This window comes from Helianthus annuus, chromosome 4, assembly GCF_002127325.2.
Source record: "Helianthus annuus cultivar XRQ/B chromosome 4, HanXRQr2.0-SUNRISE, whole genome shotgun sequence".
NCBI lineage: Eukaryota > Viridiplantae > Streptophyta > Magnoliopsida > Asterales > Asteraceae > Helianthus > Helianthus annuus.
The window spans coordinates 11,076,842-11,221,020 of record NC_035436.2 but is presented as its reverse complement, the minus strand read 5'-3'; the positions used below and the strand labels follow the sequence as shown (position 1 = coordinate 11,221,020).

The following is a 144,179-nucleotide window of genomic DNA, read 5'->3' as shown; positions in this document are numbered from 1 at the left end:
TGTGTTCATGATAGTGTTTGAATAAGGGAATTTCTGAAATCGGTTTGCATGTGTGAGGGTTGAAACCATTAAATGAATATGCTTGTTATAATAGGGTGCATATTAGTGGGTTATAGTTCATGATTTTTGCTTGAACAAGGGTTGAACATGGTGAATATGTGTTTGAATGTTTGAAGAACATGAAGAACAACTTGAATGTGCCTTGAATGTTTGAATTCTGCTTGTTTGATCTGATTTCATGAATGGTTAGACAACAAAACATGTTTAGTGGATAGTACAATATTTGTGTTGCATGACATTCAAATTCTATTGGATAGTACAACTGTGCAGAATCAGCAACTGTTGGGGAGTCGAAACCCCTGGTTGCGACTCGCAACCACAACATTACAAGTCGAGACCGCCAGTTGCGACAGAGGTTACGAGTCCTGTTGCGACTCGCAACCACAGCATGATGAACCGAGACCATAGTTACGACACAGGTTGCGACTCGAAACCTTAGCATGATCAGCCGAGACCACGGTTGCGACTCGCAACCACCCATGATCAACATAACAGCACAACTCGAAACCACGTTTGCGAGTCCGGTTGCGACTCGAGACCCCTTAGTGGGCTTGCTTAGTTATGGGCCTAAGTTAGTGGGCCGAGCTTATGGACTTCTGTATTACTGTTGACGTGTGTTTTGGGCCTGTACTACGAGCCCAACTGTTTGGGCCTCACTCTCGGACTTTGGGTTGTGTTTGACTGTTAACTGCGAACTGTTAATGTTAAACGTGTTGCCATGATTATTACCTGTGTACAATACGTGTTGAACATACGTGCACTGCTGGCTTGAATCTGATACGAAAAATATCTGTGATAGGACCTAATTGATTACCTGCAAATTGATTGACCTTTCTGTGTTACTACCGAGCAAACCAAGGTGAGTTCACACCCTTTACAAAGCATGGGATTCCCTGGGTTGGGAACGGGGTTAAGGAACGTGGGTTCCTCGTCCTCCTTGGGTAGGACGGCTATGGTTCAGGAATGTGATTCCTCGCCCGGATGGACGGATAACTCGTACTAGACTAAAACTCTATCACGAAGTCCCTCCTTTTTGTATCGACTTAATCGCCGGGTCAATGGCGAGCGGGTCATTAGTTAGATAGCGCTATTTAGGTCTGACAAACCTCACACCGTGCCGCAGAGGACAAGCGTGAACTAATGGATCTGGGGCACGTCAATGATGATAGACATTGATGTTTTCAGGGCACATAAACATGACTACAGTCAGCAGTCGATATGGTAACGAGTCTAGTGTACGCATGGGGTAGCCCCCACGGCCGAAATGCCTGATAACTATCATGGGGTAGCCCCCACGGCTGGAATGCCAGAGTAACTGGGAATGAACATGTCACGTTTTTAAACTATGGGGTAACCCCCACGGCAGAATGCCAGTTAAAGGAAACTGTTTTCGAAACAACTAAAACGAACACCTAACTGTGAACTCACTCAACTAGTTGTTGACTCGTTACTACATGCTTTGCAGGACCATAGGTACTCAGCTGGAGCTTTCATGGAGGAGAGTCGTTGTGGGACACGGATTGCTGCGTGTCATGTTTTATTCGAAAACATTTGAACTTATGTTATAACTTTAAACTTATGCTTCCACTTACAACTTAAACTTTGTTTGTTTGAAACACCAATCGTATTGGTTAAACTTTTATAACTGTTTATATGCTTGTTCAGTATGATTGGTGGCTGGATCCTGGTCAGTCACGCCTCCAAGCGGTAGTACTCCGCGGGTGGATTTTTGGGGGTGTGACAGTGGGATAGTGTTTCCTATTTTATTGCTGATCTAAATTATCAAAATATTTCGAAAATAATAACTGATTATCTCTTTAACAGTTTTTGAAAACTTTAATAGATAAAATTAAGATCAAAACAGTAAAAACACCCACTAATCTAAATTATATTCCAAAACTTAAGGAAGTTTTCGAGTTTTCTTAGAACAATATGATGAACCCTAAAAAATTTAAAACATAATTCTGGGATCCGAAACCTGAATTTTATGACTTCTCTTAACAGATTTCGGATATCAACTTACCCATAATGATTTCGAGTGACATAATAAACCACCTTTACTCAAAACAATGATTTCGCCTCAAATAAAAAACCGAAAACAGCCGAGATTTTTAAGGCTTTAAAATTTTTTGTTTTCCAGATTATGATACGAAAACAGAACTAATTTATCAACATATGCTCTGATACCACATGTTGGATTAGTTCTGTTGAACATAAGGGAAAACATGTAAATAATAATACCTGTTACAACAGACATGCCAGCAGAGAATCCAGTCAGAGATGCAGCCATCGCGTTCGACATACTTGTCAGGATGATCTGGTTCCTCCTTAGGGTGTAAGATTATGATAGCGATGAACCGAGACTAGGGAAGAATCGTTTCGGAGAGAGAGCCGACTAAACGTGCTTTGTTCCGGATAACAACTCCACGGTCATCCTTTTTGCATTTAAACACCCAACGGGTACCAATCTTCTTGTAGCCAGCAGGTTTCTCTACGAGTTTCCAGACACCAAGCTTCTGGAATTGTTGCAATTCTTCCTGCATTGCTTCCACCCAAGAGTTATCTTTCATGGCTTCTTTCCAAGTTCTTGGCTCTTCCTGTGAGACATAACACGCGAAAGACCAATCGTTTTGTTACCCGGATTCTCGAATCGCTGCATACAAGCCTGCATTGTTGTTGTTCTGCAACATGTTTCTTGTTTGAATGCCACTTTGCACATTTCCGATGATGTTTTGTTGAGGATGGGTATTATGAATCCTTGTTTCAGGATTATCTCGAACTGGAATGTTTATACCCAGGTTGTTGAGATTGAGATCAACAACTAAATCAATGCCCGGAATTGACGAAGAGGATGATGCAGTAGCCTCAGCTGTTCTAGGGGCATCCACTGGAGGAGTACCCTCTGAAGTACCATGAACTGCTGTTGTTGGAGCTTCTTGATCTGCATCTAGAAATTCATCATCCTCTGAAGATTCGTTCAATTCGGCAGCATCATGAAAATCCTCACTGTCGAGAGCATTGTTGTTCACCGAGGATGGTTCTTGATTGACAAGAATTGGACGAACCACTGGTGAAACTGTTGCATTGTCACTCTCGAAAAACATCCTTGCCGCAACATTTTCTTCAACGGCATCAACATTGATCGAATTGAAAAAGTCATCGTACTCAAACATCCAAGGCTGACCAGGACATTTGACTGGCAAAGTGTGCCTTTGTACTCTGACTTCAGACCATTCCTCGACCCTTTTTGTCTCTAGATTCCAGACTCTTAAGTTCGGGGTGGCATACCCAAGAAAGTATCCCTCAATTGCTTTTGCCCCAAACTTTCCATTAGGATCGATAATTGTGCATGGAGCTCCAAACGGTTCAAGATAAGACAAATCTGGTTTCCGTTTGTGAAGAAGCTCATAACAGGTCTTGTTGTGCCTTTTGACTGTAAGGACTCGATTCAACGTATAACATGCAGAGGCCACAGCTTCACTCCAGAATGGAATGGGCAACTGCGACTCTACCAACATTGTCCTAGCAGTCTCGATCAATGTGCTGTTCTTACGTTCAGCGACGCCATTTTGTTGAGGAGTATAAGCTGCACTAAATTCGTGAAGAATACATTTTGAAGTGCAGAACTCCGCCATGGCATGGTTTTTAAATTCAGTACCATTGTCGTTACGTATCCGCCTAACTTTCAACTTATACAAATTCTCAATCTGAATGATCAAGTTTTTGATAATACCAAAGATTTCACTCTTGTGTGCCATGAACGCCACCCACGAAAATCTTGAATAATCATCAGTTATCACGAGGCAGTATTGATCATTCCGAATACTTTTGTGCTTGACAGGACCGAACAAATCCATGTGCAAACGCTCAAGAGGAACTGCCACCGTGTTGATCTTCTTTGTAGGGTGTCACTTCTTCGTTTGTTTTCCTTTCTGGCACGAAACACAGACGTCTTGAATATGGAAATTTTTAAGAGGAACACCATTCACCAATTCATTTGAAACCAAATGATTCATTTTGCGTAAGTGAATGTGACCCATTCGTCTGTGCCAAGAGATTGAGTCTTTTTCTGTGGCTTTAGAAACGAAACATGTTGCTTGTGCAGACGTAGTAATAGCTTGGCTCATATCAAGGACGTACAAATTATTTATCCTTGGAGCTGACAAGAGAATCCATTCTTTTGGAATTTTGAAGCCGGGCTTCAACACATAACAATCATTAGCATCAAAGTGTACTGAGAACTGCTTGTCACAGATTTGAGAAACACTGAGAAGATTGTGATCAAGTTGTTGCACGAAGTTGATCTTATCAAAGCTGACAATCCCGTTGGATATCATTCCTTCACCCGTAATATATCCGCCCTTATCTCCAGCAAAAGCAACATAACCTCCTCTAATAGATTTGACGTCGTAGAGAAGCTTCATGTCGCCTGTCATGTGCCTGGATGCCCCACTATCAACAATCCAATGACTACTGATAGTTCCTCCTGGAACACCCTGCACATGAACTCAATTGATTAGTTGGAGATGGGGACCCAAGCCATTGTGGTCTTGGGTCTTCCATTTTCATCAACAACAATAACTTCTTTTCTTTGATGATTTGTAAATTGTGATGGTCCCCCTGATTCAGTAACTGTTTTTGGTTTCCAGGTCTGTTTTGTTTTACCAGTGGTATTCTTTAAAATCTTAACTTCATGGTTGTCTGAAGTTTTTGAATTGTCTGGTTTTACAGAAACAGATGTTTTGTTAACCACATCGGTTTTAATTGCTTTTTCAATTTTCTTGACCTGTTGGCGTTTCTGTTTCTTTTTCCTTTCTTTCACAAGGCAGGGATCTTGTTTTACAGAAACAGATCGCTTACGGTCAGTTTGGTCACGGGGAGCATCAACTTTGCCTTTTTGTTTATGAAGGTATGGACAGTTTCGAATTACATGTCCAATTGTTCCACATTCAAAACATGATCTTCGTTCAACAAACCCCGAAGTATCATGTGATCGTCTTGCCGATGATGATGAACTTTGTGATCCTGAGGTACTAGGTTTCGAATTGTTTGATTCATTTCTTTTCTGTACAGTTGCTTTCTTAACAAAATCTAAGTTAGATTTGTTTTCAAACGTTTCAATTTTGTCCGTTCCCTTTGATTTCACAAAGTTCACATTCTTGTTCTTCTTTTGATTCGGCTTCTTTTGACCTTGAGCCGGTAATTTTCCTTTTGGCTTGGTGTGATTTTGCTGTTTTTGCACTGTTGGTAATTTCTGATTGCCAAATTGTTTTCGAACTTCAGCCTTTGGGATAGGAGGACATTGTGTTACTGTAACACGAGATCCTGTCTTTCCCAAAAACTTACTTGTCGAATTTTCAAAGACTTTACTTGTTAAAGATTGATTAACATTCTTAATAGGAAAATCTTTGTCGGAGTAGATTTTATCATCACCAACAAGAGTGTACAGCAAATTCACACTCTCCGACTCTTGTGCAGACGAGGACTCGATTGCAACAGTCTTAGCGGGTTTTGCAGGAGGATCACATAGAATGTAATTCTCAAGAGGTATGTCCTCATCTTTGAATACCGCATCAGACTTTGCTGGGATAGCATCATCAGATTCATCATCAGAAGAATCAGCATCCTCAATAATGACTCGAGGATCCTGATTCAGTTCAGCAGAAGACACACATGTATCTGCTGATACATCTGAATCGGATGATACTTCTTTCTTGTATCCGAGTCCTGTTGCAAATTCCTTAACATCTAGAGGGACATATGGTTCAAAGAAAGTTCTATCCTCCTCGTCAGGCATGGCATCATAATTGTGTCTCACTGGTGGTGGACATTTCTTGTAGCCTATGCATGTGACATCCCATTTTTCTTTCTGAACGTCAATGATGTGATCCAACACATAGCTAGAGCTCAAATAACTGTCTAGCTTAAGTTGGATCGCCTCACTTTCCGTTTTCACACAAGCCATCTCTTTTTGCATAATCTCAAGACGAGTTATATACAAGTTAATGTCAGTTTGTTTTCTAGAAACGATTTTTGTTAACTCGGTTTTATCTTTCTTTAATTTCTCAATTACCGATTTAAACTCTTTTTCATGGTTTTCATAAAACATGTTGGCTTCAGTGCACTTTGAAAGATCCACGGTCAATTTCTGGTTGTGGATAAATGTCACATCATACTTCTCTTGCAAAGCCTCGTGTTTGCTTTGCAATTCACACTACTTGGCATTCAATGAAACATGTTTGTCTTGCAAGTCAAACAAACTAGCTTGTAAAGCATCATGTTTGCCTTGCAACTCAGACATGTTTGCCTCCAGATCAGCACATTTAACATCTAATCTAGAACAATTATCACAATTAACAGCAGTGGGTTCATCGACACATACCTGACTTGATGAACTGTCGACATTAGCCATAAAGGCTGAATGGAGAGAAGACGAAGAATAAGCAGCTTGATCCACCAAAATAGATCTTCTATTCGTTCCTGCTGCAGCTTCCTCCAAAAGCTCATCAATATCTGCATCAACTGGCGCACTTGATGTCTCACCCACATGATCATCGCCTGAACTCGAGGATTCTTCATCTGAACTTCTACTATAACCAGAAGAGTCTTCATCCTCAGAAGATTCACCACCATTGGCGGAAGATTCTCCACCACTGGCATGATTTAAATCCTTTACAACTTCAGCAAAACATGCTGTTCCATCTGGAGCATCACCACTCAGCTGGATTGACCAATCACAACCTTCATCTACTTGAACCACAAGTGCCTGGTTGGCATTTGATGGTCCTGCTTGACTCTGGTTGTTGACAGGTATCAATGTACACTCATTGTTCCTGTGCTGGTTCTGCTGGTTGCCTTGATTTCTGAAGGGATTTTGGTTCCCATGTTGTGCTGGCCTTGTACATTCCCTTTTGAAGTGACCCCGTTCACCACAGTTGAAGCTCTTCACTGCCTGTTTATCGAAACCATACTTGGTGTCTTTCTTGCTCTCCAAGCTGGTTCTGCCAGTTCTTTCCATGAAGTCCTTTGCCCTCCTCACAGCACTAGCAAAGGCCCACTTGATATCCATCAAGTCCATCTCTTCCTTGTCAATCTACTGATAGTCTTCTTGAGTCAGATTAATGTTGCCAAACTGACCTTCAACTAGCCCACAATACACGATCACTAAAGTGTTAAGTAGCTCCATGTGTTCCTTTGCTACTTCTACACTGACCTTTGAAAAGCTTGAAGTGCCGAGCCGTACTGTATTTGGCTTTGATTGCTGACCAGCAGATAGCAGATGATGTACTTCCATAACACGCTTGTTGTTGAGCAGGAGGAGGTGGTTGTAATGGATTTCCATACAAGTCTGTGGTGGGAGCTGGCTTAACAGGAACTTGTATCTGATTGCCATACAAATCGGTGCTTGTGACAAACGCCGTTTGAAGTGGAGCATGTGAACCTGGTCTTGCAGACGAAGTACTGGATGTTCCATAATACATATCAGGATTGCGTGGTACAATGGATCTCGAAGAAGGAGTACTGGAAGTTCCATAATACATCTCAGGATTTTGTGGTACAGGAACTCTTTTCGCCTTTAAGGTTTCTTCCTGATCTTTGTTTTCCAAGAGCTGAACAAAGTCATTGATGTGTGTCGTAGCCAAAACTCCATTATACTTCAGAATTTCCAAGAAACTATTCCACTGAGGTGGCAACGCATCTGCAAACTTTTCCACTACCTCTGCTGGAGTTGTTACGACTCCAAAATTACCCAATTCAGTAAGCAAGTGATAGAACCGACTTGTCATGTCTCCCGACGATTCCTTATCCATACACGTGAAGCCATCGAATTCTTTCTTGAGTAGATCGTGTCGCAATTGACGTGTTGCTTCATTCCCTACCCCTCTGGTCTTCAACGCGTCCCATAATTTCTTCGTTGTCTTGAAACTGACAAACTGATGATAAATATCTTTACTTAACGCCTGAGTAAGAATGGCATATGCCTTCTTTTCCAGATCATACGTCTTTTTCTGATCCTCGGGAAGATCTGCAAACGTAGCAGCAGATGAAACGACAACCTCTATCGCTTGATCGAAATCTGTGGTGAAACGTATCCACAATTCTTTATTTTGACCAAGAACGTATGTATGAAATCTATCAACCCATCCCGGATATTCATTTAAATGCATCAACTTTGGAGGCCGATTCGAGCTTCCGGTTTCACTCTCGCTCAATAAAGTGCTTTGAATACTGGGCCTCTGATTTGATACAAAGGCCCATTGACCGGTTGTTATAGCATTTGCTTGCGAAGGAGTGGACACGGGAGATTCGGCCCATGAGGGAGATAAAATTGTATTTCTATACTTTCCCTCATCCGGAGCCGGAGTACCCCACCAACTTGGATTCATGTTTGATCACGAAAAATTATTACCTGGAAGTCACACCTCAAACAAACGGTTAAACCACAAATGCAAGCCTTCTGTTTTAAATCACAAAGTGTTTCGACGAGACAAGTTCCACGAAACGGACTTTGTAATTTTAAACTTGACGAAACAAATTGTTTATCAGCGAAACAGAATTTTTATTTTAATTTTTGAACTTGACGAAACAGTTTAATCCCAACAGTTTAATTATAAAGCCCGAAGAATGTGAGGCCCATATGTCGACGTAACATGTGTTTGACGAAATAAGTGTTTTGGGCTTTGATCTTGACGAAATGAGTCTGTCCTTGTTGGGCTTTCTGTTCGACGAAACACAGGCCCAATGTAAGTTTGGCGAAACTAATTAACTTTTGAAAAAGGAACCCACTTGACGAAACTGATTTGGGCTTTCAAAAACAAGCCCACTATTGTTTCGTCAATAAATTGGCCCAAATATTTTTAGTTTCGTCGAGACTGATGTTTGGTGAAAAAGAATTTGGGCTTTTGACGAAACTAAGGTTTTAAGTGTTTTGTTTTGGGCTTGATGAAACTAAATTTGAAGGCCCAATTTTGTGTTTCGTCAACTATGTTTGATGAAAGAAAGTTTTTGTTTCGTCGTTTGCTTTTTGGCGAAACAGACTTGTTTCGTCAACAGTCTGTTACGTCGAAAAGCTGTCAGTGGGTTGGTAAACTTTTCAAACCTTATCCTGACAGAACAGATACTACTTTCGGCTAAGGCATGTTTCTTTCACCAAACAAGGTATGGTTTGAATATTATAATCACTTAACAATTCTCAATGCACAAACAACTTTCCAAACAATTTCTCAAAGATCAAAAAGTGTAACTTTTGAAGAACACTATGAAGATTATATGAATATATGAAGAACACAGTGAACTCGATGAAGTTTCTGGTAAAAATATAAGTTTTCCGGTGACCCGACACACTTCCGAAATGCGGTTTTGCTTGATAATGTTTAATAAAAACCTATTTTTAACATGTAAACATCAATTAATCAAGGTTTTTAACAAAACACAAAGCAAAAGCACAAGATTAAACCCGATTTTAAAATTGTTTTTCCAGAAAAAGTGAACTTTTCAAACCGAAAAACAACAAGAACACCTCGGTTTTAACAAGGAGAAGAGCCAAGGCTCTGATACCACTTGAAGGTCCGGCTAGGTGGATCTAGTCGCCTAATCCTTGTGTACAAACCAACCCGGTTGTGCGGAATCCAACCGGAAAGGCAAACCGAGATAGAACACGCAAATACACAACACACAATATTCACCGATTAACACCTCTGTGTTAATATGTATGAAAGGTTCAGTTACAAGCTCAATGTTTACAAATATACTCTGTAAACTCTCAAAGTTCCCTCGTGTTTGTGTGTGCTCTCAACAATGTGCTCTCTGTGTTCTTGTCTAATATTTTCTGTCTAACTACAGACTATTTATAGCACTACACACAACGAAACAGACTGAACTTGGCGAATCAGAAACTTGCTAGACGAAATAGAGAAACATGCGACGAAACAGGGAACAGGTCGATGAAACACATGTGTTTCATCGACATTCGATGTGTTTCTCCAATTATGGGCTTGGGCCCAATAGTGTTTCGTTGGCTTTGAATTCAGCCCAAGTGTTTAGTTTCTTCAATCCTTGTTTGAGCCCAAGGACTAATTCACAGTCCTTTAAGTCTTCAGGCCCGCTTGAGATCTTCTTATACACGACGGAGGAATGTCGTGTTATTATCCAAATCACGTCGCGTCGAGTCGCGTCCACAAATCGTGTATCAACAGAAAGAGATCATATGGAGTTTCAGGTGTGTGTGGCGGTGATGAAAGTTTTAGGGTTTGAGGAAGGCGTGGGTGTGGGTGATATTCAAATGAGTAAAAGCCAACTTTCACATTAAACCCTTTAGTTCAAATAAAGTTACAAATATAACCTTTTAGTTCAATTTTAATTTTAAACTTCCCTAAAGTTAACATTTTATATCAAGTGTTAATATAACTAATTAAATTGGGTACACAAGTGGTGGTGAGTTTTATTATTGGATAGTCAATTGTGTTTTTTTTTCTAATTTTTGGTTCACAAGTTTTTTTTTTCAATTGTTTATATATCTTTTATGGGTAAAAAATCGGATCTATGTTAGAGTTTTATCAATAAAAACTTCAAGTACTTTATCTATATGTGTTTAACTTTGATTGAAAGACGTAGACAAGTTCATTATGTATGAATAGTTTTATAATATAATTTTATTTTTTTTATATTTTTTTACCGTACCTTTGCCGTACCCGTATCTTGAATTTTTGAGTTTTGCCGTTTCCCGTACCCGGATCGTCCCCGTACCCCAGTCCCGTACCTATTCCCGTGCTACATAGCCCCTTAGTAATAGAATAAAGCTCGATAACATGACGGAACTTGAGTGGATGTTATGAGTGATGGAATTTCATCAGGAGTGGAGCGCCCCTACCCCTTATATGTTAGTTTTGAAAATATCGTTACCTCAAAAGAATGACATAAATATGTTGCATTTATATGTAATTTTTCTTTATCTCACGTAAGGCTAAACTTGTTAGTATAATAGTATATGGAAGATACTTGTTCAGAAATAAAAGAGCCGGTGATACCATTGGTAAAACTCACAATTGGTAAAACAGTCGCTTGGAACAACTGAAGAATTATTAGATGTGAAGAACTAATCTAAAGTATTTATAATCTAAAAAGACTGATCAAAAGAACTGAGGATCAGAACTACAGAAGCTCTATAACAACTGACTATTCACAAGTACCGATAAAGATCAACTAATGGGAATTAAACTAACGATACAAAGAGCTGAAAACGATCGCGCTACAACTGATAATCCTAATCAACTGATAGCTCAACTTAGCATTTGTTTATCTTATATATTAGTTGTCCGGCTATCAACTAAAGATGTTGTTTTCAAGGTAGTTCGCAATGTTTTCTGTCATCATATTTGTATTTATTCTAGATGATTGCTTAGAGAGCATATGTCGTCTCTTTGGTCTGGAGGAATAAAAGTGTTTTGTTTGCTGTTCAAAAAAAAAAATAATAAATAAATAAAAAAATAAAAAAAAATAAGAGAGTTTCTAGTGATATAGACAGAGCTTGTATTGTATCGAGGGGGATCTTTGAGTAGTCATTCTTCATTGTAATTCTTCAGTTAATCAGTATTAATGAGGCTGACAAATTATGACCATTATCTATGTTTCCCTTCTATTTGATTGTTGCATTGAAATTCGATGCAAATTACTTCTTTGTTTCAATTATATATGTTGGATCAGTTCTGTTGAGCATAAGGGAAAACATGTAAATAATACCTGTTACAGCAGACAGGCCAGCAGAGAATCCAATCAGAGATGCAGCCATCGCGTTCGACATACTTGTCAGGATGATCTGGTTCCTCCTTAGGGTGTAAGATTATGATGGTGATGAACCGAGACTAGGGAAGAATCGGTTGGGAGAGAGAGCCGATTTGATGTTATGAGGGTTATGTGAATTGTGTAATTGTCTAACCCTTAAACTCTCTAATAATCTCCTTATATATACACCAAAGAGGAAACCTAATTAGGTAATAAGGTAATATGGTCCATCAACAATTACCAACTAATTATTAATAGGTTATTAATATATTTTGATCTAATATAATATAAATGATTATAATGGCTAAAAGATTAAATATTATATTAATAATATATTTAATCTCACATTCTTCCACTTAGCCGAGTAATCATTTATCATGAGTATTAGATGAGCCTGACCAGGAGTTAACGCTCATTTTAGCCTTAAACCAAGAACTATAGCAGAGAAATACAGCCGTTGAATCATCATTCGACTCAGGACCCCCATTAATCATACTATAGCCTCAATTTAAAACCTAATAGTTATGATCAAAATACGCATAAGCCCTTTAGCGTCTGATTTGTATTTATATTTGTCTATATGTCATTACACCGGCAGAACATATGTTAGAGACATACAAAATCAAACTGAGGAAACTTTATTAATTAAAACATAAGCTAGTACAATATGCCATTAAATAAGGTCTTTGGTAAGTCCCATATTCGATACATGTTCTTCGAAAACTTTAGGTGGGAGACCTTTAGTCATCGGATCCGCAAGCATATCTTTAGTACTAATATACTCAATACAAAGATTATTTTCCTCAACTCGTTCACGTACGAACAAATATTTTGTATCGAGATATAAACCAGCTCCAGTCGAACTGTTACTGTTCGAGAAACTAACGGCAGCTGAGTTATCACAGTAAAGCTTCAATGGTCTAGAAATGGAATTAACAATTTTGAGTCCAGTGATCAGATTTCTAAGCAACATTCCATGACAGGTTGCGTTGTAAACAACAATGTATTCTGCCATCATTGTGGAAGTTGTAGTTAACTGTTGTTTATGACTCTTCTATGAGATAGGTCCGCCTGCTAACATAAAGATGTAGCCCGAAGTGGATTTCTTGTCATCTTTGCATTTGGCAAAGTCAGAATCAGAATAACCTACCACTTCCAAGTGATCACTTCTTCTATAAGTCAGTTTATAGTCTTTCGTCCCTTGCAGATATCTAAGGACCTTCTTAGCTGCTTTCCAGTGATCTAGGCCAGGATTAGTCTGATAACGGCCTAGCATTCCAGCAATATAAGCGATATCTGGGCGAGTACAGACTTGAGCATACATCAGGCTCCCGACTACTGACGCGTAAGGTATCTGGCTCATTTGCTCCTTTTCAAACTCTGTTGTCGGACACTGGAATGAACCGAAAACATCTCCTTTAACTACTGGAGCGACGGAGGGTTTGCACTGTTGCATGTTGTAACGTGTAAGGACACGATCTATGTAGGTCTTTTGAGACAATCCTAAGATCCCTTTGTGTCTATCTCGGTGAATTTCGATGCCAATGACGTAAGAAGCATCTTCGAGATCCTTCATGTCGAAGTTATGCGAGAGTAACCGCTTCGACTCATGCAACATGTCTAAACTATTACTTGCCAATAGAATATCATCTACGTAAAGGACAAGTATAGTAAAGTTACTCCCACTCATTTTGAGGTAGGTGCATTGATCCACTTGATTCTTCATAAAACCTTGCCTCTTCATGACTTCATCAAACTTGAGGTACCATTGACGTGATGCTTGTTTTAACCCATAAATGGATTTCTTCAACTTACAGACCAGATGCTCCTGACCTTCAGGTTTAAAGCCTTCAGGTTGTTTCATGTAAACATCTTCGTCTAAGTCTCCGTTAAGGAAATCAATTTTGACGTCCATCTGATGCAGCTCTAAATTAAAATGAGCTACTAGGGCCATAACGATCCTTAATGAATCTTTACGAGAGACAGGTGAAAACGTCTCTTGATAATCAATTCCCTCTTTCTGAGTGTAGCCCTTTGCAACCAATCTCGCTTTGTAGCGTTCAACGTTCCCATTCAGATCCAGTTTTGTTTTGAACACCCATTTACAACCTACAGGTTTGACACCGTTGGGTAATTCTACCAAATCCCGAACGTCATTTTTCTTCATGGATTCAAGCTCATCAATCATTTCTTTGTTCCATTCAGAAGACTGATCACTGCTAATGGCTTCATTATAAGAGATAGGATCATTGAGCTTTCCAGCATCCATTTCAGTCAGGTAGGTAACATAATCATCCTAATTAGTAGGCCTTCTTTACCTAGATGACCTCCTGAGTTGATTATCGGGTTCAGCGTTGTCTTGGTTTTGAGTGTTTGATGTGCCTTCGTTATGAGGAATAATGGGTTCTGGTTGTGGAGATGGAATTTGGGCAGTGACTTCAGGTGCAGTTGCATGGGGTACAAGAGGAGTAAACGGAGTAATGGTAAGCGACGAGTCTCCCCCCCCCCCCCCGCGTCTTGTACTTCTTGCAATTCTTCGTAAGGGTTGGTACTGCTCCCACTGACCTTAAAATCCTCCAGGAACGCAACACGCTTGGTTTCAACAATACGGGTGACATGGGAAGGACAATAGAAACGATAACCCTTTGAATGATCAGGATACCCGATAAAGAAGCAGGTAACTGTTTTAGGGTCAAGTTTCCTTAGGAAAGGATTATAGAGTTTTGCTTCAGCAATGCAGCCCCATACTTTCATATATTTAAGACTCGGTTTCCTTCCTGTCCAAAGTTCATAAGGAGTTTTAGGGACAGACTTAGAAGGAACTCTATTGAGTATATGAACAGCTGCTTTTAACGCTTCAGTCCAGAGGAAGAATGGTAAATTAGTGTTGGCTAACATACTGCGCACCATGTTCATAAGGGTACGATTTCTTCGTTTAGCGACACCATTCTGCTGAGGTATACCAGGCATGGTGTATTGGTTCACAATCCCCTGGCCCTTACAAAACTCATAAAATGGACCAGGAGCTTGATCCACATCAGTATGTCTTCCATAATATTCACCGCTCTGTCTGATCTCACAACTTTAATCTGATGATCTAATTGCTTTTCAACTTCAGCTTTATAATCTTTAAAAGTTGTAAGAGATTCAGACTTCTCCTTAATAAGATACAAGTACATGTAACGAGAATAATCATCAATGAAAGTGATAAATGAAGTATGTCCTCTTATGCCAGCGATTTGGTAAGGACCACTAATGTCAGTGTGAATGAGTTCTAATAAATTAGAACTCCTAGTGGCACCTTTCTTATTCGCTGATATCATTTTGCCTTTAAGACATTTGACACATGTTCCAAAATCAGCGAAATCGAGAGGAGGTAAGACTTCATCTTTTACTAGACGACTTAATCGTTCTCTTGAGATGTGGCCTAAACGTTGATGCCACAACATAGATGAAGTCTCTAAGTCTCGTATCTTTTCCATCTTTGTGAGTGATTCATTAATATTATATGACAACAAAGATTTGGAAAAATTATCATCTAGTTCTAATCTATAGAGACCACCATCCAGAATGCCAGTACCATAAACAACAGAATCATAGAGAATAGAGAGTTTGCAATGACCATGAGAAACGACAAAACCGTCCATGTCTAACTTTGGTCCTAATACAAGGTTCCGAGTTACCTCAGGAACATATAAGGTATCATAAAGTTTAATACATAAACCAGTTTTCAAAAATAATTGTAATGTTCCTATGGCCTTCACTTCTAATTCCCGATCATCCCCAACTTTAAGTGTTCTTTGGTTTCTTCCCAGCTTCCGGATTGAAAGGAATCCCTGAGTAGAGTTAGTTACATGAACCATAGAACCAGAATCAAACCACCAAGAATTAGCAGGAACATTTAAATTAAAAGACTCAAGTATCATGAAAAAATCGTTACCTTTCTTAGCCAGCCACTCCTTGAAGTCAGGGCATTCCTTTTGCTTATGTCATGTTATCTTACTGAACTTGCAATAGGGTTTGCCTAAGGAGCTCTTAGAGCTGGAAGGTGCACTTGTATTAGGATTGGGCTTTTGGACTTTGGAAGCATCCTTTCTTTGATGATTGTGCTTCCTCTTCTTAGAGTTGGAGGTTGTGAAGTTAGCAACATCAGTAGTGCGATCCATCTTCATACGCTCTTCCTCTTGTACGCACATAGCGACCAGCTCACTCATCGTCCATTTATCCTTCTGAGTGTTGTAATTGATCTTGAATGCTTCATAGGACGAAGGAAGCGAAGTGATGATGAAGTGAACAAGAAAACCATCACTGATTTCCATCTCTAGCCCTTTCAGCTTATTGGCCATGTCATGCATCATCATGATGTGCTCGCGAATGCCGCTCCTCCCATCATATTTAGTCATCACCAGCTTGAGGATAAGAGTGCTAGCGTGTGCTTTTGATGTTCCTTTGAATTGAGCCTCCACAGAAGCCAGGTAGGTTTTAGCATCTTCAGAATCAGGAATGGCGCCTCTAATAGCATTGTGAATGGATTGCGTCATGAACATGAGAGACATGCGGTTACATCTAGTCCATTTTCATGAACTATCTGATCAGCAGCAGTACTTTAAGTAGTAAGATCTGCTGGCTTATTCTCTCTAAGAGCATAATCGAAGTCTAGCAATCCTAGTGTAAGCATGAGGGCATCCTTCCATTCAGCAAAGTTATCACCAGTCAAAGGTGGAATCCCGCAATTGGGTGCTGATAGTGGAAATAAGATGAGCAAGTTATGATACTAAGAAAGAAGTCCTAATGTGATCTAAGGGCATGTTATACTAAGGCATGCATAAATAATGACCATTTTAATTATGAAGCTGTGATAATGTCTATTACTAACATCAAAATAATAGACTTAGTAAAATTCTACTTAAACGAAGACAAATCAGTTTTGGCCAGAAGTGTAATCATTTAAGTATGTGTGCAAAGTAATCGTGACAAATCAGCTTTGGCCAGAAATGAGACAATCACTTTAGTTATGCACTTGTCAAGCATGCTAAACATAAATGAATTAAATCAGCTTTGGCCAGAATTAAGACATTTCACGTTTGTAAAATAGATGAACAATAAATAGATAATGCATACTCAACATAGCTTTTATAATACTTGAACAATAAATAGATGTATTAAATCAGCTTTGACCAGAATTAATACATCAGAAGCTCATTCAAGTTAAGCTATTTTGGTTTTGTAAAAAATTATCTGATTCTGATTAGTTAATTAAGTGTTAACAAAACCAAGTATTTAATAGCAAACCACCTGTTAGTGCGGATCGAACTAAATTTTAGTTCACATCAAATAGCCCAAGGTAATGAGGTCTCGAGTGAGGTCTCGAGTTAGGCCTCGACTGAGTTTTGAGATCTCGAGTTAGTTATGAGGTCTCGAGTCGCAACCTTAGTCTCGAGTTGTAGCCTTATGGTCTCGAGTCGCAACCTTATGGTCTCGAGTTATGACCTTATGGTCTCGAGTCGCAACCTTTGTCTCGAGTTGTATCTTTATGGTCTCGAGTCGCAACCTTATGGTCTCGAGTTATGACCTTATGGTCTCGAGTCGAGATCCTTGTCTCGAGTTGTAAAGATTTGAGAGCCCTTATGATTTTGAGTCGAGACCTTGTGGTCTCGAGTCGAGACCTTGTGGTCTCGAGTCGAGACCTTGTGGTCTCGAGTCGAGACCTTGTGGTCTCGAGTCGAGACCTTGTGGTCTCGAGTCGAGACCTTGTGGTCTCGAGTCGAGACCTTGTGGTCTCGAGTCGAGACCTTGTGGTCTCGAGTCGAGACCTTGTGGTCTCGAGTCGAGACCTTGTGGTCTCGAGTCGAGATCTGAAGGTCTCGAATCCCTGTTAACAGCTGTTTTGTGATGATAACTGAAAACTCGAAATTTTAGGGGTTGTGGGATAGTGTTTCCTATTTTATTGCTGATCTAAATTATCAAAATATTTCGAAAATAATAACTGATTATCTCTTTAACAGTTTTTGAAAACTTTAATAGATAAAATTAAGATCAAAACAGTAAAAACACCCACTAATCTAAATTATATTCCAAAACTTAAGGAAGTTTTCGAGTTTTCTTAGAACAATATGATGAACCCTAAAAAATTTAAAACATAATTCTGGGATCCGAAACCTGAATTTTATGACTTCTCTTAACAGATTTCGGATATCAACTTACCCATAATGATTTCGAGTGACATAATAAACCACCCTTTACTCAAAACAATGATTCGGCTCAAATAAAAAACCGAAAACAGCCGAGATTTTTAAGGCTTTAAAATTTTTTGTTTTCCAGATTATGATACGAAAACAGAACTAATTTATCAACATATGCTATGATACCACATGTTGGATCAGTTCTGTTGAACATAAGGGAAAACATGTAAATAATAATACCTGTTACAACAGACATGCCAGCAGAGAATCCAGTCAGAGATGCAGCCATCGCGTTCGACATACTTGTCAGGATGATCTGGTTCCTCCTTAGGGTGTAAGATTATGATAGCGATGAACCGAGACTAGGGAAGAATCGGTTCGGAGATAGAGCCGATTTGATGTTATGAGGGTTATGTGAATTGTGTAATTGTCTAACCCTTAAACTCTCTGATAATCTCCTTATATATACACCCAAGAGGAAACCTAATTAGTTAATAAGGGTAATATGGTCCATCAACAATTACCAACTAATTATTAATAGATTATTAATATATTTTGATCTAATATAATATAAATGATTATAATGGTTAAAAGATTAAATATTATATTAATAATATATTTAATCTCACAATATAGACTCTAGACTGATTGTGCAAAACTCCATCCCAAGTCATTTTAAAATCCAAAGCACCGAGAATTTATTCATTCGACTGAAGATTCAAGGTAGGGATGACAATAAGACGAGTATTAGTAATCATAGATCCCATACATGGACGATAACTGCTAGGTATTTGTTAGGTATATATTACTCATCAAGTATGAAGTATATAAATTAGTTTGTTAAAAAGCACCGGTTAAGATTTGTAAGTCCTCCTTTTTTTTGCTTTGCAATCTAATTTTAAAATGTTTAGAGGATCTAAAATATGTAAATTTCATGATGATATAAATCTAAAAATATAATTTCGTATTTTATAGCATACAAGTATAAATAACACCATCAAAGTATATACACAAAATAAAAGTTCATTTTCCATGTACTAAACTTCTCGGATGAAGCATTAGTAGACAAGGAGGCCCCTGTGAATTTCCTTACAGATCCCATGGAAGGGAGATCTACATTGAGACCAGCGGATCTGCTCGTCTTTGGCTGGGCGGGAGGGAAACATGCTTGTGTGGATCTCACAGGAGTCTCCCCCTTAGCTGGTTTAAGGGAAAGCGAGTTTGTAGTAGGACAAGCTATAAGGAAAGCGGAATCTTAAAAGGTGGATAAACACGCTAAAGCATGTGCTGATAACCAACATGCATTTGTCCCCTTCGCCTTTGACACCTTTGGCTCCCTAGCTCCAGAAGCAATCCGTTTGTTGACTAGGGTCCAAAAGGTTGTCCACAGCAGTTGCTCATCAACGGGGGGGGGGGGGGGGGGGGGGGAGGGGTTTGTCTTTAATAGGCTAGGGTTTGCTATTCAGAAAGGGGTAGCGGCGCAGCTTGTTGCTTGCTTACCTGTGATATTGATGTAACTCGGCCAGTATTTTATATTAAAATTTGCATATTTATAAAAAAAAAATTCAATGATGAAAAATTTTCGGGGTTTATGATTTGGGTAAACGGGTTTATGGTTTCGGATAATCGGATGGGTATCACCTAACCCTATACCCATTTTATGCATGCGAAATGTTTATTTATTTTAAATTCCATACTCGAATGCTTGTCCAAGATGTATCTGTTTTGGGTTTCGAATAATCTTGTCAACCTTGGGAATTTTTGCCATACCCGATTCAAACAAGAAAAACTATAGAAAGTTCCTCATCCACACTTCTGTATTATAATCGCTGTAGAAAGATGATCATCCCTTTAAAGTGAGAAATCATTAGTGATCCTTACCATTTGTAACAAGAGCAACGTAGTGATGACATTTATGCTATTAAATATAATTTGTTGGACTCATGACTTTCGATAGTGATACCGAGTGCTGGTAATGTATTGCTACTGTAATGAACGGAACCGATATGACAGAATGCCCCTCGCAACGCATAGGGGTATTCTACAGCTTTTATACAAAGTTGCTACCATTTAACTTAAAACTTAAACATACAGAAATCTATTGCTAAACCGACCATAAATGTAAGTTGACTTGCCAGATTCACTAACTGCCTTTGCTTGAACCTGTTTTAGGTTTTGATCGACTTGTTTCGTATCCCATGCCATCTGAGTTTGCAAACCTCAACATTGGCCTACAAGTCTCCTTGTGTTCGATCATCCAATTCGCGTGCCTAACATGCATCCACGAGAACGATAACTCATCACATCCAATTCGCATGCCTAACATGCATCCACGAGAACCATAACTCATCAAGCGGCATAACAAATACCGTAGGAACTCTTTTAGAAATAAAACTTTAATTTCTACTATGTGTTTTTTTTTTTTCTTTTATCTAAAAACAAATTTAGACCTGTTTTTCCATCTTAATCTCCCTGTTATATATATATTTTTTTCTGCATGGAACCTGATGGAAAGGGTTAGATACAAACTCTTGGCATAAAAAAAGACATTTTCTCTGCTTTTTTAACATCTCTATGAATGATAATCAAATGTTTTATTAGTTAATAATAACTAATGATTTTTTTCATGAATGCAACTACATATATAATTTTAATATTTCACTCACATTTATTTAGTGTCACCTAAATAAAAAATTTGTACATCTTTTAATGTTTTTTGATCAAATTCTTTTGCACATGTAAATGGTTTCACATGAATTCAAACTCAACTATGAAGATTATAAGCATACCTTAAAAGGAAATTTTCGAAGGGCGGGCAAAATTCATATTTGTAGAAATCTTGTTAAAGCTTAGAAACACGTTGTAAGTCGTAACTATTGCCATTTGTCCCCGTAATGTTAGATCAAGAGATCAAGGAAGAAGGGAAAGCAATTTACGATTTGTGAATGTAAAAGTATCGAAGGGCATGAAGCTTTTTGGCTTTTCATTGATGGATGCATAAATTAATGAAGTTTGAGTGAAAGGGATTGAGAAGGTGTGAAGAGATGGCTAACCTTAGAAGCAAAATATGGTGATTTAATCTCCAAGATTTGTTACTAATTAGTTAAGTAGGTGAGGACAGTACAAACTTCATTTACTACAATTGAAGATGTTGCAGATCATTGTCCGAATGAGTTTTGACTTTTTTTTTTGGTACAAAGCAGAAGCATGAAAGGGGAAATGTGATTGATGCTTGTGGGATATGAGTTTAAGTGAGGCTGGTGGCATCAAATGAAGAGGTTGCATTACTTATGAATGCAGTAATGTTTGGGACTTTGGGTAGGTGAGAATTTATTTGGAGACAATCACCAAAGATTTATATTTTTTATGAAAAAGTTTTAGATTTTTATTTAAAGATAGGATTTTTGTATGTAAACATCATCATGAAGTAGAAGTGTAACCATTAACCATATACTATGTAATAAGAATGCAAGTTTTATTAACAAAATTTATACTTAGATAATAATATTATATATTCATTCATAGGTTTGGTTTTTTACTTTCAATAGCGACCCATCAATACTGACGACCCTTTAGCGGCAACATGTCGCTGGTAAAAGGTAATAGCGGCGACAAAGCTGGGCAATAGCGGCGACAGCTATCGCCGCTAAAGGTGCCAATTTCTTGTAGTGTTACCACAGGTCCCTTGCTTAACTACCTTCTTTTTTTAAGTGGCGATCTTAGAGCAGACCAGTAACTTCAAGAACCGTATAACATGTTATAAGAGTAAGGCGAGGTGACCAAAAGGTTTGGGAACATATCCGATCAAATCCCATCCCCCAAAATGTAATGGATTTCAAACGCGAGGCGCGTTTTGAGGGTGTCATCAAATGTGGAAGTTGCAGGCTTGGCCATCATTTGATTTCTATTTCCTGGGCTTGCGGAAAGGTGGTGTCCTATAACCCACACTTTTCATTTCCATACTGGAGAAGCCACCATAACTCGATCTACAAGACGTACATGTTTTGTGGGGTTTTACCGATTGATGGTGATGCGGTTAGTGAAACGGATAGAGCTTAAAAAGCCGATGAAACTGTACCAAAAATTGAAACCATAATGGGTTTTACAGAGGGAGATGGTTTTCTCAATCACAAAAAAATAAACCAGCGACGTTTACTTAAATTAAAAATATGTTACCTAACAAGTAACAACTGGGTCAATGTTTGTTACTTAGACCTACTCGAAACTTTGTTATACCATACCTTTCTGTGCTCGGTTATATATTTAAAACTGAAGTGGGGGGATATTCCACGGTCCTCCCAACCGCCAAGGTGATCCCACCTCGCAAATCGCCACCCAGCAAACCTGAGTCTGGGGTAAATCTGCTACCGTAGGGGCATTGGGAACGAGCAAGACTTGAACCCACCACCTACGGGTTAGAATGCGGGCTGGTGGCCACTGGGCTGACACCCAATGGTTTATTTAAACATGGTGTATGTATTTTAAACATATATAACTTTAAACATGGTGTATGTGTTTTATTTTATTTCTAGAGGGCACCTGTACATAAATAATCAAGACAATATCCACTGTTTGTCCGCATACCTGTCTATTTTATATTCTTTAACCGAGGACCAGGTAAATGAATTTAGAACATTATTATTTAGCATATTTAAAAAAAAAATATTGAGATTAATTTTCTAAACCGGATAATCTAAATTAGTATAAGTTTATCTGGAGGGAATACGTTTATATTCTTCACCGGATACCCCAAATTTATATCAGTTTGTTATTAGTAATTCTTAATTAACACCGAAAGACAACATTTTCATTACTTCTTACACACATTGTAACACGTTACACAACATGGAACCATCTTTGGGTTGCACAATTGATACAAGTTTCATCATCGACTCCACGTCATCTTCATAGTCTCTCCATTCGCTATATCCTCAAGGTCTTGCTTCACCTTAGGTGCTTCTTGCTTATACGATGCATACTCAAGTCTTCAGCACTAGTGCAATTTACGTCACACAGAAAGGAAAACTACTAAGGTCATCATGGCTTGAACATCTGACACCTACGGGATGATCAACATAGATAATTCACACAAACAAAATAATTGATTATAATAACTTAGAAAAATTGCATGCTTTGCCACTGAGTCCGCGTCGGACTCCGTGACTGTCTTGTCGAGCCCACATCCCGTGATCTAAGATGACATGGAAGAAAATACTAGGGTGACTTAAAAGAACAAGCTAGCTGGCTTGTTGAGAAGGACTTTAAGCCAATTTACCGGTGAGAACTAACATGATCCATTTATGACAGCTATAAAATTGATATATCTTGCTAAATCAATTGGTGAGAACCCCATTTGTAATAACAAATTCAAATTAGCCCCTGATGATGACGGGGTAGCTCAGATCTCACAAAATAACTAAAACACGTTTTAGCTTAAAAGGTTAAAATGTTGAAAGCTTCATAACCCGGGAACTGTGGTGAACAGCAAAAGAACATGAACAGTAAGCATGTCACTTCACTGATTGCTTGTCCACTCTCCCAGCCGAAAATCAGAGCACATGCACAAGAAGCTCCCTTTTACCCGCAGGTCCAAACCGTTCAACTCCAAAATGGGTAAGTCTTCCACTGCAAGCAGGGTTCACTAATCCAAGGTTTCCCCTTTGAGAAATCTCTTTCTCTATAAATGACACTTCATTTAGTGCATTTCAAACATTCCGATCAGTCCTGATTCTCTTGGGATCTCTGATCTTCCTTCTCGAGCGCTTGTTCCATACAAGTCTCTTTTCTTCACATTCAACACACACATTTTGATTGCTCTTGCATCCAAGGCTGAACACCCTTCGGCTAAAGATCTTGAACAAACAATAAACATTACTAGTGAACCTCTCTCCATGTCTTGCAAACGTGGGGGGACCCCACGACCTGCGTGAGGCAAGTTGAAGCCCTTCAAGCCTTTTGCCTAACCAGACAAATCGCTATCCTTGGTCTTGTATTTGTTGCATTAACAAGTTGGCGCCCACCGTGGGGCTACGCCACTTATTTCCTTCAAACGACCTAGTAGTGTAGCTCCATTCTCTCAAAAACCATCATGTCGGAAAGTGAGTCCCCGGGAGAGGTAAATCAAGTCCCACGTACCTCTACCCCTAACACTAGCCAAACTCAGGCGGATGTACCGACTTCCTTCTCAACACCGGGAAGCACTCCAACTGGAGCAACATACCCTTAGTTCCTCACCTTCCAAACACCGATACCGTCTTGTTCAGGAGTGCCATCCCCTAACGTTGGTGCTTCTAACACCCCTTCACGTGTTTACCTTACTCCCGAAGGGGTCGCCAATAACTTTCTAGAGTTAAGGTCTCTCCTTAACCAATACGTGATTAGGGAAAAAGACAAAGGAGTAAGGATCCGTCTGGATTATGACGAGCCAGAACCATCACTATCCCCTGGACCTCCGGCTCTACCTTTTACAAGCTCACAATCAACCATGTCCAGGAATGAGGCTGGTCCCAACCATCCTCCTCCAAATCCTAATTCATACATATATACGAGGTCAGATCCAACGTCTTTTCCCCTCTTTTCTTCCCAACCAGTTGTAACCAGTGCTCCCTTGGGACACGAGCTGACTTTGGACCGGCTCCTACAATCTCCAGTAGCAAGCCTTCCACCTTCGGCGACAACTACATGGGAACAAGCTTTGGCATGGAGTGCCGTCATGAGCACACCTTTAGGGGTAAACTGCCCAGTTGCACCTGGAAGCCTTCAAGGCTTCAACCTTATGCGCCTCAGATGATGGCCCAGATGATGGCAAGCTTCCCTTGGCAACACTAGTGAAATTTGTACCTTGTACTTTGTTTCTTAAAAGAAACTAGTACTTAGGATTTTTTTGGGGAGATCACTAGTGATCACAAAACGAAAGAACCACATGAGAAGTTTGTTCTGCAAAGAACATGGTTCTTCGGTGTCGGTATTGTAGGGGTATGTCAACACACACAATCGTGTCAATTTTGGAAATAAAATTGGAACAACAATTTTATTTATATAACTGCTGAATCGTTTCAAATGTCAAAAGATCACCACAGTTGTAGCACGATCCAGGTGGAAATGCTCGTCCGCGTGCTGGATTTGCATTAACAAGTCTTCGGCATTTGTTTCGGTAGTGAGTAAGATCACCACAGTTGTAGCACGATCCAGGTGGAAACTGTGCCTGAACAACAGCATGATTTGCAGCATTTTGGTTTTGGATAACATGACGACATGTATTGACCAAGTGTCCCAATCGCCCACAGTGGGTACATTTGTGACACGGTGTCTGATTCACATGATGACGGTTGCATTTGTTGCTAGCACGAGGCTGTGCTGGCTGATTTGGTGCAACCTGATCATTCTGAGCAACTACTGCGAAGTTTTGTGAAGCCTTACGCTTCTTCGACTTCTTAGAGGACTCGGTCTGTTTATCCTTTGGTTTTTCTTGTGTTGACTTGTCAGATGGTTTCTGGTCGCCTTTTCTGAAAAGTTTACCCTTCCTGATTTGTGATTCAGTCAGGGTAGTAGATAGTTCAATGGCCTGTCTGACGGTAGTAGGGTTGCTACCGGTAACAATGTCTTGAATTGGGTCAGGGAGGCCATCAATGTACCTTTCAATCGCCTTATCCAAAGGCGTAACCATGGTAGGACATAACAGACTCAATTCCTCGTAACGATCAGTGTAGGCTCGATGTTCACTTCTGTCTTGTTTGAGATCGTTAAATTCCCATTCTAAAGCCCTAAGCTCATGACGAGGGCAGAATTCTTTCATCATTAGAGCCCGAAGATCTTCCCAGGTTTGTGCCATCGCCACATCAGCACCCCTTTCCCTCATTGTGCTGTTTCCACCATGTGAGTGCTCTTTTCTGGAATACACTCGACGCAAACTCAACTTTTTGCTCGTTTGGGCATTGTACCTGACGAAACATGCTTTCGAGTCTCTCAAACCACTGTAGGATCCCAGTAGCTCCTTCAGACCCAGTAAATGTAAGTGGCTTAACTAAGTTGAATGTCTTAAAGTTGCACTGAACATTGTTATTGTTATTGTTTGCCCGATTAATCTGGGTGATAAGGTTCGGGAGTACAACAGCGATTTGCTGATGTAACACCCAAGTTACCAATTAACGATTTTATATGTAATACCAACAATTAGATGTGTAGTTAAGACTACACATACTACATAAATACGGGTTTACTAAAACTTTTACAAATTATAAGTTATTCTACATCACGTGATTGAATTCGTTGTTTAAAATTTACAACGTGGCAAAGTGCGGAAGCGTGTGTCTTTATCGTGTTCGGTTCTTCACTGAGCTTGATAGTCTTCCGGCATCCAAAAGTACCTACATTTCAATAACATGAAATGCTTTAGTCATACGGGGTTTAAATCATGTCTGAACGATGTCCGGGAAACAATTGATTTTTCAATTCAAATAAAAAAAACAAAATATATAAAAATCTCCATCGTAAATTACGGTGGGACCGTAATTTACGGTGGCACCTGGGTTCAAGCTTTTCTACCGTAAAACAGTGGGCCACCACCGTAAGTAAATCATCTCCACCGTAAATTACGGTGGGACCGTAAATTACGGTGGACCCTAGGTTCAGCCTTTCCATTTTGCCGTAATTTGACACGAAATCTTTCGTATCTATCAAACCGCTTATCCGTTTGACCTACTGTTTCTTCCTACATGCTTGTAATTTGATTCTCCATCATATGGAGTTAAAATCCAACATCCGGCTTGATAAAATTCAAGACTTTTAAGTCTTCGGCTTATTACTCCTTTACCAAAATTTGACCCGTTCGTGATTTTATCAAACATACAAGTTTGTTTGACTCTTATTTCTCATAAACCTATTAAATTCAAAGATGTCTAACATCTTGGGTTCCAATTGTAGAATTATATACATTCTTTAACCCATTTTCACCCATATGCTTATTTTGACCCGTTTGAGGTATTCAAGCATATTTTAAGCACCAATTGCTTTCATTCATTTCTAAATGCATATATCCACATTTCTTAACAAAGGATCTTCCACCACAACTATATTTATGGTGGATTCGATGTGGTGATTTATATATACCAGAAATTACCCTTCAAATAGTTATTTTACGGCAAAGACTCGAATAGAGCCATTTGACTAACGTTTTACATCTTTCAACTTCTATACTCCTCCTAAGTAATCGTTTAATTGTAAAACTCATTTCCAAACAACCTTTAAGGGTTGTTTTTCAATTTAGCCTACAAGGGCGTTTTGGTCAATATCAGTCCTTCATTTACGACGAATGACTTTTAGTTACTTGCTTAACCCAACTCCGATCTTTTAACTATGATTTTATTTGAAAGGGCACTAGGCCTTTCAAATATAATGACCATCGTCCGTAACATTTGGTTTAACTATTAAAGTAACCAAAAACTTAATTTAGACTTCGTTTAACTCTCATTAGCCTTACATTTAAATGAGAGTTTTTCTTATTATGCGTACCTGGCTCGGATCATTACATTGACCCATTTAAGTACCTTGCCTCAATATTTACTAGGTAATAGCGATGTAAATATCCATTCGATATTTATTTCTGAAATCAAACAACTCATCAAACCATTAGTCGATATTGTCAAAAAGTGGTATTTCCACCTTTTGACCCATTGGTCTAAATGACCGATGATATTGGCGAGATAAAGCTTATTGCCATCTCGTCTACACGACTCGTTCCGATTTACACCGCACGGTCGTTTTAACTATAACCACCTCTTAACGCTTTTTGGCCTATTAAGGCTTACGTAATATGTATCTTTCAAAACCAATGATTATTGTCAACAAGTGTCCAAATTTCAATTTTACCCTTATGGGTTATCTTGTTCCCTAGGACTACACACCGGGAACACCATATCTCAATTTCCCATTTGTCTTGTTCGGAATCAAACAACAAAAAGGTCATTCTGAACTATATGACTAGTGTAAGCTATACTTACCTTGCATCCGAATAACGTTTTTCCTTCATGCTTGCTTCGTTTGACCCGCTTCCTTTCCCACCTAGCTTGTCAAGCGTCAAACTATCGTCATAATTCGTAAGAAAGTTATATTAGTCATCATTAATTATGACTATTCCATCTTACATATTTTCTATCACAATTACCATTCGATCTTATTAATGGTCGGTTTGACTATTTAAAAGTCAAATCACCAATTAACACATATGATTGCACTATCAAGTTCACAAGACTCAATTAGGCACATTATCAACACTTAGTTCTCATTTAGGCATTTTAACAAACACCTAATGTGCATAATTCTACATGTTTACTAACTAGTTCATAACTAGCTATTTTACCAAGATTTACATCAAGAATCAAATCTCTATGTCTAGTGTTTATAAACAACATCTAGGTCTTGCATCCTATCTTTCAAATTTCACAATTAAACACTCAAATTCAAGTGTTCATCATTTTATCATGAAAACCCACTTAACATATATATGGGAAATCATCAAATCATTCAAATCATAACATCATATGTATGATTTTCACTTAGGGTTTAGTTCCTAAGCATGTCTACATCACTAATTTAGCCATAGCTCCTCTAATCCATACCTAATTCGCGATTAGGATGTTTATCAAATTTTTTTACAACTTCACGAATGTTAGAAATTCGACATACCTTATGATCCCCACGACTAGGTGACCATTTATATGTGTTCATGCATCGATTTGGGTCTTGATTTGAGCTTCAATTTGTTGAGATTGTTTGAGCTAGGGTTTGGAGCTCTTGCTCCTTCTCCTGGACTTCTTCACGCACGCACACACACATCAAGTGTGTGTGTTATGTTATTTTTTTTTTCAAGTTATAATTCCATTTTCAAGTTACCCGGCTTTGGTCCCTCGTGTTTGGTTAGTTATTAATTAGGTCACAGCCTAACTATTTTCAATAATATTCCCACTTATTAACTAGGTCTAATATTCCTAGTTAACTTAGCGGGTTCGGGAATATTTATGACTAAGTTTATTTTAGGTCCCGTTAACCCGGGCCTTTTATCCATTTTATTTCCTTAAAAGCTTTTATTCACTTTTTATTTAATATTAGGATTAATTAAATAAATCCTAATATTTACCGAGTAAATTTCACCACTAACGGTACTATACCCGTCTTTTAGTATTAACGGAGTTTGATTACCAACCCCGTTTTCGGGGTGTTACAGCTGAGTGATTAAGGCTGCCATGGCGGCATCCTGAGCTTAATCACGTCGAGGAGGCATATTCTAAAAGAGCAAAGAAACATGAGGGAAAATGAGTGAGATGTTATTGGATATTCAAAACTGGATGTTAAGAATATTGACAAGGCATAAGGATTGTGATCATTTGTTCGTTACTTAAAACAAACAAACGACACTGTGACAAATCAAAGTAAATAGGTCAATATAATGTATCACTGAAGACATGCTCGCCTATAAGTGAACACTCACCCCAAGAGTTCCCAGGTAAGAGTGACTGGTCCGATACTGCGGATTTGTACGAACACTCTAGCCTTAGACAGAAAACTCAGGGTACAGGCATTCACTCTTCTAGTTTGCACGTGTTCACATTATTTAGACCCAAAATTTGACGAGATTTTGAAAAACTCAAAAGGCACAAAGCCAAAAATGAATCAAACTGGAAGGGTTCAAAACCTTATAATCAATCATCCAGGAATAGATGATTAATTTTTTATGCGGATTTGTTATTGTGTTCTTGTTGTGGTTATCACTTAAGGATAGGTGAAATGTATTGTTTTAAGTCTAAACACAAGATAACTTGTGTTAGGGTCCTAGGAAGGTTATAGTCTAGGTCAAAGCAATACTAATAACCTAATTCCCTATAACCATTGGCTCTGATACCAACTTTTCTGTCACACCCTGACCACGTAAAACAACAAATCGTGGCGGAAACGTCGGGGAGTGTTGTAACAGAATCATTGTTTCACAACCATGGATCAAATAGTTTTGTTTTATTGAATTATTGAACTCAATGTTTTGTTACAATTCAGATAATACAAATAATTGTTTCTCTGTTTTAAAGTCGCTAAGGCACAAGTCCATCCTATGTGTAGCATGCATCAACAACCATCACATAGCAGTACCTGAAACATATATATGAAAATAGGTACGTCAACATAAAAATGTCTGTGAGTAACATAGGTTTTGTTGATTTAGATTCATGTCTTTAGTTAACTTAAGAAAAAGGTTTTATGTTTTGCCAAAAATAGCCATGAATCCTTGTAAAAAGTTTTGTTTCTAAAATGCATTGCTTGATAAAAGGTTTGTAGTATATAAAATATACTTTGGTTTAGAAAAGACCGCATAAGTAGTATATCAAAATATACTTCAGTTTTGAAATAGGTAATAGGTAGTATATCAAATTATACTTTGGTTTGAAAGTAGCATATCAACTATGCTTTGGTTTGAAAATAGCATATCAACTATGCATTGGTTTGAAAATAGCATATCAAACTATGCTTTGGTAGTACATCAAAATATACTTTAGTAAACAGTAGCATATCAAACTATGCTTTGGTTTATAACAAAGTAGCATGTTAAAACATATGTTGGATTTTGTACATAGTATATCAAAATATACTTTGGTAGATCACATTTGAGAGCACATCAAACTTTACTTTTGTAGTATATCAAAATATACAAAAGAAATTGTGATTTGGTATTCATTCAAACCTTAGTGTATCAAACTACACTTTGGAGACTATAGAAATACCACAAAGGCAATTTCTATCAGGTTAAAATTTGGTTTCTGGCATTCCATACAACAGGAATGGGGTGTCTAGTCCTATAGCGCTATATCGTACTACCAATCGGTTTGGTGAATGTATAAAATAAGTACAACCCAACAATTAGTTTTACAAGTTTGAAAATCAGTGTTTAAACCATAGAAAATTGTTTAATTTGTCAAAAGAATAAGGACTAAACATGTGTAATCATATAGTTGAAATCATGAAAATAACATATAGGCACATATGTTTCACCCCAAAACATTTGAAAGCAGTAAAAGAGGGGACTATGTACTCACTTGAGATTGCGAGTATCCTTGATTAAGTGTCCTAACAAAGCTCGGGAAATCAAGTGGCACCTAGTATGGAATCACTATGTCATACAATCGGATCCTAAATCGGGAGATAGGATAGAATGGTGTTCTATAAATCAAATGAGTATTTGAACTCATATGGTATGATTTAATAGAGCTAACATTCTGATTTGGAAGTCTACCTAAGTGCTTTTGACCCGTTTCGACCCATTATGGTAGTATAAGCTACTATAATGCGTCGTTCGCGTAAAACTATGGTCGGATAGCTAACTATGTGCTATGTCAAGTCTTACATGCCCAATTATGCCTAAACATGTTACTAAATCGGATTATATGTCAAAAAGTTGATCACATATGCAAAATACGGATTTATGCTTCAAAAGGGCATTTTGGTCATTTCCTATGGGCATATAAGCTAACTAACAAATGACTAACCGATCCTACGTCATCATAAGGTATAACCTTAGAGGTTATTCCCTATGCAACTATGATCACTAAGCAAGCTTGGTTGGATCCTAATGATCGACCAAACGCGTCGGGTACGAAAGTCTAAGCGGTTGTTTAGACCGCTTAACTTACGACCCTAAACAAGCACTAAACTAATAGTAACGAGTTAAACATGTCAAAACATGTTTAACCTATTTAGAAAACTGATTTGGTATCAAAACAAAGTGTTTTAATACCTAAAAGTAGTTCCATGGCAAAATGCGTGCTAAAACACATTTTGACCGAAACTTTGACTCGTCACTACGTCTAGTTAACGTGGTAATCAGTAGGTATAATCACTAAGGATTATAACCATCGTGATTACAATCACGTTGCAAAGTTCAACCGAACTTTGCGTTGACCATTTAATGGTCAAAACTGAAAGTCAAACACTGTTTGACTTTTTAAGCTAGAAAGCAATAAAAGAATGAAGGAAGCTTACAAAAGGTCCTTGCTTGAACTTGATCTTATAAACTCTCAGGTATGAAGTTATAAAAACCCCAACTTAGAGAATTTTAGATCAAGTGTGAGCAAAATGAATGGAAATGGCTTGCGATTTATAGTAGTGCATGAAGAACAAGATCAAGACAAGTGTTTATGTAACCTCCAAGCAAGAAATCCTAGCCATACAAGTGGTGTTTGATGCAGGTTAGAAGCCTTGGAGAGGTGTTAACTTGGTTAACACACCAAGAAATTTACATAAACAGCCCCTGAAGTTCAAACAGTTTGCTGAAAATCAATTTCTGGTCGCTGGCATGCTCACACAGACCGCGTAAGGTATGGGGGGACACTTACGCGGCCCGCCTGGCCTCCCCAGATCAGCAAAAGTTTCAAGTTTGACAGTTTAGGTCCCTGCACTTGTATTAAGCCCATTTCAGCCCTTTTTGACCCCCGTTAAGCCATTTTCAAGGCTCTACTAGGTCCATAAAGTTTAGAGGACTCAAAATGTGCTCGGAAAACTCTCAGATGTCGGCTCTTTTGGTCGTACGGTCGCGTTATTCGTTAAATTACGACGAAACTCAAACGGACGCGAAAACGAACCAAATTAAGCGACGAATGGTATTTTTGCATGCAGATCACTAAAATAAAAATATTTTAGTGTGTACAAAAATTTTGGATGTTCAGATGGGGTCAGAACGTAAGATATGCGCGAAAATGAAAACTTACGCCGTTTTTGACACTTTTAGTCCCTGTAAGATCATGTATGCATATTTTCGCACACTGAACCACTGAAAGCTTATTTCTAAGCTATGTTTAGGTTATGCGGGGTATGTTTAGCTTATGATCAAGTTCCGGACTGTACGTCACCTTACGAATCGGTATAGTTTCGAAGTTTCACGCAAATAGTCCCTACGATCGAATAAACTTGTTTTTGCCATACCAAACCTTCAAAAACTTATTTATAAGTTATGTAAAGGTTATTTAAGGTATGTTAAGCCTATTTCACTATCCCAGAGTGTTTGTCGCATTAAACTGATTACGTTTACGCACCAGTGCGCGTATAACCTTCCAGAAAGCGATTTAAAGCTCAAAATTGAACAAGAATTGATATGTGAAAATGATACACATATTTATACAAATCCCAAGTATGAAACACAATATTTCATTGGATTTGCATTTGTGTGATGGTCGTAATGACACAGGCGTCACATCTGATACCATCATAATTTCAATGGTAAGAGCTCTTTTAATTGTTTTGTATTTTTGTGTCTGTATCTCTTACAATGAAAAAGAACGAGACTATATAATACAGAGGCTTTGAAACCCTACATGGAAGTTCCTAAACACAAGGCCAAAAGAAAGGAATGATTACGAGGAGAATAAGGGAAAATATACTCTTTCCAATACCTCCGCCACCGCCTCCACTCACCACCCCCGCCACCGCCTCCGGGTTAACACCTCCTCCCCCACTGTTTCTCACCACGAGCCACCGGATGTAAATGATCTAAAAGGTTAGATTTTTTTGTGGGTATTAGTTTAATTTTATGGGTTTTGTTCAGGGGCGGTTCTTAGAAGGCCACTGTCAGGGCTACGACCCGGGCAAGTTTTTCGGCCGTAGTGCTAATTTTCCTTATTTCGATCGAAATTTTTTATATATACTATGTTTGGCGCGGGCTTGCCCGGGCTTTTTTTTAGTGCGAGTGTCTTTTGACCCTGGCACGTTCAACGGGCAAGATCCGCCACTGGTTTTGTTGGTTAATTGATTGGAGATTAATCAATGGTGGCAGGTGGGTGGTGGATGTGGTGGGTTTTGGGTATTTGTTGATTATTAATCGGTGGTGGCAGGTGGATGTGATGGAGCTGTTGTAGGAGGTGCAGCGGCGACTGGCGGCGGAATAGCTGCTGGAGCAGCTGGAGGGGCGCTAGAAACTGTGGTTTCATGACTGGTGGTTACAGGTGGTGGGGATACAGATTTCGTCTCTCTGTCCCTTCATATAGCAAAGAAAAAGATTAAATCTTAAGTAATGTAAAAGGATAGGTTGGTTATCTGTGTGTGTATACAAGATTCTTCAGATATATTTATACCTCTTATTATAATTGGGGCTACGGCCGCTAGCCACAACATCTTCATAACTAGGAGGTACCCCGAGATTTTGTTCAGGAGATTTTTGCTCAAACTGCCTGCGGTGCAAACATAAAATACAAAGTGTGTCTTTGTCTTCAAAAAGTATAAAAACGGTGGTGCGGTAGTCATGGTGGTGCAGAGGCTGGTGGGTGTGGTGGCTCTTGGGAGTAGTAATGGAGGTGGTGCGGTGGTCATGGTGGTGGTTGGTAGGGTTGTTTGGTGGAGGTAATGGTGGTGGCTAGTGGTTGGTGGAGGTGATGGCAGAGAGACTGTGTGTGTCTGGTGGATGTATATTGTTTTATATTATAAATAAATGGTAAAATGATCAAAATACCCTCATGTGAGGTACACTTGGTCTGATTTAACCATGAAAAATAACAGAGTTACGGCTAAAGGACATAATGTGCAAGGGTTTGCAAACATAGAGGACGTTTTTTGTACTTTTTAAAGATAAATGACACATTTTGTAATCTGGTGATAACATAAAGGGCGAGTTTTGTAATTTACTCAAAATAATTTCAATGCATGTTATTGAATAAGCATGTTTTAGATTAATGTACAGAATTGACCTAGAAATTTGCCGGGTTTAACAAATGGATAAAGGCGAGTAGGTGTCAACCACTGGCCCGTGTGAGGCTTGCGAGGGTGAGTGGGCGGAAAGGAGGGGCGCGTAGAGGCGTGACACTGGGTGGATGTTTTTTTCTATTTGCACAACTAGCCCCTCAACCTTTTAACTACATTTAGCAATTTATTCTAACTTAGTTATCTTGTTTCCTTCATATATATAAAATGTTGAAATATCAATTTGTTTGTGTTTATATCAATATATTTGTAATCACCACAATCACATCACACAATCTAATAAATACAGAAGATGAACGAACCCACAAAGGCACACAAGCATTGAAGTGTCGATTATATATGCTCGTGTGCTGCTTATTTTAGAAAAAAAGTGCTGATGATATTTTTTCATTAAGATCGATTAATCGCCAAATATATCGGTCTTGAAGATTCCGGCGATTGAACGAATAATGAAATGGTGGAGCTTATCGTGATTAGGTTACCAAATTGTTGATTTACAGGTCATTGATTTGTTGGTGAGTGTGAGTGTACCAATTAAGTCAGTCCAGATCTTGATGTGCTTCTTTCCTCCCCACTTCAGAAACCCTAAGGTCACCTGGTGTCGATCAAACTTACAAGTTAAACTGACGGTGGCGGTGAGCATTGGTGGAGATAGGGCTGTAAACGAGCCGAGTCTAACCCAGCTCGAACTGAGTTCGAGCTAGCTCGGCTTGAGCTCGAATTTCAAATCGAGCTGAGATTTGAGGCTCGAGCTCGACTCCATTAAAATTCGAGCTAGCTCGGCTCGTCTCGATCTAGCTCGAACTAACAAATAACCGCAAAATTTAGTATTTAAAATCCTTAAAAATGAATCTTTTCATAGACTAAGGACCATAATTGCAATTTAATTTAACCAAATGGCGAATTATGCAAGTATAAATTGTTAGCGAACTTTGTATAATGTCTGTACCTTCTTTTATAGAGAAGATACTCTCTTAGTTTTTGTCTTCTGAGCAATGTGGGACAAAAAAATAAGGATATAAACCTTATCGAGCCGGCTCACGAGCTCACGAGCCAAGCCAAACTCGAGTTCGGCTTGTTTACAAACCGAGCCAAGCTGGCTGGTTTACAACCGAGCCAATTTCAAGCCGAGCTTTTTTCGAACTTTTTTCGAGCGAGTTTCGAGGGAGATGCGAGCCATGAGTTTTTTAAACACCCCTAGGTGGAGACACTAAGCAATGGTTGTGGCAGCTGTGAAGATTCCGGCAAACTAATCGACCTTGATGATAATTGCTGAAGATCATGGTGTAATATTCGAAGATGGAGCAGGTGATTTTGAAATTGGATTGTTGAAAGTGAATGCGACATTACATGGAATCATATTAAATGCAATCTTTTACCAAATTAACAAGTTATCAAAATACCCTTACTAATACTAATTAACATAACTAATTTGAAGGGGTGATATGTAACAAATACCATCATTTGATTAAAGAAATAGATGGCCAAATTTCTTGTCATTGTTTTAATGCTCAACACGGTTTTTACTATATCCATGCATACACAGTTCCAAGTCACCATATCCTTGTATATCAGCATATAGTCACTAGTTTGCAGTCCAGAAAGGATAAAAGTTTGAATGATCAAAGATAATGAAAAGGGTGTATGAATGACACACCTGCAACCTAAAATTCCACATTCGGCTCACGCTGGCCGACATCTGTTGAAAAAGGCATATAAAAGAATACTTGTAAAATTCTAAAAATGATACAAATGTAATATAAACTATAGCATAAACTCTAATTGTGCTTTATAACATACCATTTTTTGTAGAGTTGTATATTTTACCCCTTTCTTAATATGAAAAATAGGTAAATTTAGGTTGTGTTTTATCTCAAAAAGCTCATTTCCATTGTCTCTTTTAGAGTATAAACGTTTTTACATGACAGAGAATTCCGTGCTTTCGATTTAGTATCAGTTATGAGAAATATGATTTTAAAAACGATGTAATCTGAAAAGTTTTAAACTGATTTTTTGAAAAGGGGTATAAAAAGTAAAAAAGGTAGTGCATTTAGCCCACTCCATAATTAGCATACCGAAAATTCCCTACAAAATGCCCTGTATTGTAGATTCCATATTAAAGCTTAGAAACACGTCGTAAGTATTATTGTCTTCGGCCCCTGTAATGTTAGATCGATGAAAAAGGAAAACAATTGAAGAGACTAAATATACAAATATCAAAAGGCATGTAGTTTTCTATGATTGTCGATTAGGATAAACAAGGATGTAAAGATGCACTTGAACTGAAAAATGAAAAACTGAGCTTACCAGCCATAGAAAATAATAAAAATCGTTGGTTTTCGAGTTAAGTGAAGGGAACAAGAGATGTGGAGAGATGGCTAATCTCAGAATGAGCGTATATGGATAGAGATTATATATGCAGATAGAGTGGTAGGAAAAGAAAAAAAATAATATTGTTATGATCTAAATGAGTTAGCTAGGTAGGTGAGGAAGTGTAGATTTCATTTATATTTGCACTTAGGCTACACGGTATGGGGTGCGGCCCTGGTCCGTCGCGGGTCGGCGACGGTCCAAACACCGTGCCGCCCCCATCCCGTCCCGTCCTCTCCGTCGGCTTCTAGCCGTTTGCGACGATGCAAAAGTGGTGGGCCCCCCCACTTTTTGACCGTTGAGAAAAAAAAATAATTTCAAACGGCTATAATTTAAAAAACACCTCATTTGAGTTCCATTTTTATAAATACTCACATCTTTAACCCTTTTTTTCACAACTTTTCACCCACTACCACCCCATCTCTCTCACATTTTATAAACCACTCTTCCCTTTTTATAAAAACTCATCATATTTTGTACCATTTTTTATCCGCTACCACCCCATCTCTCGCTTGTATCATCCTTCATAACATGATCATTGAAGACGAAGGGAGAGCGATATGCAAGTACGACGAAAACGCGTCTACTGGAAATTCTGTTCCAGTTAGTGAGGAACAACAAGATTTGAACGCCTTCGCTCTACGTAACGAGTACACACATCACAACCTACATGCGGACTTGGTGGAGTACATTTGGAACAACGTTCAAAACGAACCCGCCCACCACATGGAAGACGAAGACTAGTAGCTTATTTTAATATGTTAGGATATTTTTAAGTTTTTTTTTTAACTTTAGTTTTTTAAGTTTATGTTTTTTTTTTAATTTATTTTTTTTAAGTTTAATTTTTTTTAAGTTTATGTAATGTTTTTTAATATTAATGAAAATATTTTGTTACTTTATTTGTTAAATGTTAAAAAAAGTAGAAGATTAAAAAAAATAAAAAACATAAAAGTGGTGGAAGACTATGACTAGGACCATCCTCTCATGCCCCCTAGTTTTGGAGGATGATCCATCCTTGGGAGAACTATGACGTGTCGCCTACGTGGCGGATCATCCTCCAAGGATGGTCCATCACCATACCTTGTAGTCTTATATAACTCCTTTAAAGAATATCTGTTGTATTTAAAGTGTGATCCGTCTTGAAGAATTGTTTACTAAGTAGGTGAGGGCGGTAAAGGTTTCATAACTGATTGATGCTTGTAGGTGAGGGCGGTAAAGGTTTCATAACTGATCCGTCTTGAAGAATTGTTTACTAAGTAGGTGAGGGCGGTAAAGGTTTACTAAGTAGGTGAGGGCGGTAAAGTCATGAAAGAGGAATTGTGATTGATGCTTGTGAGAGATGAGTTTAAGGCTGGAGGGTGTTGTATAAAGTCATGAGAGGCTTTATCACGCCACATAAGCGCCACCTCAACGCCACGTCACATAGGGGGTTTTAAAGCCCATTCCTTTAACTTGCATGCAATGGTTTGAAGCCCACTCAGTGCAGCGCCCCCTTATCTTGACCAAATGCCTCGATCAAGCCAAAAAACGCCCGTTAGCACCTTGGCGGAGAGCCTTTAGCGCCCCTCTCTTAACGGCGGTGGTATGATGGTTGGCCCCCGGGGCGCTATAAAAAGTGAGGTGGCGGGGTGGCGCGATGCCACACCTTGTGGCCTAAGTGAGGCTGGTGGCATCAAATGAAGAGGTTGCATTACTTATGAATGGAGTAATGTTTGGGTAGGTGAAAATTTATTTGGAGACAATCACCAAAGATTTATATTGTTTATGAAAAGGTTTTAGATATTAGTTTAAAGATAGGGTTTTTGTATGTCATCTATCATCATAAAGTAAAAGTGTAACCATATACTATGTAATAAGAATGTAAGTTTTATTAACAAAATTTATACTTATATAACAATATTATATATTCTTTTCACTTTAAATTCAGGTTCTAAACTCAGGGAGATGGTTTTCTCAATCACCTTAAAATAAACCAGCCGCATTTACTTAAATCAAATTAAAAATATGTTACCTAACAAGTAACAACTGGGTCAATGTTTGTTACTTAGGGGACTCGGGGCGGTAGCGTGATGAACCAGTATCACGCGTTGAAGTGCAACACTACACCGCCGCCACTAGGAGTATCACGCGTTATAAACAAAACGCGTTACACCCACAACGCGTTAAACATTTTAAAAATCCGACCGTTTGAACCATTTGACCGTTTTAAAACGGTAAGAATCAATAAAAAAATTATCCATTTTATCTATATATATATATCTACATTTTAACCATTTTTCACACACCAAACTATATCTTTTAAACCATTTTAAACCCATTTCACACAATTTTTATAACTTTCTCAAATGGAATTCCCTACGGATTCGACGTTTCCGATGTCTAGCGATACCGATACCGAGTCGTCTTCCGACAACGACACGCTAAACTATTTTGTGTCGGTGTATAACGAGCTTCATGCCGACTCGTCCCGCCCAAAGAAGAAGATGGTCGACCGTGATCGTATAAGTGCCAACGAAGTTTTGATGAACGATTATTTTGTGGAAAACCCGCTATACAATGCCGAAACGTTTAGAGATCGGTTTCGTTTACCCAAAGAATTATTTTTAAAGATTGTTGGAGACATCGAAGCAAGCGAGGAATGGCTTCAAGAACGTTACGATGCGAGGGGCAAACCAAGTTTCACGCCGATACAAAAATGCACGTCCGCCATTCGCCAACTAGCGACAGGTAACCCACCCGATCAATATTATAAATACCTAGCTATGTCTGACAGAACTTCACGTGAATGTTTGCAATTTTTTTGCAATGCGGTCATTAAGTTGTATACTAACGAGTTTTTACGTAAACCGACGAGCCACGACATCTCACGTATTTACGCCGCACACGAGGCTAGATGGCATTTTCCTGGGATGCTCGGTAGCATCGATTGTACACATATCGCGTGGAAAAATTGTCCAAGAGAGTTGCGAGGGGCGTATGTGAGGGGAGACATCAAAAAACCAACCATCATACTAGAAGCGGTGGCGTCGAATGATTAATGGATTTGGCATTCGTATTTCGGTGTTCCAGGTTCAAACAACGACATCAATGTGTTGCACACGTCGCCGTTGTTCCAAAGCGTGACGGATGGTACCGCACCTTCCTCTCCTTTCTATGTTAACGGTCGACATTACAGACGAGGCTTTTATCTTGTGGATGGTATCTACCCGTCTTGGTCTGTTTTTGTGAAAGCTCCCTCATTTCCTGTCGAGGCTAAAGAAAAGGCGTTTAAAAAATTGCAAGAATCGGCAAGAAAAGATGTTGAGAGGGCATTTGATGTTTTAAAGGGTAGATGGGGTATACTACACCGACCGGTTCGTTCGATGACCAAGAAATCAATTCATAGCATAGTGTATGCATGTATCATATTGCACAATATGCTGACCAAACACGACGGGCGTGCAATATCCCCGGATTGGGTGCCGGATCCTCCTACGCAAGTTCAAGTTCCACAAGATATCCATTTACAATTGCGTAACGAAGAAACTCACTTTCGGTTGAGATTCGATTTAATCGAACCAGTAGGTTCTCTAGGTTTGGAGTTTCCGGATTCGGACGAGGAGTATGTTTTTTTTTTTTTAAATTGTATGTTTCTAGTATGTTAAATTGAAGTAGTATGTCTTAAAATTAATGAAATTTTTAATTTTAGTGTTTTATTTTTAATTTCTAATTTAAAATAAAAAATTAAAAAATTAGTGAAATTTATAATTTTAAAATGAAAATTAAAAATAAATGGGAGTGATAGAATTCCATGACTAGTGATTCCACCCCTCCTACATTTCTATCACTAGTGATGGAAATTTGTTTGATGACATGGCATAATTTTATTGGACATTGAGAGTGATAGATTTTATCACTAGTGAACCACCCATAGTCCCCTTAAAAATTGAAGTATCTAACCTATACATATAACTTTTAAACATGGTGTATGTATTTTATTTTATTTCTAGAGGGCACAATATCCACTGTTTGTCCGCATACCTGTCTATTTTATATTCTTTAACCGAGGACCAGGTAAATGAATTTAGAAAATTATTATTTAGCATATATTTTAAAAAATATTGAGATTAATTTTCTAAACCGGATAATCTAAATTAGTATAAGTTTATCTGGAGGGAATATGATTATATTCTTCACCGGATACCCCAAATTTATATCAGTTTGTTTTTAGTAATTCAACTGGTTAATTAACACCGAAAGACAACAATTTCATTACTTCTTAAACACATTGTAACACGTTACACAACTTGGAACCATTTTTGGGTTGCACAAATGATACAAGTTTCATCATCGACTCATCGTCCTCTTCATAGTCTCTCCATTCGCTATATCCTCAAGGTCTTGCTTCACCTTAGGTGCTTCTTGCTTATACGATGCATACCTCAAGTCTTCAGCACTAGTGCAATTTACGTCACACAGAAAGGAAAACTACTAAAGTCATCATGGCTTGAACATCTGACACCTACGGGATGATCAACATAGATAATTCACACAAACAAAATATTTGATTAATAACTCAGAAAAATTGCATGCTTTGCCACTGAGTCCACGTCGGACTCCCTGACTGTCTTGTCGAGCCCACATCCCGTGATCTAAGATGACATGGAAGAACATACTAGGGTGACTTAAAAGAACAAGCTAGCTGGCTTGTTGAGTAGGACTTCAAGCCAATTTACTCGTGAGAACTAACATCAGACTGATCCATATATCAAAAAAAATTACGTTAAACGTATATGAACTTTTTTTTAATATGAAACGATAATATTACATCAATCGTCCTATTTCACAACAAGGAAAAACACATGTGGAAGCCAATTTTTTTTTAACTTTTATGGACGACTTATCGTCCCTATAGGTATTTTTAACCTATAGGAACGACATATGGTATCCACATTTTTTGTTTCTATAGGCCCCTCCCTACAGGTTATTAAGGTGGTCTTTACTGGTGTCGTCCCTATATATCAACTTTTAGAAATCAAAAGTCGTCCCTATAGAGTTAAAAAAAAAACTGGTTTAAACTTTTAGATACCAAAAGTCGTCCCTATAGAGTTAAAAATAAAAAAAAAATGGTTTAAACTTTTAGAGGCCAAAAGTCATCCCTATAAAGTTAAAATAAAAAAAAATTTGGTTTAAACTTTTAGAGACCAAAAGTCATCCCTATAGAAGTTAAAATAAAAAAAAATGGTTTAAACTTTTAGAGATCAAAAGTCGTCCCTATAAAGTTAAAATAAAAAAAATTGGTTTAAATGTATAGGGACGATATGTGGCTCCACCAAGTTCAAAATCATTTTTTTCTATAGGGACAATTTGTCGTCCCTACAGATTATTATTTTTAATGCAGTTTTTTTTTACAATTATTAACCTGCTTTTTTAAACTGAATTTAAACATGAAATTTCAAAACTACATATTATACTAAAGATTCAAAATACAAATTATTCGTCATAGTTATCAAGTCCAAGCTTCAAAATAAACATTAGTTATCGAGTACAAACTTCAAATTAAAAGTTTAATGCAAATATCTAAGTATAATCATCATCTTCATCAACTTGACGCATTTTTCGTTTCAATTCATTAAATCGGCATTGAAATTGTGCTTCCATTTGTTGCATTTGAAGCACATGTTGTTGTTGTTGTAGTAGTTCCATTATTGCTTGGTTTGAGAATGGTTGCACTTGCACTTGTTGTTGTTGTTGTCGCATTTCTTGTATTTCTTGTCGCATTTGTTGCATTTCTTCTTGCATTTCTTCCAATTGTTGTTGTTGTCCTGGCGGGGGTATGAGCTCGATATTTCGTGGGTGACATTTTTAACAACATGACCAACATCGCGTACGTGCCCATTCCTATAACCCAAGGCACTTTTGAGTACCTCGAGTTCATCAACTGGTGAAGTATCATCCACATCTCTCTACGCTCTAGCTAACTCGTCTTGAATTTTACCCTACATTAAAAGATACATTAGATTTTTTTTACTAAAATTTGACAACAGAACTGCATTAAAATCGATAAAACTAACCCGTTCCATCATTAATAATAAAGAATAACAACTCATTTAGTAGAGAAGTTAAGGGGCATCGGCGATTCTGGAGTTTATTTAACCAATATATGATGTTTGGGATTAAGGGAGGCATGAATCCTATGGCAGAATTAACACCTGGGTTGTTCCATTATATGTATCATATTACATAAATGGAGCATATTATATACTGCATATACACATACACAATATATATTGCATACACACAGTTCATACTACATATTAGACCTGGCAAACGGGTCGGGTCGGGTCATGAGTCAAAATGGGTTCCAATTAAAGTGCTACAACTAGTGATTTTATCATGATGAATGCAACAAAATGAAACTCTTTTAATCAAATTTCATTCACATGTATTTAATGTCACCTAACCAGAAAAAATGTTTAGATCTTATTTAAATACCGTTTTATCAAATTCTTTTGCACATGTAAATGGTTTCACATGAATCCAAACCCAACTATGAAGATTATAAGCATACCTGAAAGAAAATTTTTGGCGGAGAAGAGGGCTACATAGAGTTGCAGAGGTTTTATTTGTAGAATTCATGTTAAAGCTCAGAAACACGTCATAACTATTGCCATTAGTCCCCGTAATGTTAGATCAAACTAGGAAGATGGGAAAGATTAATGAATGTAGAAATATCAAAAGCCATGAAGTTTCTAGGTTGTGGATTCCAATTTAAAGAAGTAGTGAGCATGGACTTGAACTAAAAAATGAACATATGAAAAAGATAATAATGATTTTTTTTTTTTTTTTGGACTTTTGATGCTGGATCATAGAAATGAATGATGGTGCTACTTAATCGAGTTTGAGTGATTTTCACTACTTCAATAGAGTTCGAGTGAGTGGCAGGGAAAAGGTGAGAGATGGCTAATCTTAGAAGTAAAAAAAAAAAAAAAAAAAAAAAAAAGATGGCTAATCTTAGAAGTAGAAGATGTTGATTTAATCTAAAGATTTATTTTCTAAGTAGGTGCGGATTGTTACCTACTTCATTTACTGCTATTGAATGCTTGTGGGAGATGAGTTAAAGTGAGGCTGGTGGCATCAAATGAAGAAGTTGTAGTACTTGATCAATGAAGTAATGCTTAGGTAGGTGAGAATTTATGAGGGACGGATCCAAGGGGTTTTTGTGGGTTCCGGAAATCCTTTCAATTCCGGAAAAATTAGTGAAAACCTATATATGAGTTTGAAAAAATTAGTGAGAATCTATGAAAAATACCCTTGGTCTTTAAAAAATTTCTGGATCCGTCGCTGGTCAATTTATTTAGAGATAAACACATGTTTATGAAAAAGTTTTTGATATTTATTTGAAGATAAGGTTTTTGTATGTAACCTATCATTATAACGTACAAGTGTAACCATATATAATAAGAGGTAACAAACTTAGATAATTAGTGCCTTATGATATATTGTCATTGTTTTTTGCTTTTTTTAGTTTTTTTTTTATGTAAAATACACGTATAATTCTATAGTTTACTTTAACATAAAAATAATATTTCATTTTTCGTGTTCCTGTTTTATAGAACGATGTTGTCATTGAAACTACAAGTCTACAATTTTACTAAAACCGTCATTGGTGTTATTATGTAGTGAAAATGATCGATATTCATTAGAGATATTCTTTTACTCCCTATTAGTTCAATGAATTTTTACTAAAACCGTCATTGGTGTTATGACTCAAATTGCTACAGTTTTCTGAATCCTCTTGTCCAATTTTATTACCACTGTCATTTTGTAATTATCCCCCCGTTTAACGTTATACGCATACATGCTTTTTGTGTTATTGTAACACATACACTACAAGAATTCTATACCTTTAGCGGCGACAGGCCAAATGTCGCCGCTATTGGTCGATCCGCGTCCCGGATGCTGAAACCAAACCCCAACCGTTGATCAAAATCTTGATCTAACGGTTGGGGAATTAAAACATATTAGCGGCGACAAGGACAAATCAATACCGGCGACAAAAGGTCTCCGCTAAAAGTATGTGTCAGAACTTTAAACCCTAGCCACACAAACCTTATCTCTGGTCAACCCTTTACCGGCGACGTATATCAATATCGACGACAAGTCGGCGCCGCTAATGGTGAAACGATATTACACCCTTATCAGCGCCATTTTTTCACTCTTTCTTCACATTTTCCCCAAAAAACTCGAGAGAACCGCCGGATTTCAGCGAATTTTGGACCAAATCGGTAAGTAAAGCTTTGTTTTTGTTACATTTCTTCTTTATTTTGTTATATACATATGATAGGCTTTATTTTTTGTATATTTTTGTGTATTTTTGTGTTTATGGTAGTGAAATCGGATCATCACCATCACTTCTCCGATCACCACCGTCACTTCTCCGGTCACCACCTCGTCTACGCGGTCTACATCTCTTGGAAACTTGAAAATACGGTTAGTTTTATATGTATTTTTTTTCAAAGTTTAGATATTGAATAATTTTTTTGTTTAGGTATGTAAATGTATAACGTAGGTATATGTTAGTATGTCAAATGTATAATGTAGGTGTATTTGGGGAAAATGTGTATATGAAAATCTATGTATTTGTGTATGTAGGTGTATGTAAGCATGTATGTGGGTATGTAAGTGTACGAATGAATGTATGTATGTAGGTGTATGTTTGTATAAAGTATGTAAATGTGTATGTAAGGATGAATGTTTGTATGTTTATGTAGGTGTATGTAAGCATGTATGTGGGTATGTAAGTGTACGAATGAATGTATGTATGTAGGTGTATGCTTGTATAAAGTATGTAAATGTGTATGTAAGGATGAATGTTTGTATGTTTATGTAGGTGTATGTAAGCATGTATGTGGGTTTGTAAGTCTATAAATAAAGTATGTGTTAATGTGCATACATTATGTTTAAGTTTCATGATTTCTATGTTTATGGTCATGTTTGAAAAAAAATATGTTTAAGTTGATAATTTCTATGTTTATGTTTAGGTTTGAGAAAAAAATATATTTGAGATGTTAATTTGAATGTTGTTTATGTGTAGGTTTGAAAAAAAAAAGTTTAAGTTTGATAATTTGTATGTTTATGTTTAGGTTTGAAAACATTTATATTTAACTTTGACAAATATATATTAGTTAGGAAATACCCTTATTGAATTAAAATTATCATTTAAAACATAACGAACATAGAAAATACCCGCCAAAATGGAAATCATCATTTAAAACAAAAGGAGCTAAGAAAATACTCGCCCGAAATTTAAACCATCATGAAGAACATTACATATTTAAAAAATCGTGCCTGATATTGAATTCATCATTTCAAACATAACGAGCTAAGAAAATACCCAATCGAAATTAAAATCATGATTTAAAACATAACGTTCCGCCCAAAATTTAAAACAATCATTAAGAACATAACAAGCTTAAAAAACTGTGCCCGTGTTTGAATTAATCATTTGTAACTTTATAGGGATTATGTTTTCGGTATTGCTTATATTCGCTTATCTGACGGCGGATGTGGCCCCTGGGACATGGGGGTGACGGCGCTGGTGATCCACCGCCTCCTGGTGGATTTCGTGGCACGCACGAGACTGACGGAAAGTCTTTTACTAGATTATTTTGTAGTCCTTATATTTTATATATTATAAATGCTGTTACTAATTATTTTTGTTTGAATTGCAGCGGTTCCCCCGAAGAGGGTTAGGGGAAAGCCAAAAACGAGAAAGTACGGCGTCTGGTAAAAGCGGGGGGGGGGGGGGGGGGGGGGGGCTGTATCACTTACGTTTGACAGAGAGGTCATGTATACCCCTGTTGGTAAATCAAGAGATATGTTTTCAAGGGTGGCCGGCCTGTATATGTGGCAGACCATCCCGTTCGATAAAATTGGATGGGATAACGTTGAACAACATTACAAGGATGCCCTCATGAACCACTTAAGGGTAAATAAGTTATATGCATAAAATTTTATCAAATATTTAAGCACATGCAAATCTAATTTATATATGATATTTTAACTTTTTTATTTAATTTGTAGGAAAATTTCAATTTTGATGAAGTGGAACGTGATTATGAGGCGAGAAACTTGACGGGTGGTATTACGACTGTGCTTATGAAGCGGTACGCTGACCGCAAGTACCAAGCTAGAAAATAATTTGAGAGCGAGGGAGGTTACGATGATCTTGAGAGGGCAAGGGCATACCATCCCGCGGATATGCCCTATGAAAACTGGTTGAGAACCATCGAAGGTTTCCGGCAAGAAAAATATATTAAAAGAAGCAAGGCCAACAACTGGGTTTTGGTCCTTACATTTTTTAACTGGGTTTACCCATGAGACCATTGTGTCTTTCAACTGGGTTTTGGTCCTTACATTTTTACTAAGGTTTATATACATTGTGTTATTATCAAAACTTATAACACAGTGTTAATTTGGGTTTTGTTCATTGCATTTTTATCAGAACCTATAACACAATGTATGACACAATGAAGATGCTGTTATATTTGGGTACTCTATACATTCTGTTATAGGTTTTGTTCATTGTGTTTATTCTGATATCCATTGTGTTTTAATCAGTTGTTCATTGTGTATTAGTCTGTTGTCAATTGTGTATTAGTCTGTTGTCCATTGTGTTTTAGTCTGTTGTCCATTGTGTCTTTTATTTGCTCTCACTAATTGTGTCTTTTATCTGTTGTCATCAATTGTGTTTTTATTCTACTTTTTATTGTATTTTTAGTTTGATACTCATTGTGTTTTACATCATGTCTATTGTGTCTTTTATTTGTTGTCATCCATTGTTTTTTGGTCTACTTTCCATTGTGTTTTTAGTTTGATACTCATTGTGTTTTACGTTATGTCCATTGTGTCTTTTATCTGTTGTCATCGATTGTTTTTTTTTTTTTTTTGTTATTTTTCATTGTGTTTTAGTTTGATACTTATTGTGTTATATGTCATCTCCATTGTGTAATACACAACTGGGTTTTCTCATTGTATTTTATGTTATGTCCATTGTGTAATACGCAACTGGTTTTCGATTTTTTTTCTAATATAACAATATGGTACACATATTAAAGATAAAAACACGTTCGATTTTATGGTATATTTTTTTAACACAAAATGACGTATACAAAAATTATGGACGTTTAAAAAATAGTGGTAAGTAGTATGTGACTTGCATTTGCATAAACTTTTTATTGTCTTTGATATAATTACCTTTCTGTAGGTCCCTGTTTCGGGATCGAAACAGTGATTTTCATGATTATGTTCAAAGACGGAAGAGATTAGAGATATAAACAAACAACTTTGTATTAATCCGGTAGTAAAACATTACAAGTCGGCCCGATTACATGATAACCGAACTAATACCAAAGGAGTATACATCCGGAGAGAGACCAAGTGGTGATCTCTCCTGGTGAGGTCTCAAACCTCCTCTCAAACTCTTACACTCTCTTGGTCTTGCAAATGACAAAGTGTTGGTATTTATACCCAACACAGGTTGTATGGTCGAAGGATCTAACTGACTGATCGATAGATCATCTGTCGATCATCAAGCTATCGAAAGATACACATATACCTCGAAGGATGGCATATCCTTCGAGGTCCATCTTCATCTATCGATGGATATCTTTCGAGCTCATCGAAGGATATACACAATCCTTCGATGCTTTATCCTTCGACACCAAACATTATACAACCATAATTTGTCTAGCAAAACCCACACGGTCAACCAAATAACCCTCTCGTTTGACCACTTCAAACGAGCGGGTCTATACACGTTTGTTTGACCGTTTCACTAACTATTACAAATTCAGCGTACAATAATAACTAATCTATTCGACAAGCATCGGACACAAAATCTGCATCAACAAATTCCCCCTTGTCCGTTGCTGTCGAATGCTGAAAATGCAACTGCAATCGATCTTCAGTCAAGTATTCATCTTCTCTGTGTTAACAAATTCCCCCTTGACCGATGATCCAGGTAAGTAGTATCTTGATGCTCCTTGTATAATATTTCCCCCTCAAAGTACGCGTATCCGTGTTGAGTGTTGTGCAATTTCCTCAAAAGGCTCAATTGACCGATCTTCCGCTGATAAGGGTTCCATTCTTTAATAACTGCATCAAGTCTTGATCTTCAAGCATACTACATTGATAGAGATTTCTGGTGAACTGTCTTCTGTAAACCGTCTTTGTGGAATCGACCAAGTAATGCACTTCAATCTTCAGCATCAACACTCAGGAAAGTCAGCTAGACCAAGTGAATCCCTTGCAAGCTCAACCAAACGGCACGCTTAGTTGAACTACATCCAGATCTCATTGTCTCGCCTTTGTGAAGTTGACCACGTAATGCACTACGGATCTTCAGCATCAGTACTCAGGAAGTCAGCTTGACCAAGTACATCGTTTGCAAACTCAACGAATTGAGTTACCCCCAGATCCCTGTAAAATCCCAAAGAAACATCAAACCCAAAACCGAATCCTGCAGGTCTTCAGCCTTGAACTATCAACTTCCATAAAGATTCCCCAGGTCTTCGGTAAACAGCGCTTTGACACTACTGTCGACTTTAGATACCTGTATGTTTCCGTGCAAAACTCTTCACGCTGGCTGGAGAATTAATTAAAATCCTCAAATATGTGTCTGTGCAAAACATTCCACGCAGAACCGTTTGTATCACCAGAAAATCACAAACTCTACCACCTATGATTGCGTTTAGAAATTTACCGAAGAAATTCAACATATGGAAATTTTTATCCCCCCATTTCTTTGGTAAAATCTCTAAACCTTAACAGATTCTTTCCACTTCAAAGAAACTGTCGTCAATTTCACATAACAAATTCTCTCCACTGAGTAGAATTTATCTTCAACTGTTCACCAATTCCCTCCACTGAGCGGAACTGTCATCAATCTTCATTGAATGTTCTCGGTTCCGAAAATTCACGAAAACGACTTTCTTCTTTGCATATTCTAGTTGAATAAGAACGTCCCCTAGTACCCCGTAGGATCCGACTTGTATCCCTCCAAAGACTTTGTGAACTCGTTAGGACCGGTATTGACATTCTAGGTTCATTCATTCGTTACCAAATGCGAGAATATGACAATAAACAAAAATATTTCTTCGTTGCATATTCTAGTTGATAAAGAAATTTCGCCTAGTACCCCGTAGGATCCGACTTGTATCCCTCCAAAGACTTTGTGAACTCGTTAGGACCGGTATTGACGTTCTAGGTTCATACGTTCGTTTTCAAATGCGAGAATATGACAATAAACAAAATGCTTTCGAACATTTCCGAATAACCGGTAACACTCATAAATATTGACGTGCGGAAGTGAACATACCATGTTGTTTTTGGCCCATAATAGTCGCGTTACCATTTTTGCCATTTGCATCGGTAACCGTGACTACCCCACATTTTTCAAAAATCAAGTTTTCATCATCTCTTGTTTTCATCATGCCGCATCATCCCTCGCGCTCCCAAATTCGTACGGATTTGGCGTTGAAAAATAGAAGCACGGTTCAAATAATCTTCGCGAACACCCGACCTCTAATAATCCTAGTTCTTAAAAAGGAGCCCACAACAAAACCAATCTTGTACCCCTGGCCCAATTTGAACTTGTAACAAGTTTTGTTGATCTATACCAATTCAGCCCCAAAAAATATAAATACAAACATGCATTCACAGCCCATTTCATTTGATATTTTATAGAGGCCCAAGACATGAGTTTGTCAACCCAACCATAACATGAATTAGTTGATCTTATAGAGGCCCAAGACACAAAGAGAGGTATGATAAATTATGAAGTCAACTTTGTACTCTCCATGTAGGCCCCAATCACTTCTCATAAATCACCAGCCCAAAAAATACCTCAAGTGGGCTTAATAACTAAACATGTGTGCACCCATTAAACCCCCAAGTGAGCCCAAAAGAAGCCCTAGCTGCCAACATAAATTATGTCGACATCTTTCTCCTTGCACAGCCGCCAACTCAAATCAAAACCCCAAAAAAAAGGTGCAGCCGCTATTCTTCATGTCAGTGAACAACAGCAACAGCTCTTTCTCTCTCTCTTCGAAACATCACAACTGGATCCTTCGAACCATCTGTATCTTTCGAAGTTGTTGTCTTTCGAAACATAAAGATGACCCTTCGAAATTGTTGAGGAGTAGAGGTGATCTTTCGAATTGTTGGGGATTAAGATGATCCTTCGACATTTGTTGAGATGACCCTTCGAAACAAAACAAAGCTGATCTTTCGAAGTTGTTTAGGAATAAAGGTGATCCTTCGAGGAACTGCTTTGATCCTTCGAGGCTGTTGAGATGACTTTTCGAAATCAGTTTAATCTTTCGAGCATACTTTTACATCTTTCGAAACATGAAGATGATAAGAACATCAAGAACACAGGAGGCTGTGTAAATTTGCAGATTGATGAAAACACTTTGTATATAATTTTTGATGATGATAACTTGAGTATTTAGGTGAAAAACATAAAACCCAACCCTCGGTTCAGCACAGATCTGAATATTCGGGTCCAGATCTGAGTTTTTCTTGATTTTCACCATTTTTACATCTTGAACAAAAAGCACAAAAATCACAGATCTAGAGCACATGTGACTTAGTAAACTGTTAGATTTACTAAATCGGGCACCATGGCTCTGATACCAATTGTAGGTCCCTGTTTCGGGATCGAAACAGTGATTTTCATGATTATGTTCAAAGACGGAAGAGATTAGAGATGATAAACAAACAACTTTGTATTAATCCGGTAGTAAAACATTACAAGTCGGCCCGATTACATGATAACCGAACTAATACCAAAGGAGTATACATCCGGGGAGAGACCAAGTGGTGATCTCTCCCGGTGAGGTCTCAAACCTCCTCTCAAACTCTTACACTCTCTTGGTCTTGCAAATGAAAAAGTGTTGGTATTTATACCCAACACAGGTTGTATGGTCGAAGGATCTAACTGACTGATCGATAGATCATCTGTCGATCATCAAGCTATCGAAAGATACACATATACCTCGAAGGATGGCATATCCTTCGAGGTCCATCTTCATCTATCGATGGATATCTTTCGAGCTCATCGAAGGATATACACAATCCTTCGATGCCTTATCCTTCGACACCAAACATTATACAATCATAATTTGTCTAGCAAAACCCACACGGTCAACCAAATAACCCTCTCGTTTGACCACTTCAAACGAGCGGGTCTATACACGTTTGTTTGACCGTTTCACTAACTATTACAAATTCAGCGTACAATAATAACTAATCTATTCGACAAGCATCGGACACAAAATCTGCATCAACACTTTCCCACTTGATTTCTTTTGGGATACTTGTCACTCTATAGTGTTTTCTTAGACTGGAGGGTATGGAGAGCCTCATCCCAAGGGGATGGGCTGCCACGTCACCGCCACGTAAGCGCGGTCTAAAAGGGATGGACCTAGGGGGTAGGGGATGAACCCCTTTATATGTATATATGTATGTATGTATGTATAGGTGTGTGTGTGTGTGAGGAGAGAGAAGAGAGGCCCGTCGAAAGCGTCGTGGGGAGGACGGAAGGGACGAGCCGGGCCATAGGGGCGGTGTTCCGGGCCGGCACCGGGCCTCGCCGTGCCCCATACCCACCGGTCTTACAGTTCTTATTTTTATACTCTTTTACAGAATAACTCAACCCATGTGTGTTTTCCTCTCTCTTCAGTCTTCATCCTTGTTTTGCGAGACTGAAAACATGGGTACAAAGATGGATTTGAATGCATGAGTGTGTGTACGGGTGTAGTAGGTGTTGACGATGCACTTGTGTTATGTTCTTGATAGGTGAATATTACATCAAGATTCTTTGTGGGTTTTGTGAATTAGCTTCAGTTATTTCTGGGTTTTGTGTAAATTCAAGATTTTGAGCCCTAAATTTTGGGAATTTGGGGATTCAAAATGTAATATCAAGAAAATGAGAGTCTACTCTGTCTCTGTTCTTGCAATTTTTAGGGAATTTGCAGATTTTGAAAGGTAAGTGATGCAAGTGATATTAATTTTAACTCAATATAATGTTGTTTGATTAGTTTTTTATTTTTGTACGTTTTTTTTTTTAATTTTGAAACTGTTTGATTATAGCATTTACTACGAAGTCAGTGGTTATATAATCATAAGAATTGAATAGGTTTTTTTTTTCTTTTTTCTTTTTTATTTTGCAGAGGTATAAAATTGCTGATTGATAGGGAAAAAGACCAAACATGATTACGTCTATGGAATCAAAAAAGGGTTTGAAAGAATCTGTGAGATGTTTAGATTTGCAGTTATGGCACGCGTGTGTCGGCAGCATGATGCATTTGATAAATGATCCTCACTTCTGATTTTGAGTTTGACAATTTTTTACCTGGTTAATGTAGTCGCGGCTGCTACTTATGTCATTGGATTTGTTTTTGAGGTACATAAATTCGATTCACCAAGTACACATTCTATGTTACCAGGTTCTAACAATGGTCTAAACTTGGTGATTGATTTATGGAATAGTAATCAGGGGCGGATGTATAGTGTATCAAGGGGTAGCCTCCGCTACCGCTTGGTCGGAAAATTTTTGACATTTTTAGTGTAAATTTTGGAAAAAATTGACGTTTTTTCGATTTCGTTATCGCTTATTTGTAAAACGTTCCCGCTTGGTCGGAATCCTAGATCCACCACTGATAGTAATCCCACATTTTAGTAAATAATTTTAAAAACACAGGCGGGTGGTTGTGCCCTTTAGAGGTGGAGAGGTGGGTGGTGCGACAGTAGCACAAGGTGGTTGTTGGTGGTGATGGTGAGTGCTGGGTTGGGTGTTGCAGAGACTTATATAAAGGAGATATGACTTATTCGTATTGTAGTTTCGGTTCCTTAAGGGTGTTATGGTCTTTTAACCATAATCCAAACACTAGACTAACAGAAGTTTGATGGAGGAACTTGATTGTGTGCAATTGACAACCACAGGGATTGGACTGTTCGGTTTTTCCAAATGAGGGCTGAAAGTGTGATTAAGTGTAAACCCTAGTGTTGGTGCACTTGTGTCTGTACTTTGTCTGTATTCGGTCTGATATAAACGATGTCCTGATTTGTATTGTAAGTTGACCAAGTTAACCATCCTCCGGTTTGACTTGGACAACAGTTGAAAGATGTTCTGATCGAAGGATAGCCTCGAAGGATACACCTGATCCTTCGAGGTGATCGAAAGATATGGTTCGACCATGGTTCGACCATTAGACCTCGAAGGATGATCCTTCGAGGTCCATGCTGATCTTTCGTGTAACATGTGGTCGACAGATGATCCTTCGGACCATCTGTCGAATCCTTCGACCAGACCTGCTGAGCTGGGTATATATACCCATGCATGTGTTGAGTGTGAGTTAGTTCTGAAGTTCTGCCATTTTCACACACCCGAGAGATAGAAGCTTAGAGAGCATTCTGCCCAGAACTCACTCACACACTTAGAGAGTTTATAGAACACTTCTGTAAACATTGAGCTTGTAACCGAACCCTCATTGCATTAATACAAGTTGTGTTAATCGGTGAATCTTTGTGTGTTTGTTTCTCTACTTGCTACTAACTCGGTTTGCTTGCTAGCTTGGATTCCGCACTCGCTAGTAGGTTTGTATAACAAGGTTTAGGTTCGTAATCCTCCGCGAAACAGGGACCTACAAGTGGTATCAGAGCCTCGCTCTTTACCTTGTTTAAAACCGGGTTTTTACAAGTTTTGGTGTGTTGAAACACTTGGTTTTGCACCTGTTTTTACTTGGTTTCTTGCATTTTCTTTGAGTAAAAACGTGTCTAAACTAACCGGGAGTGTTTAAAGTGGGGTTGGGTAACTTGAAAAAATTGTTTTAAGTGATTTTGAATTTTCCGGCTATATTCCGGTTTAAAATTCCGGTGACTGGTGTTGAAGATAGGGTTGTCATTTTTGGCAAACTTTCAAAGTTGATGGTGATAGGACAGCCTGCCCATACCTTTCTGCCGAAAGTTTGACCTTACCAACCTGTCACCTTTTCACCAACCTTTCACATCAAAGTCAGTTGTGTCAGAGCCTCTCGAAAGATATCTTTCGACATCGAAAGATCATCCTTCGATATCTTTCGATCAAGAAGGGCTCGAAAGATTTATATCCTTCGACCCGTCCCTCGAAGTTCGAAATATATCTTTCGATCAGGGAATCTTTTCGAAAGATAGTTGTTTTATCTCGAAAGATAAGGACCTTTCAAGTGTGAATCTTTCGAGATTTTGAGTCTTTCGAAGCCAGTGCTCGAAAGTCAACAGTGATCCTTCGAACACTGTTGATCATTCGAACAAGTGTGATCCTTCGGAAGTTAGCTATTCGAAAGATAAGTGTCCGAAAGATAGGGATTTAACACGAAAGATAAGGATCTTTCAAAAGGGAATCCTTCGTGTTCTTGAGGCTTTCGAGATCATTGTTCGAGAGTCAACAGTAATCCTTCGAGTACTGTTGATCCTTCGAACAAGATTATATCTTTCGATTGTGATCTGTTTATTGTTAACAATTTTCTGTGATTTCAGATCTTTCGACCAGGATCTTTCGGTTGTGTATCTTTCGGATCTTTCTTACTTAGCATTTATTTTGCTTATCTATCATGAATCCGAGTTGGTGGGGAACTCCGGCTCCAGACAATGGTGAATATACAAGATCAAATGTCACTCCTTCATGGTGGGGTACATCGGCTCCAGACGATGGAAAATACACGAATACCAGGTCATCTCCTTTATGGGCCGAGTCGCCGGTATCGACATCTTCTCAGGGAAATCAATGGGCTTTGGTATCGAATCAAACTCCGAGCATTCAAAGTATTCTACTAAGCGAAAGTGAATCAGGAAGTTTGAATCGACCTCCAAAGTTGATGCATTTGAATGAATATCCAGGATGGGTTGAGAGATTTAAAACATATGTTCTTGGTCAAAATACGGAACTGTGGATACGTTTCACCACAGATTTCGATCAAGCCATAGAGGTTGCTGCTTCAGATTCTACTACGTTTGCTGATCTTCCAGAAGATAAAAAGAAAACCTATGATCTGGAAAAGAAGGCATACGCCATTCTCACTCAGGCGTTGAGCAAGGATATCTACCATCAGTTTGTCAGCTTCAAGACAACAAAGAAGTTATGGGATGGATTGAAAAACAGAGGAGTGGGAAATGCAGCAACACGTCAAATGCGTCATGATCTTCTCAAGAAAGAATTCGAAGGCTTCACTTGTATGGATAAGGAGTCCTTGGGAGATATGACAAGCCGATTTTATCATCTGCTTACGGAATTGGATAATTACAGTGTAGTGACAACTCAAGCTGAAGTTGTGAAGAAGTTTGCTGATGCTTTGCCTCCTCAATGGAGTAGTTTCTTGGAAATCCTGAAGTACAACGGGGTGTTGAGAACCACTAATATCAACGAATTCGTTCAACTGTTGGAAAACAAGGATCAGGAGGAAACATTGAAGGCGAAGAGAGTTCCATTGCCACAGAATCCAGAAATGTACTGTGGAACTTCCAATTCTTCGTCTGCAAGAACCGGTTCACATGCTCCACTTCAAACAGCGTTTGTCACAAGCACAGATTGTTTTGGCAATCCAATACAAGTTCCTGTTAAGCCACCTCCCACCACAGACATGTATGGAAATCCAATCCAACCACCTCCACCTCCTCCTGCTCAACCACAACAACGTGCATGTTATGGAGGAACATCATCTGCTGGTCAACAATCAAAGTCAAGTACAGTACAGCTCGACACGTCAAGCTTCTCTAAAATCAGTGTAGAAGTGGCTAAGGAACACATGGAGCTGCTTAACACTGTAGTGAGCGCGTACTGTGGGTTGATAGAAGGTCAGATTGGCAACATTAATCTGACACAAGAAGATTACAGGCAGATTGATAAAGAGGAGATGGACTTGATGGACATCAAGTGGGCCTTTGCGAGTGCTGTGAGAAGAGCAAAGGATTGGATGGAGAGTACTGGAAGAACCAGCTTGGAAAGTAAGCGAGATACCAAGTATGGGTTCGATAAGCAGGCCGTTAAATGCTTCAACTGTGGTGAACGGGGTCACTTTAAACGGGAATGTACAAAGCCAGCCCAGCACGGGAATCAAAATCCCTTCAGAAACCAAGGCAATCGGCAGAACAGAAACAATGATCGTACCATGGTACCCGTCAACAACCAAACCAACCGGGCACTTGCGGTTCAGGTAGATGAAGGTTGTGACTGGTCAATCCAGTTGGGTGGTGATGCTCCAGATGGAACAGCATGTTTTGCTCAGATTGTGAAGGAGCTAGTTCACACCAGTGGTGGAGAATCTTCTGCCAGTGGTGGTGAATCGTCTGAAGATGAAGACTCTTCTGGGTACAGCAGAAGTGTTGATGAAGAATCATCCAATTCTGGTGATGATCATGTGGGTGAGACATCGAATGCAGCAATCGATGCAGATATTGATGAACTCTTGGAGGAAGCTGCAGCAGAAACTCAAAGAAGATCTATTCTGGTGGATCAAGCTGCTTATACTTCGTCTTCTCTCCATTCAGCCTTTATGGCTAATGTCGACGGTTCATCAAGTCAGGTATGTGTCGATGAACCCACTGCTGTTAATTGTGATGAATGTGCTAGGATGCATGCTAGATGTGCTGAAATGGAGAAAAGTATGTCTGAGTTGCAAGGCAAACATGATGCTTTACAAGCTAGTTTGTTTGACTTGCAAGACAAACATACTACTGTGAATGAGAATCTGAGTGACTTGCAAAGTAGGCATGACGCTTTGCAAGAAAAATATGATGTGACCTTTCTCCACAATCAGAAATTGACTGTGGACCTCTCTAAATGCACAGAAGCCAACATGTTTTATGAAAACCATGAAAAAGAATTTAAGTCAGTAATTGAAACGTTAAAGAAGGATAAAACTGAACTGACTAAAATGGTTTCAAGAAAACAAACTGATATTAATTTGTATATATCTCGCCTTGAGAGTATGCAAAAAGAGATGGCTTGTGTGAAAACCGAAAGTGATGCGATCCAACTCAAGCTAGACAGTTATTTGAGTTCTAGCTATGTGTTAGATCACATCATTGACGTTCAGAAGGAAAAGAGAGATGTCACATGCATAGGGTACAAGAAGTGTCCACCACCAGTGAGACATAATTATGACGCCATGCCTGATGAAGAGGACAGAGTTTTCTTTGAACCTTCTGTGCCTCTAGATGTTAAGGAGTTTGCTGCAGGACTTGGATACCAAAAGGAAGTATCCTCAGATTCAGATGTGTCAGCAGATACATTTGTGAGTGCTGAACAGAATCAAGATCCTCCAGTTGTGATTGAGGATGCTGATTCGTCTGATGATGAATCTGATGATACTGTCCCAGCAAAGTCTGATGCTGTAGTCAAAAATGAGGACATACCTCTTGAGAATCACATTCTATGTGATCCCCCTGTCAAACCCGCTAAGACTGTTGCAACTGAGTCCTCGTCTGAGAAGAAGTCGGAGAGTGTGAATTTGCTGTACACTCTAGTTGGTGATGATAAAATTTACTCAGACAAAGATTTTCCCATTAAGAATGTTAATCAATCCTTAATCTGCAAAGTCTTTGAGAATTCGACGAGTAAGTTCTTGGGAAAGGCAGGACCTAAAGTTACAGTTACACAGTGTCCTCCTATTCCAAAAGCTGAAATTCGAAAGCAATTTGGTAACAAGAAACTGCCAACAGTACCAACACAGCAAAATCACACCAAACCCAAAGGTAAAACACCGGCTCAAGCTAACAAGAAGCCGAACCAAAAGAAGAAGAAAAATGTTAACTTTGTGAAATCGACGGGAACAGACAAAATTGAAAAGTTTGAAAATCAATCTAACTTAGATTTTGTCAAGAAAACAATTGTCGAGAAAAGAAATGAACCAAGCAGTTCAAAGCCTAGTACCTCGGGTTCACAAAGTTTAACATCATCGGCTAAGCGATCACATGATTCTTCGGGGTTTGTAGAACGAAGATCATGTTTTGAATGTGGAACCATTGGACATATTATTCGTAATTGTCCATATCTTCATAAACTGAAAGAGAAAGTTGATGCTCCCCGTGACCACAATGACCGTAGGCGATCTGTTTCTGTAAAACAAGATCCCCGCCTTGAAAAAGAAAGGGAAAAGAAACAGAAACGCCAACAGGTCAAAAGAATTGAAAAAGCGATTAAAACCGATGTGGTTCAAAAACAACCTGTTTGTGTAAAACCAGATAATTCAAAAACTTCTAACAACAAAGAAGTTAAAGTTTTAAAGAAAAATACTGATGAAACAAAACAGAGCTGGAAACCAAAAACGGTTGTCATATCAGGGGGACCATCACAATTCACCAACCATCAAAGACAAGAAGTTATTGTCATTGATGAAAATGGAAGACCCAAGACCACAATGGCTTGGGTCCCCATCTCCAACTAATTCATTTGAGTTCATGTGCAGGGTGCTTCAGGAGGAACTATCAGTAGTCACTGGATTGTTGATAGTGGGGCATCCAGGCACATGACGGGCGACATGAAGCTTCTCTACGACGTTAAATCTATTAGAGGAGGTTATGTTGCTTTTGCTGGAGATAAAGGTGGATACATAACGGGAGAAGGAATGATATCTAACGGGTTTGTCAGCTTTGACAAGATCAATTTTGTGCAACAACTTGATCACAATCTTCTCAGTGTTTCTCAAATTTGTGACAAGAAATTTTCAGTACACTTTGATGCTAATGGATGTTATGTGCTGAAACCCGGCTTCAAAATTCCAAAAGAATGGATTCTCTTGTCGGCTCCAAGGATAAATGATCTGTACGTCCTTGACATGAGCCAGGCTATTACTACGTCTGCACAAGCAACTTGTTTCGTTTCCAAAGCCACAGAAAAAGACACTATCTCTTGGCACAGACGAATGGGTCACATTCACTTACGCAAAATGAATCATTTGGTTTCAAATGAATTGGTGAATGGTGTTCCCCTCAAAAATTTCCATCTTCAAGACATCTGTGTATCGTGCCAGAAAGGAAAGCAAACAAAGAAGAAGCACCCTACAAAGAAGATCAACACGGTGGCAGTTCCTCTTGAGCGGTTGCACATGGATTTGTTCGGTCCTGTCAAGCACAAGAGTATTCGGGGTGATCAATACTGCCTCGTGGTTACTGATGATTATTCAAGATTTTCTTGGGTTGCGTTCATGGCACACAAGAGTGAAACCTTTGGCATTATTAAAAACTTGATCATTCAGATTGAGAATTTGTATAAGTTGAAGGTTAGGCGGATACGTAGCGACAATGGTACTGAATTTAAAAATCATTCCATGACGGAGTTCTGCACTTCAAAAGGTATTCTTCATGAGTTTAGTGCAGCTTATACTCCTCAACAGAATGGTGTCGCTGAACGTAAGAACCGCACATTGATCGAGACTGCTAGGACAATGTTGGTAGAGTCACAGCTACCCATTCCATTCTGGACTGAAGCTGTGGCCTCTGCATGTTACACATTGAACAGAGTCCTTACAGTCAAAAGACACAACAAGACCTGCTTTGAGCTTCTTCAGAAACGGAAACCAGATTTGTCTTATCTAGAACCGTTTGGAGCTCCATGCACAATCATCGATCCTAATGGAAAGTTTGGGGCAAGAGCAATTGATGGATACTTTCTTGGGTATGCCACCCCTAACTTACGAGTCTGGAATCTAGAGACTAAAAGGGTCGAGGAATGGTCTGAGGTCAGAGTACAAAGGCACACCTTGCCAGTCAAAAATCCGGGTCAACCTTGGATGTTTGAGTACGATGACTTTTTCAATTCGATCAATGTTGAAGTCGTTGAAGAAAATGCTGCGACTAGGATGTTTTTCGAGAGTGACAATGCAACAGTTTCACCGGTGGTTCGTCCGATTCTTGTTAATCAAGAACCATCTTCTTCGGTGAACAATAATACTCTCAACAATGAGGATTTTCATGATGCAAACGAATTGAACGAATCTTCAGAGGATGATGAATTTCTAGATGCAGATCAGGAAGCTCCTACAACAGCAGTTCATGGTACTTCAGAGGGTACTCCTCCAGTGGATGCCCACAGAACAGCTGAGGCTACTGCATCATCCTCTTCGTCAATTCCGGGTCTTGAATTGGTTGTTGATCTTAACCTCAACAATCTGGGTATAAATGTTCCAGTTCCAGATAATCCAGACACAAGGATTCATAATACCCATCCTCAACAAAACATCATTGGAAATGTGCGAAGTGGCGTTCAAACAAGAAACATGTTGCGAAACAACAACAATGCAGGCTTGTATGCAGCTATTCGAGAATCCGGGCAACAAAACGACTGGTCCTTCGCGTGTTATGTCTCACAAGAAGAACCAAGAACGTGGAAAGAAGCCTTGAAAGATAATGCTTGGGTTGAAGCAATGCAGGAAGAACTGCAACAATTCCAGAAGCTGGGTGTCTGGAAACTCGTAGAGAAACCTGCTGGATACAAGAAGATTGGTACCCGTTGGGTTTTCAAATGCAAAAAGGATGACCGCGGAGTTGTTATCCGAAACAAAGCACGTTTAGTCGTTCAAGGTTTTCGTCAGATTGAAGGGATCGACTACAACGAAGTCTATGCACCAGTGGCACGTCTCGAAGCAATTCGAATCTTTCTAGCCTATGCGTCCTTCAAAGGATTCAAGGTTTATCAGATGGACGTGAAAAGTGCATTTTTACATGGTGTGGTTGAAGAAGAGGTGTACGTCGAACAGCCTCCAGGTTTTGAAGATCCTATCCATCCCGATCGGGTTTGGTTGCTCAACAAAGCTCTCTATGGTCTTCATCAAGCACCACGAGCTTGGTATGCAACCTTATCACACTATCTGCTGGAGAACGGTTTTCGTAGAGGTCTTATCGACTGTACTCTTTTCATCAAAGAACAAGATGGAGATCTTCTTTTGGTACAGGTATACGTTGATGACATTATTTTTGGTTCTACTAATGATGTCTTGTGTAGGGAATTCGAGCGCATTATGCAGGATAAATTCGAGATGAGTGCTATGGGGGAAATGACCTTCTTCTTGGGCCTTCAAGTACAACAAACGGAGTCTGGGATATTCATCCATCAGACTAAATATGTTGGTGACATCTTGAGCCGGTTCCAGATGTCTGATGCAACGCCCATTGGTACCCCATTGCCAACTAATCACGGAATTACTCCAGACTTGAAGGGAGAAGCTGTTAGCCCTTCTATTTATCGCGCTATGATCGGATCTCTTATGTACCTCACAGCATCAAGGCCAGACATAATGTATCCAACGTGCCTGCTTGCCAGATATCAAGTTAACCCGAAGGCCTCACATCTTGCTGCTGTTAAAAGGATTTTTCGTTATTTGAAGGCATACCCTGACACCGGTCTGTGGTACCCTAGGGATAATAACTTTGAATTGGTAGCTTTCAGTGATTCTGATTTTGGCGGATGCAAAATCGACGGCAAGTCGACAACGGCTGGATGTCAGTTCTTAGGAAATCGCCTAGTCACATGGCAGTGCAAGAAGCAGACGTGTGTAGCTACATCAACATGCGAAGCTGAATACATTGCTGCCTCAAGTTGTTGCTCCCAAGTTCTTTGGATCCAACAACAAATGCGGGACTACGGTTTTGAATTCCTAACTACTCCTATTTACGTTGATAATTCTGCTGCTTTAGATATCACTAGAAATCCTGTGCAGCATTCAAAGACCAAACACATCGAAATCAAATATCACTTCATACGTGATTGCTTTGAGAAAAGGCTAATCGATGTTGTTAAGGTCCACACCGATGACCAACGTGCCGACTTATTTACCAAAGCATTTGACAAATCAAGATTTGACTTTTTATTATTGGTAAACGGCATTAAGGTCAAGCAAGAGTAAAACCAGCATCGGAAAATCATTTTTGTAAATAACTTTGTGTTTTAAATTTGTCTTAGTTTATTGATTTTAGGGGGAGTAAATCCAAAAATCTGAAAATCCAAAAACATCGAAAAATTTCAAAAACACAAAAACAATAGAAAAACAAAAATGAGTTTCCTGGCGAGCAAAAGAGAAAATGATAGTACATCAGTGGTCTATCCAAACCTCTTTAAACCTTAAATGAAAAACGATAAGCAGCTCTATATAAGATGTATCGGTAGGCTCACAATCATTTTAAAGTGTGCAGGGTGATATAAATCTTAATCGACTGAAGACCAGGTGGGAACCATTCATTGGCATATGGTCTTAGTACCGAAATTTCGTTTGATAGATTGCCGAGGTTCTGAGATATTCGGTCTTTATGCTGCTTATCATCTGGGTATCATGGTTGTATCTTTTACCGAAAAATAACGGGGACACAAGTCTAGATCTTCCATGATACTATACATACGTGTACATATTGCATACTGCATTCGACCTCAATAAGTGATAAACAATCACATGTCCAAATCAAATAAGTGATAAAATATCACATTTATCCGGGTGTCAAGTTCGTCTCTCTGCTGTACGGAAGTACTGACCTGTTCACGGACTTGCACCTGTGCCCTCATGCATACGAAAATCAAGTTCCTCATCAATAAGTGATTATATCACAAAGGACTTGTTTTCAAATCAAAATAAGTGAGTATCTCACAATTTATACGGTCAAACAGATGATAATCGGTATACTCACTGGTAAGATGAACTCTCGTGCATACCTTGATACGGGAATGTGTCGTGATGTGGATGAACACCGGTCGGTAAGTATAAATCATACATTAACGTATCCTCTAAACATGATTACATCTGATAAGTTGAGCTTAAGTGGACAACAATACCGATAATTGTTATAGGATGCTTATCTTAATGTTAACTAACTGAACAACAAGAGTGTTTTGGCATGACCGTACACTGATATGATTCTCTTACCCTCGAAACTCACAAAAAGAATGTCTGTATATATTTATTTACTGCTTAACTGTTATTATTTCTTTTAAACAGTTTCATCGTTTGGTGCATATCAGCACGACATTAGCGGTGATGTCGTTTGATAACACTCAAAGGATTTTAAATTGTTGTCTTTTAATTTCAAAAATACCAAAAAGATTTTAGGCTTGTTTTAATATAAACTTTATAAAAGCCAAAAAGATTTTATTTCTGCTTTATTTTCGATCGTACGATGTTGGAGCTCAAGTCTTCGTTACCTGAAACCTGACTGAAAACCGAACTGACTAAATCTTCATAAACGGTCGAAATTTGCATGTTTTGAAAGTTAAAAACTAAAATTGACAAATTTTATTAAACTTTCAAACTGTCGGACGGTGTTTGATTATGACATGGTCATTCGTGTGTCATTTGTTTATACTATATTCCAAGCAATTGTTCTCATTACGCGTTTAGATTTCTTGCATGTGCAGATTCTAAAGGCTAGGAGAACATGGTCGTTGACGAGCTTTGGAATGAAGACACGAAGGCACTCAATGAATGAAGATGATCGAGTTGCCGCTGGCCATCATCATCACCTCGAAGGATCTTACTTCATAAAGTTAAAGTATTTCACGAGCATAACTCAAGGGGGAGCTTATGTTAAGGGGGAGTTTGTCAACACACTTCCTACATGATACGGGTAGTTTGTTGATACACTTTCTACTTTCAAGACGTGAAGACTTTGAAGACCCTCCGACATTGAAGACATGATAGGACATCAGAGTCTTGAAGACTTGAAGACCAAAGACCGTCGAAGTTCAAGACGAGTCTACACTTTTAGAAGAACAAGACAAAGATTAGGGATCAAAGACAAAGCTACAGCCAAGGGGGAGTTTGTTGGTGCACTTGTGTCTGTACTTTGTCTGTATTCGGTCTGATATAAATGATGTCCTGATTTGTATTGTAAGTTGACCAAGTTAACCATCCTCCGGTTTGACTTGGACAACAGTTGAAAGATGTTCTGATCGAAGGATAGCCTCGAAGGATACACCTGATCCTTCGAGGTGATCGAAAGATATGGTTCGACCATGGTTCGACCATTAGACCTCGAAGGATGATCCTTCGAGGTCCATGCTGATCTTTCGTGTAACATGTGGTCGACAGATGATCCTTCGGACCATCTGTCGAATCCTTCGACCAGACCTGCTGAGCTGGGTATATATACCCATGCATGTGTTGAGTGTGAGTTAGTTCTGAAGTTCTGCCATTTTCACACACCCGAGAGATAGAAGCTTAGAGAGCATTCTGCCCAGAACTCACTCACACACTTAGAGAGTTTATAGAACACTTCTGTAAACATTGAGCTTGTAACCGAACCCTCATTGCATTAATACAAGTTGTGTTAATCGGTGAATCTTTGTGTGTTTGTTTCTCTACTTGCTACTAACTCGGTTTGCTTGCTAGCTTGGATTCCGCACTCGCTAGTAGGTTTGTATAACAAGGTTTAGGTTCGTAATCCTCCGCGAAACAGGGACCTACACCTAGGGACTGAAACTGTACTTTATTTTGAAACCTAGCTAGACCCTTAGAGGACCCAGGGCGCCCCGTGGTCAGCTCATCTTCATGCGTGGAAAATAATGAAACAGCGCCGCCACCCTAAATCTTCACGCGTGGAATACATAACGCGTCCTCACCATCACGCGTTGACAGAATAAGGCTGCTGAAGATGCCCTAACCTATTTTAACAGCAAACAAACAACAACCATCCATAATTAGTTATCCAAATTAACAAAATTGAAAAGGGAATGTGGGTTAGAGTTGAATCACCTTCGTATTGAACTTTCTGGATGAAATCAAGGGCATGTTATTGAACAAAGGGCGTCTGAATTGAGTGTTGATTTGGGGGAAACTGAGGAGATGGATAGGGTTAGTTAAGTGGGTATTGTGAGATCGAAGAACTCGGTGGGGTGAATGTGAAGAGAGCTCCAAGTCGTTGAGCAGATGTGGAGTTGAAGAAGTAGTGAGCGCCATTTTCCGGTATTGGTGTGTGTAAAGATGGGTGTGATCATCATCTCTTGTGGTGGATTTAAAACGACAGAATATTATTAACTTTTGTGATATTAAATTATATTTTAAAAATAAAAAAACCATCACTAGTGATGGGCATTTCCACTAAAATCCATTACTAGTGATGGAATAAAGCTCGATGACATGACGGAACTTAATTGGATGTTGTGAGTTATCGAATTCCACCACTAGTGGAGCGCCCCTATCCCCTTATATGTTAGTTTTGAAAATATAGTCACCTCAAAAGAATGACATAAATATGTTGCATTTATATGTAATTTTGCATTATCTCACGTAAGGCTAAACTTGTTATTATAATAGGATATGGAAGATACTTGTTCAGAAATAAAAGAGCCGCTGATACCATTGCTAAAACTCACAATTGGTAAAACAGTCTCTTGGAACAACTAAAGAATTATTAGATGTGAAGAACTAATCTAAAGTACTTATAATCTAAAATGAGTGAACAAAAGAACTGAGGATCAGAACTACAGAAACTCTATAACAACTAACGATTCACAAGTACCGATAAAGATCAACTAATGGGAATTAAAATAACGATACAAAGAGCTGAAAACGATTGCGCTACAACTGAAGCAACAACTGATAATCCTAATGATGTGCTAAAAGTAGTTAAATAAAAACTACTAGAATTAACCTAATCTAGACACTCTATCTAAAACTAAACCACGCAACCGGCAAGTGTACCGATCAATGCAGTATAGCTACAGTAAGTCCGAGTATCGAACCCACGAGACTCTCTAATTACGCTAATTAGACTCTATCTAGACCTAGACTGACACAGACTCTAACTGTTTAATTGGTTGGGGAGGGGGGTTACTGAAAAACTAAGGAAATCTATTTAAACTAATTAATTAACTAAAACTAGACTAAATACGAAGGAAAACAAAGACGATTCTTATACGAGAGATGAGACCACCTAGACTAGAATCTTGGATTGACTTTAAAGAATTACCAATTAAGTTAAGTGCATGAATTATGGAACCGAGACCTTAAAGTACTAAACCTATTAAACACCAACTAAGCCCCTCAACCCTTCTCGAGGTGAAACTTATGGCGTTACCTAGGCCGTTAATCCTACCGGTTATTAGACGTCTTTCCAGTTGTCTAATTATTGTGTAAGTACCCTAATGTTGACCTACTTTTTTCCAATCATAGCTCTAGGGTAGTTTGAATTATTAAACTTAACTTGATAGACTAATAAACCGACGAGGCAACTAAATTCACGACCTTTTCTAAGGACTGTCTAAAGCAATTCGCCGGGTAAGACCTATCAATAGCCCCTCACTTTCCAAGTATTAGGACTAGCAGAACACTAAAACCTAGCAAATTACTAACAATTACTTCTAGAGGTTATCGGCCGATTCTCCCTAAAGAGTTAAGATTTCTTACGTGATATAGACACTCACCAAAATCCTAAACCCTAGTATGACTCTATGTTGTGATATAGACCGTCACTAAGAATCATACGAAGCAAATGACAATAATAAACCAAATTAAAGTACGCATGCGCATCAAATCAATAAAACAAACTCTTTACTAAACACAATCAATCCATAACATTCATGCAAATAACGAAAAAGGTAAAAACTTAATTCAATCCATTCAACTAAGTCTAGATGGCTTAAGCGATTAGCCAAGCATGTTAATCAATGAAAATAAAACCAAGTTATTCAAACAAGAATTCATTGACATAAGAAACAAATAAATATTAGAGAACAAAAGAAATCGATGAGTTAGAACCCGTAAAGCTTTAACTTTCTGCTTCCTATTTGACCCCAATAGTTCTTGAAACTTCAATCCTGACTTCTGATCGTGCGTCCCCAAGATTTTTTTTTCCACTCTGATGTCTTCGTGCGTATATATATTTTCCGTCTGATGTATGTCACGTCCCCCTCTCTTGGTAGCCCAGGCCCAGCCAAATATCCTTCTACTTTTTCTCTAATTGCCGCCTCTAACTTTAGAAATTGCGTACAATTCAGTAGCCCCCAATTCCTTATTCATGACCCAATTAACTGATTTCATTAGTCATGTTTCGGTCCATTAAAAGCCCACTGACGTGTCATTCACATATTAACATATGGCCCAATTCAATTTTTTTTTTTGTTGTAGTCTTCGGGTATGTTTGGCAAAACTAGCTGGTGGCTGTTAGCTGAAAGCTGGAAGCTGGTAGCTGATGGCTGAAAGCTGGTAGCTGTAGCTGGTAGCTATTAGCTGGAGCTTTTTAGATATATTTGGTGTTTGGTAGAGTAGCTGGAGCTTTTAATAAAATGTATAAAATTATCAAAATGGACATAACTAAAAATTTAAAAAGTTGGTGCATTAAAAAGTTTGAGAGGTTAAAATAGTCATTTTTCCCTAAAAGCTTGTAGCTCCTTCAAACAAACAAAACTTTTTATTAAGTATGAGCTTTTTCTTAAAAACTTAAAGCTAAAAGCTCTTAAAAGCTCCATGCCAAACATACCCTTAGTTAACTTGCCCATGAAACAATAATATGGCAATACTAACTTATATGGTATTTACTTCCCATATAATTCCATTCTTTTTTCATTTATTGTGACCTTCAAGATTCCCTCTTATTTAGCTTCTTTTCATTTCCATGTATGCTCTCCTGCACGTTGAAACATTCAAACCAACACTTAAATCGCAATATACATAATTAATGCCATAATTAATTTTAGTTAATTCCAATAAAATATTGCAAAATCTGCACATCATCGAACACAATTTATACAATATAGTAATAGTAATAATTAATTAATTTCTTGATAAAGTATGATTTTCAATTAAAATTAATCAAAACCATTTTTTTTATGAAATAAAAATAAACATATAAATTAACCAGAAAACTTGTTAAGTTACATCAAAACAGAAGGTAGACGGCCAACAAGCTGCGCCGCCAACCCTTTCTGAATTGCAAACCCCAACCTCCCGAACACAAACCCTGCCCCCTTGGGGTCGAACAATTGTTGTGGATAACCCGTTGAACCCTCGTCAAGAAGTTGATGACTTCTGTCGCTAGGGAGCCAAAAGTATCAAAGGCAAAAGGGATAAAGACATGTTGGTTCTTATATATTAGTTGGAAATATTTATATAAAAATATGTATAAACTAGACAATATCACCTAATCAACTGATAGCTCAACTTATCATTTGTTTATCTTATATATTAGTTGTCTGGCTATCAACTAAAGATGTTGTTTTCAAGTTATATAGTTAGCAATGTTTTCTGTCACTATATTTGTGACATCATTTCATTTCACTCTCTCACATTTTTTTTTGTGTATTTATTCTATATGATTGCTTAGAGAGCATATGTGTAAGAGAGATTCTAGTGATATATATCAAGGGGGAGCTTTGAGTAGTCATTCTTCATTGTAATTCTTCAGTTAATCAGTATAATTGAGGCTGACAAATTATGACCATTATCTATGTTTTGTTAATTATATCTATAAACATGGGTCAAAATATAGAACCTAATCATGTTTATTCAATCACAACGTAAATATAGATACCAAGTTAGAGACACTTACTTGTGGGAGTGGTCATCTTTGAAGACGAAGATAAGACCATGATTCCCGTTATGGTACCTTGGGTTGATGGATCACCTTAGAGAGAATTTTAGTGTTGGTGTTCTTAAGGAGTTTTTTATATCTTTTTATCCATCAATACCAATAATCAATATATAATGATCATAAGTGATGGTAGGTTATGAAAACTCTTTACATTCTCTATTAAAGGTACCTAAAGGGAAATCATAATTGCCCCTTAAACTAATCAATAATTACAATTACTACCATCAAGTAATTGTTAGAGATTAGTTATGTCATATTGGTAATGTTACAAAATGATCCGTAAGGCCACATCAACGGGTTATTTCTAACATTTTCCCACTTGGCCGAGTGATCATTTGTGATAAGTATAAGTAAGTTTGGCCAACTTAAAACATTAATCAATGTTTCAAATTGAAATTGCAAAAGAAAAATACAGTCGTTGTGTTATTCTCAACTCAAGACCCCCATTAATCATGGTACAACCCCAAATCAAAACATACGTAAATTTAAGACCAAAATGACTAAGGTAAGCCCTTTAAAATTAATTTGTATAATTCTTGTCTATACGTCATTAGGTGCACATACGTATTTATAGACAAACAAATTGTATAATTGAGGAAAAATAATAACTAATCATTCATATGTACGATATGCTATTATGTAAGGCCTTTAGTAAAACTCGTCTTTATTATGAGCTCTTAAAAAACTTTGGGTGTAGACCTTAGTTATCGGATCCGCAAGTATATCATGAATGTAATGTATTCGATACAAATAATTAGTTTCCTCTTCTTGTTCATAAACGAACAATAATTTTGTATCGAAGTTTAATGCAGCACCTTATTGTTCGAGGAAATAAGGTAGCTGACTTTTCACAGTAAGTCTTCAATATAGTATTTGTATGGAGTCCATAAGTTTATGAGTCCAATGATAAGTTTTCAACAACACTTAGTGACAATTGGGTTGTTAATTAACAACATATTATGTCATTATAATTTTTGTTGTTTTATCAGTTTCTTATGACTCCTCCATGAGACAATTATATCTGCTAATGTAAGGATATACCCCGAAATTGACATTCAAAGGAAAAGTAATTAATCTGTTTGAGTTCTCACTTCGTCTTACAGTCTTTCTCGTTTCTAAAGATATCGTAAGATGCTTCACAATAATCTATAGTGGTCTAATGTTTATCAATGTGAGCAATATCTAAACGAGTATAGACTTGAACCTTCGTAAGGCTTTTAATTAACGAAAAATAAGGAAGTAATCTCATTTATCATTTTATCCTCTTAATGAGAGCAATATTGTTTGTTACATATGTAAGGACCCACTTTAGAGTAAAGCTTATGGCATGAAACTAATGCCCCAATGGGTCTATCTCGGTTTATTTTGATATCTCTCACGTAAGTGGTATTTCCGAGATTCATTATATCAAAATATGTGTGAGAAATTATTTGACTTATGTAACATATACTTACCAAAAGAGTGTCATCTATATGAGGATAAGTTTACATTAATTGCTCCCACTCATCCTGAGGTTGGTACACATAAATCCACTTAATTCGTGATGAAAAGAATTGAATTAAGATTTTGTCACATTTTGATGTTTGCTTCAACCCATATATGAATTGCATCGACTTAGAAACTAAGTGTTCTTGACCTTTCAGTTTAGAACTTTCAGGTTGTTTTGAACATGTAAGTCTTTGTTTAGGGAAAGTTGTTTTAATATACATTTAATGTAGCTACAAAAGATTATAAGCTACTAGAACAACAATGATCCTCAAAGAAAACTTTTGCAAAAAGGTAAGATGATTCTTTGATAACAAACGTTATTCTAAACAAAAAATTAATTTTACTAAAATAATTTTTATTCCATTTAGAAAATTGATTAACGCAAATGGCTTAATTAAGAAAGGTAGAATCAGTAAACTTTCCAATATCCATTTCAACTTCAGTCAAGTAGGATACATAATCATCAAAGTTAAACCTATATGACCTCCGTAGTTGATTATTGGGTTGTATAATGAGTTTCAGATTTATGGATTAACTCTTGATTAAGTTGCTATCGCTTTCAAGATTCTAAGTGTGTAAGATTTGGTGGAGTATGGTGTACAAGAGGTGTAATCGGAGTAAAAATTAACAAGTCTCTTCCCCCCGTCTCTTGTACTTCTTGCAAGTCCTGATAAGGACTATTACTGCTCCCACTGACTTAGAAATCTTTAACAATTTAGCATGCTTATGGTCAACATTAAGAGACCAATAAATTCTAATAGAGTAACAAATTAATGAAGTTACTCCTTGTAGTTTCTCTGTTTGAGGATTCCAATTATGGCAAGAAATCTGATTGTGCCCACGTCTAAGCAACAATGAAACTTTTGTTAAAGTAGCAGTATATTCTTAAAGAGAAAAGTTGTGAAGAAGCAGTGTCTTGTACAAGAGGTACAAATTGATGTAACAACAAGCTTTCACTCCCCTACCTCTTGCAACTCTCGCAAGTTAAGATAAAGACACTTAATGCTCCCACTAACCTTTTAGATCTCTAGGAATGCTACAAGATGAGTTTCAGTGATGTACATGTTGTGGGAACCTTTCATATATGTTAGAATTGATTTCCTTAATGTCCAGATGTTATAAAATATTTGAGGACATATTTAGAAGGAATCATAGTATACATGAATTAATTTCTTTAATATATTTATTCATATAAGACATATTAAATACAAGTAAATATTATGATAAATGAATTATGTCTGAATATTCCATTTTGGGATAAGTTCCAATGAAATATAACTTCTAATGGAACTTAATTTATTCCCTTAGCCATTTAAATATTAAGGCTTATAACACATGCTCATAAGTCACTAAGAATGAGATTTGATAATATGCCATCCTTCATTAACCTAGTCATGATTTCTCATGAAATTTGATCTTAATGGATGGAATTTGTAAGTCTCATTTTTCTTTTGTTAAATTTTCATTTTCATGATAACAAAAGATTGTGAAAAAGTGTAGCATCATCTAGTGCTATCTTATAAGGTTTCTATCCAGATTGAGATGACAAATAATATGAGAGTTTAAGGTAAGAGTAACTTTGTTTTAACCATGCAAACCTCACAACTGTCATAATGTAGCTTTCATATTGATACTAAATTCTGAATAATCTACAGAATATATAAGGTATCATAAAGCCTAATTATAAAACAGTTTATTATGGTTCTTATAGTTTTAATATAAAATTTTGCCACTAACTCTCATATTAATTATTTGTTGATTTCTGGTAAGGAAACACAAAGAACTAGAGTCAACTCGTCATGTGTTGATTGGAATATCATCATTAGCAGACTTAAATATCATAAATTTCTGACTACTTATCTTAGCCAGCTGTTCCATTGAATAATGGATAGTCTCGATGCTCATGCCTGGTTTAATGACACAAATTTGCAGCGACACTTTCCTTTTGAAGAAACTTATAGCTGGAAATAGTACTTGTACACTATCTCTGAATCTTAAAAGTATCATCCTTTAAGGTTTAGTGGCGGTGAGATGAACAACATCTAATTTTCCAATTTCATGCATTCCTTTTCCTGTACATATGCTGCTAATCAACACACTCGTTTTCCTTTGGTACTCTTGAGTGGTATAGTTGATTCTTAAGGCAACTTATGGTATTGGTGGAAAAGTTATATGTAATGCACCGGAAAAGGGTACTGATTTCCATGTGTAAACCTTTAAATTATGGGTCATGGTATTGTACACCATGATGTACTCGCATATGCCACTAACTTTATAGTAAGAATCTAGAGTAATGCATGCGTCTTAGGAGTTATTTTGATTCTTCCAAAAAAAACAAATTAGTCTTCGGAAATTTAGAATCTAGAATAGCTCACATGATAGCAATAATTAAGTTAGTTCTTGATTATCATAAGAGATATAATGGTTGACTTATCCCACTAGTCATACTCTAGTTGTCTTCTGGAAAACTTTTATCAGAAAAGAGCAGTAGGATTATCATATCTTAAGAAATAATCAACAAAATAACAAGAGCAAATTTTGTAGAAACTCTTTAGTAAGCAAAACATTTTAGGTTTTGAAATTAGAGTGGATGAAATAGATGAGATACAAACCTAAAAAGAAGCTTGGAGTGATTTGCATTATGGAGTAATCAAGTAAGGCACACACAAATTATTATATTGAAGATATAGTCTACTATAACACCAAAATAACAGACTAATTTAAGATTCTACCTGAATTTTGGCTTCGCTTTGGTTTTGACCAAAATTCAGACATTATGAACGTACATAAATAACAAATTGTCTTGATGTTCTATAATAAATCTGCCTTCGCTTTGGCTTTGACCAAAATTTATGCATTATGAACATACATAATAGACTGACTTGTTGTTCTACATGAAATTTGGCTTCGCTTTGGCTTTGACCAAATTTCATGTATTATGAACATAAATAAATAAAACCAACTTAATGTTCTGCCTGAATTTTGGCTTCGCTTTGGCTTTGACCAAAATTCACGCATTATGAACTATATAAAATAATAAACCTCGGCTTAATGTTCTATCTAAATTTTGGCTTCGCTTTGGCTTTGACCAAAATTCAGCATTATGAACGATATAAATAATAGACCGTCTTTAGTGTTCTATATGAACTCTGGCTTCGCTTTGGCTTTGACCAAAATTCACATATTATGAACACACATAAATATAGACTGTCTCAATGTTCTACATGAACTCTAGCTTCGCTTTGGCTTTGACCAAAATTCATGTATCATGATGAACATACATACACAATAAGGTAAAACACATAAATATAACATAACACCTTTGGGCCAGAAATGAAATATTTATGTAAATAACAATTAGTTGTTGGGTTCATTATCCAATAATACACATAATAACATAAAATGACATAAATTAAAGTTGGGTCATTCGCAAGTTATGGTCATACGAAACCAAATAAAATAAGGTTTCCAAAAGTTAACATAAGGCATGCGAATTCGTATAAGCGTTATGCGAAAATTTATGCAGAAATAATTTATACAAAATATCACATGCGAAAGCTTAATATATAATTTTTGTGGATCATACAAAAAAGTCAATTAATTAATTTCATAAATTAAATGAGCCATGCGAAATTGGACATAGGATTCACACCAAAAAATATATACAATTTAGTTTTGATAGCCATCGGCAAGGTGCTAAATTTCAAATATAATGACTGACCAATTAACCGTATATAAAACACATCATAGCAATCTAAACCCATCAATTAAGGTTCATATATATGAACTAAAATTGCCAATAATCATAATCATGAATGAAGGCCGATATATATTAGTTTTTAATAATTCATAAGAAAAATCATTCCAATCAATTATTTATGTGAGAATTAATAGAATTGATTCAAGCATTCAATTCATGAAATGCAACTAAAACGTTGCTTAGACTAAAATTATTTATGTGAGAATTAATAGAATTAATTCATGCATTTATAAAATTAATATACCATTAATTCACTAATTAATCACATTGAATAAATAATTGCAATAGAGTATTGTGAAACCCAATAGACAAAACACAACTAAAAATATGTCACTAATTAAAATCACCATCAATTGCAATTCAAGATGATGTAAATATAGTTAAAATGACAATTCTTTGTTTTGGATTGTATGCCATGTATTTTCGGTTATCAAGAGTGTCAGAATGAATCATTTGAAAATGAATATATTTTACTTCCATAAGAAAGCCATTACATCATGATTGCCAGTTATTTGAATTGTTCAAAAGAGCTCGTGATATTATTAACAAATTGACTTACATGATTTAACTTCTAAATCAACTTGCAGGTCAGAAGATCATGAAACATAAAACATGGCAACAAATCGATTTATATGATCAACCTGATATAATCAACATTGCTCTGATACCACATGTTAATTATATCTAAAAACATGGGTCAAAATATAGAACCTAATCATGTTTATTCAATCATAACGTAAATATAGATACCAAGTTAGAGACACTTACTTGTGGGAGTGGTCATCTTTGAAGACGAAGATAAGACCATGATTCCCGTTATGGTACCTTGGGTTGATGGATCACCTTAGAGAGAATTTTAGTGTTGGTGTTCTTAAGGAGTTTTTTATATCTTTTTATCCATCAATACCAATAATCAATATATAATGATCATAAGTGATGGTAGGTTATGAAAACTCTTTACATTCTCTATTAAAGGTACCTAAAGGGAAATCATAATTGCCCCTTAAACTAATCAATAATTACAATTACTACCATCAAGTAATTGTTAGAGATTAGTTATGTCATATTGGTAATGTTACAAAATGATCCGTAAGACCACATCAACGGGTTATTTCTAACATGTTTCCCTTCTATTTGATTGTTGCTTTGAAATCCGGTGCAAATTACTTATTTGTTTCAATTATATAAATTGATTGTGCAAAACTCCATCCCAAGTCATTTTAAAATCCAAAGCACCGAGAATTTATTCATTCGACTGAAGATTCAAGGTAGGGATGACAATTAGACGAGTATTAGTAATCACAGTCTCGTGATTGTAAAACTATATCCTATACAGGAACGATAACTGGTAGGTATTTGTTAGGTATATATTACCCATCAGGTATGAAGTACTTAAATTAGTTTGTTAAAAAGCACCGGTTGAGATTTGTAAGTCCATTTTTTTTGCTTTGCAATCTAATTTTAATATACATTAATTTATATATATTAGATTTGCAGTAAATATAAAATATGAAACTATTGGGTGTCAGCCCAATGGCCACCAGCCCGCGTTCTAACCCGGAGGTGGCGGGTTCGAGTCTTGCTCGTTCCCAATGCCCCTACGGTAGCGGATTTACCCCAGGCTCAGGCTTGCTGGGTGGCGGTCTGCGAAGTAGGATCACCTCGGCGGTTGGGAGGACCGTGGAATATCCCCCCCCCCCCCCTAAATATAAAATATGAAAAATCACATACATATCAGTGTACAATCACATAAAATGTCTAAAGGATCTAAAATATGTAAATTTCACGATGATAGAAGTATAAAATATAATTTCGTATTTTATAGTATACAGGTATAAATAACACCATAACACCATCAAATATAATTTGTTGCACCCATGACTTTCGATAGTGATACCAAGTGCTGGTAATGTACTGCTAGTTGTAATGAACGGAACCGATATGACAGAATACCCCGCAACGTGTACAAAGTTGCTATAACCATTTTAACTTAAAACTTAAACATAGAGAAATCTATTGCTAAACCGACCATAAATGTAAGTTGACTTGCCATATTCACTAAATGCTTTTGCAGTTTTGCTTGAACTTGTTTTTGGGTTTGATCGACTTGTTTCGTATCCCATGCCATCTGAGTTTGCAAACCTCAACATCTCCATGAATGAGATAATCAAATGTTTTTTTTTAGATACAAACTCTTGGCATAAAAAAAGACATTTTCTCTGCTTTTTTTTTTTACATCTCCATGAATGAGATAATCAAATGTTTTATTAGTTAATAACTAGTGATTTTTTTTTTCATGATGAATGCAACTACATTTAAAATTTCAATATTTCACTCACATTTATTTACTGTCACCTAAATAAAAAAAATGTGTACATCTTATTCTAATGTTTACTGATCAAATTCTTTTGCACATGTAAAGGTTTCACATGAATTCAAACTCAACTATGAAGATTATAAGCATACCTTAAAAGAAAATTTTCGAAGGCCGGGCAAAACTCATATTTGTAGAAATCTTGTTAAAGCTTAGAAACACGTTGTAAGTCGTAACTATTGCCATTCGTCCCCGTAATGTTAGATCAAGGAAGAAGGGAAAGCAATTTACGATTAGTGAATGTAAAAGTATCAAAGGCATGAAGTTTTTTTTGGCTTTTCACTGATGGATGCATAAATTAGTGATGGTGCTACTTGAATGAAGTTTGAGTGAAAGGGAGTGAGAAGGTGTGAAGAGATGGCTAACCTTAGAAGCAGAATATGGTGATTTAATCTCGAAGATTTGTTACTAATTAGTTAAGTAGGTGAGGACAGTACAAACTTCATTTACTACCATTGAAGATGTTGCGGATCATTATCCGAATGACTTTTGACTTTTTTTTTTTGGTACAAAGCAGAAGCATGAAAGGGGAAATGTGATTGATGCTTGTGGGATATGAGTTTAAGTGAGGCTGGTGGCATCAAATGAAGAGGTTGCATTACTTATGAATGCAGTAATGTTTGGGTATGTGAGAATTTATTTGGAGACAATCACAAAAGATTCATATTGTTTATTATTTTTTTGAAAGGTAAACTTCATTCACAGAAAAACGACGATCCAAACCGGGCCGCCAACACAAAACAAACTTACATATTTACAAATGGCATCCAATCCCTCCACTCTAAACCTTTAAACCTTGATCTATTTGAAAACCAAAAAAACTTAAAGCCTTAACTTCGCTAACTATGCTATTGATGTTGACCGTTCCATTTGAGAATATATATGACTTTATTCCTAGTCCTCCATATAATCCAGCATGTAATCATGATTGATGCCTTGAACCGCCTCCTTTTTCTTTTCCGACAAACCGTAGTAAATGTGATACATAAACAAGTCTCGGATCGAGAAGGCGAATATATTAGAGATATTGCACCAATTACTCACTCCGTTCCAAACATTTGAAGCGATGAAACATGCTATGAAAAGATGGTCGACCGTTTCGTCAGCAGAATGACAGAAAGGGCAGACCAATTCGCCGATCCCCACATTTCTTCCACTCAAAGCAACAGCGGTTGCCACTCTATCCAGCTCTACTCTCCATGAAAGAATATTAACTTTGGCAGGAACCTACAGACACCAATCCAAAACAAAACAATCGTCCAGCATTTGATTACGGTTCAGAAGGAGCTTAACCGCTTTGACCGAGAATAACCCATCCGCAGCCGAGGTCCACTTCCACCGATCCTTCCGAGTTGAAATCCGAACGTTGTCAAGAAGACTTGTCAACTGCTCGAGACTTGCTGTTAAGGCTTGTTTCGAAATAAGTAAATCGGTCCCCGTTACTGTTCAATTTAAACCTGTTGGCAACCGAAATGCGTTTATCAGCATCTTTATTGTACAGATCTGGAAAAACCAACTTAAGAGGTTCATCCAATAGCCACACGTCATGCCAAAATGCCACATCCTCTCCATTGCTGATCGAACCTCTCATGAAATGCCCAAGCGGAGGGCCATCCACCTTTGTTTTAAGGAAGTTCTTAGCTATGTTGTTCCAAACACCGGAAAGACTTTTTTTTGAAAGGGATACAATCCCAGCCCGACCTACTAGAATGAAGAGCAACGATCACTTTTTTCCCTAGATTGTTCTCTTTTGTCTTGAACCTCCAACCCCATTTGGATAGTAAAGACTTGTTGACCACGTCTAACTTACTTAAGCCCAAACCTCCGAATTTTTTAGGACGCGCTACCTTCTCCCAAGCAACCCAATGCATTTTTTTCTTCCCCGGAGCCGCCCCAAAGAAACTTCCTTATCATGGCTTCTAGATCCGATAAAACTTTCTTAGGCGCCATATAAAGAGAAAAGTAATAAGAAGGGAGACTTTCCATCACCGATTTGATTAACACTACTCTTCCACCAATCGAAAGAAGATTAGACTTCCATTTAGCAAGACGAGCACAGAAACTTTCAATAACCGGGTGCCAATTTGAAACCCTATTCATATTAGCTCCAACTTTGAGGCCAAGATATTTAAAAGGTGGACAATCATGCTTACAACCTACTATACTTGCCATCTCCCCTATTTCGCCCATACCCACTCCAACACCATAGAGATAGGATTTGTCAATGTTGATTTTGAGACCGGAGCAAAGGAAGAAACACCGGAGAATTCTCACAACGTTAACAAGCTCACTTCTAGACCATTCACCCATGACGATAGCATCGTCCGCATATAAGAGATGAGCAATAACCGGCCCATTGCTAGGAATCGAGATTCCTTTAATAACCCCCGCATTCTTAGCATTAGACAACATAGACGAAAGCGCTTCCATCACGACCAAGAAAAGAAAAGGAGACAACGGATCTCCTTGTCTCATATCTTTTTCACATCTGAATGTGAACGTGGGCGAGCCATTCACCACCACCGAAGAGTTAGCCGATTTCATAATACCCTTAATCCAATAACACCATTTCTCGTGAAATCCCATCTGGTGAAGAATATTAAGAATGAAGTTCCAGTTCACATTATCGTACACCTTGTCAAAATCAATTTTTACTTTTTAGGATGAATGCCTTTTCCTTTTTTCTTTTATTTTCCATGAAATAATCTCATTAACGATGAGAGGACCATCCAAGATGTATCTACCTTTTAGAAAAGCCGACTGATTCTCCGAGATAACCCTGTCAAGCACTAAGCTAAGACGATTGGCTAATACTTTAGAGATTACCTTACTAATCACTCCCACCAAGTTTATCGGCCTATAATTAACTAGAGAAACCGGGTCTTTGACTTTAGGCACTAGAGCTATAAACGAGGCTCCACTACCTAAAGCAATCTCTCCTGTGTTGTAAAACCAATCAAAAATCCTCCGAAAGTCATCCTTGAACAACCTCCAAAAATGTTTAATGAATCTGAAGTTCAGCCCGTCTGGAACTGGAGCTTTCTCATCTCCACAATCGAAAACCGCATCTTTAATTTCTTGTTCCAAAAACGGTTCAATCAAAATATTACGTTCCAGATTCGATATCTTCTTAATGTTTGGACAGTCCAACTCCGGTCTAATAGGCGAATTTTCTCTAAATTTGTCACGAAAAAAAGATAAAACCTGCTTGTTGATCAAGTTTGGTTTAGAGCACCAAACTCCATCAATGTTGAGACCTTGTATAGAGTTTGAAGCTTTCCTATTGTTGATCAAGGCGTGGAAAAATTTAGAGTTCTCCTCTCCGTTTAGGGCCCATCTCAACCGGGACCTTTGTTTGAGGTCCGCGTTTTTTCTGTAATCCGAATCTTTCACAATTTTTCTATTCTCCGCCATAATCCACTCCTCATCTTCCATAGGATCCCTACTTTCCATGTCTTTTTCTAACGACTCTAATTCCTCCAAAGCCACGTTCACATTCTCTTTTTCTTTAGACAAGAACTCGTCCCTCCACACTTTAAGACATGCTCTAATGTGGGCAAATTTAATAGAAAGACTGATATCCGGAGGATCACACACCTCGAAGCTCTCTGTGGCCTCCGTAACAGTATCTTCAAAACCCGGGTGGCCAATCCAAGAATTGAAAAATCGGAACGGATGCGTACCAAACTTAAGATCAACAACCTCCAAAATAATGGGACAATGGTCCGAGTGTCTGCCGGGAAGCACCCGCACACACGATTGAGGCTATCCATTAAAAAATTCAGAACAAACCAGGAACCGATTCAATTCAATTTACTGAGTGTCCTACCATTGTCTCTGATGCAGGTAAACTTCCGACCTTGCAAAGGAAATTCTAACAGCCCATTATCATAGATAAATTTCTTAAAGTTCTCAGCACAAGCGGCTTTGAATTTCGAACGTTTCCTTTCCTCCATGGAGCGAACTGCGTTGAAGTCCCCCGCTAACACCCATTTACCATCGAATGAAGCAATCTGATTAGATATATCCTCCCATATATGGCGATTAGCCACGACACTTTGAGGGGCGTAAATGTTCATGAGATTCAGCATAATCCCACTCCTAAGTAAAGACCCTCTAACTATAAGAAAACACCTGCTCTGAACGATAACCTCCATTTTAAAAATGCTAGGATCCCACATCCAAATCAACCCTCCGGACAAGCCCACCGAAGCCGCGTAAGAAAAATCGAAATTATTATTCCCCCAAAAACCCACCAGATTTGCCTTCGAGACCGACTCCACTTTAGATTCTTGGAGCGCAACAACCCCGATTTTGTTTGAAAACTTTAATTCTTTTACCCAGTTCGCTTTGACTCCCCTACTTAAACCTCTGATGTTTAAAGATAAAATATCATTGGGAAACAATATACATACCTTCACCTCTGATCGCATCGATAATAAGATCATTGTGGTTAGTTAAATTTACTCCAATGAGTTTCCCAATTCTACGTGTAGCTTCGACCTCGTCTGAATCCTGTGCATCGAAGGTGTCTGCTATTTCGACCACTTCTTTATTCGAACCAGGGGCTACCTCGGCAGCCGGAATTCCGTCCACATTAATAATCCCATCGTCTGCTAACTGCTGATCCCTATTGATCACGGGTTCGGGATCCTGTCTCGTCTCCACAGTATTGCCCATCCCTTTATCTTGGTCAAAGATGTCAGACTTATCTCTAAGGTCAACATTCAAATCAAAAGTAAAACCCCCATTCTTCCTGGGCCTCTTTCTGGGTCTCTCCTCCGAAACTCGACTGGACCTTCTTCCTAGTCTTTGTTTTAAAATCTTGGACCTTCTATGAGCTTGATTCTTTTTGGGCCTCCCGGAGTGATCCAGAGAATTAAAATAAACAATACCTTTATTGGAAGGAATATCATCTTCATTTAAAACCTGGGTCCCACTAGCAGGAAAAGGTGGCTCATTAATTAAAGGTAGAGAATCAATTACATCATTTCCCATAATATTAACGTTTGGCTCAGAGGATATGAAAGGTTCCCCACTTGTGACTACGGTATCCTCAGCCGACCTTCCCTCACCCTTACCGGTTGTTTGGTTTTCCTTCTCTAGCCCATGCAGACCGTTGGCATTCTGATTGATATTGGAAATACACTTTTCCGGCGATAACGATCCGTCAACCTGATCGGACACCCTCCCAAAAGACTCCGGGTACCAGTCACTCATGTCTTCCTCGATCCAGACTCTAAATTGTTTACCTTTCCATCTTAACGTAACAAAGTTGTGGAACAGGTCCTTGAAAAGCTTATCATTACCAACGTTAGATGAAGGCATTACCATGACTCTTCATCTCCTGCCGGACATCCTTACTGTCCTTACCAACTTTAACATTGTTGCCAATCTTCTTACCAGAGATACCTTCAATTTCCTTAGCGAACCTAGCTAGGTTGGCAATGAGCTTGAATCCTCCCATTCTGGTACCATTGAGGAATTTTTTTGCAGAAATGAGTGGTCTACACAAAAAAAGAGTGTTTTTAGGTGAAGTTGAAAAATGTTTTCAGATATAGGTAGGTTGTGAAATGAAATAGAGACCTTCTACCATTTTTCTGCATAAAATCAGAAGTTCTGCCAAAAGCTGCCAAGCATGTACAACATCGCAGGTTGAAACAGCGACCTTGTGAAGGTCGCTGTTTGAAGTTCCAATCTTCCTAAAGGTCGCGGATTGATGTCACAATCTTCCTAAAGGTCGCGGATTGAAGTTCCAATCTTCCTAAAGGTCGCAGATTCATGTACAAACCTTGTTAAAGGTCGCGGATTGATGTCACAATCTTCCTAAAGGTCGCGGATTGAAGTTCCAATCTTCCTAAAGGTCGCAGATTCATGTACAAACCTTGTTAAAGGTCGCAGATTGATCTCCCAAGCCTATATAAGGTCGCTGTTTTGTCTCCCAAGCCTATATAAGGTCTCTGTTTTGAACCACAACTTTATTAAAGGTCGCAGATTTGTCTCGCAACTTTATTAAAGGATGGCAGATTCATGTACAGTCTTTGTAAATAACGACAAAGGTTGCAGAATTTATTCAGCTTTCGGATGGTAGTGTATAGGTGCCTGTTTGAGGTTTTTGTCCATTTGTTGCATGAAATGTGAGTGGTAAATGTGAAGGTGATATGACTTGACCCTAGCTCTCACATGATATGAAATAAAACCTGCTAATTTGAATAGTTATGTGTAAGAGAATCCAACTGTAGTGTAAGAAAAATTTCTGCAAACACCAAGAATTCGAAAATTGAGGCACAGAGTGAAGTATTTACATATGAACATAAAGCAAAGGAGTTGAGCTACATTTTCAATATCAAACTCAATCCTTTCATTAACGAAAAATATTCAGTCAAGTTTTATAAGCCGAAGATGAATTTTGAATGTCATCCTGGTCCGATGAATGCATCGGTGTTGTTCTTGGGCAACAATCACCGTGCGTTTGAGGTGTTTAAAAATCCAACACCGTATGATCAGCCATTAGATATTAGACGATCAGATCGAACGTTCTGGCAACATATGAAAGAAAATCCGGTTAGTGGAAGGGTAGAAGGTTTAATACATGCAGCAGGTTTCAGCGGGATACAACAATCTTGGTACAAGTATGTTGACCACGCGTTAATAACTGCGTTGGTTGAGAGATGGAGGCCAGAAACTCACACGTTTCACCTTCCTTTTGGAGAAACGACCGTGACATTACAGGATGTCAACGTGTTGTGTGGGCTACCGATAGATGGGTTGCCTATTTCTGGGGCTGACACTGGTATGTCGATGTATACTATACGAGACAAGTGTCAAACGGTGTTGGGGTTTACCCCTGACGAAGCTCATGTGAGGGGCAAAAGGGTTAGGTCCTCCCGAGTTTTAGCACAAATAACGTCATCCAATTTTTCTGAAAATGAAGCATCAGGTGAAGATTGCATTTTTCGTACACGTCAAATAATATTTTATTTGATAGGGTGCACAATCTTTCCTGATAATGCAAACAACCTGATTGATGTCAAATTTTTAGATTTTCTGGTAGACTTGCCCGCATGTTCGGGATATAGTTGGGGCGGTGCTGTGTTAGCTCTCCTTTACAAAAACCTTTGTAATGCTACAGCACCTAATGCTATAGCCATTACTGGCCCAGTTGCGCTTCTACAAGTGTGGGCTTGGGAGAGGTTTCGTTGTTTTGCTCCTGCTGTTGCCCGGTTCCAGTACAATGCCCCGTTAGCTGCTCGGTAGTGTGAATTGGAAATAATTAAATTTATTATTTTGTATATATATACCTGACTTATGTTATTTTTTTATTTATCCTTTTAGGTGGAAGGGAAGCTTAACGTGTACAGATGTTTCCACACATTGCCTGAGAACATATAGATCTCAGCTGCAATCAATGACCGATGCAACGGTATGGTTGTTAGTTGTTGACATATAAAATTTAAGTTTGTTTGAACACGTTTCTAATGAATGAATTTTTTTTTTGTTGCAGTTTAATTGGAGACCATACGACGACATTCTCGGTAGACTCCCCGATATATGTCGGAGTGGTATGGGAATTTGGCGGAGTTGTTACCCTTTGCTATGCTACTCGGTTGTGGAGCATCACTATCCTCAACGAGTGATGAGACAGTTTGGCATGTTCCAGTACATACCTAACCCAATTGCCATCGATCATAATGAGCATGCCAGACTTCATTCCATGAACCGGAGTGGGAAAACTGGCTGGAACTGGTTAAGTCGTCACGCACCGTATGTTAGTCAGTGGGAGGCACGTCATCAAAACTTGGTGACGGGGGAACTCATGACATCTGTTGGAGTTGCCAACGATTACATGTCGTGGTACATGGAACATACGGTGTTATATGTGTCTAACCCACAGTTGTCAGCTGGCCCTACGAGCGGATTTCAAGACGAAGGAGCGATGGTCCAAATGATGGTATATACAAGTTTAAAATTATTGAAAGCATCCATTTTTATTTTTATTAAAAAATTAATTATTAATTATTTTTTTGCAGTCGGAGACGATGAGTCTAATTCACCGATCTGAAGATGTGGACGTTATTCATGGTGCAGCTTATCGGGCCCTTGAGATGTCTAATGTTCCACAATACACACAATATCCGACTCATCTGGTCACAGGAGCCGGTGGACACTACTAGAAAATACACTCTTCTTGACACGCGAACAATGACACGCACATATTTATGACATTCAAAAGCGTATGTGAAGAAAAAAATGTCATGATTTACAAAATTTAATAAATCTATGACATTCTTTTTTGTGTGTCATGTTTTTAGCGTCATAAAAAAACAAGATTCATCTTGACACGCAAACAATGACACACGCTCATTTTATGACATCCGAAAGTGTCTGTCAAGGAAAAAAAATGTTATGGTTTTACAAAATTCAATATGTATATGATACACTTTTTTGTGTGTCATCTTTTTAGCGTCATAAAAAAACAAGATCTATTTTGACACACGAATAATTACATACGCTTATTTTATGACATTTAAATCTGTGTCAAGAAAAAAATGTCATGGTGGTACAAAATTTAATAAATTTATGAAACTGTTTTTGTGTTTCATATTTTTAGCGTCATAAAAAATAAAAAAACATTATATAAACATAAGGGTTAATTTCCTATAGCACTTATTGATTATGTAATATGGATATCATGGTTAATTTCCAATAGTAAGTCATGGGAAAAACTTGGAAACTGTTAAAGAGAAAAAATGTACAGATTTATGAAAAGTGATATATATCTGATATGTTAATTAAAAATTAAATTAATTAAAAATTAAATTAACAATCTCTCATTTGGGCTCATGAGCTGGGTTGAGCTTGGGCTAGTTTTACTACTAGAAAACTAATGATTTTGCTACATAAAATTTACAAAGTGACTTAATTTATTTATACTATATTATAATGCATGAGAAAGAGACATTTTAAGAACTTTTTTCCTCTTAATTTATAAATATACCCCTAAAATGAGGGTAAATTGATTTTTTAAATAATAATTATATTTTACCACATCTTATTACACTTAAATCCCATAGTTTTAACATAATTATGGGTAATTAGTTACACTTTTTCACTGCACAATTAACTTATAATTTTTTTACATATTCTTGTCATATCTTATATAAACTATAATATTTTTAAAAATCCAAAAGTATCGTGATGACCTACTCATTTACGTCGACGTTTTCATAGTTGTCTTGGTCAGCCATCCGCCTCCTGCAAGACATCTCTTGCAAACACCCATCTCAACATCCCCCTTTCCCCCACTGTAGAATTTTCCGGCGACAACCTATATTTTTTTAGTACCATTCGATAATGCAACCTAGGTACCCAAAATTGACTTGTAAACTAATTTGTGTCATTGGTCTTCTGCTTGACTATATGTTTATAATATTTCCGGTGAATGTTCATATGTCAAACAAAAATGATATGTTCCGCCGTCGTCTGTTGTACCGTGTACCACCTCCGATGTCAAAAACCATAGATGCTGGTGAGTGGGGGGTGGGGGGGGGTGTACCAGAAGTGAAGGTTGAAGCTTATGGGTGGTGGGTGAACTGTGAGATAAAGAATCAGAGAGATACATTTATAACAATAATAATAAAATAATTATTATTATAATTACAATTATATATATATATATATATAATATTAGTAATAAAAAAGGATAAATTTAAGAAGCGTTTTGGATTAAAATGGCAAAAAAAACTTATATGTAATATGATCAAAAATCCCCTAAGTTTATTGATATTTTAGACGAAATTAGTGGGTTGGATGAAAATGACAAAAAAATGCAAACGACAATGACCCATGGGAGAAAAAAAACTATTTGGACTAAAGTGACATTTTAGATAAACCCTTAGGGACTAAAATCGCAATTTACTCATTAAATAATAAAATTACTATATAGTTATATAAATTAAATAATAAAATTACTATATAGTTATATAAATTATAATATGAGTAGTAATAACAAAAATTACGATTTTGGCCCCTGTGGTTATATCACTTTTACTCTTTTAGCCCAAAAATGAATTTTTTAACATCTGAGCCTCCAATATCTTTTTTTCTAACCCTTTTGGCCCCTAATGTCTTTTTTATCTAACCATTTTGGCCTCTAAAAGTAAATGGATGGGTTAGTGTTATGGGTCAAAAGAGCTAGAAAAAGAGACGTTAGAGGCTCAATGTTAAAAGAATCTTTTTTGAGCTAAAAGTGTAAAAGTGATATAACCACAGGATGCAAAATCGTAATTTACTCTAATCATAATAATTATAGTTATACAAGTAACAACACATATACATATACATGTACTTATAAATTATAATAACACAGAGACCTGGTTAATTCCAAGTTTAACAATGTGCTTAGTTAACAAATTAGCGTTTTGATTAACTTAAAATATTAGCCATATTTATCGATCTGTTCTTTTTGAAAAATTGAATCAACATTGTGTTTATATGTTCTTTTTAGGACCTTCAAACTTTAAAGTTGAAGTAAGAGATGATGTAGGAACCAAGAGAGCTGAAGATCATCAAATCAAGTGTGTTCATCTTTTTTCTATCTGTGTGGCAAAATGGGTGGGTCATACATGTTGGGCATCAATTAAATGGGTTAATGTAAGATACGTGCCAAAAAGGGTCGGGTTAAGTTGGCCTAAAAACACTGTTTTGCCCAATTTTAAATCTTTTTATTAATGCTAGCCACACTTACATTTTTCCATCCCGTTAGTAAAGGTTTTGTTTGGAACCTAAATGTGATGGGAAAAAGGCCTATTATCTTAATTTATTTTGATTGAATTTTGGATTTTGGATTTTGAAGAAACCATTGGGTGTTGGCAGTACTAAATCTAAAAACAACTACTTGCTATTATCTTGATTCCTTACGGCCTAGAAGTGTCGATGAGCAGTTGAGGCAAATTATGGATACGTAAGTAATACAAATTATCATAATGGATGATAAAAGAGTTGGAATATACTTTGATATAATTTTGATTTTTTACAGGGCAATGGCCGTGTATGCTTCAGAAAGTGGTGTCAACATAAGGGTTAAACTCGTATGGATTATAGCTAGGGTAAGCCCTTAATCCTTTATGTAAATTGTGGTTATAATGATATTGTAAATATTGACACCCTTTAGTTTAAACTTAAATCGCAATGGTTTCACATTTCTTGATATTTTTAATTGTGGTAGTGTCCACGTCAGCCAGGAGGTACTGAATGCGGCTACTATGTGATGAAGTTCATGAAGGAGATAGCTTACGAAGGAGTTGAAATACTTGACAATGATAATGTAAGTTTAGGCATATTTTAGTCCGTATATTAGAGAAATATGTACTTATATATCCAAACAAATGCTTAAATTCATATATTATGATTAAAATCTGATTTTAAGATTTATTTTATTTAATTGTTGTCTCAGGTTGGGAAAGGAGTAGAGGAATACTCGGCTGCGGATATGGATGACATTCGTGAAGATTGGTCGACTTATGCGGTTAACTCTATTTTTAAGTTATAAGTCGTATTTTAGGTGTTGAAAATGTATTGACAAACAATTCTTTTTTTGTTAACGTTAAAATATTTGTAGTATACTTGACAAATGATTATGTAATGGATTGTTTCGGTATATATATATACATATGTATTTGTTTTATGAAAAGATTTATTGTTTTTGTTATTATACATGTATCCAGGGCAAATTAGTAATTTTATAAAAAAAATTTATACAATTAAAAGCATGACACGCGTAAATAAATGTCATACGTATGTGTCATAAATGCTTGTTACGAACGTGTGTCATTAAAAAGTGTCATAAAATGAGTGCCATGAATGTGTGTCATTAAAAGGTGTCATAAAATGAGTGTCATGAATGTGTGTCATGAATGCGTGTCATTAAATGTGTGTCATGAATGCGTGTCATTAAATGTGTGTCATTAAATGTGTGTCATAAAAACATGACACACAAATGCATGTCATGTTAATTTTATGACTCCTCAATCAACGACTCGCATTTGCGTGTCATAAAAACCCTTTTATGACACGCAATGCATGTCAAGATAGGTGTTTTTTCTAGTAGTGGGACCTTGTTTCATATCCTCGTACACAGAGGATAGGCAGGCCCCGACGTCGTGCTCGTGGTGGTAGAAACGTTGAAGAGGTCGGGACATCAAATTGGGGCCCAAACTTCGAAACAGGGGGGGGGGATCAGGATCCGGTGGTAACGAAGATGTAAATTTTGCGGTAAACCTTGGTAATACTGATATGGGTGCATCATGGCAGTCAGCGTTGGCTACGGCATGCTCCGAGGGTTTTGACGTTGGTGAGTTATTGAACCCCCAACAGAATGATATGGGTAACAACAATCAGTTTGTAGACCCAAACATAAGTCAGGCGGGGTTTTTTAGCCCCTCGTCCCATATGATGGACCCCAACACTAGTCTGGCAGGGTTTGTGATCGATGTCGTAAGGTCGGTCAAAAATAAAGTTAAAAGTGTCCTATTCACCTTTTACTAGTAAAGGGCAAGTAGGGTGTCGAATCCACGGGGAATCAGTGGAAAGTATGAAAGTTCGTTGCTTTAATTACCATCTACGTCTAAACTAATTGCTTTTTGCAGTTTTGAGAATGATTGCGAAAACAAATGTAAATTAGAGTTGTAAACAATTATGAGAAGAGGGACCAATCTTCGGGTTTTCAGGTTATGCAGAAAATCAGGTTACTTAGTTACAACCAGTTGAAAATCACATAGACATGATTTGTAAAACTTGTTTTGATAAATAATTAACGGACAATATATTTGATTGCAATGATCCACGATCGAAACCGAAAGATTGATGCAAATGAATAGTAGTCCAATTAATTACCAATTTCAGATTTCATACACATAGTCAAGTTCAATGATTAAAGGTTTAAAACAATGACATCCTAGAATTTAATCCCAGTTGTTGATGAACAAACCAAATAATTGATGAACACGAATGAATACGATAATCAAATAATGTTTAATCAAAACAAAAACAATAGGAACGACTAACCGAAAGTTTAATCGAATCCTAATCCAAAAAGTTGTAACAATAAGCAAACCAACGTTTCGTACATAAACCCTAACCCCGAAGATGATCACAGGTGGTTTAGCCACTCATGCTCTTGATTTGATCTTCAATCTTGATGAGAAATTGCATGATTGATGATTAGGAGATGATTGGAAGGTGTGGAATTGTGGAAGAATGCCCCAAAATCCCCTAATGGTCTCCCCAAAATCGTCACCGGTCGAATGGAATAAAAGATCCCCATAAAAACCTAATTTTCGCATATTAAACCTGATTTCCGTAACCCCTGAACCGTAGGCTACTGTCAGATCCGTAGGCTACTGTCGGCAGCCTATTCACATAACTGTTTTCTTCATAACTTCTTCGTTTTAACTCCGTTTTCTTCCCCGTTTGCGCCCACGTCTTTGTAATCCAATTCTCTATCATATCATGCTTTGATATCTTTATTTACTCTCCATTTGCATTCTCCAAAACACCTCTAATCTTCACATTTAACCTGCAAAGCATCATTTTCTCATAGTTATCCAATTCCACACATATAAACACTCAAATATGCATAAGATTGGACATTAAACGCATATAAATCACAATCCAAATACCATCCATCACATCCCCACACTTGACCTTTGCTTGCCCTCAAGCAACTCCATTCGAAACGTTATCACGGACAAATAACGAATACCCCAAACGCCCCCACTATGCATTAGCTAGGGTCCAAAGTCATACCCCATCCTTGATTAGCATTAGATGTGTTAATTCAGCAAGCAAACACAGTACACATTTTTGAAACAGAACTCGCCCAACTAAGCCTAACATGCTCCCGGTTTTTATTTTCATACAACACACCCCTCACAATTTGTCGCTCCCCTCGGTTTAATATCTGAACTAGCATGTAATGCGCTAGTATGAAACACTCATTAACCGAATATGAAACTCTGTATTCATATGCTTGTATGACAATCACACCTCCACTCTATCACATAGACAACGCACATATCTAAAGGACTTACGGGTTTTGGGCTTAGGGTAAAGTTGGTAAATTTTTGGCTATTTTAAGTGGCTAAAAGAAAAGGGAGATACCAACACATGACAATCTTTATTCACACTAAACTTAATAAATAACATATATATATTTTTCTTCAGCCGCCTATTTCGACCATTTGGCCTATTTACTTGACCGAATTTTCTCTTTTTCTCTTTTTTTTTCTTTTTTTTTCTTTGCTAATTCCTTTTTTTTTTCTCAACAACATAAACAACTGAACACATAGATTGTCATTTGCGGTTGGTAATGTAACGGGTCGGTTTGGATAATGACTCGGGTTTGACAAACGAACAGGTATAAGGCTCAAAGTTGGCTACTATGGTAAATTTTTTTTTTTTATAATCGGTTATCAAAGGTGTAAAAGAAAAAAGGGGATCCTAATGTGCCTTTATCATTTATGTGCATATATCAAATCCAGAGTCTCAGCATGTATCGAATCACACAAGTTCTAAAACAGAGAAACATACGACCTACTCTCAACAAATGAATATATAAATCTCAATTCAACTAACAGTCTAGTAGGCTCAAAATCTCACTAACGTGGGGAATAAGGTTACCGATGTGTGCATGCATTTATTACCAACAACTTGTCACCCCTAGTTAGGCAAGTTCTAAACATTTTTTTCTAAAAACACCTGCTGAAAACGGCTCATATTACTATTCTGTAAGATTAGACCATGACTAAGGACCCACGCACCACAAGCAGAGACGATTAGATGTACTGAAAAAGCCGCTTTCACGCCCGATTAGACCGCTTTTAAGACAAAAATTTAAAAATTTTCAATTTTCAGTTTTTCAAAAACTTCCCTCATCCCCACACTTGGGATACATTGTCCCCAATGTATAGGTTTTATGGTCAAATGTGTGATTTACCAACATGCAATTTATCCCATTCAAGCGACTCATTTCAACCACCCATCCATCTACACAAGACAAAAACCCACTAATACCATACCCAACACATAGTATAATGTTTTACACCACCAAAGAGACAACCACATAAATCCTACACAAATAAACAAAACAAAACACCGCCAAACCGCCTATGGTCTAAACCACCACCCAACACACAATATAAGAAAAAAAATACAAAACACAAGAGATAGGAAGAACACATGGACCTGATCGACACCGATCAGCGAGTGCTCAGTGATAACGATGCTGAGGAGGTCCAAAGATGGACGTCAACGTGTCCACAAATTCCCCGAATCCAAATGCTCCTACTACCCGACCTTCCTCCTGATTTTGAGCGCGCTCTTGGTGTGGGTCCACCCACTCTGAATGGTGAACCGGAGGCACTGGGTAGTCAACTGAACCATCATAAGGCGGAACGGAAGTGTAGTCAATGTGTGGTGGGTTTTCCACCACCGGCTGACCTGTACGCCATGCTGTGTGCAACCGCCTCTGTCGATCATCCTCAGCCCTGTGATTGATCTCCCTTTGGTGAGTATATTCATGAATGCGGTTCCAAAGCTCCTGCCTACTATAATTTCGCTGAGCATCCCATCTTAATTGCGCAAAACCTCGGGTATTCTGATCAAAGATTGCCTGATAATACGCAGGCCATTCGCCATAGTCGGAAGGTCTTGCCTGCTGCACCAACTGATCCAACCCTGGACAAGTATCCTCAAAACCAAACTGCATACCCCTGAGTTGAAGCATGCTCGAACCAACACCAGCCCTGGCCCCTTGATGTCCCTCATCAACCTCAGCGTCTTCACCATCACTTTCACCCATCACTGAATCATCACTCTGAGGTTCATCTCTCTCACCCGGCTCCAATTGCCTAGCATCGGGTCTCAAAACCCTCCATTTTCTACCTTGATGCTTTAACTTGTGGTAACGTTCTGTTCGGGTATACTTCCATCCAAATTTTTTCAACCCATCAAGGGTCCATGGTGTGAACTTTTTCTGCACAATGTGAAAAGGAGAACCCTCTCTAATTGCCCCATATTGTTTCAGCAATGCGGTAATCAAACGAACATGTGGGATCTGCCACCTTTTAAAATCATTCCTAGACATCCAAATGTTCATCATAACAAGATATCTAAAAGATATCTTCGGTCTGCTCATGATCAAAGAGTACAAAATAGGCACATCGGGATTCCTCACAGATGCCCTGTCACTTTTTCTTGGCATGACTTGTTGTTGCACTATTGTTAACAATAACCTCGCTGGTACTCTTAGTTCCTCCTTCTTTTTATCTGCACCTCTACCCTTCCCCTCTAGAAAAATCTCATCCAACATTGCATCCCATGTCGACTGCTTCTCAGGATGTTTTAATTCTTCCTCAGTAGGGTAACTGTATTGACTGGCTGGTTTTGAATCAAATCGAGCGATTTCATTAAGTGTCTCCATTGACATTGTTACGTCAACTCCACCAGCTCTACCTGTCAACGACATTGTTTTCGGTGGACGTCTACCAGGGTCCATTTTCAAAGTCCCAACCCATTGTTGAACATCATCCAGATACAACCTTTCACTTTCACCATCGTAGCAACTTAAAGCAGCTTCCCAACCTAATGCTTCAAATTTTTGAACTATCCCAAACAGTCGGAACTGATCCATAGTCATCTCCTTCTCCCACTGAAACCCAGCCTCTCTACTAGAATTCTTCGCCATTTTTTCATTAAATGCGTTTAATTGCCAATGTGAGTGGATCTTCAGCAATGAACCACCCGTCCATTCAGCTCTACGTGGAATGTCACTATGTTCATGTTCTACAAGTTGTGCTCCACCTGACGGACCATCCTGACCCCTTGATGTCCCAACTCTCTTTTGTCTTACGGATCGTGATGACGCTGGTTCGGACAAACTAACAACACCCTTATTCTTGCTTTTGATTGTCCTGCCCATCCTACACACATAACAAGCAACAACCAACAACCAAGTCAAGACAAGAATTCAAAGTGGAACGTTTCAAAACGTACGTATCAGTTAAACAAGGGTGCACCATTTTCCAATAACCTCACCAAACTTATTTAAAACTCTGGCTACTTGGTTTATCGAGTCCAACCGTGTTAGTTAACTTAGCGATCCAAAATACACAAGGTTTTTAAGCATCAACAAATTAACACGTTCAAAAGTTCATAAATTCTCAAGTCATTGACTTTTAGAATCAACAAAATTGCTTTTATGAACATTCAATAAACCAATAACACCCACTAGTAGCCATAAACATACCCCTGCTAGCAGCAAAGCCTAACATCCAACACAATCTCATTATTAAAACACAAATAATGCACCCACATTCTTATTTGCAATGCCTAACCTTCACTATTAAAACATAAACTGATCGTACCTTACTAATCATATGATTCGAAGGAGAAACACATACCTTTGTCGCTTCAAACACTTGCTTGGACTTAAATTGAACTTCTTGCAACCCAAAAAAACGAAAACCCCCAATTTTTAAACTTAGGGTTCGTTACTTTGTTCTCTGATTTCTTACAAACGAGTGAGAATCGTAAGAAACGAACACTGAGGTTTTGTTCTCCTCGAAAAACTAAGCAAATTACACCCAAGAACCACTCGATTTGGTGTAGGTTTGGCGAAACTAGAGGTTGAAGATGACAATGGCGCTAGGGTTCTTACGTGAGAGATGATACTGGTGTGTAATTTGTTTTATTTTGATGTGGTTTTTATTTTTTTTTTCTTAAACAATCCGGGTTATATCAACGACCCGACCCACATAACTATCCGGACCCATGACCAACTAAGACTCCTTTTTAGTGTGGCAATTGAGAAAAAAAATATATATATATATACCGTAGGATAGTTTGCTTACGGGAATTCTTTGTTGCAAGCTCCTGTTCACTTCCCACCGTAAGGTGGGGACTCCCAAAGTAGCCTACGGTTTCGTTTTCTTTTTTTTTTTTTTTTTTAATTTTTGCACTTGTTTCACCGTGAATAAGATTCTTAAGACCATTTCCTTTTTTTTTTCTTTTAATTTTTGAACTTGTTGTTTAATTCCCACCACTAACACCCACAAATACATTCTCAAAACCAATTTTGAACGACATTTTTTTTTTCAAATAGAATGAATGGTTTTTTTTTTTTTTTTTTTTTTTTGTATTCTATTTTTTTAACTAAATAAATAAAATAGAATGAATGGTTTCAAATGGTTTGAAACCGATTCTCTTTGATTCTAATACCGAACAAACTTTCCTTTCGGTTTACTCGCCCGCTCCACCCCCCATAAAAAAAACGTGTCGTCCGCGACACACAATTGAGTCCGAAAACGTACCTGAGCGGTTTCAACTTCCCCACACTTGGGTAATTGTATCCGTGACGAACGATACAGCGTTAGAATCTGCGAAATATCATATGCAAACCAAACCAAACCAACGAAACAAACAAATGCACAATAGTCTACAACCTCGGGCTGCCTCCCGAGAGCGCTAAGTTTAAAAGTCTTCAGCCAGACTTCATACCTGACATGGTTACTCCGCATCATGGATCAAAGTGCTCAACATGAAGCACTCCGACTGTTTATCCGGTCCGTTGATATCATTAGCTTCCAAATACGGTTTTAACCTATGCCCGTTCACAACTTGCCTCAAATGATCATCAAAATCTTCGATCTCTATGTCCCCATAGTTTCCGATCCGCGTGATCAAATATGGACCCATCCATTTGCTTTTCAGCTTGCCTGGAAACAATTTAAGTCTAGAATTGAATAACCATACCTTCTGTCCTACCTCAAACTTCTGTAGCCTTAACTTTGCATCGTGCACTTTCTTCGTCTTGTCCTTATACGCCATTGCACTTTCATACGCTTCATCCCTTAATTCTTCAAGCTCTCCCAACGACAATTTCCTTGCTTTACCTGCACTTTCATAATCCATGTTAACTTCTTTCACAGCCCATAGCGCACGATGAGCAAGCTCAGCAGGTAAATGACATCCTTTTCCATAGACCAACCGATACGGTGTGGTTCCAATAGGCGTTTTATAAGCCGTACGATACGCCCACAAAGCATCATCCAACTTAGTGGACCAATCCTTGCGGTCGGGTCGCACGGTTTTTTGTAAAATCTCTTTTATTTGCCTGTTGGAGACCTCAACCTGCCCACTCGTTTGTGGGTGATACGGTGTAGCGATTCGGTGGTCTATGCCAAAACGTTTAAGCAATTTTCCAAAATGAAAGTTTTTGAAATGTGATCCCCCATCACTTATGATCACACGAGGGATTCCAAATCGCGAAAATATGTTTGTTTGGACAAATTTGCAAACAACTTTATGGTCATTCGTCTTGGTGGCAATCGCTTCTATCCATTTTGAAACATAATCCACGGCCACCAAGATATAATAATTTCCCAACGAATTAGGGAATGGGCCCATGAAGTCGATTCCCCAAACGTCAAAGATATCAACCACAAGGATCGGCTGCATGGGCATCTCATTCCGTTTTGAGATACTCCCTAATTGTTGACATCTAACACAATTCTTTGCAAATTCAGCTGCATCCTTGAAAATTGTAGGCCAATATAGCCCACACGCAAGCACTTTATGCCCGGTTTTCTGTCCGCTGAAATGTCCACCACACGCCGATGCGTGCAACAACTCCAACACACACTTTATCTCCTCATCCGGAATGCAACGTCGGATTATCTGATCAGCTCCAACTTTAAAAAGATCCGGCTCATCCCAAATGTACGTTTTAGCTTGAGCTATGAACTGTTGCTTCTTCTTTTTCGGCCAAAACTCCGGAATGTCACCTGTAACAGCAAAGTTAGCGAAATTAGCAAACCACGGTTTAGTTGAAACAGATAATATATGTTCATCAGGAAACGTTTCATTGATTTCAACATCCGGTGCATCTGTTTCATGCACCACCCGTGATAGATGGTCTGCTACGACGTTTTCACTACCCTTCTTATCGCGAATTTCAAGGTCAAATTCCTGCAATAACAAAATCCATTGAATAAACCTTGGTTTAGCGTCCTTCTTCTCCATGAGGTACCTGACAGCACTATGATCAGAATAGATAACAACTTTGCTACCCCACAAATAAGACCTAAACTTATCCAACGCATAAACAACAGCAAGCAACTCTTTCTCAGTAGTGGTGTAATTCAATTGAGCATCGGAAAGAGTTTTGCTTGCATAATAAATAGCCACAGGTTTCTTGTCAACCCGTTGTCCCAACACTGCCCCCACCGCATAGTCGCTCGCGTCACACATGATTTCAAAAGGTAGCGACCAATCCGGTGATTGTAAAATGGGGGCTTCAATCAATTGTTGTTTTAAGTTGTTAAAAGCTTTTAAGCATTTTTCATCGAAAACAAATGGCACGTCTTTTAACAAAAGGTTGCATAGCGGTTTTGTGATTACAGAAAATCCTTTAATGAACCGTCTGTAAAACCCGGCGTGTCCTAGAAAGGAACGGACGCCCTTAACATTAGTAGGAGGCGGTAAAGTAGAAATAACCTGAATTTTCGCGTGATCTACCTCAATTCCCCTACTTGAAATCACGTGTCCCAACACTATCCCCTCTTGAACCATAAAATGGCTCTTTTCCCAGCTTAAAACTAAGTTAGACTCGACACATCTTTTTAGCACCTTTGTTAATTGATCTAAACACAAATCGAAAGACGTACCGAAAATGGAGAAATCATCCATAAAGATCTCGAGAGAATCCCCGACCATATCTGAGAAGATACTCATCATGCACCTTTGGAAGGTGGCCGGGGCGTTACATAATCCAAATGGCATTCGCCTAAATGCGAAGGTGCCATAAGGACACGTAAACGTGGTTTTCTGTTGATCCTCTGGATGTATCGCAACCTGGTTATATCCTGAATAACCGTCTAAGAAACAATAAAATTTCTGACCTGCGAGTTTCTCTACGATTTGGTCTATGAAAGGCAAGGGGAAATGGTCCTTCGAAGTTGCAGCATTCAACTTCCGGTAGTCAATGCAAATCCGCCACCCGGTTACCGGCCGAGTGGCAATCTGTTCGCCATCTTCACCTTTGACAACTTGTATCCCTGCCTTCTTTGGTACCGTTTGAGTTGGGCTGACCCACGTGCTATCAGAAATAGGATATATTATACCTGCATCCAGCCACTTTAGTACCTCTTTCTTCACCACGTCCCGCATATTCGGGTTCAGACGTCTCTGTGCATCCCTCGCCGGCTTTGCACCTTCTTCGGTGATGATCCGGTGCATCACTATAGATGGACTAATCCCTTTTAAGTCTGCAATCGTCCATCCAATTGCCGCCCTATACTCCACTAACACCCTCATCAAAGCCTTTTCTTGGGCTTTTGTCAAATTTGCTGCAATGATCACCGGAAGGGTGTCATTGTCTCCCACAAATGCGTACTTGAGGTGTTTCGGCAGCTCCTTCAGCTCTACTTGTGGAGGTGATTCCAATGATGGCTTTAAATGCGTATCGATGTGCTCGGGCAGACTTTCCACTTGATGAGTCCAAGTGGGTCTCCCGTCTTTAATTGCCATCACCTCCAATTCCTTTTCAGCTTCATTCAAGCATTCCGATAATTCAGCCTGTTTCCTGTCACAAATAACACACGTCTCTGTTGTGTTTACCCCATTTTCATGAGGATGACACTCGTCAATGATGTCTGCCATAAAGCATTCATCACTAACCAGAGAATCAGATGCACGGGAAAACACGTTTAATTGGACTTTCCTATTACCAAAGGTCATGTCAACCGTTCCATTTCTACAATCAATTAAAGCGTTGGCAGTTGCTAAAAATGGTCTACCGAGTATAACATTAGGTTGTTTAGTTTTATCAATTGAGACATAGTCTAAAACCAAGAAGTCAACTGGGTAGTAAAAGTCCTCTACTTTGACAATGACATCACACACGATTCCCCGGGGTAATTTCAACGTCAAGTCGGCCAACACTACTGTGGTGTCGGCCCTCTGTAACGGTCCGAAATCGTATTGATCATAAAGACTCCCCGGGAGAATACTCACACTCGCTCCCAAATCCAGCAGTGCCCGGCTCATTTTAAAGTCACCCACTTGAATGGGTATTAACGGAGCACCTGGATCTCGGAGTTTAGGAGGAATGGCACCCGACAAAACGACACTAACATTTTCGGTTAAATCGATTTTCTTTGGAAATTTGTTTTGTCGCTTTTGGGTGCACATGTCCTTCAAATACCTCGCGTAAGCCGGAACCTGTTTTATCGCATCTAACAACGGGATATTGATTTTTACTTGCTTAAAAACTTCCCACATCTCTTCCTGTTGTGGGCCTCTTTTAGTACTTTTAGTTCCCGGTTCTACCAAAGCTTGAGGAAACGGGTTGGTTTTAACTCCCGCACCCTTTTCCGTAGCCTTGGTTGATGCATTTTCTACTACCCTACCATTAGTTTCTTGAGAGGTCGTTTTATTAGCTTCCGTAGGGCTTACAGGTTCAGGCTCGTCTTCCTCTTCCTCGTTTTCATCCCAATCCTCCACCACACCATCAACAAACTGTGGTGGAGCGCCAACCTTATTATCATACACTTTACCAGAACGAAGTACACTTACATGGTTTACACGTGCATTCTTGGTAGCTGAACTACTGCTTTGATGTTGCGGGTTGACCGTGGTGGTACTTGGCAATTTTCCAGGGTCTCTTCTCAACTGGGCTATATCCTCTGCTAATTGCCCCAATTGCTTCTGCATTGCTACAGAAGTCTTATCTCTCACCTCATTATCCTTCTGAATATCCTTCATGAACGACATGATTGCATCCAGCTTCGAATCACTCGAGTCGCCTGCCCCACCTGAGGAATTACTTTGCTGGTTACTTTGATTCTTCCAACTCCCTTGATAATTGCCTTGATAATTGCTTTGATTTTGCTGTTGGTTGTTGGCTTGAGACCCTTGGTTGTATTGGCCTCGATTTTGGTAACCGCCTTGCGAGTAATTTCCTTGACGATTCTGATACTGTTGACCTCCTTGGTTAGGTACCTGAAAATTGGGGTTCAACTGATTAGCAGAATTACCGTAACTAAAATTGGGGTGGTTTCGCAAACCTGGATGATATGTATTCGATTTCATATCATATTGCTTTCGTTCACCGTACAATTGATTCACTTCATCAGTCTGACCACCCAACACAGCACACTCTCCGACTTGATGCCCTAACTCTCCACACTCCGTACATACCGCAAACGTATTGGCGGTTTTAACTTCACCTCCCTTGCCGAGATTCATTTGAGCTACCTGCCGCTCAAGCAATAAATTTTGGTGCTTCAACTTCTCGACCCGTTCTTCAGCTTCATAATCGACTGACTTGGCTGAACTCGATCTTGTCCTCCTGCTAGATTGTGCCTGTCTCTTCGAAGTGGCACTTTGTCTCTCTAAGTATGCCCAATCTGCAGCCTCTGTGTTTGTAAGAAATGTACCATTGCTAATGGCGATGAGATCTCTTACATCATCAGGAAGTAGCCCATCATAAAATGCCTTAATTAATTCCCATGTCTGAATTTCATGATGTGGGCATTTCCTAAGCAACTCCTTAAACCTTGTGAAAGCCTCATGGAATGGTTCCCCTGAATGTTGCTGGAATGCTCTGATTGCATCCCTAGCTTCACTGGTTCTATTCATGGTGTAGTATTCCTCCAAAAACACCAGCTGCATCTCTTGCCAAGTGTATATACTACCTGGAGGTAATGTGGCGAACCATTGGCGTGCTTTGTCTTTCAGGGTAAATTGAAACAACATTAACTTTACTTCATCCTTTGTAAACCCCGAAACCCCAATTGTTTGGCACATTGAATCAAAACTTGCAATGTGCAAGTATGGTTCTTCGGTCCTTTTTCCATAAAACTCGGGCAAATGGCCTAAGTATTGAGGCCTCACCTCGAATGGTCTGTTATTATTTCCAACCGGTGTGACTATAGCCGACGAGTTAGGTACTACAACTGGTCGACAGTGACCTTCAACGCCTTGAATTGGTGCCCCTTGAACGACTTGTGGGACACCATCCACAAATTCTATCTGATCGCCCCTAAATCGATTATTAGCTCTTCCCGCATTAAACTGCGGGACTCCATTATGAACTTGATTTTGTGGAATCGGTTGCGGGATGCGATGTCTTTGATTGCCCTGTTGTTGTTCTGGATAGCCTTGATTCACATTGTACCCCTCATCGTATCTGTAACCAGCATATCTCCCATCGTACTGATTCTGATAATCATCACCTTCCCAACCGGATTCCCAAGTATGCACACTGCCTTCTCTGTGTTGGAAACCCTCATCATGCCCGTGTTGATGCTGTGGTTGGTTGAGACGAATAATTTCCCCATGTCGGAGATTCAGATTTCCCGGTTGGTTTTGTGGGCCTGGGTTGAATTGTGGAAATGGTTGTGGTGGTGGTTGATTCTGGTTTTGGTTTTGGTTTTGGTTTTGAGGGATTGGTGGATCTGGAATGGGTGGAATTGGATCGTTTTGGGCTTGGTTTTGTGGCTCTTGATCAGCCATCTCTTGAGCTGCCTGTTCAATGTCTTGAGCAACTGTTGATGACTGAGCTTTAGCTTTCACTGCTGAACGGAGAAGAACGCGATTCTGTCGAGCAGTCTTTTCTATCTCTGAATCAAACAAAAGCGGTGATGATTTCTTTGAAAACCTGGTATGCATGCAACACAAGGATCACCTGCACACAGACAAACAAGAAACCAAGCGTAATATGGAACGAAACAAAAGAAACAAACGAAAGGAAATATTTTTGAATTTTTTTTTATTTTTAAGAAAAACAACTAACTAAACTAAGCGCACCGATTCCCCGGCAACGGCGCCATTTTGATCGATGTCGTAAGGTCGGTCAAAAATAAAGTTAAAAGTGTCCTATTCACCTTTTACTAGTAAAGGGCAAGTAGGGTGTCGAATCCACGGGGAATCAGTGGAAAGTATGAAAGTTCGTTGCTTTAATTACCATCTACGTCTAAACTAATTGCTTTTTGCAGTTTTGAGAATGATTGCGAAAACAAATGTAAATTAGAGTTGTAAACAATTATGAGAAGAGGGACCAATCTTCGGGTTTTCAGGTTATGCAGAAAATCAGGTTACTTAGTTACAACCAGTTGAAAATCACATAGACATGATTTGTAAAACTTGTTTTGATAAATAATTAACGGACAATATATTTGATTGCAATGATCCACGATCGAAACCGAAAGATTGATGCAAATGAATAGTAGTCCAATTAATTACCAATTTCAGATTTCATACACATAGTCAAGTTCAATGATTAAAGGTTTAAAACAATGACATCCTAGAATTTAATCCCAGTTGTTGATGAACAAACCAAATAATTGATGAACACGAATGAATACGATAATCAAATAATGTTTAATCAAAACAAAAACAATAGGAACGACTAACCGAAAGTTTAATCGAATCCTAATCCAAAAAGTTGTAACAATAAGCAAACCAACGTTTCGTACATAAACCCTAACCCCGAAGATGATCACAGGTGGTTTAGCCACTCATGCTCTTGATTTGATCTTCAATCTTGATGAGAAATTGCATGATTGATGATTAGGAGATGATTGGAAGGTGTGGAATTGTGGAAGAATGCCCCAAAATCCCCTAATGGTCTCCCCAAAATCGTCACCGGTCGAATGGAATAAAAGATCCCCATAAAAACCTAATTTTCGCATATTAAACCTGATTTCCGTAACCCCTGAACCGTAGGCTACTGTCAGATCCGTAGGCTACTGTCGGCAGCCTATTCACATAACTGTTTTCTTCATAACTTCTTCGTTTTAACTCCGTTTTCTTCCCCGTTTGCGCCCACGTCTTTGTAATCCAATTCTCTATCATATCATGCTTTGATATCTTTATTTACTCTCCATTTGCATTCTCCAAAACACCTCTAATCTTCACATTTAACCTGCAAAGCATCATTTTCTCATAGTTATCCAATTCCACACATATAAACACTCAAATATGCATAAGATTGGACATTAAACGCATATAAATCACAATCCAAATACCATCCATCAGTTTGTTACCCCCGCGTCACAGATGATAACATTTATGCCGGAGACCCAAACAGACTATCAGTATTGGCCCCCAAACCAAAGTAACGAAGATCACCGGAACCGTTATGCAGATGTTGAACCAAAGCCCTTAGACTGGAGTCTCGACTTGAACCTGTTTCCACCACCACCGAACGACCCATAGAGTGTAATACTTTGTGAATTAAATATATTGTGTAATACACTGTGAAATAAATATATTGTTGTTTTTGTTTTTGTTTTTGTTATTTTTATTATTATTTTATTTTTCAAAGTAAACTGATACTAAAAAAACACATAATGATGTATTTATATTTGTTTGTCATTAAGGGTATAAAGGACATTTCACAATTTTAAAGTAATAAGCATTTTTCTCAAAAAGAAATAATATTTTTAAATCAATTTCTACCCACTATAAATACCCCTACCATATGGAATGAGAAGTCCACAAAAACCACAACCACCTTTATGGCTAACCAAGGTGACAAACAAGTAGCTGATGAGCAAAACAATTCGCATGTGGTGCAGAGAAAGTCATTTTCGATTCTAAACAAGTTAAGACGTCCAACCGGTGGTTCTAGCACTTCGTCTTTTCCAAAGCCGACCGAGGTCGTGCTAAATAACCGTGGGTTGTCCGCTCAGTCGAGTAAACCTGGTGGCAGCCCTCCAGAAAGAAAAAAATTTGCATTTCCAACCGAAAATTCCGAAAATTGGTCAAGGGATGCTGTTGAGTTTTACCTAAATGGGGATTCCCCTTTTTGTTATTCTCACTTTTTAGGGGAAATACAGCTACCTAGAAGCTTTTGGGGTAGCCTACTAGGCTACGAATCTAGTGCATGCCTAAATGACATTGTAAACCCAATCCTTCCATCCAGTATTAAATTTTGATTATACAAATCACTGATTAGATATATATTTTCTTTATGGCAGCATGTTCAAGCGTGGACGTTAAGGCTGATGCGGCTTCGACAATCTAAACTTTTAAAAGACCCGTCAAGGAAATTCTGTTGGACGGTTTTACCTCCGCAATTTTATGAAGACGTGTGTTATACGAAGGATTGTTTAAGAGCGGTAGACATGGCGGGAAAGAAGGAACCGTACCCTCCATTTTGGGAGGTTGATTATTTGTATATTCCGATATGGATTAAGCAGGAGGACTGGTTACTATTCCGTGTTGATCTGTTTAACATGGAAATAACACAATATTGGACTGATAAAAGATGGGGAAATGAAAAAAGACGGCTGGTTGAACACGTGATGGACATTTTTCCAATTTTCTTCAAGCATTTTCTTGACCAAATCCACTATTGGCGAAACTCGAGATACTGCACAAAGAAAAAAGTTTCTTTTGGTTATGTTCAAGATGGTGTGCCTCAGGACAATGGTAACATTGCTAATCCAGGGGTGCTTGTCTGTATGATGATGGACAACCTTGTAAGAGGCAAGTCGCTCATTGATGAAACTGACGTAGAAGAGAGTTGTACCAACTATCGTCGCCACATGGCCAACGAGCTTTATAGATGGCGTTGTATGTAGGATGAATGTTGTTCTTGTTTATGAATTGTGCTTTCGTACTTTCTTTATAATAAACAATTTAATGTTTCGTAATATTCCGACATATTAGGATTTTTGTCAAAAAGGGCCGACCATGCGTTTTTTGGGTCCGTTATCTTACCGGTGTGTCCAAGTTCGCCATCACCGGGTTTCTTCGTGTCGTATGCTAGGGTGAATAAGGACTTGGGGCATTGGCGTTGTCTCGCAAGAGGTCGTATCCTCTCGTTATGAGGGGTGGAAAACGACCAAAAGGCCATTTTTGGCCTTTTGTCAGAAAGGGCCAGAAAGGTCCAACCATGCGTTTTTTGGGTCCGTTATCTCACCGGTGTGTCCAAGTACGCCTTCACCGGGTTTCTTCGTGTCGTATGCTAGGGTGAATAAGGACGTGGGGCATTGGCGTTGTCTCGCCAGAGGTCGTATCCTCTCGTTATGAGGGGTGGAAAACGGCCAAAAAGCCATTTTTGGCCTTTTGTCAGAAAGGGCCAGAAAGGGCCAACCATGCGTTTTTTGGGTCCGTTATCTCACCGGTGTGTCCAAGTTCGCCATCACCGGGTGTCTTCGTGTCGTATGCTAGGGTGAATAAGGACTTGGGGCATTGGCGTTGCCTCGCCAGAGGTCGTATCCTCTAGTTATGGGGGGGGGGGGGGGAAACAGCCAAAAAGCCATTTTTGGCTTTTTGTCAGAAAGGGCCAGAAAGGTCCAACCAGGCGTTTTTTGGGTCCGTTATCTCACCGGTGTGTCCAAGTTCGCCATCACCGGGTTTCTTCGTGTTGTATGCTAGGGTGAATAAGGACTTGGGGCATTCACGTTGTCTCGCCAGAGGTCGTATCCTCTCGTTATGAGGGGGGGGGGGGAAACGGCCGAAAAGCCATTTTTTGCCTTTTGTCAGAGAGGGCCAACCATGCGTTTTTGACAAAAAAAGTCGAAAATTGATAGTTAATAATTTAATACAAGTACGATAAACAATTACACGTTTTATTAACGACTAGGGGGAGTTGGCGTTGTCTCGCCAGAGGTAGTTTCCTCTCGTTTTGGGGGTGAAAAACGAGCTGCATAAAACTCATCCGCCATCTCTCTTCTGTATTTCGCGCAAGCCTCCACAACATCTCCCCCAATCCCGACGTCCTCGTCATTAACCAGTTTACTTAACAACATACAAACTAACACCCCTGAATCTGGTCCTGGGTTATCCTTTTGATGTTGGCAAACTTCAGTATGTGTCACCATTGTCTTTTCCACATTTGGGCGTCCAGAATGTTCCCAGTATGCAATTTGTTCCAAAAAAGTTTTGAATAAAGATTCAAATTTTATTAGGGTTGGGTATACCCTAACTTGAATCAAGTTTGACCCATCAGAAATACTTGAAGTACACGTCCCAGTAAAATACAAAGTAAGGTGAAGTGTCCGCATATCAACACGAACCATGAACCGGTCTTGAAGGTCAACACAGATTGGAATATAAACCCGAAACAAAAATAAATAAGATAAACGTATTTGGTTTAAGATATACAGTGGGGGATGATAGTGTTACCGTATCGATGTCCCATAATGGAGGGTAATGTTCCTTTAATCTAATAGCAAAAGGTAACGCGCGATGGTTAGGATTCTCTTCCAAAAGGTCGAGAAATTGAGGTGGAAGAATCGTCCATGGAAACAGTTGTTCTGGTCTTTTTGATTTTTTTATTAAAATCCATCTGAACCTCATCATTCTCGTGACCCACCCACACACATGCTACAACGGTGAAAGTTTTATAACATAAGAATAAAACTAAATTTCCGGAGGATTTTAATAATTTATATCCTTACCAGTGGCGACAAGTAACCGTAGTTCTCGTATCCAAGTAGGGCACCCCAAAACTCGGACCCGAGTTGTCTCTTTCCAAGGAATCCGCTATAACAGAAAGAAGAATCTCCGTTACGATAAAACGCCATTACATTTTTTGACCACGATCTAGACTCTTCTGTTGGGTAATAATACCAGCGTATCTTTCTGGGGATCTTCTCAGGGGGGTATCAGGGACTTCCTCCAGCTCCAATAACGAGTCTTCTGGGTCCCCCATTTGTTGTGTGTCATTGGTGCAATTCAAGATGGGGGTATGAGTGACTATTTATCCAGAGATGTTATACTAGGTCGCTGTTTTATACAGAGATGTTATACCAGGTCGCTGTTTCATTCAGAGATGTTATACTAGGTCGCTGTTTCATTCAGAGATGTTATACTAGGTCGCTGTTTCATTCAGAGATGTTATACTAGGTCGCTGTTTCATTCAGAGATGTTATACTAGGTCGTTGTTTCATTCAGAGATGTTATACTTGGTCGCTGTTTCATTCAGAGATGTTATACTAGGTCGCTGTTTCATTCAGAGATGTTATACTAGGTCGCTGTTTCATTCAGAGATGTTATACTTGGTCGTTGTTTCATTCAGAGATGTTATACTAGGTCGCTGTTTCATTCAGAGATGTTATACTAGGTCGCTGTTTCATCTATAAAAGGCCCTCCATTTGTACTATCTCATCACTCTTCTTTGCAATACCATTTCGTAGTAATGGATAAGCGCAATGTTGGCAAACGGTTACCTCCTTTCTCCCACTTTCAAAACAATTGCTTAACTGAAGAAGACAAGAAAGCTATTTTGGAATGGGAACTACCCCCAAAGGTTACTGTTTTGGAGGAAGGAAAGAAATCAACAAAATCGGAACCTATGGAGGAAGGAGGATCGTCTTCCGGTGCAGTTGTGAATCAGCAACTGGCGAAACAGAAGGACGTTCGTGGAAGTAATAAAGAGGTTGAAGAAATCCCCGTTGTCAAAAAAGTTTGGACCTATCAAAATCAACAGTTTGATTTCAACCCTAACCCGGAGGAGGATTTCGACCCAGAAGTCCTGAAGGAAGCTTGGAACTATGAGGAAGAAGAAGAAGACTGGTCCTGTGTTTGGCACAACCCATATTCTGGAGAAGAGTCAGACTCGGAACTATCATCTAGAGGTGACTGCGATTGGAAATAGGGTTACTCCGTTTCTATCATGATGTTTGTTGTAGTGGTGTTTACTTGAAAGTTTTTTGTCCTTTTCTATCTCTTTAGTGGAAGAAGTTATTGTACTTTATTGTATCAGTAATGTATTGTACTAGTATTATAATAACTACCCACCCCTATACTTCTCCTGTCTATAAATACCACCTATCACCCAAATATGTCTTCACATCTTTACCTCACCACACTAGTTATTCGGATGGCAGATGGTGATAACGAATTACACATTCATTTTCATTTGCATATACATGAAGGGGAGCCAAACCCTGCAAATGTTGAACGACAACCAAACCGTAACTCTGGTCAGCCACAACCCAACCGTAACACTCTTCATCCACAACCCAATGTTAACTCTGTTCAACCACAACCCAACCGTAACTTTCAAGCACCCCAAACCAGCAGTAACCATATTGGTCGACAACCAAACCCTAACAGTGTGCTCCCCTCCACTGATTACCTGCATGCCCCTCCCAGACCTTCACCCCTCAACCAACATCCTCGCCCACCACCATATGTTCAACATCAAAGCCCTTGGATTGTGCAGAACCCTAACCCTGCATCGTCAAGGGTTTTAGAACCATACCCCCCGATATGTAGGTTTGGATGCATCTACCATAGCTTGTGCTACCACCAATACGACAGTGATCGTGACTCTAATGCGTTATCAGATGATGCCGTCGTTAGTGATGATCCATGGGAACAATATCACAACATTGACAGCGACTCTGATACATCCTTTTGATTCCAGAGCATGACTTTTATGTGTTATCAGATGATGTCGTCGTTAGTGACTTAGGGGTTCCTGTATTGGTAGATGTATTGTGTGTTTGTCAACTCTCCTAAATTAAAATAAACCGCGTGATGTTCTTTGATGTTTATATTTTGTCTTTTGTGTTTGTGAATTTTCTTAAATTAATAGTCGTAATATCTCATTTTTTTGGAACACATGGCTTAATTGTTAAATTACACCACCAATTGAGAATTCAAACAAAAATACCAAACACAAAACATAGGAGGATACACCTAACAGTTAACATTAAAACCACAAAAAGATACTAACTTAACGTCGCCCACAGGTCTACCTGTTGTGTCCGGTTTCTCCGCATCTGCTACATCGACGTGCCTGGGGTTCATCGTGGTAGTTAACATCCATCTCGTTTTGAATTCTTCTTGAACGAACCCTTCCACGATGTGTTGTGACCCTCGAAGGGTCCCCTTGAATTGTCCAGTCCGCTTCTTCCCACTCATCTTTGTGTCCCAGGGTGAAAAAATGACCGCTATACTGTTCCTGATAGGTGGTGGTGTGGAATATGGAGTGGGTAAAGTCATGTGGTTGCTCACCCCTCCAAGCGCAAACGGCGATAGCATGGGAACAGGGGAATCTAAGCATTTGCCATTTCCCGCATGAGCACCGGTGGCGTCTGTATTCAACGGTGTACTCGTTTCCACCGTCATCATTGTTTTCTTCCCTTGAAACCACCGCGTAACGACCTTCTCTGACATCGTAGACGGACACTTCATGTTGCATGGCTACGGAATGCAACTTGTTAAACCTGGACTAAATTCGAGGGGGTAGAGGGGTATTGCAGCTATGGGCCATCTGCGCGTGGCGAGCATACTCTGATACGTCCTTGGTGAACGTATAATGAATTAAGGCTTTTACTGGCAGGAGTCTTGCTTCCCATAAGACATTATTCATAGACTCAGATATGTTCGTCGTAAGGTTACCCCAACGACGGTTTCCGCGGTCATGAACAATAGTCCACTTGCTTTTTTCGATGTCGTTCAGGTAGTTCCAAGCACCCTGATTTAACATCTGCATTTCCCTCACAGCCCAAAGATACTTTCTTCGTTGACTTGTGCTCCCGATCATCCAACACAGCTTCCTAAGAGATTTGGTCTTGAACCTACCACTAAAATTGCTTCTGACATGCCGAAGACAATAACGGTGGTAGGCGTTTGGTTCCCTCCAATCCAGAAGGTTCTCCATCGCATTAATTATCCCGGCATGACGGTCTGATAGAACACAAATTCTACTGTTACAGTCTTTGGTGACGTATTCTCTCAAATTTTGGAAAAACCAACACCAACTATGAACCGTCTCTTCGTCAACTAGCGCGTACGCCACTGGCATTATGTAGTTGTTGGCGTTTTTGGTTACCGCAACCAACAGCGTACCACGGTACCCTCCTTTCAAGTGTGTGCCGTCCACAGAGATGACAGGCTGGCAAAGATGAAATGCGCGAATAGAAGGACCAAATGCCCAAAAAACATATTTGAATGTTGGATGTCCTGGAGCCGAGTGCGGGTGATGAAACCATGAAACCACCGTTCCAGGGTTTCGAGACTGAAGCCGTAACACGTACTTTGGCAGCTCCTGAAAGTTGCTTTCCCAGGTTCCATATATCCTCTCAATCGCTTTTCTTCGTCCACGCCACGCCTTCGTATACGTAACATCGACAGACATCGCTTGCTTTATATGCGTCCTGATGTGTTTCACCTTCAACGCAATGTCTGTACGAATTTGCGGCAGGATGTGTGCAGCGATATCCTTAGATCTAAGGCACCTGTTGTTGTTGCGTACCACCGTGGAATAACAAGTGTGGGCAGGCGCCCAGTTGGTAATTTGCCAAAGGTGTTGGTGTTTCTGTTTTGATGCCGTTGCACGCCATTCACACAAAGGGGCATAAGGGAAAGGGTTTTTAAAATTTTTGTTTCTCGTGTAGCATTTAACTTTGTATAAAGTTGGTTTGCTATCCATCACAAATATTTCCCTTCCACGGCGAATGTTCCATTCTCGGATAGCAAGGTCCACCTCCTGTTTTGACTTGAAATACATGCCGAGACGTATATGTTTTACTTTTGGATTACATACGTCCATTGGATTATCTTCATAATCCGGACACATGTAATCCCTAAGTTCCTCGTCCTCGTCTGGGTCGTCATGTGTCGCTGGAATGATAGGCCGCGGCTGAGCCTAGGTTAACTCAGTGTGTTGGTTGACTGCAGCCTCGTCGTCAGAAGTACCATCGTCGGATGGTGGTGCCTCTTCACCTTCAGAACTTTCGGTGCTGCAACTTTCAGAATGATCAAAACCGTCATTATTGTTGTCACCCACCAGAAACTGGGAGGACAGACCTACTATGTTATCAACAGCAGGCATCAAGTGGTGTTCTTGAGTTGTTTGCCCGTATCCCTCGTCATCTTCATTAGAATCATGGGTGTCAACAACATTACGTTGTGTAATGTCATGCAGAAGGTTTGTGAAACTGATGTGTTGTACAGGATTGACTGCCTCCCACTGAACATAGATCTCGGCAATGAAGTTGGTTTCCGATACTTGGGCTAAATAGTTCATTGTTTCAATTCCATCATCGTTGAATATTTTTGTTGTCTGAGATATGCCCTCAAACGTGTACCCTAGTAACAATGAAAGGTGCACCGATTCTTTCTGAAGTTGAACATGATTACAGATTGAATCCACCAATTCGTCATACGAAGAATTATGTCGCATAAGGAAAGAGGTTGTTAGCATGGATTGGTCAAACTGAACAGCCCCGTTAACAAAGGAAAACACATCGCCCCAATATAGTCTTACGAGGTATGGCCGAAAAGAATCCATGAACTAACAAAGTGAAATGTTAAGATATGATAAGGATGAGTGGGTTGTGTAAGCTGGATTTGGTTTGTTAGGAAATGTTAAGGATAAGTGGGTTGTGTAGTGGGTTGAGAACCTAATACAACCAGTATTTATAGTGTTGGAGTAACAAGATAGTTGGTGGAGCCCACCATCTACTCGATGAATATACATATAATAATATTTTTTAAAAATTCTAATAAGTAAAAATGGCAGTTCTCTTATAACAACTTTAAATACATTGAAGTGGTTATTTGTTTCAACTAATCAGTTAGTCGGATTTTATTATTCGTTTGAAGTCTTGGTTCTAATTTTTTTTTCAACCATCATTGAAATTAAGGTTACAACAAGGCATGATACAAATCCAAATATAAAAAGGTTTACAACATTACAATAGGATCTATCAAACACTCAAATTACATAAATGTAGTACTATTTTTAATTACATACAGGCAGAAATACAATGTTCACTTCGTACTATTTTAACAAATCATTTCTAATTGCAAGACTGTTTGCCGGGCTTCCAATTAGAACATAAATACAGTGAATTTAAACCCGACCCATTTCTTCATATATCGAGCTTCCTGATGCAACTTTTTCTGCGACAGGAAATAAGAGGTCTAAGGTTAAGGATGCTGAAAATTCTGCAACCTCGGTGATGTTCGGCGAACAACATTACAATAGGATCTAAATCTCATACCGAAAATGGGGCTGATGCCCCCACCAGAAGTTGCAGAATAATTTATGGGAGGAGGTGGTAGATGATAAACGCCTCAGCGTCTGCTAAGTCTTTCATAAGACTCAATAGCAGACGTTGATGCATCCACAGCAGCAGATTTTATTATCCTCGTACACGTTACGGGAGGAGATGGTAGATGAGAATAATCTTTCTCATCCACACAAGATCTTCCCACCACGTATACGAAAATTAAAACTGAGAAAAACATCATGACGAATGATCCAAGAGAATCATCATACATTAACCAAATTTTCCAATCGGCAGATATATCAACCAACAAACATTTTTAATAAAGAACATCATACAGACACAATTTAAATTTCAAAAGTATATTTTTTTAACAAACACAGTATGTTCACAAAACACGAATTTGGTGTGCATCTGTTATGTGTAGTTGGGTTATAAATTTCGATTTTCAGAACACATTTAATATCATTCTGCGAGCTTCATAAACTTTGTACTATGAAACAACAACCTTTATTAAGCTTGCCAGACAAATCTGCGACCTTTAATAAAGTTGTGGTTCAAAACAGAGACCTTATATAGGCTTGGGAGACAAAACAACGACCTTATATAGGCTTGGGAGATCAATCTGCGACCTTTAAAAAGGTTTGTACATGAATCTGCGACCTTTAACAAGGTTTGTACATGAATCTGCGACCTTTAACAAGGTTTGTACATGAATCTGCGATCTTCACATGGTTGTGACATCAATCCGCGACCTTTAGGAAGATTGGAACTTCATACAGCGACCTTCACAAGGTCGCTGTTTCAACCTGAGATCTTGTACATGCTTGGCAGCTTTTGGCAGAACTTCTGATTTTTTGCAGAAAAATGGTTGAAGGTCTCTATTTCATTTCACAACCTACCTATATCTGAAAACATATTTCAACTTCACCTAAAAACACTCTTTTTTTGTGTAGACCACTCATTTCTGCAAAAAATTCCTCACACCTCCTGATATCTGCATTCCCATCGTTCTTGTATTTTTTCCTCGTCGGAACGTCGTTCCACTTCTCTCCTTCATCCCCACGTCCATGGAAGAAGAACGCGATCTAAGAACAGTGCAATGAGCGAATGGATGAGAAATAAAACTAATTAGAATGAATGGACTACTCTAGATAGCTCCAACGAACTGATCGATAAGTCCTTGCATGCGAATCGGAATTAGTTCTGCATCATCGAGCAGCCTCACCACTTTCTTAGAGAGAGAAGGAGAGAGCGCTTACAAGTTTCTTGATTCATATTGTTTATGAAAAAGTTTTAGATTTTTATTTAAAGATAGGATTTTTGTATGTAAACATCATTATAAAGTAAAAGTGTAACCATATACTATGTAAGGGGACTGGGGGTGGTCTGTGAGGGCACCTCCATTGATGAACATGGGAACACCGCCGCCACCACAGTTTTCCATGTGTGAAACTTATAACGCGTGGAAAACTTCACGCGTTGTAAAAATTCGATTGTACGTGTATGACTTGTACGTTGTGTATTAATACTTGTATGTTGTGACCCCAAAAGAATATAAAAAATGTTGGCTTCGCCGGAAAACTCGGTCTGCAAGTCGAAGAAGATGGAGCTGATGTTTTTTAAAAGTTTGATTCCTTTTTAACACATTCAGTCCCTGTGGTTTATAGTTATTTACAAAACTTATTTAAATCTTATTGCTTTTAATTTCAACTTTTAAAACTGGCAGGTTTGGTCCTTGTCATAAAAAAATGTTTCTTCTATAAACTTGTAAGATTTTTTTTATAAACTTTATAAAATCTTGAATCTTTTTAAAACTATAGGATATTATAAATGTTACAAATGTTACGAAGCCATGACTGATTTGTTGTTAATTACCTAATTTAATTTAAAAAAAAATTAAGTTGTGAGTGATGGAATTCCAATACTAGTGATGACCACCGCCATTAAAAATGGTTGTGAGTGATGGAATGATGGTTGATGACATGATGGAACTTAATTGGATGTTTGTGAGTGATGAATTTTTTGCAAGTGATACCACCCCACTCCTCTAATAAGAATGTAAGTTTTATTAACAAAATTTATCCTTATATAACAATATTATATATTCATTCATAGGTTTGGTTTTTTTCACTTTAAATTCAGGTTCTAAACTCAGGGAGATGGTTTTTTCAATCCCCAAAAAATAAACCAGCCGCATTTACTTAAATCAAATTAAAAATATGTTACCTAACAAGTAACAACTGGGTCAATGTTTGTTACTTAGACCTACTCGAAACTTTGTTATACTAATTCGGTGCTCGGTTATATTTTTAAAAATTGAAGTATCTAACCTATACATATAACTTTTAAACATGGTGTATGTATTTTATTTTATTTCTAGAGGGCACCTGTACATAATTAATCAAGACAATATCCACTGTTTGTCCGCATACCTGTCTATTTTATATTCTTTAACCGAGGACCAGGTAAATGAATCTAGAAAATTATTATTTAGCATATTAAAAAAAATATTGAGATTAATTTTCTACACCGGATAATCTAAATTAGTATAAGTTTATCTGGAGGGAATACAATTATATTCTTCACCGGATACCCCAAATTTATATCAGTTTGTTTTTAGTAATTCTTAATTAACACCGAAAGACAACATTTTCATTACTTCTTAAACACATTGTAACACGTTACACAACATGGAACCATCTTTGGGTTGCACAATTGATACAAGTTTCATCATCGACTCATCGTCATCTTCATAGTCTCTCCATTCGCTATATCCTCAAGGTCTTGCTTCACCTTAGGTGCTTCTTGCTTATACGATGCATACTCTGTGCAATTTAAGTCACACAGAAAGGAAAACTACTAAAGTCATCATGGCTTGAAAATCTGACACCTACGGGATGATCAACATAGATAATTCACACAAACAAAATATTTGATTATAATAACTTAGAAAAATTGCATGCCTTGCCACTGAGTCCACGTCGGACTCCCTGACTATCTTGTCGAGCCCACATCCCGTGATCTAAGATGACATGGAAGAACATGCTAGGGTGACTTAAAAGAACAAGCTAGCTGACTTGTTGAGAAGGACTTCAAGTCAATTTACTGGTGAGAACTAACATCAGACCGATCCATATATCCATAAAAATTACGTTAAACGTATATGAACTTTTTTTTAATATGAAACTATAATATTACATCAATCGTCCTATTTGAAAAAAACAATAATAAACTTTTATAAACTTTTTATCCAAATGTGAATGAAAGTGCAACAACTAGTGATTTTATCATGATAAATGCAACAAAATGAAACTCTTTTAATCAAATTTTATTCACATGTATTTAATGTCACCTAACCAGAAAAAAATGTTTACATCTTATTTAAATACTGTTTGATCAAATTCTTTTGCACATGTAAATGGTTTTACATGAATCCAAACCCAACTATGAAGATTATAAGCATACCTGAAAGAAAATTTTCGGCGGAGAAGAGGGCTACATAGAGTTGCAGAGGTTTTCTTTGTAGAATTCATGTTAAAGCTCAGAAACACGTCATAACTATTGCCATTAGTCAGCGTAATGTTAGATCAAACTAGGAAGATGGGAAAGATTAATGAATGTAGAAATATCAAAAGCCATGAAGTTTCTAGGTTGTGGATTCCAATTTAAAGAAGTAGTGAGCATGGACTTGAACTAAAAAATGAACATATGAAAAAGATAATAATGATTTTTTTTGGACTTTTGATGCTGGATCATAGAAATGAATGATGGTGCTACTTAATCTAGTTTGAGTGATTTTCACTACTTCAATAGAGTCAGTGGCGGACTTAGTGTGTAAATAGGGGTAGCACGGGCTACCCCTCAATCCTGTCTCCGTAGTGTAAAAATACCCCTTAACTCTATTTTCGTAGTGTAAAAATACCCCTTAACTCCGTTTCTGTTATATAAAGGATACCCCTGATCCTAAAAAAAAAAAATTAGGATACCCCTAACTTTTTGGGCTAGTTCCGCCACTGAATAGAGTTCGAGTGAGTGGCATGGAAAAGGTGAGAGATGGCTAATCTTAGAAGTAAAAAAAAAAAAGATGGCTAATCTTAGAAGTAAAAAAAAAAGATGGCTAATCTTAGAAGTTGAAGATGTTGATTTAAACTCAAAATTTATTTTCTAAGTAGGTGTGGACTGTTACATACTTCATTTACTACTATTGAATGCTTGTGGGAGATGAGTTAAAGTGAGGCTGGTGGCATCAAATGAAGATAATCAATGAAGTAATGCTTGGGTAGGTGAGAATTTATGAGGGATGGATCCAGGGGGTTTTTGGGGGTTCTTGGAAACCCAATCGATTTCGAAAAAATTAGTGGAAACCTATATATGATTTGAAAAAAATTAGTGAGAATCTACCAAAAAGGTCCCTAGCTTGGAAAAAGTTTCTGGATTTATTTAGAGACAAACACCAACGTTTCATGTCGTTTATGAAAACGTTTTTGATATTTTTTCATGTTGTTTTTGAAAAAGTTTTTGATATTTATTAGAAGATAAGCTTTTTGTATGTAAGCTATCATTATAACGTACAAGTGTAACCATAAATTATGTAATAGAATGTAAGCTGTGCAAAAAAGTTTTAGATGCGAGTCGGCATTTGAGGGAAGGCTACCCTCAAATGGCTCCATAAGAGTAGGCATTTGAGGGAAGGCTACCCTCTTCCGGGCCTGCCATCAGTATTTTAGCTTCAAAAGATGCATGCTTAAATCCTTTTCCATGACTAGTGTTCAATTACCTGAGAAACATGCTAAAAATAGTCAACGTTCATGTTTGGATTAAATATCACCAACGTTCATGTTTGTCGAGTTAAACTGTAGGTGCGAGTCGGAAAATTTCTAAAAACCACGGAATGTACAACATAAAGGTACGGCTTCGCTAGACTGACCAAATTATAAAAAAATAATTTCAATGCATGTTATTGAAATAAGCATGTTTTAGATTAACGTAGAGGCGTGACACCGGGTGGATGTTTTGTCTATTTGCACAACTAGCCCGTCAACCTTTTAACTACATTTAGCAATTTATTCTAACTTAGTTATCTTGTTTCCTTCATATATATAAAATGTTGAAATATCAATTTGTTTGTGTTTATATCAATATATTTGTAATCACCACAATCACATCACACAATCTAATAAATACAGAAGATGAACGAACCCACAAAGGCACACAAGCATTGAAGTGTTGATTATATATGCTCGTGTGCTGCTTATTTTAGAAAAAAAGTGCTGATGATATTTTTTCATTAAGATCGATTAATCGCCAAATATATCGGTCTTGAAGATTCCGGCGATTGAACGAATAATGAAATGGTGGAGCTTATCGTGATTAGGTTACCAAATTGTTGATTTACAGGTCATTGATTTGTTGGTGAGTGTGAGTGTACCAATTAAGTCAGTCCAGATCTTGATGTGCTTCTTTCCTCCCCACTTCAGAAACCCTAAGGTCACCAGGTGGTGTCGATCAAACTTACAAGTTAAAGTGACGGTGGCGGTGGCGGTGAGCGTTGGTGGAGATAGGGCTATAAACGAGCCGAGTCGAACCCAGCTCGAACTGAGTTCGAGCTAGCTCGGCTTGAGCTCGAATTTCAAATCGAGCTGAGATTTGAGGCTCGAGCTCGACTCCATTAAAATTCGAGCTAGGTCGGCTCGTCTCGTCTCGATCTAGCTCGAACTAACAAATAACCGCAAAATTTAGTATTTAAAATCCTTAAAAATGAATCTGTTCATAGACTAAGGACCATAATTGCAATTTAGTTTAACCAAATGGCGAATTATGCAAGTATAAATTGTTAGCTAACTTTGTATAATGTCTGTACCTTCTTTTATAGAGAAGATACTCTCTTAGTTTTTGTCTTCTGAGCAATGTTGGACAAAAAAAAAATAAGGATATAAACCTTATCGAGCCGGCTCACGAGCTCACGAGCCAAGCCAAACTCGAGTTCGGTTCGTTTACAAACTGAGCCAAGCTGGCTCGTTTACAACCGAGCCAATTTCAAGCCGAGCTTTTTTCGAACTTTTTTCGAGCAAGTTTCGAGGGAGCTGCGAGCCATGAGTTTTTTAAACACCCCTAGGTGGAGACACTAAGCAATGGTTGTGGCAGCTGTGAATATTCCGGCAAAATAATCGACCTTGATGATAATTGCCGAAGATCATGGTGTAACATTCGAAGATGGAGCAGGTGATTTTGAAATTTGGATTGTTGAAAGTGAATGCGACATTACATGGAATCATATTAAATGCAATCTTTTACCAAATTAACAAGTTATCAAAATACCCTTACTAATACTAATTAACATAACTAATTTGAAGGGGTGATATGTAACAAATACCATCATCTGATTAAAGAAATAGATGGCCAAATTTCTTGTCATTGTTTTAATGCTCAACACGGTTTTTACTATATCCATGCATACACAGTTCCAAGTCACCATATCCTTGTATATCATATAGTCACTAGTTTGCAGTCCAGAAAGGATAAAAGTTTGAATGATCAAAGATAATGAAAAGGGTGTATGAATGACACACCTGCAACCTAAAAATCCACATTCGGCTCACGCTGGCCGACATCTGTTGAAAAAGGCATATAAAAGAATACTTATAAAATTCTAAAAATGATACAAATGTAATATAAACTATAGCATAAACTCTAATTGTGCTTTATAACATACTATTTTTTGTAGAGTTGTATATTTTACCCCTTTCTTAATATGAAAAATAGGTAAATTTAGGTTGTGTTTTATCTCAAAAAGCTCATTTCCATTGTCTCTTTTAGAGTATAAACGTTTTTACATGAAAGAGAATTCCGTGCTTTCGATTTAGTATCAATTATGAGAAATATGATTTTAAAAACGATGTAATCTGAAAAGTTTTAAACTGATTTTTTGAAAAGGGGTATAAAAAGTAAAAAAGGTAGTGCATTTAGCCCACTCCATAATTAGCATACCGAAAATTCCCTACGAAATGCCCTGTATTGTAGATTCCATATTAAAGCTTAGAAACACGTCGTAAGTATTATTGTCTTCAGCCCCTGTAATGTTAGATCGATGAAAAAGGAAAACAATTGAAGAGACAAAATATACAAATATCAGAAGGCATGTAGTTTTCTATGATTTTGGATTAGGATAAACAAGGATGTAAAGATGCACTTTTTTTTTTTTTTTTAAATAAATATTTTTCATTCATATTTGCCAAGTTACATCAAAACAAAAGGTAGACAGGCAACAAGCTGCGCCGCCACCCCTTTCTGAATGGCAAACCCTAATCTGCCAAAGACAAAATCTCGTCCCCTTGGTGCCGAGCAATTGCTGTGGATGACCCGTTGGACCCTGGTCAGGAATTGGATAGCTTCTGGCGCTAGAGAGCCAAATGTGTCAAATGCAAAAGGGACAAAAACGTGCTGGTTCTCTGCACAAGCTTTAGCGTGCTTGTCAACTTTCTTCGATTCTGCCTTTCTTGATGCTTGACCAGCTACAAACCCGTTTTCCCTTAAGCCAACCAGAGGGGAAACCCCCGTGAGGTCAACACAAGCGTGTTTCCCCCTAGCCCAACCAAAGACGAGCAGATCTGCTGGTCGCAGAGTAGATCTCCCTTCCATGGGGTCCGTAAGGAAATTCACAGGAGCCTCTTTCTTAGCTGAAATCCCAGCTCTTCTCAGAATGTCCCACAAAACATCTCGCACCCAGTCATGCCGATATTTGAACCCAGGGAGCTCTTTACAATGCACTGCGTGCTCTCCGTATTTATCCATACAAGCTTTACGGCATATTGGGCACGTTTCATCTTCTGGATACATAGGGATCATCAGCCGGTATTTAAGGATTGCTCTGTATTCTACTGCTGACATACATTGTCCCAGCCCCTCAATCGGGATAACGGTCAGAAAATCCTGAGCATGGGGACCATTCAGGCACTCCCACACCGCCCTTTGGCGAGGTGACAAATCAAAATTTTCTCCCAGTCTTTGAGCGATTTTGCTAAACAGAGCATTCGCCAAAGTTGTTTGTGGTTTCGAGGGGGCGGTGTCCTTTTTAGAGAAACCGTCGATATCAAAGTCTGGGAGATAGACATTTAAGCGTTCAAGCGCCTGCAGATAGTCCACGTCGAGCTCGACAACCCCACTGTTCCGAAGGATATGATCCTGTAATTCCCAAGACTGAGCTCTGGACGCCACAAAAGCATAAACCCCAACATCTCGAGCTGAGAGCAGACCCAAACCACCTAGACGCATTGGCAGGGATGCCAAACGCCATTGGAGGTCCCCAAAGAATGGGCCACCACCTACGACTATGTCTTCTATAGCCTCTCGGAGGCCATCATCGAACCGGGTTGATGCATCCTCCATCAAATATGGTTGACAAGTTCGCAGCCCGAAAAGTAACTTAGCAACCCCCATGCACGATCTTAGCAGAAGGAGTTCACATTGAGGGTCCCTAAGGCATGGCAAGAGTTTCATGAGTTCAACCGCCCCCGTCGCCCGCCGCCCTGCCAACTCGCCAACGAAGCTAGGGTCACGGCTAACAGCTCCACCCAGTAGCTTAACCCCCCTCTCTGGTCTGCCAATCCCTTTCGGGAAAAGCCCGTCCTGAAGTTTCTGCCCATCACATGTCGGCCAATATACCTCTGTTTTCTTAATGTTGAGGTGAAGTCCTAGGGATGGCCCTTCCTCGTTAATAATGTGTAAGGCCCTAGCAACCTCCGTCGCATTGCCGATAATCGTCCCATCATTCAAATACCAAGCATGAAACGGGAGGTTACATCGGTCCTGCACCCTGAGAATGAGTGGGTGTAAGGCAAGAGAAAAGAGAAGGGGCCCCAAGGGATCCCCTTGTTGCACTCCAGTAGTAGCCCCAATACACTCATTACCAACATACAACCGGGCAGGCTGGGCGTACAGGAATTGAACCCATCGATAGATTGACGGGCAATGTTGATGAACCTCTTTCAGGAAGGTTGTGCGGTCAACCGTGTTGAACGCATTCGAGAAGTCGACAATAAGCAAGGCTAAGGAACCATTAGCATGAGAGGAGTTGAGAAACCTGTTCGCACTGTGAAGCACCGCCTCTGCACCGTTTGACATCCCCACCCCAAACTGAAAGTCTCCCAAGTACTGAGCCATGTTTTTCCCAACCTTCTTCATTGCCACCTTGGAAACCAACCGTCGCCATATACCTCCCACAGCAATAGGTCGAATTCCTTTATCGGGTTTCAGTAACGGGGTAAGGGGGGCTGAGGCAACAAACTCTGCTAGCACCTTAGGGCAGGATCCTCCAAGCCATAAGTTGACAACTTCTGTAATGGCCGTTAGCAAACCCGAGGAAGCCATTGATCCCTCACCCCCGATAGCATCTAACAAGTGTTGGGCTCGCATCCCGTCCCTACCACACGATGTCCCTTTAGGGAAGGATCGAATACATTTGAGCACGCACTCGTCATCAACAACAAGAGTGGGTTGAGCGTGGGGGTTGGGAGGCAAGGAAGGGGGCGCCACCACAGGGTGTTTATCAATAAGAGCTTTCAAGGTCGAATCACATAGAGGGGCGACTCCACTGGAGCTTAGGACCTTAACTGCAGCCGTAAAATGTCCATCCCTAACTTTTCGGAGACATTGCTTAATATTAGGGTCCTTATCTTTGTCTCCCTCCATCCTGCATTCTCTCCTAAGAGTCCCCGCCTCCCCCACGCTATCCACTAGGGACGAGACCAATTCATCAAAACCAGACCCATCTTTCCAAATTGTAAGCGCATGCAGGATGTTATTATACTGCAAAGATTTCCTGTTCCCTGATCTTCGTTCTTGTCGGGAGGACGGTCTGACCACCCGTAAGGTGCAACGCGGCAACAAAAGTAATTGGACCCAATTTTCAACTGATCCTGGTGACACAACCACTTTGCGCAATGCACCTGTTAAAACCTGAGCAAACATCAGCCGACAACTAGGAGGAATGCTTTTAACAGTCTGAATAGGGAGGGAAAAAACTCGCTCGAGGAGGTTAACACCACCCCCGACCGTTGCTGGGTGACATGGGCTTGTGTCAACCACCACTTGACATGGTTTTCGGATCCCAACGATGAAATCTTCCACGTCCCCCGAGACTATGGCAAACGACACGACCTCATCATCATGCTTGCACCCTCTACTGAGAGCATGCATGACCATGCAGCGGCCACACAACCATTTGTCTCCTGCTCTAAGAACTTCCCCAACGTCCAAAAAGAGGTCCACGTCCCTAGAGATAGCCTCCTTTAAAGTTAGCTTTCGGTTTTCAGTCTTGAAGTGGGTGCTTTGCATGTGTTCTAGCAGGCGAAAAAAACCCGCAGATCCCAGCTTCCCATCTTTACATTCGTGAAAAAATTTGAAAGGACAAGTCCTTAGACCACTAGCAGAACCCTGCACAGGGCCAACTGACTTAACATCCCTTCCCCGTCTCGTAGGAGCCATACGCGTATTTAAGCTGCCATATTTGGATGGAAACACACAAGTGATAAGCCAAACTCGAGATGAGTTGTGGGAGTGGAAAACCAAAGGAGGGCAGCAACCGCGAGTTGCCCACCCTCTAAAAAGAACCCCACGTTACCTGCTAGCTCATGGTTGGATTGAGAATTTTGTTTTGTGTTTTTGTTATAAAATCTGATCTATATCCTTCCAGATCTGAATCAGTTGCGACAAATTGAGAATGATGAAGACAGAATGCTGATTTTGAAACGGATTAGATGAAAACGTTGAATTCGAATGAAAACGGAGATTTATTAGGTTTTTTAGAAACAAAATGCTGATTGCGGATGATTATAAGAAAGATAGATTTTACGGATGAAAACGAAAATGAATAACGGATGAAACCGTTGATTTCGAATGATATCGGCTTAGATGAAAAACGCTTATTTCGGGCTAAAAAGCTGATTTCGGATGAAAACGGGTTGGATGAAAAGGCTGATTTCGCACAAAAACTGATTCCGGATGAATACGGATTGATTGCGGCTTGGATGAAAAGCTGATTTCGGACTAAAAGTTGATTCCTGATGAAAACGGATTGAATGCGGCTTGGATAAAAGACAAAGCTTGGATGAAAAGTTGATTCCGGATAAATACGGATTCAAAAAGTTGATTCCGAATAAAGCAATCAAACCGTTCAAAAAGTTGATTCCGAATAAAGCAATCAAAAAGTTGATTCCGAAAGGTTGATTCCGGAGGAATACGGATTCAAAAAGTCGAATACGGATAATAAAGGAGGAGAGGAATATAAAGCAATCGTGGGATGCAAGAAAACCTTCCGGATGAATACGGATTCAAAGAAAGTGATGCAAGATGCACTTGAACTGAAAAATGAAAAACTGAGCTTACCAGCCATAGAAAATAATAAAAATCGTTGGTTTTCGAGTTAAGTGAAGGGAACAAGAGATGTGGAGAGATGGCTAATCTCAGAATGAGCGTATATGGATGGAGATTATATATGCAGATAGAGTGGTAGAAAACGAAAAAAAATAATATTGTTATGAGCTAAATGAGTTAGCTAGGTAGGTGAGGAAGTGTAGATTTCATTTATATTTGCACTTATATAACTCCTTTAAAGATTATCTGTTGTTGTATTTAAAGTGTGATCCGTCTTGAAGAATTGTTTACTAAGTAGGTGAGGGCGGTAAAGGTTTCATAACTGATCTGTCTTGAAGAACTGTTTACTAAGTAGGCGAGGGCGGTAAAGTCATGAAAGAGGAATTGTGATTGATGCTTGTGAGAGATGAGTTTAAGGCTGGAGGGTGTTGTATAAAGTCATGAGAGGCTTTATCACGCCACATAAGCGCCACCTTTACGCCACGTCACATAGGGGGTTTTAAAGCCCATTCCTTTAACTTGCATGCAATGGTTTGAAGCCCACTCAGTGCAGCGCCCCCTTATCTTGAATAAATTCCTTGATCAAGCCAAAAAACGCCCGTTAGCACCATGGCGGAGAACCTTTAGCGCCCCTCTCTTAACGGCGGTGGTATGGTGGTTGGCGTCCCGGGGCGCTATAAAAGGTGAGGTGACGGGGTGGCACGATGCCACACCCTGACACCTTGTGGCCTAAGTGAGGCTGGTGGCATATCAAATGAAGAGGTTGCATTACTTATGAATGCAATAATGTTTGGGTGGGTGAGAATTTATTTGGAGACAATCACCAAGGATTTATATTGTTTATGAAAAGATTTTAGATATTAATTTAACGATAGGGTTTTTGTATGTCATCTAACCTATACATATAACTTTTTGGAGACAATCACCAAGGATTTTTTTTTTTTTTTTAAATTCATGTTCTAAACTCAGGGAGATGGTTTTCTCAATCACCAAAAAATAAACCAGCCGCATTTACTTAATCAAATTAAAAAAAAATGTTACCTAACAAGTAACAACTGGGTCAATGTTTGTTACTTAGACCTACTCGAAACTTTGTTATACTATACCTTTGGGTGCTCGGTTATATTCTTAAAAAAATTGAAGTATCTAACCTATACATATAACTTTTAAACATGGTGTATGCATTTTATTTTATTTCTAGAGGGCACAATATCCACTGTTTTTCCGCATACCTGTCTATTTTATTTTCTTTAACCGAGGACCAGGTAAATGAATTTAGAAAATTATTATTTAGCATACTTTTTAAAAAATATTGAGATTAATTTTCTAAACCGGATAATCTAAATTAGTATAAGTTTATCTGGAGGGAATACGATTATATTCTTCACCGGATACCCCAAATTTATATCGGTTTGTTTTTAGTAATTCAACTCGTTAATTAACACCGAAAGACAACAGTTTCATTACTTCTTAAACACATTGTAACACGTTACACAACATGGAACCATCTTTGGGTTGCACAATTGATACAAGTTTCATCATCATCTTCATAGTCTCTCCATTCACTGTATCCTCAAGGTCTTGCTTCACCTTAGGTGCTTCTTGGTACGATGCATACTCAAGTCTTCAGCACTAGTGCAATTTACAGGGCCGTCTCCGAGAATGATAAAAAACTTTTGGGCCCCGTGCGAGACAAAATATTTGGGCCCCATTCCTATAATATACACTCATCAATCAAATATAAAAGGCCACAATATAACCATAATTGTTGTAAACTAAACAAAACAAAAGTAGTGTAGCAAAATGAACAAAATTACTTACTTAAGTGAACCGTGAGGCTTTTTTTAGCATTTTTGAAAGTAAAGCTCTTGATCAAGTATTTATAATCCATGCCGATTATTCACTATATTCTAATGTATCATAATTATCCATGTTGATAGAGTGAATGCTAGCATTGATTAAAAACAATAAATCATAGTTTATGTTACAAATAAATTAATATACCTAACATTAGTTTCAATACTTTCCATACAAGCAAAAATAACTAAGACTAATTTGGCAATACAAACCTTTTCATACAAATATAATAAACTGAGCTAGATATTGAGTTCTTCTAAGTTTATATTGTAGATGGTTAAATAAAAAATAAAAAACCTACAAATTAAATATGAAAACATGTAAAGTTTATTGTGTAAATGATTACGAGAATAAAAAATTGAAAGAGGTTACATATTTATTGAGATCTAAATTTAAATAAGAAAAACAAAAACTACAAAATTGCAACAAATGGGGCCTTTCCCCTTGTTTAATAATAATAATCAGCAGCAGCTGAGGCCAAGGAAGCAGCAAATGAGGCCAAGGAATTAAATTAGAAAAATGATGAGCTAAGGGATTTGTTGGTGCACTTGTGTCTGTACTTTGTCTGTATTCGCCTCGATGTAAACGATGTCCTTGTTATTGTTGTAAGTTGACCAAGTCAACCATCCTCCGGTTTGACTTGGACAACAGTTAGTAAAATGTTGAAAGATGTTCTGTGCCGAAGGATAGCTCATCGAAGGATATTGTAGATCCTTCGATGGCCTCGAAAGATATGTTACGAAGGATAATGTTGGGCTTCGAAGGATATGAAATCCTTCGAAGTATATGTAGATCCTTCGAACACTGTGTCTTCGATAGATGATCCTTCGATCATCTATCGGATCCTTCGGACCAGACATCAGATGCTGGGTATATAAATACCCATGCAATGTATGTTCTCGGCAGACACTTAGACATAAACACACACACACCCTGAGAGAAACTGCTGTGAGAACACACACACTTTGAGAGTTTGCAAAGCTTATATTGTAAACATTGTGCTTGTAACCGGAACCTTCATTCGTATTAATACAGTGGTGTTAATCGGTGAACCTTTGTGTGTTTGTGTTTATACTTGCTTCATCCCAGTTTGCTTGCTAGCTTGGATTCCGCACTCGCTAGTAGGTTTGTATAACAAGGTATAGGTTCGTCATCCTCCGTAGAGGGACCTACAAGTGGTATCAGAGCTTGGCTCTTTACCTTGTTTAAAACCGGGTTTGTTCAAGTTCTTTGTGTGTTTGGACACTTGGTTTAGCACCCGTTTTGGTGGTTTTTCTTGCATCTCTAAACTGAAAAACGGTTTCTAAACCTTCGGGAGTGTTCAAGGTTGGGTTGGGTAACTTGAAAACTTGTTTTTTAAGTGTTTTGGTGTTTTTCCGACGAAAACTCTGGTCAATATTCCGGTGACCGGTTCTGGATAAGGTTGTTCATTTTTGGCAAAATTTTCAAAGTTGGTGGGAAAGTACAACCTGCACATCCCTTTTGCCGAAAGTTGACTTACCAACCCATCACCTTTTCACCAACCTTTCACATCAGTGTCAGTGTGTCAGTGAGCATTCGAAAGATATCCTTCGACCTCGAAAGACCATCTTTCGATCAAAGACTCCTCGATAGATAAGCATCTTTCGAGAAGTCTTTCGAAGTCTAAGCATTATCTTTCGATTGAGGAATCTATTCGAAAGACAGGTGTCCGAAAGATAAGGATCTAACTCGAAAGATAAGGATCTTTCAAGTGTGAATCTTTCGAGATAATTGCTCGAAAGATAAGGATCTGTCATTGTGAATCTTTCGAAGACTTTGCTCGAAACTCAACAGTAATCTTTCGATCACTGTTGATCCTTCGAACAAGTCTTGATCTTTCGAACAGGTCTATATCCTTCAATTCTTGTCTGTTTGAATTTAACAGTTTGTGTTTGTGAAGGTTTCCATTAATATCTCATCAAAATGAGTTGTACAAGTCCTTGGGATTGGAGTTTGAACTCACAGTCTAGTCAAGAACTAACTTCTGCAGATGCTTGGGCGAAGAGTATGTTTCCATCGCCATCAATTAGTCCAATTCAATGGGCTTTGGTATCCAATCAAAGTCAAAGCATTCAAAATCTTCTGCTTAGTGAAAGCGAAACGGGCAGCAACAATCGTCCACCAAAGTTAAATCATATGAACGATTTTCCATCATGGAAAAACCGCTTTCACGCGTATGTTCAAGGGCAAAGCACCGATCTTTGGACGTGTTTCATCAATCCATTCAATGCAGCTCTTGAGGTTGCTGCTTCGACTTCAGAAGGTTATGCTAACATGCTCGAAAATGACAAGAAGTCTTATGAATTGGAGAAAAAGGCCTTCGCTACCCTTACACAAGCACTCAATAAAGATATCTATCATCAGTTCTCCTACTGCAAGAACACGAAGACATTGTGGGATGCCTTAGTTGCTAGAGGAGAAGGCAATGCAGCTACTCGAAAGTCTCGTCATGATTTGTTGAAGAAAGAATTTGACTCGTTTCAGTTTTTGGAAAACGAGACTCTAAATGATATGACAACACGTTTCTATCATCTGATCAGTGAAATGTGTGCTTACGGGGTTATAGCTACTCAACAAGACATGGTGAACAAGTTTGCTGACGCCTTACCTCCAAAGTGGAGTTCTTTCATTGAGTTGTTGAAGCACACTGGAACTCTAGACACGGTTAACATCTATGAGTTCATTCAGAAACTGGAACATAAAAATGAAGAAGAAATCAGGAAAGCAAAGCGAGCTCCAGTTCCTCAGAATATAGAAATGTATCTTCCAGGCTTCGACACCTTAGCAAGATCCGCTGCAGCTCAGCAACCCAAACTGCAAACTGCTTTCGTGTCCAACACAAGTTCTCTTTCTTTTCCTCAATCCAATCCTGCTCCGGGTTTTGATCCGAGATCTTACATTCCAGTTCCATCACAGCCACCAGTTCAACAACCACGACAGCAAGCTCATTTCACAAGCAATCCTCAACCTCCAAACCCTAACACTGTTCGTGTTGACACTTCAAATCTTTCCCAAGTTAGTATTGAAGTTGCAAAGGAGCATGTAGAACTGATCAATACAATGGTCAGTGCCTACTGCGGGTTAGTAGCGGGTCAGATTGGAAACATCAACATGACACATGAAGATTATCAACAGATTGACAAAGATGAAATGGAGTTGATGGATATTAAGTGGGCGTTTGCTAGTGCAGTTAGAAGGGCCAAAGACTTCATGGCTCGTACTGGTAGAACTTCGTTGGAAGGGAAGAAAGATACGAAGTATGGGTTTGATATTAATGCTGTCACATGCTTTAATTGTGGCGAGAAAGGGCACTTCAAACGTGAGTGCACTCGGCCAACAAAACAGGGCAATCATAACCCATTTAGAAACCAAGACAGGAGGATTGTGGCAGTCAACAACAATCAGAACCAGTCTGGACCATCAAATACCAATCGGGCTTTGACAGTTCATGGTGATGAGGGATGTGACTGGTCTGTGCAGTTTGGTGACGGTGATCAAGGAAGTGGAACAGCTTGTTATGCAAAGATCATCAATCAAGGGTCATCTGAAAGTGATGACAGTTCTGGTTATTCTGGGAGTTCTGATGAAGAAGGCTCTGTTTCTGGGGATAATCAATCAGAGTCTGAGTCTGATGTGAAGGAGGAAGCAGGCTCTGGTATTGAGGAGTTATTGAATGAGGCTGATGAGCTGAAATGTCAGAAATCAATTCTGATTAGGAGGGCTGCTACTGCTTCAAAGGAAATGGAGAAGTTCTTTTCTGAAGATGGAGCTTTTTCTTTTCAGACTGCCCTTATGGCAAACGTCTCAGCCTCTTCGAGTCAGGTAACTTCTGAACCTCCTGCTCCTAGTGTTTGTAAATCATGTGCTGACATGAAGCTTGAATCAGAAAAGCTTCATAGTCATAATCAAAGTTTGGTTATTGAACTTTCGAAATGCAAAGAGGCAAATATGGCTTTAACTCGGAACGAAAAAGATTTTAAATCAGTAATTGAAACTTTAAAGAAAAACGTGTCCGAAGTAAACAAAGTAGTTTACCACAAGCAAGTAAGTATAAATGAATATATTAACATTGTGGAAGAAACTAAGAAGCAATTAGCCATTGCCAAATCTGAGCATGATGCGATCAAACAGAAATTGGATAGTTATTCTAACTCCCGATTTGTGCTTGATCACATCATCGATGTTCAACAACTGAAGGGAAATCAGAAAGGCATAGGGTATACGAAATGTCCGCCCCCTTTGATGAACAATTATACCAAGATGCCTGATGAGGAGGAAATGCCTCGGTTTGAATCCAGTGTGCCTCTTGATGTTGAGGAATTTGCTACTGGCCTAGGGTTCAAACCGGACAATTCTTCAAACGCATCCACAAAGCAGCAAGAAACTTCAACATCCATGAATCAAGGTCCTCCAATTATCGAGTATTATGAGTCATCGGATGATGAACCAGAATTGGATGTGAGTGAACAGGATAAATCACTTAACAAGATAAAAGGAGTAGTCATTCCCATTGAGAATCACATCTTGTGTGATCCTGATACTCTTGATGTCTCATCAGTCGAGAAACAAGTGATAGATCCTGTTAAGGTTGAAAAGACATGTGTGTCTACCGTTAAAAGCAGTAATGTGTTGTATACATTGGTTGGAGATAATAAAATCTACTCAGATCACGTTTTTCCAATTAAAAATGTAAATCAATCTCTGATTGATAAAGTCTTTGAAGACAACACAAACAAATTTTTGGGAAAAACACTTCCAGGAATTGTGGTAACACAATGTGATCCAATTTCTAAGGCTGAGATTAGAAAACAGTTTGGGAATCAAAAATCTCCAACCATTCAACAACCTAGTACTTCTAATGGTAAACAACCAGTCAAACGAGCTCAAAAGCATAAAGTCTCTCAGATGAAGTCTGAAACAAAAGGAGCTCGATTTCAAAAGAAAGCAAAAGATGTCAAGTTCGTGTCATCCAAGGGTACTGATAAGATTGAAACTTTTGAGAACAAATCTAACACAGATTTTGTAAAACAAGTCACAATCTTGAAACGTAACAGTGATAACAATTACACTCAGCATACAAATGGGTGTGATGAAAAGGTTAGTACCTCAGGGTCCACGACTTCGACATCTTGTGGTCGATCAAGTTCTCCTAAGCTTGTTGAAAGGAGAACATGTTTTAAATGTGGAGAAATTGGGCACATCATCAGAAACTGCCCAAATGCTCCAAAGAACAAATTTGTTGAGAAAGCTCCACCTGAAACAATTCACCCTCAACGTCGGTCAGTTTTACCTAAAAACGATAAACGAACTGTAAAAGAACAAGAAACTAAACAACGACGTAAGAACATGAAAACTGTTGAAAAAGCTTTAAAATCTGAGGTTAAAACAGTTCAAAGGGAACCAAGTGTGTCACAACATGTAAAACCAGAATCTTCAAAAACTGGTAGGCAAAAACAACCTTGGTTACCTAAGGCGGGTGACAATTCAGGGGGAGCAGTTGTTCTTAAAATCCATCAAGAGATTGATATCACGTTTCGTGATGCTCAGGGACGACCCAAGACCACTAAGGCTTGGGTCCCCATTCTCAACTGATGTTTTTAATTGACATGTGCAGGGTGTCCCAGGAGGAACTATTAACAGTCATTGGATTGTTGATAGTGGGGCATCTAGGCACATGACTGGCGACTTACGGCTTCTGTACGACGTGAGAAATATTAGAGGAGGCTATGTCGCATTTGCGGGAAATAAAGGCGGATATATCACTGGAGAGGGAAGTGTCTCCAATGGTATTGTATGTTTCGACAAGATCAACTATGTGAAGCAAATTGATCATAATCTTCTGAGCGTGTCGCAAATCTGCGATAAAAAGTTCACCGTGCATTTTGATGATGCCGGCTGTTATGTGCTAAAACCCGGATTCAAAATTCCACAAGAATGGATTCTCTTATCGGCTCCGAGAGTTAATGATCTTTACATTCTCGACATGAGCCAGGCGATTACAACATCTGCTCAAGTCACTTGCTTTGTCTCTAAAGCCACAGAAAAGGAGTCAATATCATGGCACAGAAGAATGGGGCACATTCACTTGAGGAAAATGAACCATTTGGTGAAAAACAATCTTGTGAATGGTGTGCCTGTAAGAAGTTTTCATTTGCAAGATATCTGTGTCTCGTGCCAAAGGGGGAAGCAAACGAAGAAATCCCATCCCTTGAAGAAAATCAACACTGTCAGCATGCCGCTCGAACGTCTTCATATGGACCTCTTTGGACCTATGAAGCACAAGACAATGTTCGGTGATGCATATTGTCTAGTAGTTACTGATGACTACTCTAGATTTTCTTGGGTATCCTTCATGGCACACAAAAGTGAAACTCCTGGCATCCTCAAGAATCTTATCACTATGTTGGAGAATCTCTATTCGTTGAAAGTGAAAAGGATCCGAAGCGACAATGGAACCAAATTCAAGAATCAAGTTATGGATGAGTTTTGTACTTCTAAAGGCATTCTTCATGAGTACAGTTCTCGTTATACTCCACAACAAAACGGTGTCGCGGAGAGGAAGAATCGAACGATTATAGAAACTGCTAGAACAATGTTAGTTGAGTCGGAACTCCCTATTCAATTCTGGGGGGAGGCTGTGTCGACTGCATGCTACACATTAAACAGAGTTCTTACAGTAAAGAGACATGGCAAAACTTGCTTCGAACTCCTTCAGAAAAGGAAACCGGATCTTTCTTACCTAGAACCTTTTGGTGGTCCTTGTACCATGATTGAACCAGATGGAAAATTCGGAGCTAAGGCTATCGAGGGTTATTTCCTTGGATACCAAACTCCAAACTTTCGTGTCTGGAATCTAGCTACCAAAAAGGTAGAGCTATGGAGTGAGGTGAGGGTTCAAAGGTATACGAGTCCTGTTAGGGCTCTGGGTGATCTGTGGATGTTCGATTATGATGGATTGTTTGACTCCTTCAATCTGCCAACCTTTGACGAAGAATCAGCAGCGGCCAGAATGTTGTTGGAAAGTGACAACGCTGCTGTCTCGCCTTTGGTTAGACCTATTGTTGTTGACCCTCAAGATTCTTCATCTATCAACAATATGGCTCAAAATGAGGTTTATGAAGATGCTGCTGACTATAATGAGTCTTCTGAAGATGATGAATATCATGATGCAGCTGAAGGATCTTCTGCTCCAGTTGCTCCTGTTCAAGGTGCTTCTGTTGATACACCTCATGTGCAGAATGTGGATACTGCTGAAGGGAATGCATCCACCTCTACACACATCCCTGGTGTGGAGTTGGTTGTTGATCTGAATTTTAACAATTTGGGTATCAATGCTCGCGTGCCAGATAATCCTGAAACGAGGATTCATGATACCCATCCCCAGCAGAACATAATAGGAGATGTCCATCGCGGTGTGCAGACGCGTAATCAGCTGAGAAACAACCGGAATGCTGGTTTGTATTCAGCTATAAGAGAATCTGGTCAACAGAATGACTGGTCCTTCGCGTGTTACGTGTCACAAGAAGAACCAAAATCATGGAAAGAAGCAATGAAAGACAGCTCATGGGTTGAAGCCATGCAGGAAGAATTGGTGCAATTTCAAAAACTTGGTGTTTGGAAGCTTGTTGAAAAGCCTGAGAACTACAAGAAGATTGGCACTCGATGGGTTTTCAAATGCAAGAAGGACGACCGTGGAGTGGTTATTCGAAACAAAGCATGTTTAGTCGTTCAAGGTTTTCGTCAGATAGAAGGCATCGACTATAACGAAGTATATGCTCCGGTGGCACGTCTCGAAGCGATTCGGATTTTTCTAGCCTATGCTTCCTTCAAAGGATTCAAGGTTTATCAGATGGACGTGAAGAGTGCACTTTTACATGGTGTGGTAGAAGAAGAGGTGTATGTCGAACAGCCTCCAGGTTTTGAAGATCCTATCCATCCCGATCGGGTTTGGTTGCTCAACAAAGCTCTCTATGGTCTTCATCAAGCACCGCGAGCTTGGTACGCAACCTTATCAAACTATCTGCTGGAGAACGGTTTTCGACGGGGTCTTATCGACTGTACTCTCTTCATGAAAGAACAAGATGGAGATCTTCTTCTGGTACAGGTATACGTTGACGATATTATTTTTGGTTCTACTAATGATGTCTTGTGCAGAAATTTCGAGCGCATAATGCAGGATAAATTCGAGATGAGTGCTATGGGGGAAATGAACTTCTTCTTGGGCCTACAAGTGCAACAAACGGAGTCTGGGATATTCATCCATCAGACTAAATATGTTGGCGACATCTTGAGCCGGTTCCAGATGTCTGATGCAACGCCCATTGGTACCCCATTGGCAGTAAATCACGGAATTACTCCAGATTTGAAGGGAGAAGCTGTTAGCCCTTCATATTACCGCGCTATGATCGGATCTCTTATGTACCTCACAGCATCAAGACCAGACATAATGTACCCAACGTGCCTGCTTGCCAGATATCAAGTCAATCCAAAGGACTCTCATCTTGCAGCTGTAAAAAGGATCTTTCGTTATTTGAAGGCTTACCCAGACACCGGTCTGTGGTACCCTAGGGATAATAACTTTGAATTGGTCGCATTCAGTGATTCTGATTTTGGCGGATGTAAGATCGACAGTAAATCCACAACAGCTGGATGTCAGTTTTTAGGAAATCGCCTAGTCACATGGCAGTGCAAGAAGCAGACGTGTGTCGCTACATCAACATGCGAAGCTGAATACATTGCTGCCTCAAGTTGTTGCTCTCAAGTTCTTTGGATCCAACAACAATTGTGGGACTACGGTTTTGAATTCCTAACTACACCTATTTACGTTGATAATTCTGCTGCATTACAGATCACTAGAAATCCTGTGCAGCATTCAAAGACCAAACACATCGAAATCAAATATCACTTCATACGTGATTGCTTTGAGAAAAGATTAATCGATGTTGTTAAGGTCCACACCGATGACCAACGTGCCGACTTATTTACCAAAGCGTTTGACAAATCAAGATTTGACTTTTTACTATTGGTAAACGGCATTAAGGTCAAGCAAGAGTAAACCAACATCGGAAAATCATTTTTGTAAATACCTTTGTGTTTTTAAATTTGTCTTAGTTTATTGATTTTAGGGGGAGTAAATCCAAAAATATGAAAATCCAAAAACATCGAAAAATTTCAAAAACACAAAAACAATAGAAAATCAAAAATGAGTTTCCTGGCGAGCAAAAGAGAAAATGATAGTACATCAGTGGTCTATCCAAACCTCTTTAAACCTTAAATGAAAAACGATAAGCAGCTCTATATAAGATGTATCAGTAGGCTCACAATCATTTTAAAGTGTGCAGGGTGATATAAATCTAAAAACCGACTGAAGACCAGGTGGGAACCATTCATTGGCATATGGTCTTAGTACCGAAATTTCGTTTGATAGATTGCCGAGGTTCTGAGATATTCGGTCTTTATGCTGCTTATCATCTGGGTATCATGGGTGCTTCTATAAATAGACTAAGTCTAAGATCTTCCATGATACTATACATACGTGTACATATTGCATACTGCATTCGACCTCAATAAGTGATAAACAATCACATGTCCAAACAAATAAGTGATAAACAATCACATTTATCCGGGAGTCAAGTTCGTCTCTCTGCTGTACGAAAGTACTGACCTGTTCACGGACTTGCTCCTGTGCCCTCATGCATATGAAAATCAAGTTCCTCATCAATAAGTGATTATATCACATAGGGCTTGGTTTTCAAATCAAAATAAGTGAGAATCTCACATAATATACGGTCAATCAGATGATAATCGGTATACTCACCGGTAAGATGAACCCTCGTGCATACCTTGATATGGGAATGTGTCGTGATGTGGATGAACACCGGTCGGTAAGTATAAATCATACCTTAACGTATCCCCTCGCCATGATTACATCTGATAAGTTGAGCTTAAGTGGACAACAATACCGATAATTGTTATAGGATGCTTATCTTAATATTAACTAATTGAACAACAAGAGCGTTTTGGCATGACCGTACTCTGATATGATTCTCTTACCCTCGAAACTCGCAAAAAGAATGTCTGTACATATTTATTTACTGCTTTCAGTCTTTACATTTGAAGAAATTCAAAAATACCAAAAAGATTTTATTTCTACTTTATTTTCGATCGTACGATGTTGGAACTCGAGTCTTCGTTGCCTGAAACCTGAACGAAAACCGAATTGACTAAATCTTCATAAACGGTCGAAATTTGCAAGTTTTTGAAAGTTAAAGGCTGAAATTGTCGAATTTTATTAAACTTTCAACTGTCGGACGGTGTTTGATTGTGACATGGTGATCCGTGTGTCATTGGTTTATGTTAACTATATTCCAAGCAGTTGTTCTCATTACGCGTTTAGATTTCTTGCATGTGCAGATTCTAAAGGCAAGGAGAACATGGTCGATGACAAAGCTTAGGAATGAAGACACGACGTGAAGGCGCTCAAGTGATGAAGATGATCGAGCTGCCGCTGGCCATCATCAACACCTCAAGGATCTCACTTCATAAAGATCAAGTTTTTCACGAGCATAACTCAAGAGGGAGCTTATGTTAAGGGGGAGTTTGTCAACACACTTCCTACACGATACGGGTAGTTTGTTGATACACTCTCTGCTTTCAAGACGTGAAGACTTTGAAGATCCTCCGACATTGAAGACTTGAAAGGACATCCGAGTTTTGAAGACTCGAAGATCAAAGACCATCGAAGTTCGAGACAAAGCTACAGCCAAGGGGGAGTTTGTTGGTGCACTTGTGTCTGTACTTTGTCTGTATTCGCCTCGATGTAAACGATGTCCTTGTTATTGTTGTAAGTTGACCAAGTCAACCATCCTCCGGTTTGACTTGGACAACAGTTAGTAAAATGTTGAAAGATGTTCTGTGCCGAAGGATAGCTCATCGAAGGATATTGTAGATCCTTCGATGGCCTCGAAAGATATGTTACGAAGGATAATGTTGGGCTTCGAAGGATATGAAATCCTTCGAAGTATATGTAGATCCTTCGAACACTGTGTCTTCGATAGATGATCCTTCGATCATCTATCGGATCCTTCGGACCAGACATCAGATGCTGGGTATATAAATACCCATGAAATGTATGTTCTCGGCAGACACTTAGACAGAAACACACACACACCCTGAGAGAAACTGCTGTGAGAACACACACACTTTGAGAGTTTGCAAAGCTTATATTGTAAACATTGTGCTTGTAACCGGAACCTTCATTCGTATTAATACAGTGGTGTTAATCGGTGAACCTTTGGGTGTTTGTGTTTATACTTGCTTCATCCCAGTTTGCTTTCTAGCTTGGATTCCGCACTCGCTAGTAGGTTTGTATAACAAGGTATAGGTTCGTCATCCTCCGTAGAGGGACCTACAGGATTCGAACCCAGCATGCATGACCAATTTACTAGGAAGTTGCTGCATCCACTGAACCACAATGTGATTTTGTGTATACTTTTCTATACTATTGTATATATATTTATATATTTTAAACAATTTTGGGCCTCTAGATGTTTTGGGCCCTGTGCGGTGGCACCTCCCGCACAGGACCAAATCCGGCCCTGGCAATTTACGTCAAACAGAAAGGAAAACTACTAAGGTCATCATGGCTTGAACATCTGACACCTACGGGATGATCAACATAGATAATTCACACAAACAAAATATTTGATTATAATAACTTAGAAAAATTGCATGCTTTGCCACTAAGTCCATGTCGGACTCCTTGACTGTCTTGTCGAGCCCACATCCCGTGATCTAAGATGACATGGAAGAACATACTAGGGTGACTTAAAAGAACAAGCTAGCTGGCTTGTTGAGTAGGACTTCAAGCCAATTTACTCGTGAGAACTAACATCAGACTGATCCATATATCCAAAAAAATTACGTTGAACGTACATGAACTTTTTTTTAAATATGAAACGATAATATTACATCAATCGTCCTATTTCACAACAAGGAAAAACACATGTGGAAACCAATTTTTTTTAACTTTTAGGGACGACTTATCGTCCCTATAGGTATTTTTAACATATAGGAACGACATATGGTATCCACACACTACTAGAAATCTTCATTTTTACTAAAAAAGTTTCCCACAAATTTTCTACAACTTTCCTACAATTTTTGCGACAAAAAAGAGAAACAAAAGAAACCCTAAAACTTTTCCGCAATTTTGTCGAAAAATGGTAGAAAAGGCTTTAAAAAATTATTGTCAGAATTTTGTGGAAAATTTTGCGATGGTGTTAACGCACTTTAGGTGATAATTGCATGTCTCCCAATTTGTTAGGGTCTTTATTGTACATTTGAAAATTAGTCCCAAGTTTATCCTAGGGACATTTTGTCCAAGTTTTAGGATGGAACTTTTGTCTGAGTTTTGTATAGGGACAAAAGTCAGAGTTTCTTTGTGTAGTTGTTTTGTCCGGGCTTTCTAGTTAGTCTTGAAAGTCCGGGCTTTGCCTTGTATTTATACCTTTATGTGGAATAGACAAGCAAACGATTCTGTGTGAATTTCTATGCACCTAACCCTAATCATTGTCTTTTGTCTGGCGGCTGCTTTGTGTGAGTGACGTCATTCATCTTCATCAAGAATACTCAGTGTATTCTTGATTTCTCTATCAAATCCTTGCATTCTAGTGTTTCATCTGCAGTGGTTGATCATCAGGTGGATTCCGCACACCTGTTGGTTGCTTTAGCTGAGTGAGATCTTGGATTAGGAGGTCTTACAAGTGGTATCAAAGCAGTGTGCTCATACTACTGTAGGTGTTCTTAGTTTGAAGGTTTTGGTGAGAAAAGTTCATACTTTGATTGGGTTTAGTGAGAGTTTAGTGAGTTTTTGTGTTTTATTCATGATTCTTCATTCATATCTAGTGATTTGATGATGGATTTTGAGTAGTTTGGTGATTTTTAGTGTTTTCTTCATCTGGGTTTTACAGGGGTTTATGTTTCTTGTTCATACAGAGTTTTGAAGGTGAAAAAGATTCTGAGTTTCATCTTTGGAAGCTTTGTCTGTGGTTTACACTTTGTGTTTGTGTCTCCGGGGTATTGTTGAACCAATGTGTAGTCACATTGGGGAGATAGTCCGGAGATTGGTTTCTTCTGAGTTTTGAGACTTGTCTGAGTTTCAAATCATTCAGTCCAACCTTTGCTCTTTGTCCGAATTTTGTAATGTTGATTGAGTCTGAGGTTATTAGTTTGTGTTAGAGAGTCCGATCTTTATATCCAAATCCAAAGGAGTCTGACCTTTGTCTAGTCTTAGTGTCCGACCTTTTTATAGGTTAGAAGAGTCCGAATTTTTTTTATAAGTTAGTCCCTAGTCCGAGTTTTTATCTATTATATAAGTAGTACGAATTTTTTTTCAACCTATTTAAATTGTCCGACTTTTAACCTTGTTTTGGTCCGAGTTTATGGTCTCTAGTAGTGTCCGAATTATTTATATTTAGTTGAGTCCGAGTTATATATAGTTATCATTAGAGGTCCGAGTTTTTAAAGTGATTAAAGTCCTACCTTTTCTTTTTGTCTTACCTTGGTTTTGATTTAGTAGGCAGTGTTTTTTAAGTGTCCAACTTTATCTATTTTATTTTGTTTTTTTTAGTGTCCAAGTTTTGCTTTTAGTTAATTATTGTCCGATATAATAGCTTTAGTGTTTGTGTTTTCAACATATGTCAGAACTTTTTACTTTTTAGTTTTTAGTGTCCAAGTTTTACTTTTGTTTGTAGTGTCCAAGTTTTTTTATTAATCAAACTAGGGTGATGCGAGATGCCGCGCGTTGCGGCGGCAATCTCTAGGTTGCCTATAGTTGGCGGAATTACGGTTGTATAGGGTCTTAATGCATTTACGGTCTTAAAGTAAGCGAGAGAATTAAAAAAGCTACATGCTGGCGTTATACTAAAGTCATAGTCGGCGTTAAAGTTGTTACAAAAGGCCGTCTTTGTGTTGTATTTTCCTCATAGGAGGCATTACCTAACAGCTATAAAGCGGAGGTATACTACATACGTTAGTCGACGTTGAAGTTTTTACAAAAGGCAAGCTTGTTGTCTTGTTTTCCCCATATAAGGCAGGCCTTGGGTTACTGTACTTTAGGACCTGCGCATAGGCTTTTCACTTTTACAAAAGGTTGTGCCAAAAGTTTGCTGTTCTTTATATGTGTTGGTTATGCTTGATGTTTTGCCTTCCTGTCAGACTCTGTGAAAGAAATAATACCCTATTGGTTAGTAGCAGCTGAAACATAATAATTGCAAATGTTAATAGTTAGTTATAGGCATAACAAATGGCAGACGTATAGTTTAATAATCATAACTATTTTAATCTCAAATGATAACTTCTAGTTTAATCTTAAATGATTGTGAAGATAAAAAAAATAGAGAACTATGAATTCAAAATCTATATATTACATTTACTTTTCACTGAATATGCAGGGAATTAATTAAAGTGGCTTGGTGATGGAACTAAAGAGAGCAGCAATTAGTGGGTTGAGTTAATGTTCAGTAGTTTTTGGTCTATGTGATTTGGTGGCCCAGTAACAATTCGAGATTTTAAGGCTGGATTAATTTAGTTTGGGAAATTGGTATCTATGTATGGTTTAACTTAATATAAACAACATAGTTAACATTAGATATCAAGATTCTGCAAGATTTCAGCTGGGTATATCTGACATGTTCGTTTCTTGTTGATTGTGTTATAGCTAAATGTTAATTCTTGTTGCTTATGTATGGTCTGTTGGATTTATAGCGATAATTATATGTCTAGTAGTTTACCTGACAACTGTGGTAAAGGTCTCTTGGTTGCTGTTTTCTTGGGGTCTGGTGTTGCAGGTTGGATTGTTCTTGGGTTTTCTGCTTTGTTCACGGCAATGCTATTATCATTTCTCACAACGATGTGCAGTAGCTTTGGTATCCCCTTTGCTGAAGTTATTTTGTCTGGAAACACCTTTGGGTTTCTGTTTCCCAGATTGATAACCATGTCACGGCAGCTTACCTTGACAATGTCATTAAGTGCTTCGTTGTAGAAGACTACCTCTGTAGAGTCTGTGTTGTCTGTTATTTTTGCGTTGAGGCAGTACCTGTAGATGTAAGGCAACATGCGAGTATTAGTGTTTTATTCTGTATGACATATTATGTGTTATGTGTGAGACTTACATGAAAATCGGTTCTTCTTCTTCTATATCATCGTCCAAGCATACGAATCGGTCTTTTTCCGGATATGCTCTTTTGCCACATTTGGGACATTTCACATAGAACCAGGTGCGGAGGTTGTCGATTTCTGTTATTGTTGCAGTGCACGTGTAGTGTCCTTGCTGCTGCATTATGATTAAGAGGGATTCAGTTAACATATTTTTCAGTTGATTATTAAAAGCAAGGTTGGAATAAAACAATAAGTTCAGCATAAAACTATTTCGTCATGGAAAAAAATTAGTTTACCGCTGTGTTGTTGTAAATCTTCTTCTTCAGGTCAGCAATGGTGATGTGGTTTAATGATGCACGTTGTTCTGCAAGTGGCACTAATTCTTGAAATCTGTAACAACATATAAGTGGAAGAGTTGTTAAGTTCTTATTTATAAATAATAATTCAAGCTTAAGGGTTGAATGTCTTATAAACATTTCTTAGTGTTTCTTTGTATACCTGTTCACGTATGTCTGAAGATCTGGAATTGGTGGATTGATATCAATTGTAGTTGATGTTGTGGACTCGAGTTGTAGTTTGTTGAAATAAGTTACTGTGGTAGCAGTTATTGCGAATACTTTGCCAATGATGTCCTCTGTTTGAATCATGTCAGCCTTCTCATCCCAGAGAGTTACTTCGATTTCATTGCGCCTGCAACAAATGTCTATTTATTGGTAACGTTGTGATACTACTTTTAGGTTTAGGTTGACACATTACCTTTCATCTTGAATGACGATCTTTCGTAGCTTTTTACCACTTCTGTACATGATGGGGGAAACCTCTTCTATACGGCCTATGTAGTCTGGTTATTGATAAAAAACTTGTTAGTAAGTAACGTTGATTGCTTTATTAATTATTTCTTTTATTTATATTTTTACCTGTAAGCAACTTTGGTGGCTTCATTCTTGGAGCAAGATCATCATAGGTTGCAAAGTTATAATGGTAATTGGGGATGTCTTTGTCAAGTAAAGGTGTAAAAGTAGCCCTTTTCCCAATTTTCAGTGATGCGACATGTGGTACCGATGGCATGTATTGACGCGATGGAGATGAGACGTACTTGTCAACCGTGTAGCAATGTTGTACTTTGATAAGTGAGTCAAAGTATTCTGCTTTCGTAACGTCTGCCACTGCTTCAATTGCATCTCCCTGTAATAGACGATGTTAATTTCTGGTTAGGAAAAACGTATGTTAATTGACATTGTAGAATGTACCATAATTTGAGGTTTAGTAACTTACATGTAGATCAACTAATAGGTAACATAGGTCGAGCATTTTCTCCTTGTTTTTAAAGTATGGGATCCACCTTTTTAGAACTCTAACTTCAAGAGGTTCAGGTGGGTCTTCTGGCTTGACCTGAGACACTCTTTTTGGAGGCATAGTAACTGCGTCTTGGATGCTAATTTACGGGTAAAAAAAAAGAAAATAAGTAATTAATGCAATGTAAAAATGGGAGGTTATGGCATTTATTATATTGGACTTTAGATAGTAGTAGACGTTGGTAAAAGGTTGCAAGATGTGAAGATGAGTCACTACTATAAAAATCGGAAAGACAAAAGATATGTCATATCTCATTAATAATTGCACCTATAATGAATGGCTAAGTAAAAGAATGATACTTTTTTTTGAAGTGGGGTTGCTTGTGAAGCTTACTGATATCTGTGAAGAGTTCATCCTATTAGATTACCAGTTACTTGTGGTGTTTTTGGTAAATGTAAATTAATATAAAACATAAGAGTTATTGTACGGACAGAAGAACTATGTAGTGTTCATGCTTTTAAAATAGTGGGTTGGTCATCATAGACTACATAACTTGTACCTGAAAGGGTCGTTGGTAGAATGGCTATTAAGAGAGACAGATGCCTCAAACGACATAATTAACCTTAAGATTGGTTAATGTCTATCTGATGTAGAAAATCAGAGTAGACTATGTTCTTCGTAACATTCAATGGCATATCCCTCATTGGGGTTGTTAGTATTTTTAAAGAGTCTGGGGATGTTGCCCTTGATAATGCCACATATAGTTGACCATGGCTGAATACTGGCTCAGGAAGGTATACTCCGATCTTGTTAAGTGATTGGCCTTGGCTTTTGTTAATTGTCATCGCGTAGCATAGTTTTATCGGAAATTGCTTTCTTTTGAAAGTGAAAGGTAGTTCATTGTCCGTGTGTGTCAGAGATATACGTGGTATGTAGACACGGTGGCCAATTGCAGTACCAGTCATTATTTGTGCCTCAATCACCCTTGGAAGCAGTTGTGTAATTATTAATCTTGTGCCATTGCACAAACCAGCTGTTTGATTGATGTTACGTATCAGCATAACTGGTGTATTTACTTTTAGCTCTAACTGATGTGGCGGTAGTTCACTAAAATTTAGCAAGTTCAAATACTCTGTCGGGTAAAGCATTTCAATATCACCATGGCTTCCTAATTTGGGTATTATTGTGTCAGTGCTGAGATAAGTCTTACTATTCCCAGGGTTGCATGCAAGTAATCTTACTATTCCCAGGGTTGCATGCAAGAACCATGTTATTAATCTCTTGTGCAGTTTCATTTTTAGGACAAACAATTGCTTTGTTGTAAAGAATCTCAGTTGTCGGATTTTTCAAAGTGGTGTCGTCATAGATGAACTGAATAAGTTGTTGAAGCGCATTATCACTATAAGGTATGACATAGTCTAACGGGATCTCGATGTTTCTAGTGTTTTGGGGATCATCAACGTCTGGTGTTCCCAATTTCCCATCACCTACAACAAGCAACCATGATGAGAACGTTGCAATCTTGGCTCTGTGATGTGCGTCTAGATTCGTACTTTGCAAGCGCATGTTTTCTGTCAACTTGCACACTTTAAAATGTCTCCATAGATATGATCTTGGAAGAGACGATGATAAAATAACATTTTTTGAAGCCTTTGGTATTACTGGTAAAGTTTGTCGGAAGTCACCCCCAAGTAATATGGACTGACCTCCGAAAGGTTCATTAGGTCTGTTCAGTAAGTCTCTAAGTGTTCTGTCAAGTGACTCAAAGCATCTTCGATCATTCATAGGTGCTTCGTCCCATATTATGAGTGTTGTTTCCGTTAGCAGCTGAGCTAGATGAGTGTTTTTCTTTATGTAACATCACTACAAGAAAACTGGGTTTTTAGTACGCGTAAAAGCGTCCTAAAATGCTATTTTATAGGACCTTTCATTTAATAGGACCAACAGTAAAAGCGTTTCATGTAAAGGGGTCGTAATAAGTGCCGGAACTAAAAAAGCGTCCTAACATTTCAAATAAGATTATGAAACTAATTTTATGGTCGCGTGATATGTCTTTGAACAACCAAAATAGTGTCCTAATAAAAACATATTAGGACACT

The 144,179-nt window shown here is 38.5% G+C and overlaps 4 protein-coding genes and 2 long non-coding RNA genes across 14 annotated transcripts; all 6 read right to left on the bottom strand.

The window, feature by feature from the left end:
- Positions 1–19,914: 19,914 nt before the first annotated feature.
- On the bottom strand, positions 19,915–21,284 carry LOC110935715. The gene is made up of 2 exons (XR_002589353.2): positions 20,813–21,284; positions 19,915–20,342 (listed from the first exon to the last, which is right to left on the bottom strand). It is a non-coding gene; the product is annotated as an uncharacterized LOC110935715 (long non-coding RNA).
- Positions 21,285–33,151: 11,867 nt separating this feature from the next.
- On the bottom strand, positions 33,152–37,256 carry LOC110935714. Its single transcript, XR_004892044.1, has 5 exons — positions 37,059–37,256; positions 36,827–36,910; positions 35,701–36,450; positions 34,130–35,346; positions 33,152–34,032 (listed from the first exon to the last, which is right to left on the bottom strand). It is a non-coding gene; the product is annotated as an uncharacterized LOC110935714 (long non-coding RNA).
- A 4,287-nt stretch (positions 37,257–41,543) lies between these two features.
- LOC110935712 lies at positions 41,544–123,900 on the bottom strand. Of its 9 annotated transcripts, none has more exons than XM_035989736.1 (4): positions 119,365–123,753; positions 118,947–118,988; positions 115,843–117,859; positions 115,008–115,482 (listed from the first exon to the last, which is right to left on the bottom strand). In XM_035989736.1, the coding sequence occupies exon 1, from the start codon at positions 122,857–122,859 to the stop codon at positions 119,614–119,616; it is 3,246 nt and encodes a 1,081-aa protein (XP_035845629.1). In that variant the 5' UTR covers positions 122,860–123,753; the 3' UTR covers positions 115,008–115,482; positions 115,843–117,859; positions 118,947–118,988; positions 119,365–119,613. The 9 variants fall into 9 exon arrangements, 8 of the variants coding, with proteins under 8 accessions (XP_022033759.1, XP_035845629.1, XP_035845630.1 ...); XM_035989737.1 differs by having other exon boundaries at positions 115,008–115,399; XM_035989738.1 differs by having other exon boundaries at positions 115,008–115,267.
- Positions 90,328–95,090, bottom strand: LOC110935713. The gene is made up of 2 exons (XM_022178068.2): positions 94,795–95,090; positions 90,328–94,314 (listed from the first exon to the last, which is right to left on the bottom strand). Exon 2 carries the CDS (start codon positions 94,311–94,313, stop codon positions 92,604–92,606), a length of 1,710 nt encoding a protein of 569 aa, XP_022033760.1. The 5' UTR covers position 94,314; positions 94,795–95,090; the 3' UTR covers positions 90,328–92,603.
- LOC110932890 lies at positions 109,590–110,939 on the bottom strand. Its single transcript, XM_022176143.1, has one exon. The coding sequence runs from the start codon at positions 110,937–110,939 to the stop codon at positions 109,590–109,592; it is 1,350 nt and encodes a 449-aa protein (XP_022031835.1).
- A 15,804-nt stretch (positions 123,901–139,704) lies between the features above and the next one.
- Positions 139,705–140,992, bottom strand: LOC110935708. The gene is made up of 3 exons (XM_022178063.2): positions 140,799–140,992; positions 140,418–140,722; positions 139,705–139,845 (listed from the first exon to the last, which is right to left on the bottom strand). The coding sequence occupies exons 1-3, from the start codon at positions 140,990–140,992 to the stop codon at positions 139,814–139,816; spliced, it is 531 nt and encodes a 176-aa protein (XP_022033755.2). The 3' UTR covers positions 139,705–139,813.
- Positions 140,993–144,179: the final 3,187 nt, after the last annotated feature.

Excerpts from the sequence above, each read along its gene's own strand:
- LOC110935713 (XM_022178068.2), bottom strand. The coding sequence starts at position 94,313 with ATGGGCAGGACAATCAAAAGCAAGAATAAGGGTGTTGTTAGTTTGTCC.
- LOC110932890 (XM_022176143.1), bottom strand. The coding sequence starts at position 110,939 with ATGTGTCCGGATTATGAAGATAATCCAATGGACGTATGTAATCCAAAA.
- LOC110935712 (XM_022178067.2), bottom strand. The coding sequence starts at position 122,859 with ATGGCTCCTACGAGACGGGGAAGGGATGTTAAGTCAGTTGGCCCTGTG.
- LOC110935708 (XM_022178063.2), bottom strand. The coding sequence starts at position 140,992 with ATGTTAACTGAATCCCTCTTAATCATAATGCAGCAGCAAGGACACTAC. Across the intron at positions 140,723-140,798 it reads GAAGAAGAACCGATTTTCAT|GTACTGCCTCAACGCAAAAA; the intron begins GTAAGTCTCACA and ends TTACATCTACAG. Across the intron at positions 139,846-140,417 it reads ACCTTTACCACAGTTGTCAG|AGTCTGACAGGAAGGCAAAA; the intron begins GTAAACTACTAG and ends TTTCTTTCACAG.